The sequence below is a fragment of the Rhinoderma darwinii genome, chromosome 6 (genome assembly GCF_050947455.1).
Source record: "Rhinoderma darwinii isolate aRhiDar2 chromosome 6, aRhiDar2.hap1, whole genome shotgun sequence".
NCBI classification, from domain to species: Eukaryota; Metazoa; Chordata; class Amphibia; order Anura; family Rhinodermatidae; genus Rhinoderma; species Rhinoderma darwinii.
This window is the reverse complement of record NC_134692.1, coordinates 141,477,413-141,606,963: the sequence shown is the minus strand read 5'-3', so window position 1 is coordinate 141,606,963 and position 129,551 is coordinate 141,477,413. Positions and strand designations below refer to the sequence as shown.

At 40.1% G+C, this 129,551-nt stretch overlaps 3 protein-coding genes and 1 pseudogene across 3 annotated transcripts; all 4 read right to left on the bottom strand.

Moving 5' to 3' along the window:
* Positions 1-8,169: 8,169 nt before the first annotated feature.
* LOC142656681 (olfactory receptor 1-like) lies at positions 8,170-24,966 on the bottom strand. The gene is made up of 3 exons (XM_075831607.1): positions 24,944-24,966; positions 10,345-10,454; positions 8,170-8,975 (listed from the first exon to the last, which is right to left on the bottom strand). The coding sequence occupies exons 1-3, from the start codon at positions 24,964-24,966 to the stop codon at positions 8,170-8,172; spliced, it is 939 nt and encodes a 312-aa protein (XP_075687722.1).
* A 32-nt stretch (positions 24,967-24,998) lies between these two features.
* LOC142656680 (olfactory receptor 1A1-like) lies at positions 24,999-86,162 on the bottom strand. The gene is made up of 5 exons (XM_075831606.1): positions 86,052-86,162; positions 76,558-77,471; positions 25,305-25,395; positions 25,191-25,252; positions 24,999-25,122 (listed from the first exon to the last, which is right to left on the bottom strand). Exons 1-5 carry the CDS (start codon positions 86,160-86,162, stop codon positions 24,999-25,001), a joined length of 1,302 nt encoding a protein of 433 aa, XP_075687721.1.
* A 5,905-nt stretch (positions 86,163-92,067) lies between these two features.
* LOC142656679 (olfactory receptor 1496-like) lies at positions 92,068-93,030 on the bottom strand (annotated as a pseudogene).
* A 16,964-nt stretch (positions 93,031-109,994) lies between these two features.
* Positions 109,995-122,612, bottom strand: LOC142656678 (olfactory receptor 1G1-like). The gene is made up of 2 exons (XM_075831604.1): positions 121,717-122,612; positions 109,995-110,094 (listed from the first exon to the last, which is right to left on the bottom strand). The coding sequence occupies exons 1-2, from the start codon at positions 122,610-122,612 to the stop codon at positions 109,995-109,997; spliced, it is 996 nt and encodes a 331-aa protein (XP_075687719.1).
* Positions 122,613-129,551: the final 6,939 nt, after the last annotated feature.

Below are 129,551 nucleotides of genomic sequence, written 5' to 3'. Positions count from 1 at the left end.
TTTTCCAACATGCTTGAGTTTTCACGCAGCGAGTGTCTGTTGCGTGAAACTCACTGCATGTGCTATATTGGTGCATTTTCATGTACCTAGTCGGCCATTGAAGTCAATGGTTGCGTGAAAACAACGGACAGCACATGGACGCACATCTGTATGCTGTCCGTGTTTCACGTATCAACTACATCTAAAAAAAAAAAAGTGCTTGCAAGTGCGTGAAAAACACATGCCACTCGTGGAGCACACTGATGCATAACGCAACACACGAGACCAGATTTCCGCGTGTTTTTTACACGCGTAAATCTGTCACGCTCGTGTGAATGTAGCCTTATACTGCAGGAGACTTACTTGTGTCTCTTAGGCATTGACCAAATTTGTAACATGTGCAACGTCGGGTTTCACCGTGTAATTTTGGGCATCTGATGAATTGTAACTTTTATTTTTATCAGTTTTTTTGTCATCGAGAAAGGTATATTTGTAGTTCCTTATTTTCTACACCCCAATAAATCATACGAAGCGCTTCAGTTGTAGCTTCGTTCATCAAAAATACATTTAAGCCCATCAGTAGCTTAACACTGAGAAGAAAATTTCTGAGCAATATGAAATCAAAAGTGTAATTTGCTGAGCCTGACTATAAGCCTACAAAGAAAAATCTGGTAATACAACATTAGGTAGAGTAAATGTTTTATATAGATGCAAATCAGTAGCTTAACACTGAAAAGAAAATTTCTGAGCAATGTTAAAAAAACACAAATATAATTTGCTGAACTTGACTATAAGCCTACAAAGAAAAATCTGGTAATACAACATTAGGTAAAGTAAATGTTTTATATAGATGCAAAACAATTAAAATTGATGATGATTTTTGCTATTATTAATAAGTCATTAGGATTTTCACATTATATATTTTTGTAATTGCACACAAAATCGAAAAATATAAATTGATAATAAATTTTAAATACTTACAAAAAATTATTTACTATCAATAATTTATTTTTTTAAGCTCTATTTTTTAAATTAACATTTTCAAAAATAGTCCATAGTTTACAATGTAGTCATATATCATATCTCACGGTCTTCTTAAACGAATTATCAAGTTTACCTGCTCTAGGATTGTCATGGATATGTTTACCGTTTTACCCAAATGACTCTCTTTAGTGCCTGTTTTACATCTGTATTCTGTAGACCAGAGGGTTCAAGGTGGGTGTAACTGCAGTATAAATGACTGTAAAAATCAACTCCACTTCTTTGTAATGGTTGGGAAATGTAATTAAATACATAAATAATCCTGCCACATAAAACATGGTGAGGACTAAGAGGTGAGCTGAGCAGGTGGAGAAGGCTTTACTTCTTCCATCACAGGACTTAATCTGCAAAATGGCGGCAATAATTTTTACATAAGACATTAAATTGCACAAAAATGGGGTGAATCCGAACAGCAATTCTAATCACTATCAAAAATATTTTTGTATTACCACAAGCAATCTCCAAGCATGATTTGACATCACAGATGGATCGGTGCATTTCATACGGATAACAGAAGGACAGCATGAGGCCGAGAATGTAACTAGGAAGGAATTTATAATCCAGATAGCCAAATGAAAGATACAAGCTTGATACAAACATTCCTAGTGAATATTTGGGGATAGTGTAAGGGTCTACAGATGGGTTGTGTAATTGTGTGTCCCTATATATTACTATACAAATAGACCAATTCATAAGAAGCCCAGTCAGATATAACAGAAGAAATCCAATGTAAATAAAAGATTCTGACTGAAAACGCCACAATATGAAAAGCTTAAAGATATGTTTGTTTTTCCATCACACAAAAAAGAAAAATATAGAAGAAGAATATACAAACCGCAGAGGCCAAATGATGAAGCTACGACATCACTGACGCCAAGGCAGAATAGAAATGACAAGATTTACTACTATAGGATTCATCCCTAAACATTTCATGTCCCATTCAATAGTAATATGAGTTTGATAAAGATGTTTTAAAAATTTTGCATACGATATTGAAATGAAGAGGGACGGATGAACAGTATCAATCTCCAAAACGTTTCTTCACATTTATCGGTTATCAAAAATGTTCCTATAATGTATACAAAAAGGAAATCAGAGATAAACATATGGTGGGGAGACGCCTCTTCCTTTGGCCGAATTCAGACGACTGTAGTATACGTCCTTGCGACGGCCGTTAAAACAACAGCTGTCACACGGAGGCATGTGTTTCAGTGGGGCCGTTCACACGGCCGTTGTTTCAACGGACCGTGTGAAGGGTTAGTTGAAAAAGAGAAATATCCTATTTTCTTCCGTTTTCACGGATCCCTCGATAGACGCAAGTCTATGAGGATCCATGAAATCAGGACCCGCACGGGTGTAATTCTCTAGCCTTCTTTACCTAAGATGAATTATACCTGTGGGAAAGAGCAGTTTTTTGGGAGAATACATCATCAATCCATATTAAACTTAAAATGTCTGTTCGCCTTTAAATACCATATATAATTTGCATACATACTTTGTGAATACATTTCAATACTCATCTTGTACTGATCCTAAGTTACAGACAGTATTCTACTCAAGAGCTACACTCACCATTCTGCTGGTGGAGTCACTGTGTATATACATTACATTACTTATCCTGTACTGATCCTGAGTTACATCCTGTATTATACTCCAGAGCTGCACTCACTATTCTGCTGGTGGAGTTAATGTGTACATACATGACATTACTTATCCTGTATTGATCCTGAGTTATAACCTGTATTATACTCCAGAGCTGCAATCACTATTCTGTTGGTGGAGTCACTGTGTGCATACATACATTACTGATCCTGAGTTACATCCTGCATTATACTCCAGAGCTGCACTCACTAATCTGCTGGTGGAGTCACTGTGTACATACATTACCTATTCTGTACTGATCCTGAGTGACATCATGTATTACAGTGATCTCCAACCAGCGGGCCATGGACCAATACCCGGAGCCGCGGATCATTTAGCACCGGGCTGTGGTATCTGGTATCCACCCTAGTTTCCGCAGTTTTTTGCCCGGAATGTCCGCTGCGGAAAACTGCTGAGCATTTAGCTGGCCTGCTTGGATGATGCTTCATCCCAGGAGACCGCTGCAGCCTGTGATTGGCTGCAGGGGCGGTCACATGGGATGAAAAGTCATCCCAGGAGGCCGGCCCTCTAACGTCATCCAGGCAGACCTCCTGGGCTGATGATTTATCCCATGTGACTGGCCCATACCTCCCAACCATCCTAGATTCAGCGGGACAGTCCCGCATTCTGGGTGGCGTCCCGCTGTCCCGGGCGACCGGGGGTATGTCTCGCTGTCAACTGTATCTGTGTCTTCAAGATGCAGATACAGTTGAACCCAATTCTGAAGCAGGGAACCATCAGCTCCCTGCTTCAGAAGGAGTTCAGAGCAGAGGGAGCTCCTCCGCTCACCGAGGATTACCCAGGCACAGCGCTGTGCTCAGGGACGCCCGTGACGTCACTGTCTACTCCTTGAGCGGAGTCTCCATTGCCAGTGCTCTGGCCAGGGATTCCGCTCCTAGAGGAAATCCCTGAGGTCACTGTCCATATATGGACATTGATGTCAGGGGCTCCTCCTGGAGTGGAATCCCCTGCCAGAGTCGGCAACGGGGATTCCGCTCAAGGAGTAGCCACTGGCATCACTGTCCATATATGGACAGTGACATCAGGGCTTCCCTCTAGGAGCGGAATCCCTGGGCTATGCTCTGGCTGGGGATTCCGCTCCTAGAGGTAGCCTCTACAGTGGGGGCGTGGTGGTATCTTCAAGGGGGGTGTGGCACTATCAACATGGACACCGTGGCACTATCTACAAGGGAACTGGCACTTTATATGTGGGCACTAGGGGTAGCTTTGGGGGCATTACACTGTATAAGGGCAGCTAGGGGACATTATACTGTATAGGGCATTATGCTGTATGGGGGCATTAAGCTGTATGGGGCAGCTATCGGGCATTATACTATATGGGGCAGCTCTGGGGGCATTATACTGCATGGGGCAGCTATGGGGGTATTATGCTGCATGGGGGCAGCTATGGGACATTATGCTGTATGGGGGAATTTGTTTGGAAATTAAACCTCATGGGGGCATCTGTGTGGACATTATACTGTATGGGGGCAGCTGTGTGGGCATTATACTGCGTGGGGGCATCTGTGTTGGCTTTATATTGTATGGGTGCATCTATGGGGGCATTATACTGTATGATGGCAGCTATTTGACATTATACTGTGTGGGAGGCACTATGGGAGCATGATACTGTGTGGGCTGAACCAGGTGTGTATGGGCAGGAATTGGGTGGGATTAGAGGAATGGATTGAAAGAAAAAAAATCAATACACAAAGTTTATTTGCTAAATTCAGAGACCCCTTTTAATATATCAGCACCTTCTAAAATGCTTACAGAACAAATATTCATCTCAGTGCTTACTTCAACAGAGCTCACAATGTTTATTCCCTACCTCATAGGGCCGATAAAAGTCTCAGTAAGTTTTTTAGTATTTTGAGGACATCGAGAAAACTAGAGGAACCCATAGTAGTGCCGATACAGAGAACATACAAACTCAATGTAGAAGTTGTCCTAGTCAGATTGAAACCCATGGTAGCAATTCATGCATTATAGTGGCAATGCTATCAAGCCTCCTAGAGAGACCGTGAGCATTTTTGTAAAAACATTGATGGTCACCATTACAGTAGACCATAGAGATTAGCATATCTTACCTCTGAGTGTGACTCTGAATGGTCTTTCATCTGATGTTACGTTCTCTCCATGGCAATTACCAATAATTCCAGAATTAGAATCTTTTTGATTTCCTGCTCCCATTGCAATTATGTGAAAAATATTAAATTGAACTCATGGGACCTCATTTTGTGAATTGTATAGTTTACATATTAGTGTTTGGGGAAAAAAAATTATAATCTGTACAGTGGTGCCACAGTCTATGTTTTGGATTTTTTGGGGGATAATTATAATGGGGATGATGTGACAATCATGTTTTGCAAATCTCATGGGGCCTGTAATGTTTAAAGGGGTCGTACAGCTCTCGGCTGATTTAGCCATTCTCATAGACCAGTTAGAGGGTTACAAATGGCAATATATCGATCATAAGCCATAATGAACAACAAGAGGTCCTCCGTAGTGGTCACGTGTAGTAAGAAGTACAACTGGGTGAAGGACAATGTATAGTACCTACTCCGTAACATATGAACCAACTTAGGGACTGTGGTTGTTGTGTAGCAAAGGTCAACAATGGATAAATTGCACAGGATTAGATACATGGGGGTGTGTAAGTGCTGATCCCTGTATAGCACTAGGATGGTAATCAAATTTGCTATCATTCTGGTCAGATATACCAAGACAAAGAAAACAGATAAAAACTGCTTATTCTCTGAGCACATAGTAAATGTCAAAACAAAGAAATGATAGGTGTAATTCTCCATGACAATGGCATCTTGTAAAGTATTATTTGACTACATTTTTTTATATTTTTCCCAAAAATATTTTATTTTATTATTTTTCACCTTTTTTTTGCTGCGGACATTTTAATTATTCATATCTAGTAGTTGTTTTCTGCAGTGTTGATATCATATTTTCTGTATAAACTGCAATAACTTTATATCCTCCGGGTCAATTACACATATAAATTAAATCTCACATTGATAACTACTTGTAGGAGAGACGACTTAACTTTTTGTTATTTCCTATGAAGACTTGGCCATCACCTCTTCCATTGGCTGTGGAGAGAGGAGGACGTCTATATGAAAATATCCAAACTCTATATAGATATTGTTTTGGCACCAATACTAACCATTATTCCTTTAGCTACACAGTGATCCTAGACTTCGACCTTTATATACATTTTATGGTCGCCCCTGAGATATATTTTATCAGTCTTTTATTACAATATAACCCTTATTTTCTCAAAAATGTTGCACCTAAATTTTTTCAAACTCTACATCATCCCTTGCCCACACTAGGCCAGAGCTACTATATGTATAACAGAAGTTTCTTCACTCAGTGCTAAGATTAAGCTAGGTGCCTAATTCCTACATCTAAATACTTTGGCCAAGGCAGAGTGGCTTGTTGGCACCCGTTCCCCTTTTTCTGGGCACCTCCTGTAAGATTTGTGAGAAAAATTTTTTCCTACTGACTTAGCCCTTAAATGCCTCAATGGCTTAGTTTACATTTTTTATTTGAGTTTTTTTAATGTTAATATGATATTTTTTTCAATTTTATTATGTTATTTTGCTTTTTCCATCCACTTGTTGGAGACAGGAACTTATAATAAAGCAGCTTATCTACCTACGATTTGCAGGATTTAGCGAGAGCGTAATATGAGCATTTACAGTTATAATCTTTGAGTACTTAATAATCTATGTTTCAGAAATTAGTCTCTATTCCATTTGTATCTTCGATGACGTTTCCGGTATTTTTAATGGCAACAATAGTGCAGTCTGCAGTGCTATTCTTGTTGTCAAAAATACCAGAAACCCAAAGGACCTCATTAAAGTCAATGAGGATCTGGCATAGCTGACATGGCTCCGTTAAGCCATGACGTTAATGTGAACAGAGCCTTATGCTTATTAAATATGAGTAAGTTGTATTACATTATTATTACTACTGTTGGTATGATTATTAGTTGTAGTAATTGTGGAGTATGGTAGTAGAAAGTCATAGCTGCTAATATTAATCATTATCAATTACTGTATCTTTGTTTAAGTTCACAATAGTTTTTATTTAATCTATGGGAAATATATACAACGTTTTATAATATTATATTATATTTATTATCAAATCTATCATTCACATTTTTTGAATGTCATTATTTTTCTAGAACTTTCTTGCAGTGACATGCCATGTATAATAAGCACATTTTTTAAATGTAATTTACATTTTTTATTGTTACGCTTTTTATGTTCCTTTATAATATAAAACATCGAAATTACATCCTAACACCTAGTCAATAAAAGAAAAAATTAACCCATTCAGTAGAGAATAAAATTTAGTCTGTATTATGTTTTTAAAGGTCATAGTTTGGAATACATCAGATCAATTTAAATTATATAATTGTGTACCTTAAAGGGGTTGTCTGAATTACAAAACTAACTTTTAAATACTCTATTAGGGTATTCTGAGTTAATAGAGAAGGTCTCCTGTGCAGGGTTAAAGTCAACCCCCTTCAGGCACAGCAACATATGTACGAGTGTGCCTGTGCCTGGTCCTGCAGCTCATTCTTGCTCAGCCCTGTTTACTTGAATGAGCATAGCTGCCGTACCTGGCACAGGCACACTCGTAGGTACATTGCTGTGCCTGGATAAAAAATGAAGGGGTTGTTACGCTGCAGCAGCCCCTTCATTCTTCTGATTGGTGGGCGTCTGAAGCTAAAACCTTTTTGAGACAGGTGATTTACTGTCTTTAAACTAATGTTCTTGGAGGGATTGTCTGCGATAATAGGGTCTTCTATTTCTCCATCTTGTCTATGCATCTGTTATTCAATCGAATGGGGTTGAGCTGTAATACCAGACGCAGTCTATAGAAAAGAGTGGCGCTGGAAAAGTAGAAAACCTCAGACATCCCCTTTAAAGAAGTTGGGCCACATCTACTTTTCCAGGAGCCCACACATAATTAAAGATACAACATTGCTTACTGATTATATTCATATATTTATGTCATTCCTTGTCTATGGGTCTCATGAAGACAACCCCTGTCCAAATGCCCCATTAGGGCACATAAACATCATAGAAGGGGCTCTATAGGAGCGGCTCTTGCAGACATGAGCCATCCATGTATTACATGGACAGCCGTTCATCTGAACAGCTGCCATGTAATACTACATTTCTCCTGCAGTGGCTGGCCGAGGCTTCTCCCGTCAAAATCAGCTGTTTACCGTTGGTGTCAGGAACCGGTTCCAATATCAAAGGGGTTGTCTGTGATGAGACAACCACTTTCATGTTTTAAGAATACAAAAGCCACATTTTATTCTAAGGATCCTCCTGTGAAGATGAACCATCCTTGGTGGTAATGTTGTTGCAGTGATTAGAGCTGGTGATCACACATCGTGTAGGAAAAGCACAGACTCTATCGCTAAACTCTTATCTCTGACCAGCCAGAGCTAATTTGTATACAAATTTTACAATTTCATCTAGAGAATGACTGTATTCTTCTGTGACACCCCACCATTTTTAGTAGAGCCCTCTTTACATCTTTATTCCGTACGCTGTATATCAGAGGGTTTAACATGGGAGTAACGGTTGTATATAGGACAGAAAGGGTCAGTTCGAAGATGTGGTTATCGTTTAATGGTGGCATTATATACACGGACATCCAGGTGCCATAATACATGGTGAGGACTATGAGGTGGGACGAGCAGGTGGAGAAAGCCTTTCTTCTTCCATCACTAGATTTAATATGTAAGATAACAATGATGACCTTAATATAAGATATTATACTACATAGGAAAGGGCCAAGACCAAAGAATAAAGCTTCCAAGTAGCTAATTAGCTGAAAACCAGCGTTCGGACAGGAAATCTTATCAAAGGCTTTGAATTCGCAGAAGAATTGTGAGACTGTATTAGAATAGCACAATGGTATCTTGGATAAGTAGAAGGTTGTAATGGTGGAATTTAAGAACCCAGAAACCCAGGCAATATTCATGAACAGAAGACAAATCTTCTTACTCAATATACAATTATAATGTAGAGGATTACAAATGGCGACATATCGATCATAAGCCATAATGAACAACAAGAGGTCCTCTGTAGTAGCCACATGGCCAAAGAAGTACATCTGGGTGAAGCATTGATTGAAGGACAATGTATAGTCACCACTCAGGAACATGTGAACCAATTTAGGAGCTGTGATGGTTGTGTAGCAAATATCGACAATGGATAAATTGCACAGAAATAGATACATGGGGGTATGTAAGTGCTGATCTTTATATATGACTATAAGGGTATGTGCACACACACTAATTACGTCCGTAATTGACGGACGTATTTCGGCCGCAAGTCCCGGACCGAACACAGTGCAGGGAGCCGGGCTCCTAGCATCATACTTATGTACGATGCTAGGAGTCCCTGCCTCGCTGCAAGACAACTGTCCTGTACTGAAAACATGATTACAGTACGGGACAGTTGTCCTGCAGCGAGGCAGGGACTCCTAGCATCGTACATAAGTATGATGCTAGGAGCCCGGCTCCCTGCACTGTGTTCGGTCCGGGACTTACGGCCGAAATACGTCCGTCAATTACGGACGTAATTAGTGTGTGTGCACATACCCTAATAGTCACTGAATTTGCTATCACTCCAATCAGGTAAATTAAGACAAAGATAATAGATAAATTATGACTTATTCTTTGCATGAGTAGTAAATGTCAAAACGAAGAATTCATATGTGTAATTTTCCATCAGTATTGTCGTCTTTCTGGAAGACAAAGATATTTAGAAAATTATTATTTCACATATTTTCGGCATAAAACGGCAGGAGATGTGGCTGACATGTTGGGTGGTACATTTGCCAAGGCACTGTACTACACACAAAGCGTTTCCTGCACAGTTTCTATACTACCTACTAATAGGAACTGAGCAGGAGAGGCTTTTGGCTTCATACGGCAACTTACTGCCCGTTGTGCTGCCCGTGTTTTCCGTCATCACTTCAAACTTCAGGTAGGAAATATGGGGAAAATAAAATGTAAGTGACCCTTTAAGTAGTGTCATTTTCTATCAACTAGGATAACCCTCTTTCCAAATGTAGCTGATCGCTAGTAGAAACTACAGGAACGCATGTTCCTTGCTGCATAATGTTGTATTATATGGCGCCCATTGAAATCAGCAGATTGCCATGTAATGCATGATCACAATAGGTTCTTTGCAGTGGCTTTTCACTTTGGCTAATAGAGGGGGTGTCAAGCAGAGGAGCCCCTCTATGGTGTCCTTTTGTCCTAATAGGGCATAAGGATAGGCTTGGTAAAGAGCAGACAATTAATATGGTTATCCATCAAGCTATTCCTACAAGAACTCCAAATTTCCTTCATATCTCAACACTGGCATTGACTATAGTGAACATTTTATAGTTAACCAGGTAAAAGTCAATGATTGACTTCTCAAAGAGCATTGAAACACAATCGAAACCAGAGACAACCATCTGTTGTGTCGTTTTTGCTTGTCATCAGTACAGAGTAGGGTTCTGGTTGGCTGTGTGAGATGGCTTCTAGTTCCTCTAGCGTTTTTCTCAATCTTTGTTAGGAGAATTAGTATTTTAGTGAGGTTGGTTGTAGATTATGACATTAAACATGGGGGCATACTGTCATCATACTCATATAACCTAAATGAGAGAAACACAACTGGAAGATAAAGATTGAGGATTCACGGAAGGTCAGAGAAACATCAATAACCTTTGAGTTATCATTGATGCTAAACTCATAGCTAGGTAGAAAGAAAGTCCATAAAGACTAATTTAAGGAAAGTTTAATGGTAACTCTAGTTATGAGTGGAGCCGCATCTCCTACCAGATGTGTAAAATTGATGGTGGTCATACAACGCCATAAGCCATTCCTTGATAGCTAAAAAGACCCTCAACGCAATCATGTATTTTTAAAGCGTACAAGATTAGAATTGTCAGATAAACTCACGAGGATGTGGCATTCATGGGTGGTCAACCTCAGACTAGCTCATGCCCTCGGTCTGCTCCGCTCCTTAGAAAGCCCCTTCTATGAGGTTCTCCTTATCGTTTGCTTTGATATGCTGTGGTACTCACTTTTGATATTGTGTATGTGATGATTTCAATCTTTTGTATGGCGGTTGTACCATGTATTCTTAATAATAGTTCCCTTTTTATTGTCCAGGCTATGATATTTTCTGTAACTAATGGTATCCATAAACAAGTAGTATTATTGGGCTAGGTAGTGTTCCTGGGAACAACCTCCCATATGTGTTAATAAGGCAACTCTATGATACATATATAAACACGAGAAGAACAGAGTCTATAGCCAATATATATTTGAAAAGTATCAATACAAAGCTTTATTTAAATATACATAATGAACAAACATTTAAAAGACGTATAACAGTAGGAGGACTCAATCACAAAATAACATAGAGACACATCAGGAGAGCCAAGGTATGTATAATAAACCTTAAACGTATAGGTTTGGGATAAGACTAACACTAATGTAGCATGAGACTAGTTAGATCTATTTACAGTCTTAGATGCTGTTTAGAGGGCATAAGTGGTCCCGAAAATAAACATCAGAAATGAGGGTAATGGGTCTGAAGCAGACCCTGTGTGAAGGGAATGCTAGGATGGTCTTACCCATAAAAAGTCCTTAGGCTAAGTCCTGATGGTCACTGTGTGCGCCCCGACGTGCGTTTCGCAGATGTCCGCTTCCTCAAGGGGGTGTAGTGTGTCTGGCCAGGGGGCACCCTATATACCCTATCTACCCAGGTGTATTCTATCTGTGTTCCGTCCCGTCCAAGCGTAATTGGCGCGCATCCGACGGCGAAACCGGAAGTGTGGCGTGCCCCACTTCCGTCCTCCAGTGCTGCGGCGCACATCCGGTCTCTGGTCGCGTACCAGATGATCCGGACATGCGCACCGCACTCTAGGAGAGACGGGCGTGGCCTCACCCAGTCCCGGTCGCACACGTCAGAGGCGCGCACCCGATTGGACAGAACGGAACACTACATACAGGTAAGTATAATTGAGACATATCAAAACCCTTTTTAATGCAGCATAATCTCTCTATCTTCACAATTTGGTGAAGTTGACCAGGGAATACAGATGAATTACATCTGATACGTTTTTACCCAGCAGATGTTTTATGATTGTGTACCTCATTAGGGGCCGATTTCTACCGGCACGCTGCTCATATTGTTTTTTTAAAAATAAAAATAAATAATCAATTATATATATTCGACTACAAGAGTACTATAGAAGAAGTATATATATATATAAATTAATAAGTGAATATAATAAATCAACTATGGACACATCTGTGCCTCACATTAAATAATATGAAAACCCTCGACATCAAAAGTACATAAGTCTTCAAAAAACATATACCAAGTAAACACCATGAACAAACACATAAATATTTAAATATAAATAGTGCATAAAATACATATGTTAGAGACTGTTGCCAACAGCAACAGTCATATAAGGTTGTCTGTGAATACGACAGGCAACTAAAGTGCTGATGCAATAATACATAATAAAAATAATAAATAAAATGAAAAATAAAAAATAAAAAATAATACAGGAATAAGCAGGTTACACAAATCAAGTCCTGGATATACATTATCCTCTTCGAGATTCGCAGCATGATGGGTCGTCCAATTATACAGGGCTTTAGTCAAGGTACAAGGATGCCTTTACTGGATACTGGCCAATACATCTCATACCTACTAAGAGAGTATATGCATTAAAAACTAAACACACAAACAATTCACAGTTTAAAAGTCATAAAACAATGACCTGCTGGTAGTATGGTTTACGGTTTCCTCATAAAAAAGGAGCAAAACTCAGCTGTTCATTCAGTCCAGCCGGTGCCATAGATCCTAGTTGCACAATCCACCTACATTCTTTCTGTGCCAGAACCTTCTTCACATTACCCCCCCTGATGCCACAACGGATACGTTCAATTCCCAGGATTTTCAGGGACCTTGGGTTGCACCCATGATACATTTTAAAATGTCTAGGCAGGGTTTTGAGTTCAATTGGATCGTCGATTCCTCCCGCTGCGATAATATCTCGCACATGTTCTCTTGTGCGTATGCGTAGTTCCCTCGATGTTAGGCCTATGTAGACCTTGGGGCACCCGCACACAGCGTAATACACTATGTGTGTGGTACTGCACGATATATAGTCTCCGGCTGGACTGAATGAACAGCTGAGTTTTGCTCCTTTTTTATGAGGAAACCGTAAACCATACTACCAGCAGGTCATTGTTTTATGACTTTTAAACTGTGAATTGTTTGTGTGTTTAGTTTTTAATGCATATACTCTCTTAGTAGGTATGAGATGTATTGGCCAGTATCCAGTAAAGGCATCCTTGTACCTTGACTAAAGCCCTGTATAATTGGACGACCCATCATGCTGCGAATCTCGAAGAGGATAATGTATATCCAGGACTTGATTTGTGTAACCTGCTTATTCCTGTATTATTTTTTATTTTTTATTTTTCATTTTATTTATTATTTTTATTATGTATTATTGCATCAGCACTTTAGTTGCCTGTCGTATTCACAGACAACCTTATATGACTGTTGCTGTTGGCAACAGTCTCTAACATATGTATTTTATGCACTATTTATATTTAAATATTTATGTGTTTGTTCATGGTGTTTACTTGGTATATGTTTTTTGAAGACTTATGTACTTTTGATGTCGAGGGTTTTCATATTATTTAATGTGAGGCACAGATGTGTCCATAGTTGATTTATTATATTCACTTATTAATTTATATATATATATACTTCTTCTATAGTACTCTTGTAGTCGAATATATATAATTGATTATTTATTTTTATTTTTAAAAAAACAATATGAGCAGCGTGCCGGTAGAAATCGGCCCCTAATGAGGTACACAATCATAAAACATCTGCTGGGTAAAAACGTATCAGATGTAATTCATCTGTATTCCCTGGTCAACTTCACCAAATTGTGAAGATAGAGAGATTATGCTGCATTAAAAAGGGTTTTGATATGTCTCAATTATACTTACCTGTATGTAGTGTTCCGTTCTGTCCAATCGGGTGCGCGCCTCTGACGTGTGCGACCGGGACTGGGTGAGGCCACGCCCGTCTCTCCTAGAGTGTGGTGCGCATGTCCGGATCATCTGGTACGCGACCAGAGACCGGATGTGCGCCGCAGCACTGGAGGACGGAAGTGGGGCACGCCACACTTCCGGTTTCGCCGTCGGATGCGCGCCAATTACGCTTGGACGGGACGGAACACAGATAGAATACACCTGGGTAGATAGGGTATATAGGGTGCCCCCTGGCCAGACACACTACACCCCCTTGAGGAAGCGGACATCTGCGAAACGCGCGTCGGGGCGCACACAGTGACCATCAGGACTTAGCCTAAGGACTTTTTATGGGTAAGACCATCCTAGCATTCCCTTCACACAGGGTCTGCTTCAGACCCATTACCCTCATTTCTGATGTTTATTTTCGGGACCACTTATGCCCTCTAAACAGCATCTAAGACTGTAAATAGATCTAACTAGTCTCATGCTACATTAGTGTTAGTCTTATCCCAAACCTATACGTTTAAGGTTTATTATACATACCTTGGCTCTCCTGATGTGTCTCTATGTTATTTTGTGATTGAGTCCTCCTACTGTTATACGTCTTTTAAATGTTTGTTCATTATGTATATTTAAATAAAGCTTTGTATTGATACTTTTCAAATATATATTGGCTATAGACTCTGTTCTTCTCGTGTTTATATATGATATTTTCTGTAACTGTTTATGAACTAAAGAATTTCAAGTTTTGTGATGGTGAATCTTCCATCAATGCCCAAACCGAAGCTTTATCTTATTTTAGATATAAGACAACCCAGTTAATTGGAAAACACATTTACACAAGGCTAAAGCGGGAAAAAAGAAAGACGACCAACAACAAGATGGATAGAGCCAATCACAAAATCTTCAATGTTATGTAGAGGAGCCCGAAGACCCGAACAGAAGAAGGGGAATTACAGGGAAGCAGCATGAAAGTCACCAGGTGTCAAACCTGACTTGACAGCACTTAGGAGTAATGGTAATATTAACAGACTCATGAAGAGGTATTTTTGTACTGATATAATCAGCTCTTTATATTCTGAAAAAATAAACGTAGTAAGTTTCTATGATATGTATCCAACATATCTAAATGACAAACATATAACTGCTTAATGCCCAACACTAATTCAATACTTTAACACTTTCTGCTGATCGTCACGGGTCCAGCTCCTGGAACCCCCGGACTATCAGCTCTTCATCCACCCATATATTTCTACTGCAGCGTAGTATTACATGCTGGCCATTCAAATAATGGCTGACCCCATAGGTGTAATTTAAAGTTTCTGGTCTCAATGCAAGATCTGTAACAGGGCCCTCCACCTACCATGTGCCATGTATATTACTGGTGTCTTCTTAGGGGGCAAAGAGGTTTAGGCACTAGTGTCTTAGTGTGACTGCTATCTCTGCTCCCCCTATGGCTATGACTCTGGCTGACCAAGTAATACATAAACGGGCCAGATTTGCCAGAATGAGAGCCACTCATTGTTCGTTACTCTACACTCTGGCTTATAGAGGGGGTCTTGCTGTAACTTGATGTTCTTTGACCCTGAAGCAATAACTGTAACAGGGCCCCATACTATCATGTATTTGTAATAGTACTGGCCTCATCATATGAAGTAGAGGAACCTTTTTAAAGCCCTCAGGCTCCAGGACCAAGGTGCGACTGCAACTGCAACCTCTGCATCTCCCTATAGTTGTCATCATGAGACAACTCCTTTAACTATGTGTATTATGTATTAACTATGTGTATTATGTATTAACTAGATGTACTATGTGAGATTTTTAGTCATCTGGGTCCTGATTTTCTTATGACTATGAGACGGAGCTACTAAATATTGTTGGGTTGTTTCAAAATGTAGCTGCCATACCTGCAAAATTAAACAACCGTAAAAAGACAGAAATTAATTCTTTGCAAATTGTATTTTTATTAATATTGTAATTAGGATTAGTGATTCTTTATATTATCATTTATGTTTTTGGGGCAAATAAAACAAACAATTCTTAATATTTAACAAAATGTATTTTTTTAATGTTAATGTTCATATTAAAAAAATCTTGAAATATTGCAGTTCTCACAACGGCCACTAGAGCATCAAAATAGACCAATGTCTCCTGTTTTCAGATATTCACTTGTCAGCCTTGCTGTATAGACTGGGGCAGAATAAGCAGAGCTATCTCATTATCATTAGGGAAGGAGTTAATGACAGATCTATTGTATTGCTGGGGGCCTAGATAAGACAAAATAGCAACACTATACATACAACTAAGGCTCTCTATGTAGCTCCATTGTCACTCCCTGGTTTCTGTGGGAGGAGATAAAGTCCATCACTTGAAGATTATAATAATCTATTACACTTTTCTGTCCATTATCTCTCATTCATCTCAGCTGCCATAAAGCCCAGACCCCCATGCACTGTCTAAACAGTGTGTCTCCAATGTGGCTGGCCCAGAGAAGGCCTTAAAGGGAAGGTGTCATGATTTTTTAAATTTTTTTATTATATTGCTTTTAATAAAATATAAACCAAAATTTTATTTATTAGTGTTGTGACTTTAAACTTTTTACTGTGTTCTTACTTTTACTTCTCCATGGGGGCTGCCATTTTTTTTTAAATCTCTGTTTGTGTCGATTAACGGCACATACAGAGATGGAATACGGCACATACAACCCCATAGAGAATACGAACGGGAGCCGTTTCATTCTCAGAATCATACGCCGTCTGTGTGTCTCCCACACAGACCAAAACGAAGCTCGTTTGTAGAGCGAAATCTGGCACCATTTTCATGTGGACCGGAAGCCGCTGCCGGACAGTAAGATGACAACTTCCGGCCGCGGCTTCCGGCCATATGTTCAACGAAGTGAAGGCACAAGGAGCGTAGACTAGCGGAGGCGGCGGCATTAGCAGGTAATTTATGTTCGTGTATGTGATGTGTGTATTATGTTCATGCATGTTTGTGTGATACTGTATGCCGAGCCCTGTATCTAATCCTTCTACACCAGGGGTCTCAAGCACACGGCCCGCGGGCCGCATGCGGCCCCTGGGGCTGTCATCTGCGGCCCGCGGGACACAGAGCCGCTAGTATCGGCTCTGCTCCGGGACTCTGGAATTCCCTGACATCGCTGTCCACATATGAACAGCGATGTCTGGGGCTTCCCCAGAGCCGGAGTCCCGAGCAGAGCGCTGGTGTCGGCTCTGCTCCGGGACTCTGTGGAATTCCCTGACATCGCTGCCCATATATGGACAGTGTGTCAGGGTCTTGCCCAGAGCGGAGCAGAGCGCTGGTGTCGGCTCTGCTCCTGGACTCTGTGGAATTCCCTGACATCGCTGTCCACATATGAACAGCGATGTCTGGGGCTTCCCCAGAGACGGAGTCCCGAGCAGAGCGCTGGTGTCGGCTCTGCTCCGGGACTCTGTGGAATTCCCTGACATCGCTGCCCATATATGGACAGTGTGTCAGGGTCTTGCCCAGAGCGGAGCAGAGCGCTGGTGTCGGCTCTGCTCCTGGACTCTGTGGAATTGCCTGACACCGCTGCCCATATATGGACAGTGTGTCAGGGTCTTGCCCAGAGCGGAGCAGAGCGCTGGTGTCGGCTCTGCTCCTGGACTCTGTGGAATTCCCTGACATCGCTGTCCACATATGAACAGCGATGTCTGGGGCTTCCCCAGAGCCGGAGTCCCGAGCAGAACGCTGGTGTCGGCTCTGCTCCGGGACTCTGTGGAATTCCCTGACATCGCTGCCCATATATGGACAGTGTGTCAGGGTCTTGCCCAGAGCGGAGCAGAGCGCTGGTGTCGGCTCTGCTCCTGGACTCTGTGGAATTCCCTGACATTGCTGCCCATATATGGACAGTGTGTCAGGGTCTTGCCCAGAGCGGAGCAGAGCGCTGGTGTCGGCTCTGCTCCTGGACTCTGTGGAATTCCCTGACATCGCTGTCCACATATGAACAGCGATGTCTGGGGCTTCCCCAGAGCCAGAGTCCCGAGCAGAGCGCTGGTGTCGGCTCTGCTCCTGGACTCTGTGGAATTCCCTGACATCGCTGCCCATATATGGACAGTGTGTCAGGGTCTTGCCCAGAGCGGAGCAGAGCGCTGGTGTCGGCTCTGCTCCTGGACTCTGTGGAATTCCCTGACATCGCTGTCCACATATGAATAGCGATGTCTGGGGCTTCCCCAGAGCCGGAGTCCCAAGCAGAGCGCTGGTGTCGGCTCTGCTCTGGGACTCTGTGGAATTCCCTGACATCGCTGCCCATATATGGACAGTGTGTCAGGGTCTTCCCCAGAGCGGAGTCCCGGGCAGAGCGCTATTATCGGCTCTGCTCCGGGACTCTGGGGAAGCCTCTGACATCGCTGTCCATACATTGACAATGATGTCAGGGGCTTCCCCAGAGCAGGAGTCTCAGTGATGTCAGGAGCACAGCTGGAGTCCCACGAAGAGCCTACTAGCGCTCTGCCTGGGACTCCAGCTCTGGGCAAGCCCCTGACATCACTTGGGCAGCCTCTACAGAGGGCACTTGGGCAGCCTCTACAGAGGGCACTGGGGCAGCCTCTACAGAGGGCACTGGGGCAGCCTCTACAGAGGGCACTGGGGCAGCCTCTACAGAGGGCACTGGGGCAGCCTCTACAGAGGACACTGTGGCAGCCTCTACAGAGGGCACTGTGGCGTTATCTACAAGTGGGTGTGTTGCATTATCTACAGAGGGCACTGTGGCCTTATCTACAGAGGGCACTGTGGCCTTATCTGCAGAGGGCACTGTGGCCTTATCTGCAGAGGGCACTGTGGCCTTATCTGCAGAGGGCACTGTGGCCTTATCTAGGGGTGTGTTGCATTATTCTAGTAATATAGTGTTATAGTAGTTCAAATAACTAATTGATTAACAATAATTTTGTATTGAATCAAATTTGAAAGTAATGCGGCCCGTCAACTTCCAATTTATTCTATATGCGGCCCACTTACCCGGCCGAGTTTGAGACCCCTGTTCTACACTGTGCAGACGCTCAGAAAATGGCGGCACACAGTCTAGGAGGTTTGAAGACCTTCAAACCCCTGCTTCTACTGGCACTAGCCAGAAGAAGGGAGGGGGAATTGTGTGAGGACACTAGAGGGGAGTATGTCCACCCCAAATTTGCAGCATAAATCAATGAGGTTACTTTACCACAGTGACCATGCTGCAATTTTGGGAACTGCTCCCTCTAGTTACCAGCACATGGAAATGTTATAAATTAGAATCTAATTTATAATATTTCCTGACTTGTAAAAAAAAAATTTAAATGACAACAATGTGTAATCACTTAAATACTAATTGTTTAACTGAAAAAAAAAACATTTCTAGCGACACATTCCCTTTAAGAATAAAAAGAATATGTATACAATTTTTAAACAAAACACACTATTTCTCTTCTACAGACTGAGACCTAATTCATGAAACTAAAGTGAAATTCATGAGACCCTCTCTTTAAGATGTACACAGTGGCATATAGAAAATTAAAAGCATGCCCATCGTGTTAATGATTATGATCAGCACGTCTTACCTCAAGCATCACCCAATGCGACTTATAGATGAAATGTTATATGTGGCAAATTGTATTGATATAGATATATACTGTGCATTCAGAATGTAGTTCCCTGAAGAGACAATTAAGCATCAATGACCTGGGAATTAATTTACAGTAATTCATTAAGACAGAATATATAAAACTGATGATCTGCTCCATTCATCTCAAGGGACTTAATTTTGTAAATTGTAAATTCTCATGACTGTACGGGTAGAAATTCCCTATTAACCAGACTGTACCATTGTTTAAACTAGAAATGTTGACCTTATGAGGTCGACATTTTAGTTTTTAACCCCTATAATATGGTGGGTGGAGTATTGTCCTTGACGGGGGAAGCCACGGCCAGCTACACATTTCCACTGTAGCGGCCACTGCAGGGGAAATGTAGTATTGCATGCCAGCCTTTCAAATAAATGACCTAAAAAGAGCGGATTCAAGAGCGGGGAACAATGACATCAATATGTCCTTATAGGAATGTATGCACAGGGGTTGTTGTTAATGCAATCATGGGCCAAAATATTTTAGACTGAAATTTGTATTGGGTATGTCAACTGATACCCACCCTCCAGTGCTTTATCCAGTTCCAAATCATAGGTAATCGATATATATATGGAGGGCGGAATAACACACAGACACTGCTGGTATACTCAAAAAAATCCTCTCCAGTTTATTGCCAAACTCAATTACAATAATATCATTCAAAAGGGGTGTAGACTTGAGGTTAACCAATCAGAGGCAATGCGACAATATTTCAAATTCAGCCAATTACAGACATACGATACATTCCAGATACATTATTATAATTCTTCACACATCAGGGTTTGCAGGAGCCTTATCTTTCTTAGCAAACATACAATAACTTGTTCTATTAAGATGGGGGAGACATTCTCACATGCATACTTGCCCTCCTCCCATCTCACTCCATGTTTCTCCTCTCCAAGCCTCGTATGAGAACCAAGGTCAAAGATCGCTCAACTTAGAAACATGAAAACCTGTCTTAAAGGTGTAATGACTTTCTTATTGATGACAAAAGAACCAAGATGGAAACTCCAGACAAGATGGCCACTGCACAAAATGAAATCATTTAAACATTATTTTATTCACTTTCACATTTCCAACCTTTTGTTTATTTGAGGACATTTTGTATCCAAGTCAGGTGGTACTTAAAGGAGGGCTTATCCCCCCTTGTGGACTTACTTAACCCATAATCATTTCACTCATAAAATATACTTGATGAAAGTATCCAGGCTGGTGGGTAATTATTTGGGCCTTTGATGCAAAGCATTGCAAAACTTTTGTCAGGCCTCAAAATATGAGGCTCAGAAGCAAATATAATGCAATACATAATAAAACAACCTGCAGGACACTCTGGAGCAGCCCCATTAGCCAACCCCCAATACCCTCAAACCAGTTAGAGGGGTCTAGGCATGGCAGACAATCTGGGTACTCTTGCTCTATGTCATACGTGACCTGCATAATGCCAAAAAAGTTCTATATAATGGCAACATGCTGGGCCAACTACTTGACACATGCCCCTTGGGCAGCATTCAAAACATCTCACACTATTGTATATAAATGATCTAACAAATGCAGGAGTTACATTCAAAACATCAAACATATAATCTGTAACATTGTCAAACATCTCCGCTAAATTCTCTGTATTATTTGCCTCATTTACTGTTAAACCTACTAATGTTGGCAATAATCCAAACTTCTCCACCACAGTACATATTTAGGGACTTTTACCCCTACAGATATACTAGGACGTGGGCAGCATCTTCCTCAAACCTAAAGACACCCAGGTAACATAACCTCTGGGCTCTCATTGCTGCCGTGTACTTCTTACTTATGAGTGACAACAACCAGTGACCTTCACCTCATAACTCCACATAAAACTCCTCAGATTGTAATTTGCAGTAACGTGTCATATTTACACACATTATAATTATAAATCTCAGACAATAGGGCCGCAACTAATAAAATAATACTATCACCAATCTCATGCTATCACCCCTAAGATTTTGGGTCCCATCAAGTCATTGACAAGTCCTGTACATCATCATCCTCTTCTTCTTTTGTCTTCTGCTTTTAACTGACTGTCGCCAACACAATTGTGGAGTCAGACTGTACGGTGGTGTCCAGTGGGGGATTTATTATTACCCTCCTCCTGGTCACTTACTTATTAAAACACTTGGATACTGCTGACGGATTCACTGAGGTCTTTGGCCTTTGCTTTACTTGGACAATTGCTGATGTCATCAGGACTTGGTTTGGTCCTTCTCATCTGTCAGTCACCATCTCTCGTTAGTATACGTCCCTGGGCTATACACAGCACCTTATACTGTGACCCTGGGGTGAGTTCCCACATAGACAGATTAGTGGAGTTTTATTGTGACTACCACAAACCCTCCGCATCTGTCCTCTTCCTCTGGCAAGTTGCTTGTCTGTGCGGCTGCTTCGAATTGTGGCACTGCTTTCAGTTCATGACAAGCGCGTTGCATTGGCTCCGGCTGCGCCTGCCGCATCTTAGTGATGGAGTTCATCATGTTAAAAGTCTTCTAGTTCATGTTTACTGGCACTTGCTGGGGACCCAACCTTTATCAATTGTTAAAATAAATGCTAATCTGGTGATAACATCTACATAATATAAAAGTTGTTCTAAGTACATACAATAACAATATCAGGGCCTTAAACTAAATCAAACAAACACCTTTATATAAGAAAAACTTCTCCGACCCAATGGACAAGGCACCTAGAAAATGTGTAGTTACTGGGTACATTGTATTTGCACTTGGTGTTACACTTTTCAGCAGGATTTGTACCTTGATTTGAGCTGATTACCTGTAACAGCTCCTACCCACAAAATATACAAAAATATACACAGATAACATATGTTTATCTGACAAGTGTCTCAAACCAATTTTTCTTACTCTGATCTATATTGCCTAGGAAGGCCTCTCAAGGTCTCGTCTCTTCTCTTCGTGGGAGGCGGGTATGATAAGGTTGGCACCGGTCTGCCAGGACTGTTCTGTAGGCAAATCAAACAGCTCTAACAGAATTTAGCAGCAACAGCTGTAAAAACCTGGGACATACCAATTAGATCTTACCAAATCGATCCTTGCAGTCTTGGTGGCATATGTGAGCCCACATACCATCAATGCAAATGCCATCAAGAGTGCCTTGGGTGCTACCGGTTTACATTCCTTTATCCATCCACATTCTGTTAGAATCTGGTTTTCACGCCTTCCGCTCCCAGTTGGACACTTCCTGTGGAGAACAATCTTTTCATCGCATAATCATTAATTGATCTTAATCAGATAATTCAGTTGAAGAAAAACATTAACAAATAACATCTTTATATTAAATATTCACATTGAGCATTAACTAGAGGTGATACATGCAAATAGATTTTTCTTCTTTATATATATATATATATATATATATATATATATATATATATATATATATATATATATATATATATATATATATATATATAGCGCACAGAGTTTCCTACTTTTAAATTTTCCCCCTGTAATACACAATAGCCTGGAACAAAAGTGACTTTCTCCTGACAAAACTACATTTTTATCTTTTAGATACATTGCAACCATTTACTTTTAAAATCTCATACATTTTCAAAAATGACATTTAGGCAGTACTATAGCACTTATAACAATTGGAATTCTTTATCCAATAGTGCAGAAAATAATATATCTGCTAATATTAATTACTACAAACCAATAAACTATATGTGGGTGTAGGGAACAATAGGGGTACATACATTTTCAAGACTCCATGTCTCACAATATCTGTATTTTAATTTATTTGAATTAAGTTCAAAACATTTCAACATTAAATCTTATCATATCATAACACATGAATATGTAACGTAACTTTTATCTTTTATGTAGACAAATTCTAACATTATATCTGACACAATTGGTGTAGTTACGGAAAACAGCGCATGCGCAAAGATGATAAACATTCCTAATCACTGCAACCAGACAGGCAGCCTTCTCCTGTCTCCTCACACACATAAGCCCCCTTTTCTTCAGAAGAATGATTTTCTGGAATGACTCCAACTTAACCCTATACACAAAACACAATTTTTTTTTTACACAGTACTGCTGTTAAGAATGAGAGCATGCAATATAGATCTAAAATCAGTGCAATATTGTGGTCACTTGTCTCATCAGTACAATCCATGCAATACCTGTTCAATGTATAATCTGGTATCAGTCTGTTTTTAGACTTCACACTGCACATGTTATATCACCCCCGTTCACATTACACTCCCCCCATTCTGACCCACATTAGTCACTGCAATATACCTGACTGCTCCATATTCTTCACTTTTCCTGCCAAACTCTACACCTGTCTCACATCTCCCTCACACCAACTTACTTGTAACCACCTGTAATCACTTACTTTGTCATTTTAAATTACGCCTAGTTAACAGTTAACTCCTGGCCATCCACCATCCCTTATTCAACTTTCCACAAACAATTCTATTTATTACATGCAAACAACCATCTTTTGGCTGCCAGCCTTTTCAACAATTTTTTCCACAGTTTGACAGTTTGCTATTCAGGTCTGGGTCTAGGGGTTTTAGTGATAATTTCTTTAGGGGCCTTGGGTGTGCGCCAATACCAATGTCCTTCACTGTAATTTGTGTAGGTAGTTATACTACTACGACAAGCATTCTTTGCTTTGAACACAGATAGTTATGTTTCAACGGTATTCAGTTAAGGCGGTCTGATTTTATACTACATACATATTTCAAAGTCAATAAGCCAGATTATCAAATGTGTGCTAGAAATCAGTCTGTACTGATTCCTACCTTACGCCAGTCTGACATTGCATACAACTGGCAGTTTTAAAGGACCCTTACACATAATGTTACAAGCTGGCAGTGTGCCAGAAGAATAACAATGGTTATTCCATACAACATTCAAAGTTTTCCCTATTGCACAGGGTAATGGTACATACACACTTCTCACACTTCTTACATGCACTTTCCTTTATATTAATTAGGCTACTACAATCCTGACAAAGAGCCTGATTATTACAGGACCCCTTTTAGCTGTTCTAGCATCTTTCTTCCCCTGTTTGTCACAATAATTTTTGGCTGTATGTCACTGGGCTCCCGCTCTTCCCTCTGAGATCCTGGCGGTACTATTGGTACTATCTACAGGATATCACCGAATATCCAACTCCTCTGTCCCAGACTCTCTGCTATAAATGCGCAGTCTGTCAATGTTCACGACTCTCTGCTATACTCACGCACTATGTATATCCGCGACTCCCTGCTATACACGCAGTCTGTCTATCTGGACAGTTGTGTCACCAATGGACACTTTTAGAACCACTGAGTCACCAAGTCGGGCGTGCCCGACTCTCAGCTCTCTCAGAACAAATGGGCAACAGGATAACACTTCCTTTGATCCTTAACAGTTTCTACACAACAGCCAAATAATAAATTACATTTCCAACAGACCTATAAGAATACACAAATCCAAACAGCACAGTTCATTGCAGGTTCACTACACAGCATTCAGCTTTCTCATCTTACACAGACAGACAGTTGTTCGCCATGGATTCACACTACCTCATAATCTGCTACATCATCACATTCCACTGGAGGGGGTCACGCACTCACTCCTCACAGCTTCTGTTCTTACAATGTTAACAGTTTCAATGCTCAATGCCAGCAACAATTCTCTTATACCATGAACCTCAAGATTCACACATCTGTAACAACAACTCAAGATAACGTACGTATCTGCAATCATTCATCACACAAAAAGCTTTCAACATACCTCATATTGCTTGATAAATTACTGCATTCAGGAGATGTGATGTCATGAGAGCTAATTCCAGCCTTGGCAATGAATGAGTGAACAAGGTTTTGTAAGAATGAGCTTCTTACATACCGGCTGGTTTTCAATGTTCACTGATGCAATACCACCAGGCCTCCAGCGACAGCTTATCAGACGAGCAATCTCCCGGGTTTCGATACCAAAACTGTTAATGCAATCATGGCCAAAATATATTAGACTCAAATTTGTATTGTGTATGTCAACCGATACCCGTCCTCCAGTGATTTATCCAGTTCCAAATCATAGGCAATCGATATATATATATATATATATATATATATATATATATATATATATATATATATATGAGGGAGGAATAACACAGACGCTGCTGGTATGCTCAAAAAAACTCTGTTCCAGTGTATTGCCAAACTCAATTACAGTAATATCATTCAAAAGTGGTGTAGGCTTGAGGTTAACCAATCAGAGGCAATGTGACAATATTTCAAATTCAGCCAATTACAGACATACGATACTATATTTAATTCTTCACACATCAGGGTTTGCAGGTGCCTTATCTTTCTTGTCAAACATACAATAAATAGTTCTATTAAGATGGGGGAGACATACTCGCATGCATATGTGAATGTCTTTCTCTCCTTCCATCTCACTCCCTGTTCCTTCCTTCCAAGCCTTTGTTTAAGAAAACCAATACGTGTATTAAAATGATGCTTATTCATTTTTATAATCCATCTACTCGAATGCCCCTGCAAATTGCAATATATAGGGAGGACTTTAAGATGCAGAATTAAGAGGCATCATTTTAATATACGTATTGGTTTTCTTAAACAAAGTGTCTTGAGACACCTTGCAGGAGCACATAATTGTAATTTCAATGTTATTGTCAGGGTAAACATCCCTTTCCCTGTTATTTCACACAGAATAACCACCTCCGTAAGTTGGAAACTGAGTGCATGCATGGAAGAAATATACCAGGCAGACAAGTTTGTACACATCCTCCCTCAGTGAAGCAGGAAGGACAACTAACTTTTTATTGAACAAAGAGTTACAAAAAATCTTCTCTGTAGGAAGGTGGGGCGTGCTTAAGCCCCATTGGCTCTATTCAGCTGTAAGTTCATCTGTACACTCCTCTTGCATTCCAGCGGCAGTGTCTCCATAGGCGTGTTCCTGATACAGACTCCATTTTGTTACATTCGAGTTCTTTGTGGAATATACTGATACATATATATATATATAAGGATGATATTTTTGCAAACAATATACATGGTAATGATCCCTGACAGTCCCCCCTAAAAATATTATTACTCTATCCCTGAGTCTTACCTAGCAACCTACTACTGACCACTCGAACCAGGCGGGTAGGGGTTTTGGATTCCTTCACCAGCTTGAGACGAGCTACTCCTTATGAGTAACCCCCCTTTGTACCTGGACTTCCAAGGTTTCGGAGTGGTCCTAACTTTCCCTATTCTCCTCAGGATACAGGATGGTTTCTTGGTATAATTTACAAACCGCTGCTGGTTGTAATATATATAATTAATCCATTATACATTTATTAACGGTAATAATTGGGATAAGAGACTCAAATTCAAACTGGTATGTAGCTACATGTGTATTAGAAGAATTATACCAAAAAAATGGTCACCCCCATCAGCTTGGGTGATTGCTACATGTCCCCCCTCAGCACTCTGTGCAATAACACGAAAAAGGAAAAGGATGCATATGGTGATAGTCAGTCTTTGGAAGAGACCCTCTTGCAGTGCGAGGCGTGGATCCATGTCGGCTTTCCTTCCGGCTTGACTGCAGTGGGCGAGATCAGAAGGACATGGTGTGGACCCTCGAATCTGGCTTCTAAGCCCCTCGCCCTCTTTACTGTTAAACCTACTAATATTGGCAATAATCCAAACTTCTCCTCCACGACACTTGCATTGGTCATAATTGTCGCACTGTCACTTACTGTTCTAATGGGACTTTTACCCCTGCAGATATAACAGGTCATGGGCAGCATCTTCCCCAAACCTAAAGACACCCGAGTAACATAACCTCCGGGCTCTCATTGCTGCCATGTACTTCTTACATATGAGTGACAACAGCCAGTGACCTTCACCTCATAACTCCACATAAAACTCCTCAGATTGTAATTTGCAGCACCGTGGCATATTTATACACGTTATAATTATAAACCTCAGACAATATAAACAATAGGGCCTTAATTAATAATATAATGCTATCACCAATCTCATGCTATCACCCTCAGGTTTTGGGTCCCATCAGTTCATTGCAAGTCCTGTACATCATCGTCATCTTCTTCTCCTGTCTTCTGCTCTTCACTGACTGTCGCCCTCAGGGTAACCCACACAATTGTGGAGTCAGACTGCACAGTGGTGTCCAATGGGGGATTTATTATTATCCTCCACCTGGTCACTTACTTGATACTGCTGATGGATTCACTCAGGTCTTTGGTCTTTACTTTGATCTTTGCTGATGTCATCAGGACTTGGTTTGGTCCTTCTCATCTATCAGACACCGTCTCCCTTAGTATACGTCACCAGCTGTATATAGCACCTCATGCTGTGAGCCTGGAGTGAGATCCCACGTAGACGGAATAGTGGAGTTTTATTGTGACTACCACAAACCCTCCGCATCTGTCCTCTTCCTCCTCTGGCAAGTTACTTGTCTGCACTAGTAGTTTGTAGTAAAGGTGAATCCAGCACTCAAAAATAAAAGTTGTAAGGTTTATTTAGGTCATGTTAAAACAAAAAAGTTTAAAACAGAAAATCCCGGGACCACGCTTATGCGTTTCAGACCGATAAGGTCCTTAATCATAGCTTTTTTATTTAAAAATGAATTCACATATATATAGTGAATGGCATTGGTCAAGTGACTTACTAGGGCTGGACTTAAAAATGTAACCCTATACTGCATATAGCAAAATTAGTATCGTAGTTGCAATATATTGATTCATATCAAGATGGTACAAACATTATTAATAACATTCTAAAAACCTTTTTCATTTGAGCCATGGAAATAATCAATATATTGGCATCAAACAAAACATGTAGATGAATTCATTAATTTTCAGGTGTGTAATGCAACTACAATACAAATTTTGCTATATGCAGTATAGGGTTACATTTTTAAGTCCAGCCCTAGTAAGTCACCTGACCAATGCCATTCACTATATATATGTGAATTCATTTTTAAATAAGCAAGCTATGATTAAGGACCTTATCGGTCTGAAACGCGTAAGCGTGGTCCCGGGATTTTCTGTTTTAAACTTCTTTGTTTTAACATGACCTAAATAAACCTTACAACTTTTATTTTGAGTGCTGGATTCACCTTTACTACAAACTACTATTGCCTTGATTACCTGTGGTCGACACAGGACCAGTTTGGGAGTATCTGCGAGCACCTACAGCATTCGGATTTACTTCATACCAACTTGCATCAACTAAACGCAATGAAAATGCATTGGAAACGCAACTAAAGCCTGGTGGACATGTGGTGAGCGAAACTTATAGTAATATTTCTTCTATTTTTGTACTTGTCTGCACGGCTGCTTAGAATTGTGACGCTGCCGTCAGTTCATGACAAACGCGTTGTACTGGCTCAGGCTGCGCCTGTCGCATCTCAGTGATGGAGTTCATCATATTAAAAGTCTTCTAGTTCATGTTTACTGGAACTTGCTGGGGATCCCCAACCCTTGTCAATTGTTAAAATAAATACTAATCTGGTGATAACATCATCCGCATACACTATAAAAGTTGTTCTAAGTACATACAATAATAATGACAGGCCCTTAAACTACATCAAACAAACACCTTTATATAAGAAAAACGAATCTGTTCCACTGGACAGGGCACCTAGAAGATGTGTAATTACTGGGTACATTGTATTTGAACTTGGTGTTACACTTTCCAGCAGGATTTATATCTTATTCTCAGCTGATTACCTGGAACAGCTCCTATTCACAGAAATATACACAGATTCCACATGTTTATCTGTCTATCTGACAAGTGTCTCAAACCAATTTTTCTCCCCCTACTCTGGTTTGTTTTACCTGGGAAGGCCTCTCAAGGTCTGTTCTCTTTGTGGGAGGCGGCTACGATAAGGTTGGCACCGGGCTGCCAGGACTGTCCTGTAGGCAAATGAAACAGCTCTAACAGAATTTAGCAGCATCAGCTGTAAAACCTGGGACATACCAATTAGATCTTACCACATCGATCCTTGCTGTCTTGGGGCATATGTGAGGTCATACACCATCAATGCAAGTGCCATCAAGAGTGCCTTGGGTGCTACCGGTTTACCTTCCTTTATCCATCCACATTCTGTCAGAATCTGGTTCTCACGCCTTCTGCTCCCAGTTGGACACTTCCTGTGGAGAACAATCTTTTCATCGCATAATCTGTAATTGATCTTAATCAGATAATTAATTTGAAGAAAAACATCAACAAATAACATCTTTACATTAAACGTTCACATTGAGCAATAACTAAAACTGATATCTACAAGCTGATTCGCCTTCTCTTTATATATATATCTATACATACACATATACACTGCACAGAATTCTCTGCTCTAAAATTTTCCTTTCACAACAAAAATATTTTCAAATGGGAATCTACTTGCACTGAGAAGTTATCATTTACACAAACATAATACTGACACATGCCTCCAATAGTCCAATGCTGAGGCTGGTCCAGAACTTTACATAAAACTTAACCTCAGTATTTAATATTCCCACAACACTTTTTGAATATCGTTATTAAACAAACTAACTTTGGAATAATATCTGGAGAACTGCTGACATCTTATCATTGTACAAACACCAATACTTGGGATAAGCACTGTTCCCCTGTCACTACACACAACGTCTGCAGTGGGGAAGATACCGGCCAGGCTTCAGGCCACCCTGAGAACAGGTCTACACATACGAGCACATTGTCATACACTTCTACCTCAGGTAGTTGTATGTTCTGCAGTCGCTGGGAAGGGTAAACTGGCCAGGCTGCACTTTTCACAGGTACCTTTGCTGTTTTACCTATGTCTTGCCGTGCACACATCATTCAGGCTGCTACAAACCTAGTGGTGGCATTATTGTATCCAGGGACAAGCCAATTTACTGACACCTGACTGCACATACTCTATTTGCCGTCTATTTCTTGTCTTGCTCTCTCAATTGGCTTACCCAATGATCCAATAAAGTTCCTATTACCAATGGGCCCATAGTTGTGGGCGATGCCAAAGGCTACCTAGAGTCAGTGTAAATGTCGGCCGTCTTACCTTCTGCCAGGTTACAAGCCTCAGCGAGCACCTCCAGCTCCGCTCCTTGAGATGAACAAGAAGCTGAGAGTGGTTTCTGGATAATTTTCCTTGTGCCTCGTATCCTGTCTTGTACATACTGTATATGATGAAGTATTTCTACATTACAAATTTACATTAAAAACCCATGTCACATATAGATAGAACATTTCAAAGGGTTGGCGTCTTCATTCTTTAGAATAAAAACAAATGTTATACCCTTCTCCACACTCATCTGATAATCCAGAATACTTCGAGAGTATCACTTTTATCAGGTTCTGTAAATACTTGATTAATACAAAAACAAATAAAAATTACAAACATCTTTACATAAAATTAACAATGTTCAGATAATTTTCACCTCCTTCCCTACTAAATCTGTAAAGACTCATCTGTGAGTGACCTTGGCCTCTTGTGTAAATTTGCTGGAGGGGGATGGTCTCTTACACAATACCTCATATTGGGTGGAGACTACAGCACAGCATACCCAGTGCCATATTTACTGTTCTGGAAGGATCTACACAGAAAAACCTCAATATTTAGGTTACTGTCATACACATTTTGTAGATCTCCTGGAACCAAATTCATTAATTCAAAACAAACCAAAATTGTACCTGATCAGTCTCTTCACCATTCCCCCTTTTTGGACTCTGCGAAAGTAATGTAGCAGGGTTAAAAACTACATGTCAACATAATAAGGTTTGGCACTCTATCTGGGGGGCACTAGTTTAACCCCCTGTAATACACAACAGCCTGGAACAAAAATGACTTTCTACTGACAAAAATACATTTTATCTTTAAAATGACTTGCAATCATTTACCTGTAAAACATCTCACATTTCCCAAAATAACATTTAGGCCGCACTATAGCACGCGCCTCATGTGTGAAAACAAAAAACAAAACAATTGTAATTAGTTATCCAATAAAACAGAAAATAATATATATCTGCTAATATTAATTACTGCAAACCAATAAACTGTATATAAAAATAGGGAACAGTGGGGGTACATACATCTTCAAGACCCCGTGTCTCACAATATCTGTATTTTATTTCATTTGAATTAACATCAAAACATATAAAATCTTATCACATCATAACACATAAATATGCAGCGTAACTTTTATAGTTTTGCAGACAAATTCAGCGGGCTGTAATATTTTCCTCGCTTGGTGAAGTTACGGACAACAGCGCATGCGCAAAGATAAGAAACTTTCCTTTACACAGGAAAAAAGAAACTGATTTTAACCCCATACACAAAACACTAAGATTTTTTTTTAGACATTATTGCTATTAAAAATAAGAGCATACAATATAGATCTAAAATCTGTGCAATATTGTAATCACTTGTCTCATCAGTCCACGCTCTATATACCAGTCTGCTTTTCAGACGTCACACTGCACACATCACACAGCCCCCCTCCCCCACACAATCGATATCAGTCATCGCATTCTACAGGAGGGGGTCACGCACTCACTCCTCACAGCTTCTGTTCTCACAATCTTAACAATTTCAATGCCGGCAAAAATTCTCCCATACAATGAACCTCCAAGAGTCACACATCCGTAGTACAACACAAGATAATGTACGTATCTGCAATCATTCATCACACTATTGTATAGGAATTATCTACGTTCAAAACATCAAACACATAATCTGTAACAATGTCCAATCTGTCGGCCACTATCTCTATATGATGATGACATGTCTTTTTACCAGTACACAGCGTCCTGCACCCCTGGGGCGGAATCTAGAATAGAAGAAAACACTGCAGCATGTGTTACTGTCAGCTCTTTACTGAGGGAAATGACAAAATTAACAAGGCTATAATTTCATACTGATTTGATTGGGCCGTGCGTGACCTCATCAGGGGGTGGGGGGCAGCCTCTCCCACAGGAAGCACATTGCTCAGCTGTGAGGGGGGTTTTGCTGCCCACAATGAGGACACACCCAACATGAGGGACTGCCGCCATTATAGGGCGGTGGCTGGTCCTGTGGTTTATAATACATATAACATACAATGCCTTTCATATTTCCAACTTCCCTTTGTTTTCTCGAATACCTTTTGCCCAGTCTCCGGCTTGTAGCCACCCACCCCTATGCATCGCGCACACTTCCATCAATTTCTTCGTTTTACTCACATACGGTTTCCCTTCCCTTCGCTTCACCAAATTATACGAATAGGATCGTCCAGGTACGAGTGATCCTGATGATTTGAATATGGACCGTAAACCATCCATTCTAACCGTCTATATTCTTCACGTAATTTATATAACACATTTTGGTCTGCAACCCTCTAGTGACCGTTTCACCGTGGTCTGGCCAAAATATTACAATTTCTCAGTCTGCAACTCACTAGGTCTCGCTGGAATATTACAATTTCTCAGTCTGCAACTCATTAAGTCTCGCTGGAATATTACAATTTCTCAGTCTGCAACTCATTAAGTCTGGCTGGAATATTACTCACGACTTATCACACGTCTTATCGCGCCCCTGTATAAAACAGGTTATATTTTCTATCTAGTCCCTAATTACCCAGAGGATGGTTAGTCGGGCGTAACTAATTTCTTACGGGTACGTGACCACACAGCGGGGATGTCGCTCCTGTCGCCTGAGCTAATCCAGGCAATCGACCAGGGTTCTACAGACCATCACAAGACCGTCCACTAACACAGATAAGATGAAGATTTATAAAATCAACTGACTTACCGTGTTATTGTGGAGGTGATCAGGCTCCTTCAGTGGGCAGTCCTGGGTCGTCTATTTCACCCTGTGATTGTCGGTTGTCTGGATTCCAAGATTGCCTCGAGTGCAGCCCCACACTTCGGGCACCAATTGTCAGGGTAAACTTCCTTTTCTCTGTTATTTCACACCGAATAACCACCTCCGTAAGTTGGAAACTGAGGTCATGCATGGAAGAAATATACCAGGCAGACAAGTTGGTACACATCCTCCCTCAGTGAAGCAGGAAGGACAACTAACTTTTTATTGAACAAAGAGTTACAAAAAAATCTTCTCTGTAGGAAGGTGGGGCGTGCTTAAGCCTCATTGGCTCTATTCAGCTGTAAGTTCATCTGTACACTCCTCTTGCATTCCAGGGGCGGTGTCTCCATAGGCGTGTTCCTAATACAGACTCCATTTTGTTACATTCGAGTTCTTTGTGGAATATACTGATATATATATATATATATATATATATATATATATGTAAGGATAATATTTTTGCAAACAATATACATGGTAATGATCCCTGACATTATCTTCATCATTCCGATCGAACAGATCAGTATTCATATACCAGATAGATTCGTGAGACTGAAACAAAGAGAAAATGACTGGATCTTTAAAATGGCTACTTTAAGCCCAGGGGGACTAAATGATCTTGCTGAAACTGCTCTTGATTAACACTTCAAGTATAACTATTTTTGGATAATTTTTATTCAGATTTTTATGTTGTATTTGGTATTTGTAATCCAATGTTTCCATATATCTCTTCAGATATTCTAGCTGTCTTCTAATAATTAATTGGGTATTTTTACTGTTTTGGTTGCATTTCCTACTCCTTACGTCTACTCCCTCTAATTACTCTCACCACACTGATTAGGTGTTACAATTTGCCCTCTGCTTCATCCAACTATGATTACTCACCTAATGTTGCTTCTGTTCCGATGCTGATAGGGATGTGTGAACGCTGGTTCTTCAGTCTCTGCATCTCTTCCCTCATCGGCCACCGTAGTTCGGCTGACAGCCGATAGGTGTTGCTATGACACCAGGGACGCTCAACTGAGCGTTTGCCTGTGTTCTCGGTAGCTGCCTGCGAACTGTTGCCCGCAACCAGCGGTTAGTATATAATGTTTTGTATCAGTTAATTTTTCCTTTGTTTGGTATATATGCAATATATTGGCCCTAATCATATGTGTTCATTTACGAACAAGTATATTCTTCTCTCATGCTCTTCTAACGCCGCTTGTTTGAACTCCCGTTCCACATCCTAAATTGTTTAAACCACATATCCATACAATTATTAATGTATTTTTATATTTTTTAACATTTTCTACTGTTTATGAATGTATACTATTGTTTTGCTATGTTCTTATGTACATCTGACCTGTAATGACGTCATAGAGGCTCTCTGATACCGTTTTGGCGGTTTTGTCTGTATCAAAACACTGCTGTCAATCACTATTTAAACTAGTTCTTGTTTCCTCACTCTACTTGGCCTGATGAAGATACCCGTGCGGCGTTGAAACACCTAGCGTAGACTAATAAATGGTTCTTAAATATAATTCTTCACCATTTTTTCTTGATGGTAGCAGCGCTACACTGTGGTTCTTCTTTTTTTCGTTTTCTTATCTGGTATTTAAGCGGTTCCCTTTCCAGTGGACTGGCTCCTGAACCCAGCTGCAGCTCCATCACATAGCCATTGCTTTTACCAGTGTTGTGCCTGCTGTTGCACAACTGGAATAGGTGAGTTAATATCACCTATCTTGCTTTTACTTACCATGTGGCGCAGTGCTTTTGTCCTCCTTTCTAAAGCCTCTTATGGGAACCAAAGTCAAAGATAGCTCCACTTAGAAACATAAAAACCTGTCTTAAAGGAGTAATGACTTTCTTACTCATTACAAAAGAAGCAAGATGGGGACTCCAGACAAGATGGCCGCTGCACAAAATGAAATCATCTAAACATTATTTTAATCACTTTCACATTTACATTATTTGAATCGCTTTCACAGTTGTAATAGAGAGACAATAATTTTAAGCGTAGTGAAATGTCAAAACATGAGTGGGCCGAAATATTCCTACATCACTACTGGTGGACCTACAAATTTTCTTGGCCAGAACAAAATTGATCTTCATCAATTCTGTATTCCAGAAGTGAAGATTTACTTTATGTTCTGTTTCCTAAAATAGATGGAGCGTTCTCAAGTTTAGAACCAATATGTGTTTATTTTGAACACCTTATACACGTACATATCAGAGCGTAATTACGTTATGTGTGGTTATTTCAGCTTCTATTCTAATGTTGTTGGTATCACCAATGAAACAATCATTTCCACCATTACGGTTTGTGTAAATGGACATATTACTGATTTGTGTTGAATAGATCTTTAAAATTTCACCCTTAAAAATTTATACTACTCAGGCATTTTCTTCCAGAAGCAATATGATGTTGTACGGGGCACCATATAGCAGAGGACTTTGTCACCTTCATGAGAACTAAATGAATCCTCTAATCCTCAAATTTGAACTAATGTCTGATGTCGCTTTAATGCCCAAGAACACGTGAAATTTAAACAGGCCAGCTCTCATATGTGAAAATAAGATATTTGAGTTTCAATACCAGACACTGCCCACTGAATGCTGTGAACTGTTCACTCTCATCTGTGTATGTCTCAGCAGTTACACCCCCACTAATCACACAAGGTGGTATATCCCTAAGATACTTAGATGCACAGAACTTAATTAATAATTACATATTCCTCAGGATCCATAGGACTCTCTAGTAGCATGTAATTTTTAACAGAAAAGGGATCTAAGCTCAAAGTCCAATCTAAGTTCCCTGAGAACACATGGGTGAAACTGAAGAGGTCTGGAAGAGGAAACTAATTTTAGACATGCTGCCTAATTTTGACCCTCATATATTAAATAAGTGTAGTCTTTTTTTATGTGGTGTTGGTCTTCACATCCCAATACATGAACATATCTGTTGTCTTTATTAAACAATATATGTAAACTTTATTTTTCTCTAGTTCATCCCGGAGGTCTTATTTTGCCTTTATTAGTCTCGGAAGCGCCTCTTTAACTACTTTATTGCATAGTGTGTAAACGAGAGGGTTTAGCATAGGGGCCACAGTTGTATATAGCACTGAACAGCTTTGTTCTAAGATATCTGAGTATTCGGAGGTGGAATCAATATAACATGGCTGTGGTATAGTAGAGAAGGATGAAAGAAAGATGGAAGGAACAACTTTTTTTCTTCCCTCTCGTGATTTAATACGGTTGATAATGGTCATTATTTTCATGTTTAGAGATAAACTGCACAAGAATGGACAGTGTGTTACACTGCTGGTGGTGCCCAAGACAGCAAAAAACAGACAATCGCTATCACATAGGTGAAGCACGCATCAACACCAACAGAAAACAAAAGGTACAAGTAACTCACAACTGGATAAGCGGAACCGAAGACTGAAGATAGTAGAAGATGGAGACGATGCATAAATGGAGTGGATGGTAGATGAATAGAATGCAAGCAGTTTACAGATGAATGACAGTGGACAATAATTCACCACTCAGATTTGTAGCAGCATATGCACAATAAGGACACCTTACTTGGGTTTAGAAGTAATAAAAAGACGTACTCACAGCAACAAGTTGCTTCAATAGGACAGATTCCAGTCCTTTTTTATTTTTCCTATTTCAAAGCCAAGATCGCTGAGCTCTACTTCTCATGCCTCCTCACCTTGCCGCAACGTTTCAAGAGACCACGCCCCTTACACATGAGTAAGGGGGCGTGGTCTCTCAAAACATTGTGGCAAGGTGAGGAGGCATGAGAAGGAGAGCTTCACTGTGGATTTCACCCTTGCGAAACAACATTTTCTGAAGAATTCACACCAGATGTGGCGTAAAAGCTCTGCCACAGATTTTGGCAATTGTGGAGTAAATTTGTTGCAATATCGCTGCTATTCTTCCCATCAAATCTGAAAAGACCTGTGATGGAGGCCCCGAGCTAAGCTGTAAACAGAGCCTAAAAAAAGTTTTTGTTTTGTTGTACAATTTTTGGTGGAGTTTGGGTTTTTCTATAGAAACTTATCTAAGAGTAAAAAATGTCCCACAGTAAAGGACTGTTTGGTGAGCTAGCGGTGCTGTTCAGGACTGCACTACTGCTAGCCTCTGTCCATGTACCCTTCCTCTGCAATTCAAAAACCTAAATTCGTTTTTTATCTGATGTTTCTATTGAGATCTCTTTCCTCCGTGCTGTGTGCGTACAGATGTTATTTTTATCAACCAATTTCACAGATATTTAATAGAATTTAATATAATATTGACCCCCTGAAAATCTGTGTTGACCAATTTCACAGATATTTAATAAAATTTAATATAATATTGACCCCCTGAAAATCTGTGTTGATTAACTGAAGTGCATTGGGATAGGATTGAAAAAAAAAATCTGATCCTAAAGTCCAACATTAACATTTTTATGGTCCTTAAAGGAGACTTACCCAGAGATCATTTAAAAAGGCTTTTTACGGGGTCGGCCAAAGTAATATATATTTTTTGTAAATGTATACAAAAATTTAGCTTTAATTACCTGCATGCACAAAAATGAGCAGTACTGCATGTTGACATTGTCTCAGTCCATGCATGGCCAAAATCCCTACCAGTCTGCAATGTATGGGACACTTGTACATTGTACAAAAAGGATTTCCAACTGCGGCCATGTCTTTCTGTGTCAGGATGTGACTCGACTGTAGCACAGAAACCGTTTCTGTACAATGCTTTGGTCTCCTGTAGACTGGGAGGGAGAAAAATGTATGAACTGAGCGACGCTAAAATGTTTATAGGCAGCAGTTCTGTGGATGCTGCAGGAAGGGAAGGGAGAGGGACATGCATCGATCAGACATTTATAGCACATCCTGACTTTTTATTTCAATTCCTCATGATTTGCTATTATTCACAACTGTTTCTTTGAAAAAAAATTAAAAAATCCCATTCCCCTCACTAACCCCAGCAAGGCCGATTGTACATTAGAATTCTGTAGACTGTATATGAGAGGATTTATCATGGGGGTGATAGTTGTATACACTACATTGAAAACTAAATCCAGAACATCCGAATAAGCTGGTGTCAGACATCCTGTTACGCTTGTCCCATAATAAACAGACATGACGGTGATGTGGGATGAGCAGGTGGAGAAGGCCTTTTTTCTACCTTCTCTTGACTTCATATTAAAGATGACGGAGAAAATTTTAACATAAGAAATAAAAGTGAACATAAATGGAAAAAAGGCAAATAACAACGTCTCAATCCCAGTCAATATGAAAAACATTTGCGTGGTTGTACAATTTATCATTGTTAGTGACTTAATATCACAGAAGAACTGGTGGATGACGTTGGAGTGACAGGAGAACATATTCAAAGCTAATATAATATACAGTGACGCGTTTAACACGGCAGATGCCCAAATCCCAAAACTTATTAACGTGCAATTTCTCTGACTCAAGATACGATGATAATGTAAGGGGATGCAGATAGCAACATATCGATCATAAGCCATAATGAACAGGAGAATCTCCTCTGCAGATGCTACAACTAGGAAAAAGTACAACTGAGTATAACATTGTGAGAAGGAAACAATATAATTTCCGGACAATAACATGTGCAGTAATTTGGGGACAGTGACCGAGGTATAAAATATGTCTACAATAGACAGATTACAGATAAAGAGATACATTGGTTTATGTAATTGAACTTCCAGACATATGACTGCGATTATGGAAGAATTGACGAGTACTCCGACCACATATATCAAGAAGAAAAAAGCAGAAATGAATGGGTTATTCCTCGTCTCTTCAGAAAATGGCAAAATGTAAAAATATTTAACGGACGTCTCATTATTCATTATTATATGATTATTATTCTAGAAAAAAAACATGAAATGTATCATAGATTTCAGCACAATGGAAATAGTGGAAGAGAGAAAGGAAGTGTATGAAACCTAATCGAGGTGATCAACTGTTCATCCCTTGTAATCCAGTGCTTATTCCCGGTGATCCAGTTATCTAGAGGGAATCCTATAGGGCTTTTGGTTACTATCCCGGTTCCAGGCCTATTTGTTCTAAGGTTCTAACTATGTTATTATGTGTTTTCTGCCATACTCCTTCTTATATAAATATACTGGTGGCTCAGTTTGAATTTTTAGGAAAATAAATGTATTTGTTTTTGGTAAGTTGATTTCTCTGAGAGATGTATTTTAGCTGTATAGTCTTTGTAGGAATAAAAATGTATTTCCTGTAGAATGGAACCCACAAAATGGAATATTTTAACAATGATATTAAAATCATTTTTTATTTAAAAATACAAATTCCATTAAAGTTGCCTTAATTTAAAAAAATAAATTTAAAAAAATAAATAACAAGAATATGCCTGACTGCTTATCCAGAAGGTAAAGTAAATAAGTCCATATTACACCCTCCCTGGTCTTCCTAAGTGGTAACAGCATATTCAAAAAATCAGGCTTAAACATACGGATAGTTAAAGTGTTTTTTTCTGGATTTAGAAAATTAATGTTAATTTTTTGTAAATGAAAAGTAATACAATTTTCCAATATATTACCGTGAGGAATTTCTGTATTAATTCCTCACGGTTTTCAAGATTTCTCCTTGTTGTAGGAACATTTATTGTTAACTTCCAGCGAATAAAATTCTGTCCATGGTCATGTGATGGACACAGGTGCACGGCTCGTTACCCTTATAGTATGTGTATCAGAGATTTGTCTAATAATGATCCCAGAACCTGTGTTTATCACATGACCATGGACAGATTTTTATTCAGAATGTTCCTACTAAAAAACAACAAGCAGAGGAATTAATACAGAAAGTATATCGGAAAATTTGAGAACTTTTAGTTATGCATGAAAATAACATTAATTTACTAAAACTGGAAAAAACCCTTTAAAGAGACTCTGTCACCACATTATAAGTGCCCTGTCTCCTACATAATGACAGCAGTGCTTTTTATTTAGAAAAACAATCTATTTTTACCACTTTATGAGCGATTTTTAGCTTTATGCTAATGAGTTTCTTAATGCCCAAGTGGGCGTGTTTTTACTTTAGACCAAGTGGGCGTTGTACAGAGGAGTGTATGACGCTAACCAATCAGTGACTAATCAGCTTCATGCACTTATCTCCATTCATTTACACTGCACTAGCGATATAGTTATATCGCTATGTGCAGCCACATAAACACACACTATAATATTACTGCAGTGTCCTGATAATGAATATATATCCCTACCAGCCAGGACGTGATGTTTATTCAGAATCCTGACCACTTCTGAATCTTTTCTGTGAGATTACAGCAAGGGAAACGTAATCTCGTTTGAAATGACAGGTTACATCGTAACCCTCTGTACAACGCCCACTTGGGCATTAAGAAACTCATTAGCATAAAGCTAAAAATTGCTCATAAAGTGGTAAAAATAGATATTTTTTCTAAATAAAAAGCACTCCTGTCACCTACATTATAGTGCCGATCTCCTTGTAAAAGAGATAGGGCACTTATAATGTGGTGACGGATCCTCTTTAACTGGATTTAGGCCCTTGCATCGTGGTTACCACTTGCAACTAAACCATGACGCAATGCTAGATCCATGACACGACCGACGCCACAAGGGCTCGATGAAACCAATTATAGTCATGGTCATAGTTTCCATTATTTTGACAGGGAGGATAGTGCTGCATGCAGCTATAACTCTAGAGGAATCTGTAATGGACGCTCCAGGGGACTCTATTATAAGTTAATGGGGTATGTCGGGGGCCGGTGGTATCTGTAGTGCAACAGATCTGGCAGTGCAGATGTGAAGATAGACACGATAGTATTTGTACATATTAAAATTTTTGGGGTTAATTTAAATGACCAGAGAAAATAATTTTTGGTATTATTAGTTACTGGAACTTACATCAAGGTAAAACTGCATGTGGCACATAGAAATATGTTACTGTTTGTTATGAGACCATAATTCTGATAACAATTTTTTTTTAAATGCGTAAAAAACAAACAATGTCGTTTTTAATTAAGACACATTGGATATGATACCAGGCACAGCCACAACAATCAGCTGATTGGAGGAAGTGCAGAGACCTTGACCCTCACCGTTCTGATATTGATGGCCTATTGTAAGGATCTGGATATTGCCCTGGAAAACCACTTAATCACATTTTATTTTTTTTGCTAAAAATGTATGTTAAATAGTCAGAAAAATACAATATATTATTAAAAAATTAAAAAACTTCATAAAAATTCTAAGAAAATTAAAATTATTTAATCTGGCCCTCTCTAGCTCAATAACACCACCAAATACCAAACATATTTAAAAATGTTTTCGAAATGAAATAGATTCTGTGGTTCTTACAATTTACTACAGCATAAATGGTTGAATCTGAGCGTGATGTTATAATTATCCCCCTCAAATGCATTTTTCATTTTGGCTGATATCCAGTCCCTATCCATCTGGGATGCTTTCCACTCATAATTTCAGCACAGCTACAGGCAGAAAACAATAAAATAAAACCTAAATCTCAGTTATGGAAATATTTTTTTAGTAAATCTCTTTTCCAAACATTTTTGCCATCACATTTTTAGGTGTTAATTTTTAGGAGTAGATTTAATATAATTAAATTTTTACATTCATGACAATATCCCAAGGAGACATTACTGCTGACATGAGGGGCTGTTGTGTATGTATTTAATTTTTGGTTTATAGTAAAAATATATTCTTTTAAAAAAATACAAATAATAATAAAAAAAAGAAATAAGCCCCATAAATAGAACTAACATACCAATACAGTTATAATAGTCTGTTTTAAAATTTGCTAAACCCTTATCTGAATAAAAATAATTTCTATAAAGATTTTTTTTCCAGTAAAAAATTAGTTATCTGACCCATGTAGTATAAAAGTTCCTAAAATATAATTTACAAAATAAAGATTTCATTGTCTGGTTGACTTACCAGTATAGTAACACAAGGCTTGTCCTAATGTAAAATTATTTACTGGAGTGAGAAGGAGCTGTGTAGAAGATTTATATTTATATACAATACGGCCTGATGATCATAGACATTAAATTACCCATAGGGAAAAAATAAATTTATGATGACATAACAGAATTCATGTCTCTTGAGTCTTGCCATAATATCTTATCAAAACTTTATATTAGAAAAAAAGGTTTTGAAATTTACTTGTAGATTTAATCAGTGGATGAGTATTAGTCTGGGCTGAGTAAGTCCTCATTCAGATCTGCATTGGAGGCTCCATTAGGGGCCTCTGTCGCAGAACCGGCCAAGATTACTGGAAAGAATAGCACAGCATGCTGCACTATTGTTTCTGGTAAAACAGCTGTTAGGAAAGTTTTTGTAATGTCAGGATAGGGAGACAGACAGGTGAGCCCTAATCTACCCGCCACTCAGTCCCTGCCTACTTGCACAGCCCGTCCTAGGCGACGGCGTACAACTGGGCGACGGTCCCTACGCTCAATATGTGCACAAAAGACAAAAAAGACAAGGGTACACAAAAGCAAGGGATGTGGGGCAGTTGTCCACAGCGACACCGTGAGCAACAGAGAGTAGTGGACGAGCCGAGTCAAACCAGGAGTGTACGTGGTAACAAATGCAGAGCAGGAGAATAGTCAGTCAAGCCAGGGTCAATATGAAGCAGAGGTCAATGGTAACAGCAGGAACAGCAGGGCCAGGAAACAGGAGAATCACAGGCAAAGGACAAGCAGCAAATTAAGGTATAAGTAGACCAAGGGCGGGAGCTAGCTCCGTCAGGCCAGACTGTGATAGGTTCTCCCACTCCACAGCCTACCAGCCTGAGTGGTAGCAGATCGAGTCACTCTATCAGACCTAGGAAAAGATGCAGACTGATTAATCACGGGCGTCGACATAGAAGCTGTGTCTGGTAAATCCTTTACAGTACCCCCCTTTTATGAGGGGCCACTGGACCCTTCCTAGGTGGACCTGGCTTATTGGGGAACCGAAGATGGAACCTCCTGAGCAATACCCCAGCGTGAACATCCCGGGCGGGTACCCAAGCCTTGGACCATCCTGCTATCCACAATCTTGGCCACATCGAATTCTACCCCTTCAGGGGTGAGAAAAGGGACCGGAGGTTTCCTTGAGGTAGCCAAGGACGGGGAGCAGAGTTTCAGGAGGGAGGCATGAAACACGTTGTGTATTTGAAAAGACAGGGGTAACTCCAGCCAGAAGGAGACAGGTTTAAGGACCTCAATGACCTTGTACGGCTCTATATATCAGGGAGAAAAATTTTTTGGACGGAACTTTAGGACGCAAATTTTTTGAAGACAGCCACACCAGATCCCCGACCACAAACAAGGGGTTAGCAGAACGTCTTCTGTCTGCCTGAGTCTTTTGTATGCTCTGGGACGCCTCTAGGTTCTTCTGAACCTGGGCCCAGACTGTGCACAGTTCCCGATGAACTACATCTACCTCTGGATTGTTGGAACCACCAGGTGAAACGGAGGAGAACCGTGGATTAAACCCAAAATTACAGAAAAAGGGGGAAACCCCGGATGAGTTACTGACCCGGTTATTAAGGGAAAATTCGGCGAGGGGAATGAAGGAGACCCAATTATATTGACAGTCGGAGATAAAACACCTTAAATATTGTTCTAGAGACTGATTAGTCCTCTCTGTTTGGCCATTAGTTTCAGGATGGAAGGCCAAGGAGAAGGACAGATCAATCTCCAACTTTTTACAGAAAGCTCTCCAAAACAATGAAACAAATTGTACCCCTCTGTCAGAAACAATATTGACAGGAACCCCATGGAGACGCAGGATGTGTTTGACAAACAAGGTAGCTAACATCTTGGCATTGGGTAGTGTCTTGAGGGGCACAAAGTGGCACATCTTACTGAAGCGGTCTACTACAACCCACACGATCGACTTGCCTTGAGATGGAGGCAGATCAGTGATAAAATCCATGGAGATATGGGTCCAAGGTCTCTGGGGAATGGGCAAAGAACATAGTAAGCCCGCTGGTCGGGACCTGGGAGTCTTGGACCTAGCACAAATTACACAAGCGGCGATGTAGGCCTTAACGTCTTTAGGCAACCCAGGCCACCAATAGTTTCTAGCAATGAGGTGCTTGGTACCCAGGATGCCTGGGTGGCCAGATAGTGCAGAGTCATGATTTTCCCTGAGTACCCTTAGCCGGAATTGCAGTGGAACAAACAGCTTGTTCTCAGGAAGGTTCCCGGGAGCTGAACCTTGATCAGCCGCAATTTCGGAGACTAAGTAAGAATCAACAGAGGATATGATTATACCTGGGGGCAAAACACAAGCAGGAACTTCCTCCGAAGGAGGGCTGGCCATGAAGCTACGCGACAGTGCATCAGCTTTAATATTTTTAGACCCAGTCCTATAGGTGACCACAAAGTTGAATTTAGTAAAAAACAACGCCCATCGAGCTTGTCTCGGGTTTAGCCTCCGGGCAGATTCTTGGAAAACCAGATTCTTGTGGTCGGTAAGTACAGTTACCAGGTGCCTAGCCCCCTCCAAGAAGTGGCGCCACTCTTCAAATGCCCATTTGATGGCCAAGAGTTCGCGGTTGCCCACGTCATAGTTACTCTCAGTGGGCGAGAACTTCCTGGAGAAGTAGGCACAGGGACGGAGATGGGTGAGGGACCTGGTACCCTAGGACAAGACAGTACCCACTCCCACCTCGGAGGCGTCAACCTCCACGATGAATGGCTCCATTTGGTTGGGCTGAATCAGCACTGGGGCAGAGATAAAGCACTTCTTAAGGATCTCTAAAGCCTGGACCGCCTCTGGTGGCCAGTGGAGGAGATCAGCACCTTTGCGAGTTCGATCCGTAAGAGGCTTAGCGATGACCGAGAAGTTAGCAATAAATCTCCTGTAATAGTTAGCAAACCCCAGGAAGCACTGTAACGTCTTCAGGGAGGCAGGTTGGACCCATTCAGCCACAGCCTGAACCTTGGCAGGGTCCATGCGGAATTCCTTAGGAGTGAGGATTTGACCCAAAAATGATATCTCCTGCACCCCAAACACACATTTTTCGGATTTAGCAAAGAGTTTGTTTTCCCGAAGGGCCTGGAGCACCTTCCTGACATGCTCAATGTGGGAGGACCAGTCCTTGGAAAACACAAGTATGTCATCAAGGTACACTACAAGAAATAACCCCAGGTAGTCTCTTAAAATCTCATTTATGAAGTTCTGGAAGACCGCGGGAGCATTATACAACCCAAAGGGCATGACTAGGTATTCAAAATGACCTTCAGGCGTGTTAAACGCAGTCTTTCTCTCATCCCCTTCTCTGATTCGGATAAGGTTATAAGCCCCCCGAAGATCAAACTTAGAAAACCATTGGGCCCCCTGAACCTGATTGAAGAGATCAGGAATCAAAGGAAGGGGATACTGGTTCCTTACAGTGACCTTATTCAAGTTTCGGTAATCGATGCACGGCCTAAGACCACCATTCTTCTTCCCTACGAAAAAGAAGCCAGCACCTACCGGAGTAGTAGAGGGGCGAATGTAACCCTTGGCCAGGCTTTTCTGGATATATTCTCTCATGACCTCACGTTCGGGACAAGAGAGATTAAAAATCCTACCCTTAGCGAGTTAGGCTCCTGGTACCAAATCGATTGCGCAATCGTATTCTCTATGAGGAGGTAACACTTCGGAGGCCTTTTTAGAAAAAACTTCAGCGAAGTCCTGAATAAACTCAGGTAGAGTGTTCACCTCCTCAGGGAGAGAAATAAAATTAACAGAAAAACAGGACGTCATGCATTCATTACCCCATTTGGTAAGATCCCCAGTATTCCAGTTAAACGTGGGATTATGCATCTGCAACCAGGGAAGGCCTAAAACCAAATCGGACGATAATCCCTGCATCACCAGTACAGAGCACTGCTCCAAATGAATGGAGCCAACAATGAGTTCAAAAACAGGGGTATGCTGTGTAAAATAACCATTAGCAGGAGGAGTGGAGTCGATACCCACTACCGGGACAGGTTTAGGCAAATCAATCAATGGCATAGCTAGAGACATAGCAAATTCCACAGACATAATATTAGCAGAAGACCCAGAATCCACGAAGGCACTGCCGTTGGCAGACCTACCCTCAAAAGAGACCTGAAAGGGAAGCAAGCTCTTATTAGGTTTCATATTTACAGGAAATACCTGTGCGCCCAAGCGACCTCCCCGATGGTCACTTAGGCGCAGAAGTTTTCCGGCTGGAGTATTCTTACGCCTAGGACAGTCGTTCACTTGATGCTTGTCATCCCCTCAGTAGAAGCAGAGACCATTCTTCCTGCGGAGCTCTCTACGTTGTTGGGGAGACACGGAGGCCCCGAGTTGCATTGGTTCATCCGAGTTTTTCGTGGAAGAACGAAGCAACGGAATCTCAGGAGCCATCATAGGGGAGTCAGAGGAGAAGGCACAAAAACGTTCAAGTCGTCGTTCCCTGAGAAGTCGGTCCAGACGTACCGCTAAAGTCATAACCTGATCTAGAGAGTCAGAAGAGGGATAGCTAACTAACAGGTCTTTCAGGGCGTTCGACAGACCCAATCTAAACTGGCACCTCAAGGCAGGGTCATTCCACCAAGAAGCTACATAACCACTTCCTAAAGTCAGAACAGTACTCCTCAATGGGTCTCTTACCCTGACGTAAGGTCATCAGCTGACTCTCGGCAAAGGCAGTCTTGTCAGTCTCGTTATAGATGAGCCCGAGAGCAGAAAAAAAGGTCAACAGAGGAAAGTTCAGGGGCGTCAGGAGCCAAGGAGAAGGCCCATTGTTTGGGGCCATCCTGGAGCCGGGACATAATTATACCCACTCGCTGGCTCTCAGAACCTGAGGAGTGGGGCCTTAGACGGAAATAGAGCCTACAACTCTCCTGAAAGGAGAAAAAAGTCTTCCGGTCCCCTGAGAACCGGTCAGGCAACTTGAGGTGGGGTTCAAGAGGTGAGGTGGAGGGCACTACCTGGGCAGCATCATGCTGGTTGCACCTCTTAGCCAGGGCTTGGACCTGTAGGGAGAGACCCTGCATTTGCTAAGCCAGGGCCTCAAGGGGGTCCATAGTAGTGTGGGAACCAGGGTAGAAAAGGTATTTGGGCCTGTGATTATGTAATGTCAGGGTAGGGAGACAGATAGGTGAGCCCTAATCTACCCGCCACTCAGTCCCTGCCTACTTACACGGCCCATCCTAGGCGACGGCATACAACCGGGCGACGGTCCCTACGCTCAATAAGTGCACGACAGACAAACAGACGAGGGTACACAGAAGCTAAGGGAAATAGGGCAATTGCCCACGGCAAAACCGTGAGCAACAAGAGTAGTGAACGAGCCGAGTCAAACCAGGAGTGTACGAAGTACCAAACGCAGAGCAGGAGAGTAGTCAGTAAAGCCAGGGTCAAATTGAAGCAGAGGTCAATAGTACAAGCAGGAACAGCAGAGCCAGGAAACCAGACAGAATCACAGGCAAAGTAAAAGCAGGAAATGAAGGTATAAATAGACCGAGGGCGGGAGCTAGCTCTGTCAGGCCAGGCTGTGACAGGTTCTCCCACTCCTCAGCCTACCAGCCTGAGTGGTAGCAGATCGAGTCACTCTATCAGACCTAGGAGCAGATGCAGACTGATTAATCACGGGCCTCGACACAGAAGCTGTGTCTGGTAAATCCTTTACAGATAGCTAATATTTCCCACTAGGCACCTACACCAAACGGACAAACCGCTCATGTGTACATGGAACCCTACAGTCAACCCATGATGCCTCATGTCCAAGGAACAGAGTACACACCAAACTCTTATGTTCGGGAGACTTCTACATTCTGCCAGTTAGCGCCTATATCAACCACCCATAAGCATATAGTGAGGACCTCTCCGGTATCGGTGGCCCATGTCGGATGAACCTGGTATCCTACGTGCACCTCATGTGGCATTCACATATTAGCAATAAATACAATAGTGAGGGTGAAAGAGAACACAGACCACCATGTAGTCTACTGGCATATTCAAGACCCCTTTGTTATAATTGATACAAAAATTGTTACAGAAAATATAAAATAATGTAATAAATAATTAATGACGGGAAAACAGAATATATGAGTCCATCATTCCTCGATTAAAGCAGTGAGTGCTCAGCTGTTTTATGGATGCATCCATCTATCAAACAAGACAGAGAACAAAAATTAATAAAAAAGTACGAATAAATGACAAATACCCATATATGTATACAAAAATAGTCATAATCCCCCAACTGCCATCAACCAAAATAATATATGCAGCGCTGAATATGGAAAGGTATCCCCAGGTAAGGAGTATAAGCCTGGTTAATACATAAAGGACTCCACAACAAATGTCTATATGTGAACACATCCATGGGACCATCACGTCAACTCCACAATCCATATTGGACAGCAGTCCAAACTAGATCGGCTCATGGATACCCAGATTCTCCATTGCATATGAAAGATCCCTTTACCACTATAACAATTTATTATAACACATTCAAAGGCTAATCCATATTTAGACCCAATGGGAATAAGGAGTCCAATTTATTTCCCATTGTTTTAACACCTGTTCCCTATTCCCCCCATGATTTAAAGGAGGGACATTACCACAATAGTAAACCTAAGTTGTTGTACTCTATGTCCTGCTTCCACAAAATGTGTCGGTACTGGGAGTTGGCACTTGTTTGTTCGTATACACGACTTATGGTTATTCAATCGTAGCCGACATTCCGTTGTAGTCTCGCCAATATTGTAATCATTGTCTCATCAGTCCACGCTCTATATACCAGTCTGCTTTTCAGACGTCACACTGCACACATCACACAGCCCCCCTCCCCCACACAATCGATATCAGTCATCACATTCTACAGGAGGGGGTCACGCACTCACTCCTCACAGCTTCTGTTCCCACAATCTTAACAATTTCAGTGCCGGCAAAAATTCTCCCATACAATGAACCTCCAAGAGTCACACATCTGTAGTACAACACAAGATAACGTACGTATCTGCAATCATTCATCACACTATTGTATAGGAATTATCTACGTTCAAAACATCAAACACATAATCTGTAACAATGTCCAATCTGTCGGCCACTATCTCTATATGATGATGACATGTCTTTTTACCAGTACACAGCGTCCTGCACCCCTGGGGCGGAATCTAGAATAGAAGAAAACACCCAGCATGTGTTACTGTCAGCTCTTTACTGAGGGAAATGACAAAATTAACAAGGCTATCATTTCATACTGATTTGATTGGGCCGGGCGTGACCTCATCAGGGGATGGGGGGCAGCCTCTCCCACAGGAAGCACATTGCTCAGCTGTGAGGGGGGTTTTGCTGCCCACAATGAGGACACACCCAACATGAGGGACTGCCGCCATTATAGGGCGGTGGCTGGTCCTTTGGTTTATAATACTTATAACATACAATGCCTTTCTTATTTCCAACTTCCCTTTGTTCTCTTGAATACCTTTTGCCCAGTCTCCGGCTTGTAGCCGCCCTCCCCTATGCATAGCGCACACTTCCATCAATTTCTTTGTTTTACTCACATACGGTTTCCCTTCCCTTCGCTTCACCAAATCATACGAATAGGATCGTCCAGGTACGGGTGATCCTGATGATTTGAATATGGACCGTAAACCATCCATTCTAACCGTCTATATTCTTCACGTAATTTATACAACACATTTTGGTCTGCAACCCTCCAGTGACCGTTTCACCGTGGTCTGGCCAAAATATTAAAATTTCTCAGTCTGCAACTCACTAAGTCTCGCTGGAATATTACAATTTCTCAGTCTGCAACTCATTAAGTCTCGCTGGAATATTACAATTTCTCAGTCTGCAACTCATTAAGTCTGGCTGGAATATTACTCACGACTTATCACACGTCTTATAGCGCCCCTGTATAAAACAGGTTATATTTTCTATCTAGTCCCTAATTACCTAGAGGATGGTTAGTCGGGCGTAACTAATTTCTTACGGGTACGTGACCACACAGCGGGGATGTCGCTCCTGTCGCCTGAGCTAATCCAGGCAATCGACCAGAGTTCTACAGACCATCACAAGACCGTCCACTAACACAGATAAGATGAAGATTTATAAAATCAACTGACTTACCGTGTTATTGTGGAGGTGATCAGGCTCCTTCAGTGGGCAGTCCTGGGTCGTCTATTTCACCCTGTGATTGTCGGTTGTCTGGATTCTGAGATTGCCTCGAGTGCAGCCCCACACTTCGGGCACCAATTGTCAGGGTAAACTTCCTTTTCCCTGTTATTTCACAGCGAATAACCACCTCCGTAAGTTGGAAACTGAGGTCATGCATGGAAGAAATATACCAGGCAGACAAGTTGGTACACATCCTCCCTCAGTGAAGCAGGAAGGACAACTAACTTTTTATTGAACAAAGAGTTACAAAAAAAATCTTCTCTGTAGGAAGGTGGGGCGTGCTTAAGCCTCATTGGCTCTATTCAGCTGTAAGTTCATCTGTACACTCCTCTTGCATTCCAGGGGCGGTGTCGCCATAGGCGTGTTCCTGATACAGACTCCATTTTGTTACATTCGAGTTCTTTGTGGAATATACTGATATATATATATATATATATATATATGTAAGGATAATATTTTTGCAAACAATATACATGGTAATGATCCCTGACATTATCTTCATCATTCCGATCGAACAGATCAGTATTCATATACCAGATAGATTCGTGAGACTGAAACAAAGAGAAAATGACTGGATCTTTAAAATGGCTACTTTAAGCCCAGGGGGACTAAATGATCTTGCTGAAACTGCTCTTGATTAACACTTCAAGTATAACTATTTTTGGATAATTTTTATTCAGATTTTTTTGTTGTATTTGGTATTTGTAATCCAATGTTTCCATATATCTCTTCAGATATTCTAGCTGTCTTCTAATAATTAATTGGGTATTTTTACTGTTTTGGTTGCATTTCCTACTCCTTACGTCTACTCCCTCTAATTACTCTCACCACACTGATTAGGTGTTACAATTTGCCCTCTGCTTCATCCAACTATGATTACTCACCTAATGTTGCTTCTGTTCCGATGCTGATAGGGATGTGTGAACGCTGGTTCTTCAGTCTCTGCATCTCTTCCCTCCTCGGCCACCGTAGTTCGGCTGACAGCCGATAGGTGTTGCTATGACACCAGGGACGCTCAACTGAGCGTTTGCCTGTGTTCTCGGTAGCTGCCTGCGAACTGTTGCCCGCAACCAGCGGTTAGTATATAATCTTTTGTATCAGTTAATTTTTCCTTTGTTTGGTATATATGCAATATATTACAGAAACTAGGGAGACCCTAGCAGTTGGCAGATATGTATTAGATATAGAAAAAACCAAATGTGCCTAAGGCACACTGAAAATCAATTTCCCAACTGCTAATCAGTGTTATTAAAATATAACTTTTATTATTTTTGCCATTAAAGATGTCCAAGGGGACATAACATTCAGCACGAACAGTTAAAATTAATAGCCAGTATTGCTTTAGCACACGCTTGTTTCCATTCGATCTGCATGTATTGCCAGACGGAGTGTAAAGTACTCAGATTGCAGAGTGTCAGGTCGGCAGCTGCAGACTGCCGAGCTTTTAGTAGATAGGATGTGGTATGCGTGCTCAGGATTGCCAAGCAAGCTAGGCTCTTTAAAATTATAAATTTAGCCCCCCCGACATGTTTCGCTGTCAACACAGCGTCCTCAGGGGATCAACACGGGGCTAGTGACAACACAGCGTGATCTCTCGAGAAAACGCTGTGTGTCTGCACTGCCAGAAGCTGGGCGTTCTGAAGAGAAGTGGATGATACTTCTCGTCAGAACGCCCAGCTAGTAAAAGAAGTAAACACGCCCCGATGTACGCACATAATACACGCCCAGTTTGACTTTTACTTTAAACACGCCCACTTGGACTTTTGCAAGCCTCATTTGCATAAATAGAAAAATGGTCATAACTTGGCCAAAAATGCTTGTTTTTAAAAAATAAAAACGTTACTGTAATCTCCATTGCAGCGCCTATCTGCTGCAATAGCAGATAGGGGTTGCAAAATCTGGTGACAGAGCCTCTTTAAATATAATTCTTCACCATTTTTTCTTGATGGTAGCAGCGCTACACTGTGGTTTCGTCTTTTTTTCGTTTTCTTATCTGGTATTTAAGCGGTTCCCTTTCCAGTGGACTGGCTCCTGAACCCAGCTGCAGCTCCATCACATAGCCATTGCTTTTACCAGTGTTGTGCCTGCTGTTGCACAACTGGAATAGGTGAGTTAATATCACCTATCTTGCTTTTACTTTACACCGTGTTATCTGCACCATGTGGCGCCGTGCTTTTGTCCTCCTTTCTAAAGCCTCTTATGGGAACCAAAGTCAAAGATAGCTCCACTTAGAAACATAAAAACCTGTCTTAAAGGAGTAATGACTTTCTTACTCATTACAAAAGAAGCAAGATGGGGACTCCAGACAAGATGGCCGCTGCACAAAATGAAATCATCTAAACATTATTTTAACCACTTTCACATTTAGATTATTTGAATCACTTTCAAAGTTGTAATAGAGAGACAATAATTTTAAGCATAGCGAAATGTCAAAACATGAGTGGGCCGAAATATTCCTACATCACTACTGGTGGACCTACACATTTTCTTGGCCAGAACATAATTAATCTTCATCAATTCTGTATTCCAGAAGTGAAGATTTACTTTATGTTCTGTTTCCTAAAACAGATGGAGCGTTCTCAAGTTTAGAACCAATATGTGTTTATTTTGAACACCTTATACACGTACATATCAGAGCGTAATTATGTTTTGTGTGGTTATTTCAGCTTCTATTCTAATGTTGTTGGTATCACCAATGAAACAATCATTTCAACCATTACGGTTTGTGTAAATGGCCATATTACTGATTTGTGTTGAATAGATCTTTAAAATTTCACCCTTAAAAATTTATACTACTCAGGCATTTTCTTCCAGAAGCAATATGATGTTGTACGGGGCACCATATAGCAGAGGACTTTGTCACCTTCATGAGAACTAAATGAATCCTCTAATCCTCAAATTTGAACTAACGTCTGATGCTGCTTTAATGCCCAAGAACACGTGAAATTTAAACAGGCCTGCTCTCATATGTGAAAATAAGATATTTGAGTTTCAATACCAGACACTGCCCACTGAATGCTGTGAACTGTTCACTCTCATCTGTGTATGTCTCAGCAGTTACACCCCCACTAATCACACAAGGTGGTATATCCCTAAGATACTTAGATGCACAGAACTTAATTAATAATTACATATTCCTCAGGATCCATAGGACTCTCTAGTAGCATGTAATTTTTAACAGAAAAGGGATCTAAGCTCAAAGTCCAATCTAAGTTCCCTGAGAACACATGGGTGAAACTGAAGAGGTCTGGAAGAGGAAACTAATTTTAGACATGCTGCCTAATTTTGACCCTCATATATTAAATAAGTGTAGTCTTTTTTTATGTGGTGTTGGTCTTCACATCCCAATACATGAACATATCTGTTGTCTTTATTAAACAATATATGTAAACTTTATTTTTCTCTAGTTCATCCCGGAGGTCTTATTTTGCCTTTATTAGTCTCGGAAGCGCCTCTTTAACTACTTTATTGCATAGTGTGTAAACGAGAGGGTTTAGCATAGTGGCCACAGTTGTATATAGCACTGAACAGCTTTGTTCTAAGATATCTGAGTATTCGGAGGTGGAATCAATATAACAGATGTGGCTGTGGTATAGTAGAGAAGGATGAAAGAAAGATGGAAGGAACAACTTTTTTTCTTCCCTCTCGTGATTTAATACGGTTGATAATGGTCATTATTTTTATGTTTAGAGATAAACTGCACAAGAATGGACAGTGTGTTACACTGCTAGTGTTGCCCAAGACAGCAAAAAACAGACAATCGCTATCACATGGGTGAAGCACGCATCAACACCAACAGAAAACAAAAGGCACAAGTAACTCACAACTGGATAAGCGGAACCGAAGACTGAAGATAGTAGAAGATGGAGACGATGTATAAATGGAGTGGATGGTAGATGAATAGAATGCAAGCAGTTTACAGATGAATGACAGTGGACAATAATTCACCATTCAAATTTGTAGCAGTATATGCAAAATAAGGACACCTTACTTGGGTTTAGAAGTAATAAAAAGTCGTACTCCCAGCAGCAAGTTGCTTCAATAGGACAGATTCCAGTCCTTTTTTATTTTTCCTATTTCAAAGCCAAGATCGCTGAGCTCTACTTCTCATGCCTCCTCACCTTGCCGCAACGTTTCAAGAGACCACGCCCCTTACACATGAGTAAGGGGGCGTGGTCTCTCAAAACATTGTGGCAAGGTGAGGAGGCATGAGGAGAGCTCAGCGTTTTTTTTCACTGTGGATTTCACCCTTGCGAAACAACATTTTCTGAAGAATTCACACCAGATGTGGCGTAAAAAACTCTGCCACAGATTTTGGCAATTGTGGAGTAAATTTGTTGCAATATCGCTGCTATTCTTCCCATCAAATCTGAAAAGACCTGTGATGGAGGCCCAGAGCTAAGCTGTAAACAGAGCCTAAAAAAAGTTTTTGTTTTGTTGTACAGTTTTTGGTAGAGTTTGGGTTTTTCTATAGAAACATATCTAAGAGTAAAAAATGTCCCACAGTAAAGAACTGTTTGGTGAGCTAGCGGTGCTGTTCAGGACTGCACTACTGCTAGCCTCTGTCCATGTACACTTCCTCTGCAATTCAAAAACCTAAATTCGTTTTTTATCTGATGTTTCTATTTAGATCTCTTTCCTCCGTGCTGTGTACGTACAGATGTTATTTTTATCAACCAATTTCAAAGATATTTAATAGAATTTAATATAATATTGACCCCCTGAAAATCTGTGTTGATTAACTGAAGTGCATTGGGATAAGATTGGAAAAAAAATCTGATCCTAAAGTCCAACATTAACATTTTTATGGTCCTTAAAGGAGACTTACCAAGAGACAATTTAAAAAGGCTTTTTACGGGGTTGGCCAAAGTAATATATATTTTTTGTAAATGTATACAAAAATTTAGCTTTAATTACCTGCATGCACAAAAATGAGCAGTACGGCATGTTGACATTGTCTCAGTCCATACATGGCCAAAATCCCTACCAGTTTGCAATGTATGGGACACTTGTACATTGTACAAAAAGGCTTTCCAACTGCGGCCATGTCCTTCTGTGTCAGGATGTTACTCGACTGTAGCACAGAAACCGTTTCTGTACAATGCTTTGGTCTCCTGTAGACTGGGAGGGAGAAAAATGTATGAACTGAGCGACGCTAAAATGTTTATAGGCAGCAGTTCTGTGGATGCTGCAGGAAGGGAAGGGAGAGGGACATGCATCGATCAGACATTTATTGCATATCCTGACTTTTTATTTCAATTCCTCATGATTTGCCATTATTCACAACAGTTTCTTTGAAAAAAAATAAAAAAATCCCATTCCCCTCACTAACCCCAGCAAGGCCGATTGTACATTAGAATTCTGTAGACTGTATATGAGAGGATTTATCATGGGGGTGATAGTTGTATACACTACATTGAAAACTAAATCCAGAACATCTGAATAAGCTGGTGTCAGACATCCTGTTACGCCTGTCCCATAATAAACAGACATGACGGTGATGTGGGATGAGCAGGTGGAGAAGGCCTTTTTTCTACCTTCTCTTGACTTCATATTAAAGATGACGGAGAAAATTTTAACATAAGAAATAAAAGTGAACATAAATGGAAAAAAGGCAAATAACAACGTCTCAATCCCAGTCAATATGAAAAACATTTGCGTGGTTGTACAATTTATCATTGTTAGTGACTTAATATCACAGAAGAACTGGTGGATGACGTTGGAGTGACAGGAGAACATATTCAAAGCTAATATAATATACAGTGACGCGTTTAACACGGCAGATGCCCAAATCCCAAAACTTATTAACGTGCAATTTCTCTGACTCAAGATACGATGATAATGTAAGGGGATGCAGATAGCAACATATCGATCATAAGCCATAATGAACAGGAGAATCTCCTCTGCAGATGCTACAACTAGGAAAAAGTACAACTGAGTATAACATTGTGAGAAGGAAACAATATAATTTCCGGACAATAACATGTGCAGTAATTTAGGGACCGTGACCGAGGTATAAAATATGTCTACAATAGACAGATTACAGATAAAGAGATACATTGGTTTATGTAATTGAACTTCCAGACATATGACTGCGATTATGGAAGAATTGACGAGTACTCCGACCACATATATCAAGAAGAAAAAAGCAGAAATGAATGGGTTATTCCTCGTCTCTTCAGAAAATGGCAAAATGTAAAAATATTTAACGGACGTCTCATTCTTCATTATTATTTGATTATTATTCTAGAAAAAAAACATGAAATGTATCATAGATTTCAGCACAATGGAAATAGTGGAAGAGAGAAAGGAAGTGTATGAAACCTAATCGAGGTGATCAACTGTTCATCCCTTGTAATCCAGTGCTTATTCCCGGTGATCCAGTTATCTAGAGGGAATCCTATAGGGCTTTTGGTTACTATCCCGGTTCCAGGCCTATTTGTTCTAAGATTCTAACTATGTTATTATGTGTTTTCTGCCATACTCCTACTTATATAAATATACTGGTGGCTCAGTTTGAATTTTTAGGAAAATAAATGTATTTGTTTTTGGTAAGTTGATTTCTCTGAGAGATGTATTTTAGCTGTATAGTCTTTGTAGGAATAAAAATGTATTTCCTGTAGAATGGAACCCACAAAATGGAATATTTTAACAATGATATTAAAATCATTTTTTATTTAAAAATACAAATTCCATTAAAGTTGCCTTAATTTAAAAAAATAAATTAAAAAAAATAAATAACAAGAATATGCCTGACTGCTTATCCAGAAGGTAAAGTAAATAAGTCCGTATTACACCCTCCCTGGTCTTCCTAAGTGGTAACAGCATATTCAAAAAACCAGGCTTAAACATACGGATAGTTAAAGTGTTTTTTTCTGGATTTAGAAAATTAATGTTAATTTTTTGTAAATGAAAAGTAATACAATTTTCCAATATATTACCGTGAGGAATTTCTGTATTAATTCCTCACGGTTTTCAAGATTTCTCCTTGTTGTAGGAACATTTATTGTTAACTTCCAGCGAATAAAATTCTGTCCATGGTCATGTGATGGACACAGGTGCACGGCTCGTTACCCTTATAGTATGTGTATCAGAGATTTGTCTAATAATGATCCCAGAACCTGTGTTTATCACATGACCATGGACAGATTTTTATTCAGAATGTTCCTACTAAAAAACAACAAGCAGAGGAATTAATACAGAAAGTATATCGGAAAATTTGAGAACTTTTAGTTATGCATGAAAATAACATTAATTTACTAAAACTGGAAAAAACACTTTAAAGAGACTCTGTCACCACATTATAAGTGCCCTGTCTCCTACATAATGACAGCAGTGCTTTTTATTTAGAAAAACAATCTATTTTTACCACTTTATGAGCGATTTTTAGCTTTATGCTAATGAGTTTCTTAATGCCCAAGTGGGCGTGTTTTTACTTTAGACCAAGTGGGCGTTGTACAGAGGAGTGTATGACGCTAACCAATCAGTGACTAATCAGCTTCATGCACTTATCTCCATTCATTTACACTGCACTAGCGATATAGTTATATCGCTATGTGCAGCCACATAAACACACACTATAATATTACTGCAGTGTCCTGATAATGAATATATATCCCTACCAGCCAGGATGTGATGTTTATTCAGAATCCTGACCACTTCTGAATCTTTTCTGTGAGATTACAGCAAGGGAAACGTAATCTCGTTTGAAATGACAGATTACATCGTAACCCTCTGTACAACGCCCACTTGGGCATTAAGAAACTCATTAGCATAAAGCTAAAAATTGCTCATAAAGTAGTAAAAATAGATCGTTTTTATAAATAAAAAGCACTCCTGTCACCTACATTATAGCGCCGATCTCCTTATAAAAGAGATAGGGCACTTATAATGTGGTGACGGATCCTCTTTAACTAGATTTAGACCCTTGTATCGTGGTTTCCACTTGCAACTAAACCATGACGCAATGCTAGATCCATGACACGACCGACGCCACAAGGGCTCGATGAAACCAATTATAGTCATGGTCATAGTTTCCATTATTTTGACAGGGAGGATAGTGCTGCATTCAGCTATAACTCTAGAGGAATCTGTAACGGACGCTCCAGGGGACTCTATTATAAGTTAATGGGGTATGTCGGGTGCCGGTGATATCTGTAGTGCAACAGATCTGGCAGTGCAGATGTGAAGATAGACACGATAGTATTTGTACATATTAAAATTTTTGGGGTTAATTTAAATGACCAGAGAAAATAATTTTTGGTATTATTAGTTACTGGAACTTACATCAAGGTAAAACTGCATGTGGCACATAGAAATATGTTACTGTTTGTTATGAGACCATAATTCTGATAACAATTTTTTTTTAAATGCGTAAAAAACAAACAATGTCGTTTTTAATTAAGACACATTGGATATAATACCAGGCACAGCCACAACAATCAGATGATTGGAGGAAGTGCAGAGACCTTGACCCTCACCGTTCTGATATTGATGGCCTATTGTAAGGATCTGGATATTGCCCTGGAAAACCACTTAATCACATTTTATTTTTTTGCTAAAAATGTATGTTAACCCCTTAAGGACACAGCCTGTTTTGGCCTTCAGGACACAGCCTATTTTTTCAAATCTGACATGTGTCACTTTATGTGGTAATAACTCCGGAATGCTTTTACCTATCCAAGCGATTCTGAGATTGTTTTCTCGTGACATATTGTACTCTATGTTAGTGAAAAAATTTGGTCGATAAATTCAATATTTATTTGTGAAAAACTTCAAATTTTAGCAAAAATGTGCAAAAATTAGCATTTTTCTAAATTTAAATGTATTTGCTTGTGAAACACATAGTAATACCACACAAAATAGTTACTAGTTACCATTTCCTATATGTCTACTTTATGTTTGCATCATTTTTTTTCACGTACTTTTATTTTTCTAGGACGTTACGAGGCTTAGAAATTTAGCAGCAATTTCTCATATTTTCAATAAAATTTCAAAAGGCTATTTTTTCAGGGACCAGTTCAGTTCTGAAGTGGCTTTGAGGGCCTTATATATTAGAAAGTCCCCATAAATCACCCCATTTTGAAAACTGTACCCCTCAAGGTATTCAAAACCACATTCAGAAAATATTTTAACCCTTTAGGCGTTTCACAGGAATTAAGGCAAAGTAGAGGTGAAATTTGCAAATTTCATTTTTTTTGCCGAAATTCATTTGTAATAAAAAAAAATCTGTAACACAGAAGGTTTTACCAGGGAAACGCAACTCAATATTTATTGCCCAGATTCTGCAGATTTTAGAAATATCCAACATGTGGCCCTAGTGTCCTAATGGACTGAAGCACAGGCCTCAGAAGCAAAGGAGCAGCTAGTGGATTTCGGGGCCTCCTTTTTTTAGGAATATATTTTAGGCACCATGTCAGGTTTGAGGAGGTCTTGTGGTACCTAAACAGCCGAAACCCCCCCCAAAGTGACCCCATTTTGGAAACTACACCCCTCAAGGCATTTTTCTAGGGGTATAGTTAGCATTTTGACCCCACAGTTTTTTTGCAGAATTTTGTGGAATTAGTCTGTGAAGATGAAAATCACCTATTTTTCTGTGGAAACATAGAATTTTTTCATTTTTACAAGGAATAAAGGAGAAAAAGCCGCCCAACATTTGTAAAGCAATTTCTCCCGATTACGGCAATACCCCATATGTGGTCGTAAACTGATGTTTGGACCCACAGCAGGGCTCAGAAGGGAGGGAGCGCCTTTTGGATTTTGGAAGCAGATTTTGCTGGATTGGTTTTCAGTGCCATGTCGGGTTTGCAACGCCCCGGAGGGACCAAAACAGTGGAAACCCCCCAAAAGTCACCCTATTTTGGAATCTACACCCCTCAAGGAATTTTTCTAGGGGTATAGTGAGCATTTTGGCCCCTCAGGATGTTTTTTAGAGCTAGGGTGACCAAAAAACAGCGATTTTGGCGCTTTAAATTCTTTATTTATTACAGCGTTCACCGTGCTCAATAAATTACGTTTTAATTTATTCTGCCGGTCGGTACGATTACGCCGATACCATATGTGTATAGTTTTTTTTAAGTTTTGCAGCGTTTGCACAATAAAATGAAGTTTCTATAAAATAATTTATTTTCTGGGACACGCTATTCTGAGCCGTAACTTTTTTATTTTTTCGTCAAAAAAGCTGTGGGAGGTCTTGTTTTTTGCGGGACGGGTTGTAGTTTTTATTGGTACCATTTTGGGGTAAATGCAACTTTTTGATCACTTTTTATTCTATATCTTGGGAGGGGTGGTGACCAAAAAATAGCGATGCTGACAGTTTTCAGTTTATTTTGTTTGTGGCGTTCACCGTGCGGAAAAATTAACATTATAGTTTCATAGATTGGGTCGTTACGAACGCGGCGATACCAAATATGTGTACTTTTTTTTAACGTTTTCATTTTTTCCCTATAATAAATGATTTATTATAGGAAAACAAAACCTTTTATTTTTACACTTTTATAAAACATTTTTATTAACTTTTTTTTACTTTTTACACTTTATATTTTTGTTTATTAACTTTTTTTTTTACTTTTTACACTTTCTTTTTTTGACCTGCAGCTCTGATCGCTGCTAGAATACATTACACTACCTAGGTAGTGTAATGTATTCCAACTGTCAGTGTGACGTCACAGTCACTTTGACAGTTGGTCTACGAGGATCAGCAGAGGCTGATCCTCATAGGCTGACATACATGGCAGACCTGGGGGCCGTTGTCTGGCCCCCAGGTGCCATCACAAGCATCAGAAGCCCCCACGATTGCATGGGGGCTGCTGATGCGCTACAAACCCGCTACATGCGGAGATTGCAATCGAGCCCCGCATGTAACGGGTTAATTGCCGAAATCAGCGGCGATGAGCCGCTGATCGGCAACACTGGAGAGTGTCCGCTGTCGGGGACAGCTGATCTCCAAGTTCCCGATGCACACTGTTGCCGACAGTGTGCATCGGGAACGACACAGTGACTTCCTGTCACTCTGACAGGAAGCCTATCAGGACCAGCCGAAGGTTGGTCCTGATGGGCTTCTGTCCATGGCAGACCCGGAAGCCATTGTTTGGCTTCCGTTTGCCATACTAACTATCGGCAGACCCCGCGATTTCGGACGGGGGTCTGCCGATATGTTAGAAACCCCTAAAATTCGGCGATTGCACCCGATCACCGAATTTAAGGGGTTAATGCGCCCAAATCAGCGGCATAGGACCGCTGGCCGGCAAGAGGGGAGTGTCAGCTGTCGGCGACAGCTGACCTCCTGGTTCCCGGTGCACACTGTCGCCGACAGTGTGCACCGGGATTAACTCAGTAACTGTACGTCCTCGTGCGGGAAGTAACTTCCCGCAACGACGTACAGTTATGTCCTGGTGCGGATAGGGGTTAAATAGTCAGAAAAATACAATATATTATTAAAAAATTAAAAAACTTCATAAAAATTCTAAGAAAATTAAAATTATTTAATCTGGCCCTCTCTAGCTCAATAACACCACCAAATACCAAACATATTTAAAAATGTTTTCGAAATGAAATAGATTCTGTGGTTCTTACAATTTACTACAGCATAAATGGTTGAATCTGAGCGTGATGTTATAATTATCCCCCTCAAATGCATTTTTCATTTTGGCTGATATCCAGTCCCTATCCATCTGGGATGCTTTCCACTCATAATTTCAGCACAGCTACAGGCAGAAAACAATAAAATAAAACCTAAATCTCAGTTATGGAAATATTTTTTTAGTAAATCTCTTTTCCAAACATTTTTGCCATCACATTTTTAGGTGTTCATTTTTAGGAGTAGATTTAATATAATTAAATTTTTACATTCATGACAATATCCCAAGGAGACATTACTGCTGACATGAGGGGCTGTTGTGTATGTATTTAATTTTTGGTTTATAGTAAAAATATATTCTTTTAAAAAAATACAAATAATAATAAAAAAAAGAAATAAGCCCCATAAATAGAACTAACATACCAATACAGTTATAATAGTCTGTTTTAAAATTTGCTAAACCCTTATCTGAATAAAAATAATTTCTATAAAGATTTTTTTTCCAGTAAAAAATGAGTTATCTGACCCATGTAGTATAAAAGTTCCTAAAATATAATTTACAAAATAAAGATTTCATTGTCTGGTTGACTTACCAGTATAGTAACACAAGGCTTGTCCTAATGTAAAATTATTTACTGGAGTGAGAAGGAGCTGTGTAGAAGATTTATATACAATACGGCCTGATGATCATAGACATTAAATTACCCATAGGGAAAAAATAAGTTTATGATGACATAACAGAATTCATGTCTCTTGAGTCTTGCCATAATATCTTATCAAAACTTTATATTAGAAAAAAAGGTTTTGAAATTTACTTGTAGATTTAATCAGTGGATGAGTATTAGTCTGGGCTGAGTAAGTCCTCATTCAGATCTGCATTGGAGGCTCCATTAGGGGCCTCTGTCGCAGAACCGGCCAAGATTACTGGAAAGAATAGCACAGCATGCTGCACTATTGTTTCTGGTAAAACAGCTGTTAGGAAAGTTTTTGTAATGTCAGGATAGGGAGACAGACAGGTGAGCCCTAATCTACCCGCCACTCAGTCCCTGCCTACTTGCACAGCCCGTCCTAGGCGATGGCGTACAACTGGGCGACGGTCCCTACGCTCAATATGTGCACAAAAGACAAAAAAGACAAGGGTACACAAAAGCAAGGGATGTGGGGCAGTTGTCCACGGCGACACCGTGAGCAACAGAGAGTAGTGGACGAGCCGAGTCAAACCAGGAGTGTACGTGGTAACAAATGCAGAGCAGGAGAATAGTCAGTCAAGCCAGGGTCAATATGAAGCAGAGGTCAATGGTAACAGCAGGAACAGCAGGGCCAGGAAACAGGAGAATCACAGGCAAAGGACAAGCAGCAAATGAAGGTATAAGTAGACCAAGGGCGGGAGCTAGCTCCATCAGGCCAGACTGTGATAGGTTCTCCCACTCCTCAGCCTACCAGCCTGAGTGGTAGCAGATCGAGTCACTCTATCAGACCTAGGAGAAGATGCAGACTGATTAATCACGGGCGTCGACATAGAAGCTGTGTCTGGTAAATCCTTTACAGTACCCCCCTTTTATGAGGGGCCACTGGACCCTTCCTAGGTGGACCTGGCTTATTGGGGAACCGAAGATGGAACCTCCTGAGCAATACCCCAGCGTGAACATCCCGGGCGGGTACCCAAGCCTTGGACCATCCTGCTATCCACAATCTTGGCCACATCGAATTCTACCCCTTCAGGGGTGAGAAAAGGGACCGGAGGTTTCCTTGAGGTAGCCAAGGACGGGGAGCAGAGTTTCAGGAGGGAGGCATGAAACACGTCGTGTATTTGAAAAGACAGGGGTAACTCCAGCCAGAAGGAGACAGGATTAAGGACCTCAATGACCTTGTACGGCTCTATATATCAGGGAGAAAATTTTTAGGGACGGAACTTTAGGACGCAAATTTTTTGAAGACAGCCACACCAGATCCTCGACCACAAACAAGGGGTTAGCAGAACGTCTTCTGTCTGCCTGAGTCTTTTGTATGCTCTGGGACTCCTCTAGGTTCTTCTGAACCTGGGCCCAGACTGTGCACAGTTCCCGATGAACTACATCTACCTCTGGATTGTTGGAACCACCAGGTGAAACGGAGGAGAACCGTGGATTAAACCCAAAATTACAGAAAAAGGGGGAAACCCCGGATGAGTTACTGACCCGGTTATTAAGGGAAAATTCGGCGAGGAGAATGAAGGAGACCCAATTATATTGACAGTCGGAGATAAAACACCTTAAATATTGTTCTAGAGACTGATTAGTCCTCTCTGTTTGGCCATTAGTTTCAGGATGGAAGGCCAAGGAGAAGGACAGATCAATCTCCAACTTTTTACAGAAAGCTCTCCAAAACAATGAAACAAATTGTACCCCTCTGTCAAAAACAATATTGACAGGAACCCCATGGAGACGCAGGATGTGTTTGACAAACAAGGTAGCTAACGTCTTGGCATTGGGTAGTGTCTTGAGGGGCACAAAGTGGCACATCTTACTGAAGCGGTCTACTACAACCCACACGACCGACTTGCCTTGAGATGGAGGCAGATCGGTGATAAAATCCATGGAGATATGGGTCCAAGGTCTCTGGGGAATGGGCAAAGAACATAGTAAGCCCGCTGGTCGGGACCTGGGAGTCTTGGACCTAGCACAAATTACACAAGCGGCGATGTAGGCCTTAACGTCTTTAGGCAACCCAGGCCACCAATAGTTTCTAGCAATGAGGTGCTTGGTACCCAGGATGCCTGGGTGGCCAGATAGTGCAGAGTCATGATTTTCCCTGAGTACCCTTAGCCGGAATTGCAGTGGAACAAACAGCTTGTTCTCAGGAAGGTTCCCGGGAGCTGAACCTTGATCAGCCGCAATTTCGGAGACTAAGTAAGAATCAACAGAGGATATGATTATACCTGGGGGCAAAACACAAGCAGGAACTTCCTCCGAAGGAGGGCTGGCCATGAAGCTACGCGACAGTGCATCAGCTTTAATATTTTTAGACCCAGTCCTATAGGTGACCACAAAGTTGAATTTAGTAAAAAAACAACGCCCATCGAGCTTGTCTCGGGTTTAGCCTCCGGGCAGATTCTTGGAAAAGCAGATTCTTGTGGTCGGTAAGGACAGTTACCAGGTGCCTAGCCCCCTCCAAGAAGTGGCGCCACTCTTCAAATGCCCATTTGATGGCCAAGAGTTCGCGGTTGCCCACGTCATAGTTACTCTCAGTGGGCGAGAACTTCCTGGAGAAGTAGGCACAGGGACGGAGATGGGCGAGGGACCTGGTACCCTAGGACAAGACAGTACCCACTCCCACCTCGGAGGCGTCAACCTCCACGATGAATGGCTCCATTTGGTTGGGCTGAATCAGCACTGGGGCAGAGATAAAGCACTTCTTAAGGATCTCTAAAGCCTGGACCGCCTCTGGTGGCCAGTGGAGGAGATCAGCACCTTTGCGAAATGACCTTCAGGCGTGTTAAACGCAGTCTTTCACTCATCCCCTTCACTGATTCGGATAAGGTTATAAGCCCCCCGAAGATCAAACTTAGAAAACCATTGGGCCCCCTGAACCTGATTGAAGAGATCAGGAATCAAAGGAAGGGGATACTGGTTCCTTACAGTGACCTTATTCAAGTTTCGGTAATCGATGCACGGCCTAAGACCACCATTCTTCTTCCCTACGAAAAAGAAGCCAGCACCTACCGGAGTAGTAGAGGGGCGAATGTAACCCTTGGCCAGGCTTTTCTGGATATATTCTCTCATGACCTCACGTTCGGGACAAGAGAGATTAAAAATCCTACCCTTAGCGAGTTAGGCTCCTGGTACCAAATCGATTGCGCAATCGTATTCTCTATGAGGAGGTAACACTTCGGAGGCCTTTTTAGAAAAAACTTCAGCGAAGTCCTGAATAAACTCAGGTAGAGTGTTCACCTCCTCAGGGAGAGAAATAAAATTAACAGAAAAACAGGACGTCATGCATTCATTACCCCATTTGGTAAGATCCCCAGTATTCCAGTTAAACGTGGGATTATGCATCTGCAACCAGGGAAGGCCTAAAACCAAATCGGACGATAATCCCTGCATCACCAGTACAGAGCACTGCTCCAAATGAATGGAGCCAACAATGAGTTCAAAAACAGGGGTATGCTGTGTAAAATAACCATTAGCAGGAGGAGTGGAGTCGATACCCACTACCGGGACAGGTTTAGGCAAATCAATCAATGGCATAGCTAGAGACATAGCAAATTCCACAGACATAATATTAGCAGAAGACCCAGAATCCACGAAGGCACTGCCGTTGGCAGACCTACCCTCAAAAGAGACCTGAAAGGGAAGCAAGCTCTTATTAGGTTTCATATTTACAGGAAATACCTGTGCGCCCAAGCGACCTCCCCGATGGTCACTTAGGCGCAGAAGTTTTCCGGCTGGAGTATTCTTACGCATAGGACAGTCGTTCACTTGATGCTTGTCATCCCCTCAGTAGAAGCAGAGACCATTCTTCCTGCAGAGCTCTCTACGTTGTTGGGGAGACACGGAGGCCCCGAGTTGCATTGGTTCATCCGAGTTTTTCGTGGAAGAACGAAGCAACGGAATCTCAGGAGCCATCATAGGGGAGTCAGAGGAGAAGGCACAAAAACGTTCAAGTCGTCGTTCCCTGAGAAGTCGGTCCAGACGTACCGCTAAAGTCATAACCTGATCTAGAGAGTCAGAAGAGGGATAGCTAACTAACAGGTCTTTCAGGGCGTTCGACAGACCCAATCTAAACTGGCACTTCAAGGCAGGGTCATTCCACCAAGAAGCTACATAACCACTTCCTAAAGTCAGAACAGTACTCCTCAACGGGTCTCTTACCCTGACGTAAGGTCATCAGCTGACTCTCGGCAAAGGCAGTCTTGTCAGTCTCGTTATAGATGAGCCCGAGAGCAGAAAAAAAAGGTCAACAGAGGAAAGTTCAGGGGCATCAGGAGCCAAGGAGAAGGCCCATTGTTTGGGGCCATCCTGGAGCTGGGACATAATTATACCCACTCGCTGGCTCTCAGAACCTGAGGAGTGGGGCCTTAGACGGAAATAGAGCCTACAACTCTCCTGAAAGGAGAAAAAAGTCTTCCGGTCCCCTGAGAACCGGTCAGGCAACTTGAGGTGGGGTTCAAGAGGTGAGGTGGAGGGCACTACCTGGGCAGCATCATGCTGGTTGCACCTCTGAGCCAGGGCTTGGACCTGTAGGGAGAGACCCTGCATTTGCTAAGCCAGGGCCTCAAGGGGGTCCATAGTAGTGTGGGAACCAGGGTAGAAAAGGTATTTGGGCCTGTGATTATGTAATGTCAGGGTAGGGAGACAGATAGGTGAGCCCTAATCTACCCGCCACTCAGTCCCTGCCTACTTACACGTCCCATCCTAGGCGACGGCATACAACCGGGTCGACGGTCCCTACGCTCAATAAGTGCACGACAGACAAACAGACGAGGGTACACAGAAGCTAAGGGAAATAGGGCAATTGCCCACGGCAACACCGTGAGCAACAAGAGTAGTGAACGAGCCGAGTCAAACCAGGAGTGTATAAGGTACCAAACGCAGAGCAGGAGAGTAGTCAGTAAAGCCAGGGTCAAATTGAAGCAGAGGTCAATAGTACAAGCAGGAACAGCAGAGCCAGGAAACCAGACAGAATCACAGGCAAAGTAAAAGCAGGAAATGAAGGTATAAATAGACCGAGGGCGGGAGCTAGCTCTGTCAGGCCAGGCTGTGACAGGTTCTCCCACTCCTCAGCCTACCAGCCTGAGTGGTAGCAGATCGAGTCACTCTATCAGACCTAGGAGCAGATGCAGACTGATTAATCACGGGCCTCGACACAGAAGCTGTGACTGGTAAATCCTTTACAGATAGCTAATATTTCCCACTAGGCACCTACACCAAACGGACAAACCGCTCATGTGTACATGGAACCCTACAGTCAACCCATGATGCCTCATGTCCAAGGAACAGAGTACACACCAAACTCTTATGTTCGGGAGACTTCTACATTCTGCCAGTTAGCACCTATATCAACCACCCATAAGCATATAGTGAGGACCTGTCCGGTATCGGTGGCCCATGTCGGATGAACCTGGTATCCTACGTGCACCTCATGTGGCATTCACATATTAGCAATAAATACAATAGTGAGGGTGAAAGAGAACACAGACCACCATGTAGTCTACTGGCATATTCAAGACCCCTTTGTTATAATTGATACAAAAATTGTTACAGAAAATATAAAATAATGTAATAAATAATTAATGACGGGAAAACAGAATATATGAGTCCATCATTCCTCGATTAAAGCAGTGAGTGCTCAGCTGTTTTATGGATGCATCCATCTATCAAACAAGACAGAGAACAAAAATGAATAAAAAAGTACGAATAAATGACAAATACCCATATATGTATACAAAAATAGTCATAATCCCCCAACTGCCATCAACCAAAATAATATATGCAGCGCAGAATATGGAAAGATATCCCCAGGTAAGGAGTATAAGCCTGGTTAATACATAAAGGACTCCACAACAAATGTCTATATGTGAACACATCCATGGGACCATCACGTCAACTCCACAATCCATATTGGACAGCAGTCCAAACTAGATCGGCTCATGGATACCCAGATTCTCCATTGCATATGAAAGATCCCTTTACCACTATAACAATTTATTATAACACATTCAAAGGCTAATCCATATTTAGACCCAATGGGAATAAGGAGTCCAATTTATTTCCCATTGTTTTAACACCTGTTCCCTATTCCCCCCATGAGTTAAAGGAGGGACATTACCACAATAGTGAACCTAAGTTGTTGTACTCTATGTCCCACTTCCAAAAAATGTGTCGGTACTGGGAGTTGGCACTTGTTTGTTCGTATACACGACTTATGGTTATTCAATCGTAGCCGACATTCCGTTGTAGTCTCGCCAATATTGTAATCATTGTCTCATCAGTCCACGCTCTATATACCAGTCTGCTTTTCAGACGTCACACTGCACACATCACACAGCCCCCCTCCCCCACACAATCGATATCAGTCATCGCATTCTACAGGAGGGGGTCACGCACTCACTCCTCACAGCTTCTGTTCTCACAATCTTAACAATTTCAGTGCCGGCAAAAATTCTCCCATACAATGAACCTCCAAGAGTCACACATCTGTAGTACAACACAAGATAACGTACGTATCTGCAATCATTCATCACACTATTGTATAGGAATTATCTACGTTCAAAACATCAAACACATAATCTGTAACAATGTCCAATCTGTCGGCCACTATCTCTATATGATGATGACATGTCTTTTTACCAGTACACAGCGTCCTGCACCCCTGGGGCGGAATCTAGAATAGAAGAAAACACCCAGCATGTGTTACTGTCAGCTCTTTACTGAGGGAAATGACAAAATTAACAAGGCTATCATTTCATACTGATTTGATTGGGCCGGGCGTGACCTCATCAGGGGATGGGGGGCAGCCTCTCCCACAGGAAGCACATTGCTCAGCTGTGAGGGGGGTTTTGCTGCCCACAATGAAGACACACCCAACATGAGGGACTGCCGCCATTATAGGGCGGTGGCTGGTCCTTTGGTTTATAATACATATAACATACAATGCCTTTCTTATTTCCAACTTCCCTTTGTTCTCTTGAATACCTTTTGCCCAGTCTCCGGCTTGTAGCCGCCCTCCCCTATGCATAGCGCACACTTCCATCAATTTCTTCGTTTTACTCACATACGGTTTCCCTTCCCTTCGCTTCACCAAATCATACGAATAGGATCGTCCAGGTACGGGTGATCCTGATGATTTGAATATGGACCGTAAACCATCCATTCTAACCGTCTATATTCTTCACGTAATTTATATAACACATTTTGGTCTGCAACCTTCCAGTGACCGTTTCACCGTGGTCTGGCCAAAATATTACAATTTCTCAGTCTGCAACTCACTAGGTTTCGCTGGAATATTACAATTTCTCAGTCTGCAACTCATTAAGTCTCGCTGGAATATTACAATTTCTCAGTCTGCAACTCATTAAGTCTGGCTGGAATATTACTCACGACTTATCACACGTCTTATAGCGCCCCTGTATAAAACAGGTTATATTTTCTATCTAGTCCCTAATTACCTAGAGGATGGTTAGTCGGGCGTAACTAATTTCTTACGGGTACGTGACCACACAGCGGGGATGTCGCTCCTGTCGCCTGAGCTAATCCAGGCAATCGACCAGGGTTCTACAGACCATCACAAGACCGTCCACTAACACAGATAAGATGAAGATTTATAAAATCAACTGACTTACCGTGTTATTGTGGAGGTGATCAGGCTCCTTCAGTGGGCAGTCCTGGGTCGTCTATTTCACCCTGTGATTGTCGGTTGTCTGGATTCCGAGATTGCCTCGAGTGCAGCCCCACACTTCGGGCACCAATTGTCAGGGTAAACTTCCTTTTCCCTGTTATTTCACACCGAATAACCACCTCCGTAAGTTGGAAACTGAGGTCATGCATGGAAGAAATATACCAGGCAGACAAGTTGGTACACATCCTCCCTCAGTGAAGCAGGAAGGACAACTAACTTTTTATTGAACAAAGAGTTACAAAAAAATCTTCTCTGTAGGAAGGTGGGGTGTGCTTAAAGGCAATGTGTTGCCAGAAAAACATGTTGTTTTTTTTGTAATTAAACATTTAGTGTGTGGGTGATTAAACATTGTTCAAATTTTTTTTATTTTTTTCACGAGTCAGGAAATATTATAAATTAATTCTAATTTATAGTATTACCCATTTCTGGTCACCAGATGGAGCTATTCCCAAAATTGCAGCATTGCAAAATTGGGTAAAAAGCCCTCGCTCTAGTGAGCTCTCAGCATCCCCCCCCTCCTTTATCCTGGCTAGTGCCGGGATAAACGAGGGGTTTGAACGGTGTAACCTCCTACACTGTGTGTCGCCATTTTTGGAGCTAACACACAGTGTAGTAGGTTTACATACAGTAGTAAACACACACAAACACGAACATACATTGAAATCTCTTACCTGCTCCTGCCGCCGCGGCTCCTTCCGGCCCGTCCGCTCCGTCTGCTGCCGCTGGTCCAAGTGCACAAGTCCGGAAGCCGCGACCGGAAGTAGTAATATTACTGTCCGGCCGCGACTTCCGGTCCACAGGAAAATGGCACCGGACGGCGCCAATTTCAAATTGGACTGTGTGGGAGCGGCGCATGCGCAGTTCCCACACAGACGCCGTACACACAAGTGAATGGGACGGGAGCCGTTCGCAGTCCCTATGGGACTGTGGCTGCCGTATTCCATGTCTGTATGTGTCGTTAATCGACACATACAGAAATGGAACAAAAAATGGCAGCCCCCATAGGGAAGAAAAAGTGTAAAAATAAGAAAAAGTAAAACACAAACACACAAATAAATATAAACGTTTTTAATAAAGCACTAACATCTTTAACATATAAAAAAATAATTTGTGATGACACTGTTCCTTGAAGCCTCATTGGCTCTATTCAGCTGTAAGTTCATCTGTACACTCCTCTTGCATTCCAGGGGCGGTGTCGCCATAGGCGTGTTCCTGATACAGACTCCATTTTGTTACATTCGAGTTCTTTGTGGAATATACTGATATATATATATGTAAGGATAATATTTTTGCAAACAATATACATGGTAATGATCCCTGACATTATCTTCATCATTCCGATCGAACAGATCAGTATTCATATACCAGATAGATTCGTGAGACTGAAACAAAGAGAAAATGACTGGATCTTTAAAATGGCTACTTTAAGCCCAGGGGGACTAAATGATCTTGCTGAAACTGCTCTTGATTAACACTTCAAGTATAACTATTTTTGGATAATTTTTATTCAGATTTTTTTGTTGTATTTGGTATTTGTAATCCAATGTTTCCATATATCTCTTCAGATATTCTAGCTGTCTTCTAATAATTAATTGGGTATTTTTACTGTTTTGGTTGCATTTCCTACTCCTTACGTCTACTCCCTCTAATTACTCTCACCACACTGATTAGGTGTTACAATTTGCCCTCTGCTTCATCCAACTATGATTACTCACCTAATGTTGCTTCTGTTCCGATGCTGATAGGGATGTGTGAACGCTGGTTCTTCAGTCTCTGCATCTCTTCCCTCCTCGGCCACCGTAGTTCAGCTGACAGCCGATAGGTGTTGCTATGACACCAGGGACGCTCAACTGAGCGTTTGCCTGTGTTCTCGGTAGCTGCCTGCGAACTGTTGCCCGCAACCAGTGGTTAGTATATAATCTTTTGTATCAGTTAATTTTTCCTTTGTTTGGTATATATGCAATATATTACAGAAACTAGGGAGACCCTAGCAGTTGGCAGATATGTATTAGATATAGAAAAAACCAAATGTGCCTAAGGCACACTGAAAATCAATTTCCCAACTGCTAATCAGTGTTATTAAAATATAACTTTTATTATTTTTGCCATTAAAGATGTCCAAGGGGACATAACATTCAGCACGAACAGTTAAAATTAATAGCCAGTATTGCTTTAGCACACGCTTGTTTCCATTCGATCTGCATGTATTGCCAGACGGAGTGTAAAGTACTCAGATTGCAGAGTGTCAGGTCGGCAGCTGCAGACTGCCGAGCTTTTAGTAGATAGGATGTGGTATGCGTGCTCAGGATTGCCAAGCAAGCTAGGCTCTTTAAAATTATAAATTTAGCCCCCCCGACATGTTTCGCTGTCAACACAGCGTCCTCAGGGGATCAACACGGGGCTAGTGACAACACAGCGTGATCTCTCGAGAAAACGCTGTGTGTCTGCACTGCCAGAAGCTGGGCGTTCTGAAGAGAAGTGGATGATACTTCTCGTCAGAACGCCCAGCTAGTAAAAGAAGTAAACACGCCCCGATGTACGCACATAATACACGCCCAGTTTGACTTTTACTTTAAACACGCCCACTTGGACTTTTGCAAGCCTCATTTGCATAAATAGAAAAATGGTCATAACTTGGCCAAAAATGCTCGTTTTTAAAAAATAAAAACGTTACTGTAATCTCCATTGCAGCGCCTATCTGCTGCAATAGCAGATAGGGGTTGCAAAATCTGGTGACAGAGCCTCTTTAAATATAATTCTTCACCATTTTTTCTTGATGGTAGCAGCGCTACACTGTGGTTTCGTCTTTTTTTCGTTTTCTTATCTGGTATTTAAGCGGTTCCCTTTCCAGTGGACTGGCTCCTGAACCCAGCTGCAGCTCCATCACATAGCCATTGCTTTTACCAGTGTTGTGCCTGCTGTTGCACAACTGGAATAGGTGAGTTAATATCACCTATCTTGCTTTTACTTTACACCGTGTTATCTGCACCATGTGGCGCCGTGCTTTTGTCCTCCTTTCTAAAGCCTCTTATGGGAACCAAAGTCAAAGATAGCTCCACTTAGAAACATAAAAACCTGTCTTAAAGGAGTAATGACTTTCTTACTCATTACAAAAGAAGCAAGATGGGGACTCCAGACAAGATGGCCGCTGCACAAAATGAAATCATCTAAACATTATTTTAACCACTTTCACATTTAGATTATTTGAATCACTTTCAAAGTTGTAATAGAGAGACAATAATTTTAAGCATAGCGAAATGTCAAAACATGAGTGGGCCGAAATATTCCTACATCACTACTGGTGGACCTACACATTTTCTTGGCCAGAACATAATTAATCTTCATCAATTCTGTATTCCAGAAGTGAAGATTTACTTTATGTTCTGTTTCCTAAAACAGATGGAGCGTTCTCAAGTTTAGAACCAATATGTGTTTATTTTGAACACCTTATACACGTACATATCAGAGCGTAATTATGTTTTGTGTGGTTATTTCAGCTTCTATTCTAATGTTGTTGGTATCACCAATGAAACAATCATTTCAACCATTACGGTTTGTGTAAATGGCCATATTACTGATTTGTGTTGAATAGATCTTTAAAATTTCACCCTTAAAAATTTATACTACTCAGGCATTTTCTTCCAGAAGCAATATGATATTGTACGGGGCACCATATAGCAGAGGACTTTGTCACCTTCATGAGAACTAAATGAATCCTCTAATCCTCAAATTTGAACTAACGTCTGATGCTGCTTTAATGCCCAAGAACACGTGAAATTTAAACAGGCCTGCTCTCATATGTGAAAATAAGATATTTGAGTTTCAATACCAGACACTGCCCACTGAATGCTGTGAACTGTTCACTCTCATCTGTGTATGTCTCAGCAGTTACACCCCCACTAATCACACAAGGTGGTATATCCCTAAGATACTTAGATGCACAGAACTTAATTAATAATTACATATTCCTCAGGATCCATAGGACTCTCTAGTAGCATGTAATTTTTAACAGAAAAGGGATCTAAGCTCAAAGTCCAATCTAAGTTCCCTGAGAACACATGGGTGAAACTGAAGAGGTCTGGAAGAGGAAACTAATTTTAGACATGCTGCCTAATTTTGACCCTCATATATTAAATAAGTGTAGTCTTTTTTTATGTGGTGTTGGTCTTCACATCCCAATACATGAACATATCTGTTGTCTTTATTAAACAATATATGTAAACTTTATTTTTCTCTAGTTCATCCCGGAGGTCTTATTTTGCCTTTATTAGTCTCGGAAGCGCCTCTTTAACTACTTTATTGCATAGTGTGTAAACGAGAGGGTTTAGCATAGTGGCCACAGTTGTATATAGCACTGAACAGCTTTGTTCTAAGATATCTGAGTATTCGGAGGTGGAATCAATATAACAGATGTGGCTGTGGTATAGTAGAGAAGGATGAAAGAAAGATGGAAGGAACAACTTTTTTTCTTCCCTCTCGTGATTTAATACGGTTGATAATGGTCATTATTTTTATGTTTAGAGATAAACTGCACAAGAATGGACAGTGTGTTACACTGCTAGTGTTGCCCAAGACAGCAAAAAACAGACAATCGCTATCACATGGGTGAAGCACGCATCAACACCAACAGAAAACAAAAGGCACAAGTAACTCACAACTGGATAAGCGGAACCGAAGACTGAAGATAGTAGAAGATGGAGACGATGTATAAATGGAGTGGATGGTAGATGAATAGAATGCAAGCAGTTTACAGATGAATGACAGTGGACAATAATTCACCATTCAAATTTGTAGCAGTATATGCAAAATAAGGACACCTTACTTGGGTTTAGAAGTAATAAAAAGTCGTACTCCCAGCAGCAAGTTGCTTCAATAGGACAGATTCCAGTCCTTTTTTATTTTTCCTATTTCAAAGCCAAGATCGCTGAGCTCTACTTCTCATGCCTCCTCACCTTGCCGCAACGTTTCAAGAGACCACGCCCCTTACACATGAGTAAGGGGGCGTGGTCTCTCAAAACATTGTGGCAAGGTGAGGAGGCATGAGGAGAGCTCAGCGTTTTTTTTCACTGTGGATTTCACCCTTGCGAAACAACATTTTCTGAAGAATTCACACCAGATGTGGCGTAAAAAACTCTGCCACAGATTTTGGCAATTGTGGAGTAAATTTGTTGCAATATCGCTGCTATTCTTCCCATCAAATCTGAAAAGACCTGTGATGGAGGCCCAGAGCTAAGCTGTAAACAGAGCCTAAAAAAAGTTTTTGTTTTGTTGTACAGTTTTTGGTAGAGTTTGGGTTTTTCTATAGAAACATATCTAAGAGTAAAAAATGTCCCACAGTAAAGAACTGTTTGGTGAGCTAGCGGTGCTGTTCAGGACTGCACTACTGCTAGCCTCTGTCCATGTACACTTCCTCTGCAATTCAAAAACCTAAATTCGTTTTTTATCTGATGTTTCTATTTAGATCTCTTTCCTCCGTGCTGTGTACGTACAGATGTTATTTTTATCAACCAATTTCAAAGATATTTAATAGAATTTAATATAATATTGACCCCCTGAAAATCTGTGTTGATTAACTGAAGTGCATTGGGATAAGATTGGAAAAAAAATCTGATCCTAAAGTCCAACATTAACATTTTTATGGTCCTTAAAGGAGACTTACCAAGAGACAATTTAAAAAGGCTTTTTACGGGGTTGGCCAAAGTAATATATATTTTTTGTAAATGTATACAAAAATTTAGCTTTAATTACCTGCATGCACAAAAATGAGCAGTACGGCATGTTGACATTGTCTCAGTCTATACATGCCCAAAATCCCTACCAGTCTGCAATGTATGGGACACTTGTACATTGTACAAAAAGGATTTCCAACTGCGGCCATGTCCTTCTGTGTCAGGATGTTACTCGACTGTAGCACAGAAACCGTTTCTGTACAATGCTTTGGTCTCCTGTAGACTGGGAGGGAGAAAAATGTATGAACTGAGCGACGCTAAAATGTTTATAGGCAGCAGTTCTGTGGATGCTGCAGGAAGGGAAGGGAGAGGGACATGCATCGATCAGACATTTATAGCACATCCTGACTTTTTATTTCAATTCCTCATGATTTGCCATTATTCACAACAGTTTCTTTGAAAAAAAAAAAAAAATATCCCATTCCCCTCACTAACCCCAGCAAGGCCGATTGTACATTAGAATTCTGTAGACTGTATATGAGAGGATTGATCATGGGGGTGATAGTTGTATATACTACATTGAAAACTAAATCCAGAACATCTGAATAAGCTGGTGTCAGATATCCTGTTACGCTTGTTCCATAATAAACAGACATGACGGTGATGTGGGACGAGCAGGTGGAGAAGGCCTTTTTTCTACCTTCTCTTGACTTCATCTTAAAGATGACGGAGAAAATTTTAATATAAGAAATAAAAGTGCACATAAATGGAATAAAGGCAAATAACAACGTCTCAATCCCAGTCAATATGAAAAACATTTGTGTGGTTGTACAATTGATCTTTGTTAGTGACTTAATATCACAGAAGAACTGGTGGATGACGTTGGAGTGACAGGAGAACATATTCAAAGCTAATATAATATACAGTGACGCGTTTAACACGGCAGATGCCCAAATACCAAAACTTATTAACGTGCAATTTCTCAGACTCAAGATACGATGATAATGTAAGGGGATGCAGATAGCAACATATCGATCATAAGCCATAATGAACAGGAGAATCTCCTCTGCAGATGCTACAACTAGGAAAAAGTACAACTGAGTATAACATTGTGAGAAGGAAACAATATAATTTCCGGACAATAACATGTGCAGTAATTTAGGGACCGTGACCGAGGTATAAAATATGTCTACAATGGACAGATTACAGATAAAGAGATACATTGGTTTATGTAATTGAACTTCCAGACATATGACTGCGATTATGGAAGAATTAACGAGTACTCCGACCAAATATATCAAGAAAAAAAAAGTGGAAATGAATGGGTTATTCCTCGTCTCTCCAGAGAATGGCAAAATGTAAAAATATTTAACGGACGTCTCATTATTCATTATTATTTGATTATTATTCTAGAAAAAAAACATGGAATGTATCATAGATTTCAGCACAATGAAAATAGCGGAAGAAAGAAAGTAAATGTGTAAGATCTAATCGAGGTGATCAACTGATCATCCCTGTCAATCCAGTGGTAATTCCCGGTGATCCAGTTATCTAGAGGCAATCCTGTAAGGCTGGATTCACACGAACGTGGCATTTTGCGGACGCAAAAACGCGGCGTTTTGCACGCGCAAAAATCACTTGCCAGCTCCGTGTGTCATCCGTGTATGATGCGCGGCTGCGTGATTTTCGCGCAGCCGCCATCATAGAGATGAGGCTAGCCGACGTCGGTCACTGTCCAAGGTGCTGAAAGAGTTAACTGATCGGCAGTAACTCTTTCAGCACCCTCGACGGTGAATTCCGATCACCATATCTAGCAACTTGTTAAAAAAAAAAAAGAGGTTCGTACTTACCGAGAACTTCCCGGCCGTTGCCTTGGTGACGCGTCCTTGGTGACGCGCCTCTCTTGACATCTGGCCCCACCTCCCTGGATGACGCGGCAGTCCATGTGACCGCTGCAGCCTGTGCTTGGCCTGTGATTGGCTGGAGCTGTCACTTGGCCTGAATTGTCATCCCGGGAGGTCAGACTGAAGGAAGAAGCCGGGAGTTCTCGGTAAGTCAGAACTTCGTTTTTTTTTCTACAGGTTCATGTATATTGGGATCGGAAGTCACTGTCTATGTTGCTGAAACAGTTTAACTCTTTCAGCACCATGGACAGTGACTATCTCCTGACGTCGCGTACCGAAAATTTTTTTGCCGGGTTCGGCGAAAACGAGTTCGGCCAAACCCGGTGAAGTTCGGTTCGGTTGTCCGGGTTCGCTCTTCTCAAAGACACTCCGTTTGGATGTTTGTAAATAGAAAAGCACGTGGTGCTTTTCTGTTTATATTCATCCTTTTGACAGCTCTTGCGCGAATCACGCAGTTCGCACGGAAGTGCTTCCGTGCGGCATGCGTGGTTTTCACGCACCCATTGACTTCAATGGGTGCGTGATGCGTGCAAAACGCCCAAAGAACGGACATGTCGTGACTTTTTTTCAGCGGACTCACGCTGAGCAAAAATCACGGACATGTCTGCACGGCTATTAGACACATATAAGTCCGTGCAACGCGCGTGCAAATCACGCGCGTTGCACGGACGTAATTCATGTTCGTCTGAATAAAGCCTAAGGCTTTTTGTTACTATCCCGGCTCCAGGCCTATTTGTTCTAAGATTCTAACTATGTTATTATGTGTTTTCTGCCATACTCCTTCTTATATAAATATACTGGTGGCTCAGTTTGAATTTTTAGGAAAATAAATGTATTTGTTTTTGGTAAGTTGATTTCTCTGAGAGATGTATTTTAGCTGTATAGTCTTTGTAGGAATAAAAATGTATTTCCTGTAGCATGGAACCCACAAAATGGAATATTTTAACAATGATATTAAAATCATTTTTTATTTAAAAATACAAATTCCATTAAAGTTGCCTTAATTTAAAAAAATAAATAAAAATAAATAAATAACAAGAATATGCCTGACTGCTTATCCAGAAGGTAAAGTAAATAAGTCCGTATTACACCCTCCCTGGTCTTCCTAAGTGGTAACAGCATATTCAAAAAACCAGGCTTAAACATCCGGATAGTTAAAGTGTTTTTTTCTGGATTTAGAAAATTAATGTTAATTTTTTGTAAATGAAAAGTAATACAATTTTCCAATATATTACCGTGAGGAATTTCTGTATTAAAAATTTCTCCTTGTTGTAGGAACATTTATTGTTAACTTCCAGCGAATAAAATTCTGTCCATGGTCATGTGATGGACACAGGTGCACGGCTCGTTACCCTTATAGTATGTGTATCAGAGATTTGTCTAATAATGATCCCAGAACCTGTGTTTATCACATGACCATGGACAGATTTTTATTCAGAATGTTCCTACTAAAAAACAACAAGCAGAGGAATTAATACAGAATGTATATCGGAAAATGTGAGAACTTTTAGTTATACATGAAAATAACATTAATTTACTAAAACTGGAAAAAACCCTTTAAAGAGGCTCTGTCACCACATTATAAGTGCTCTATTTCCTACATAAGGAGATTGGCGCTATAATGTAGGTGACAGCAGTGCTTTTTATTTAGAAAAACAATCTATTTCTACCACTTTATGAGTGATTTTTAGCTTTATGCTAATGAGTTTCTTAATGCCCAAGTGGGCTTGTTTTTACTTTAGACCAAGTGGGCGTTGTACAGAGGAGTGTATGACGCTGACCAATCAGTGACCAATCAGTGACCAATCAGCTTCATGCACTTCTCTCCATTCATTTACACTGCACTAGTGATATAGTTATATCACTATGTGCAGCCACATACACACACTATAACATTACTGCAGTGTCCTGATAATGAATATACATCACTACCAGCCAGGACGTGATGTTTATTCAGAATCCTGAACACTTCTGAATCTTTTCTGTGAGGTTACAGCAAGGGAAACTTAATCTCGTTTGAAATGACAGGTTACATCGTAACCCTCTGTACAACGCCCACTTGGTCTAAAGTTAAAAACACGCCCACTTGGGCATTAAGAAACTCATTAGCATAAAGCTAAAAATCGCTCATAAAGTGGTAAAAATAGATAGTTTTGCTAAATAAAAAGCACTCCTGTCACCTACATTATAGCGCCGATCTCCTTATATAGGAGATAGGGTACTTATAATGTGGTGACGGATCCTCTTTAACTGGATTTAGACCCTTGTATCGTGGTTTCCACTTGCAACTAAACCCTGACGCAATGCTAGATCCATGACACGACCGACGCCACAAGGGCTCGATGAAACCAATTATAGTCATGATCATAATTTCCATTATTTTGACAGGGAGGATAGTGCTGCATGCAGCTATAACTCTGGAGGATTCTGTAACGGACGCTCCAAGGGACTCTATTATAAGTTAATGGGGTATGTTGGGCGCATGTGGTATCTGTAGTGCAACAGATCTTGCAGTGCAGATGTGAACATAGACACGATTGTATTTGTACATATTAAAATTTTTTGGGTTAATTTAAATGACCAGAGAAAATAATTTTTGGTATTATTATTTACTGGAACTTACATCAAGGTAAAACTGCACGTGGCACATAGAAATATTTTACTGTTTGTCATGAGACCATAATTCTGATAACAATTTTTTTTTAAATGCGTAAAAAACAAACAATGTAGTTTTTAATTAAGACACATTGGATATAATACCAGGCACAGCCACAACAATCAGCTGATTGGAGGAAGTGCCGAGACCTTGACCCTCACCGTTCTGATATTGATGGCCTATTGTAAGGATCTGGATATTGTCCTGGAAAACCACTTAATCACATTTTATTTTTTTGCTAAAATGTATGTTGAATAGTCAGAAAAATACAATATATTATTAAAAAATTAAAACACTTCATAAAAATTCTAAGAAAATTAAAATGATTTAATCTGGCCCTCTCTAGCTCAATAACACCACCAAATACCAAACATATTTAAAAATGTTTTTGAAATGAAATAAATTCTGTGGCTCTTACAATTTACTAGCGTATAAATGGTTGAATCTGAGCGTGATGTTATAATTATCCCCCTCAAATGCATTTTTCAGCTTGGCTGATATCCAGTCCCTATCCATCTGGGATGCTTTCCACTAATAATTTCTGCACAGCTACAGACAGAAAACAATAAAATAAAACCTAAATCTCAGTTATGGAAATATTTTTCCAAACATTTTTGCCATCACATTTTTAGGTGTTAATTTTTAGGAGTAGATTTAATATAATTACATTTTTACATTTATGACAATATCCCAAGGAGACATTACTGCTGACATGAGGGGCTGTTGTGTATGTATTTAATTTTTGCTTTATAGTAAAAATATATTCTTTTAAAAAAATACAAATAATAATAATAAAAAAAGAAATCAGCCCCATAAATAGAACTAACATACCAATAAAGTTATAATAGTATGTTTTCAAATTTGCTAAACCCTTATCTGAATAAAAATAATTTCTATAAAGATTTTTTTCCATTAAGAAATGAGTTATCTGACCCATGTAGTATAAAAATTCCTAAAATATAATTTACAAAATAAAGATCTCATTGTCTGGTTGACTTACCAGTATAGTAACACAAGGCTTGTCCTAATGTAAAATTATTTACTGGAGGGAGAAGGAGCTGAGTAGAAGATTTATATTTATATACAATACGGCCTGATGATCATAGACATTAAATTACCCATAGGGAAAAAATATGTTTATGATGACATAACAGAATTCATGTCTCTTGAGTCTTGCCATAATATCTTATCAAAACTTTATATTAGAAAAAAAGGTTTTGAAATTTACTTGTAGATTTAATCAGTGGATGAGTATTAGTCTGGGCTGAGTAAGTCCTCATTCAGATCTGCATTAGATGCTCCATTAGGGGCCTCTGTCGCAGAACCGGCCAAGATTACTGGAAAGAATAGCACAGCATGCTGCACTATTGTTTCTGGTAAAACAGCTATTAGGAAAGTTTTTGTAATGTCAGGATAGGGAGACAGACAGGTGAGCCCTAATCTACCCGCCACTCAGTCCCTGCCTACTTGCACAGCCCGTCCTAGGCGATGGCGTACAACTGGGCGACGGTCCCTACGCTCAATATGTGCACAAAAGACAAAAAAGACAAGGGTACACAAAAGCAAGGGATGTGGGGCAGTTGCCCACGGCGACACCGTGAGCAACAGAGAGTAGTGGACGAGCCGAGTCAAACCAGGAGTGTACGTGGTAACAAATGCAGAGCAGGAGAATAGTCAGTCAAGCCAGGGTCAATATGAAGCAGAGGTCAATGGTAACAGCAGGAACAGCAGAGCCAGGAAACAGGAGAATCACAGGCAAAGGACAAGCAGCAAATGAAGGTATAAGTAGGCCAAGGGCGGGAGCTAGCTCCGTCAGGCCAGGCTGTGATAGGTTCTCCCACTCCTCAGCCTACCAGCCTGAGTGGTAGCAGATCGAGTCACTCTATCAGACCTAGGAGCAGATGCAGACTGATTAATCATGGGCCTCGACATAGAAGCTGTGTCTGGTAAATCCTTTACAGATAGCTAATATTTCCCACTAGGCACCTACACCAAACGGACAAACCGCTCATGTGTACATGGAACCCTACAGTCAACCCATGATACCTCATGTCCAAGGAACAGAGTACACACCAAACTCTTATGTTCGGGAGACTTCTACATTCTGCCAGTTAGCGCCTATATCAACCACCCATAAACCTGGTATCCTACGTGCACCTCATGTGGCATTCACATATTAGCAATAAATACAATAGTGAGGGTGAAATTTAAAACAAGAGAACACAGACCACCATGTAGTCTACTGGCATATTCAAGACCCCTTTGTTATAATTGATACAAAAATTGTTACAGAAAATATAAAATAATGTAATAAATAATTAATGACGGGAAAACAGAATATATGAGTCCATCATTCCTCGATTAAAGCAGTGAGTGCTCAGCTGTTTTATGGATGCATCCATCTATCAAACAAGACGGAGAACAAAAATTAATAATAAAGTACGAATAAATGACAAATACCCCTATATGTATACAAAAATAGTCATAATCCCCCAACTGCCATCAACCAAAATAATATATGCAGAGCAGAATATGGAAAGGTATCCCCGGGTAAGGAGTATAAGCTGGGTTAATACATAGAGGACTCCACAACAAATGTCTATATGTGAACACATCCATGGGACCATCACGACAACACCACAATCCATATTGGACAGCAGTCCAAACTAGATCGGCTCATGTTATAGTGGTGAAGATCCCTTCACCACTATAACACATTCAAAGGCTAATCCATATTTAGACCCATTTGAATAAGGAGTCCAATTTATGGATCCACTGTATTTCCCATTGTTTTAACACCTGTTCCCTATTCCCCCCATGGGGACATTACCACAATAGTAAACCTAAGTTGTTGTACTCTATGTCCCGCTTCCACAAAATATGCCGGTACTGGGAGTTGGCACTTGTTTGTTCGTATACACGACTTATGATTATTCAATCGTAGCCGACATTCCGTTGTAGTCTCGCCAATAGATTAATTTACATGGGCACTAAAGGACATAATTACAAGGTCACCCTTACAAGTAAAGAAAGACCTAATTCTAAACTTCTACCCTGTACTGGGGTGTGTGACGATATCAACATTAAAAGGCAATTTTCACAGGATATACAGGGTAAATAACCCTTGCGAATAGCACAGAATTGGGTCCCCTTCCTCAAACTCTTATTATTACTGACATCAGTTTTAACTAATCTATATTTCATATTACATGTTCTCCTGTGTGAAACTAAAGGTGGATTTTGGAATTCTGTTATCCATTTGTAATAATTTCCTAATATTTTCAAATGTTTTCTAATTATCTCTGCTCGATTAGAACTGCACCTATTAAAGGTGGAAACCATTGGTAACTTATTTGGTTTCACATTTCCCTCTATATTGTGACATACAGTGAAGGAAATAAGTATTTGATCCCTTGCTGATTTTGTAAGTTTGCCCACTGTCAAAGTCATGAACAGTCTAGAATTTTTAGGCTAGGTTAATTTTACCAGTGAGAGATAGATTATATATATATATATATATATATATAAAAAAAAAAAAAGAAAATCACATAGTCAAAATTATATATATTTATTTGCATTGTGCACAGAGAAATAAGTATTTGATCCCCTACCAACCATTAAGAGTTCAGCCTCCTCCAGACCAGTTACACGCTCCAAATCAACTTGGTGCCTGCATTAAAGACAGCTGTCTTAAATGGTCACCTGTATAAAAGACTCCTGTCCACAGACTCAATTAATCAGTCTGACTCTAACCTCTACAACATGGGCAAGACCAAAGAGCTTTCTAAGGCTATGTTCACACGGAGTATTTTGCCGAGTTTTTTGACGCGGAAACCGCGTCGCAAAACTCGGCAAAAACGGCCCGAAAACGCCTCCCATTGATTTCAATAGGAGGCGTCGGCATCTTTTTCCCGCAAGCAGTAAAGCTGCCTCGCGGGAAAAAGAAGCGACATGCCCTGTCTTTGGGCATTTCCGCCTCTGACCTCCCATTGACTTCAATGGGAGGCAGAGAAAGCGTATTTTGCTGGGTTTTATGCCCGCGGCGCTCAATGGCCGCGGGCGAAAAACGGCCCGAAAATCGCCGCGAAAATCGGCGTGCAGGGAGAGGAAAATATGCCTCAAACTTCCAAACGGAATTTTGAGGCAGATATTCCTCCTGCAAAATACTCCGTGTGAACATAGCCTAAGGATGTCAGGGACAAGATCATAGACCTGCACAAGGCTGGAATGGGCTACAAAACCATAAGTAAGACGCTGGGTGAGAAGGAGACAACTGTTGGTGCAATAGTAAGAAAATGGAAGACATACAAAATGACTGTCAATCGACATCGATCTGGGGCTCCATGCAAAATCTCACCTCGTGGGGTATCCTTGATCCTGAGGAAGGTGAGAGTTCAGCCGAAAACTACACGGGGGGAACTTGTTAATGATCTCAAGGAAGCTGGGACCACAGTCACCAAGAAAACCATTGCTAACACATTACGCCGTAATGGATTAAAATCCTGCAGTGCCCGCAAGGTCCCCCTGCTTAAGAAGGCACATGTACAGGCCCGTCTGAAGTTTTCAAATGAACATCTGGATGATTCTGAGAGTGATTGGGAGAAGGTGCTGTGGTCAGATGAGACTAAAATTGAGCTCTTTGGCATTAACTCAACTCGCCGTGTTTGGAGGAAGAGAAATGCTGCCTATGACCCAAAGAACACCGTCCCCACTGTCAAGCATAGAGGTGGAAACATTATGTTTTGGGGGTGTTTCTCTGCTAAGGGCACAGGACTACTTCACTGCATCAATGGGAGAATGGATGGAGCCATGTACCGTCAAATCCTGAGTGACAACCTCCTTCCCTCCACCAGGACATTAAAAATGGCTCGTGGCTGGGTCTTCCAGCACGACAATGACCCGAAACATACAGCCAAGGCAACAAAGGAGTGGCTCAAAAAGAAGCACATTAAGGTCATGGAGTGGTCTAGCCAGTCTCCAGACCTTAATCCCATCGAAAACTTATGGAGGGAGCTGAAGATCCAAGTTGCCAAGCGACAGCCTCGAAATCTTAATGATTTACAGATAATCTGCAAAGAGGAGTGGGCCAAAATTCCATCTAACTTGTGTGCAAATCTGATCATCAACTACAAAAAATGTCTGACTGCTGTGCTTGCCAACAAGGGTTTTGCCACCAAGTATTAAGTCTTGTTTGCCAAAGGGATCAAATACTTATTTCTCTGTGCACAATACAAATAAATATATATAATTTTGACTATGTGATTTTCTGTTTTTTTTTTAAATGATAATCTATCTCTCACTGGTAAAATTAACCTAGCCTAAAAATTCTAGACTGTTCATGTCTTTGACAGTGGGCAAACGTACAAAATCAGCAAGGGATCAAATACTTATTTCCTTCACTGTAGTTCTCTTCTATTCATCTTCCTCACTTTTTCCAGATGGCCCTCTACAACTTCTCTGGGGTAACCCCTCTCCAAGTACCTGTCAGTCATCTGATTAAACCTCCTATCTAGGTCGTCCGGGTTCTCCACTATCCTCATGACCCTTAATAGCTGGCTATATGGTAGGGAAAGAATCATACCTCTCAGATGACGGCTATCGTATCTCAATAGATTGTTACAATCCATAGGCTTGGTGTACAAATGAGTTCTAAGTCTATCCCCCCTCTAGAAACAACCCTGCTAAATGTAATATCTGCATCAATCTGATTAAGGAAGTCAAAGAATGTATCCAAAGAGGACATATCACCAGTCCAAACGAGGAAGATATCGTCTATGTATCGCCACCACTTCAAGACAGAAGTGAAGTGGTCGGACACATAAACAAATGTCTCCTCCAGGTCAGCCATAACTATACTGGCATACGTGGTGGCCACATTGGACTTCATCGCTCTTTCCCTCAATTGCAGAAAATATTCATCATTAAACATAAAGTCTTTGCTGGTCAACACGATCTCCAATAGTTCCCCGAAGAAAATCTCTACACTCATTCAAGAAATTTGTTTGACTCAGTGCCTTATTTACACTGGTTAATCCTCTCTCATGATTTATTGAAGCATACAGACTCGTGACATCAAATGACATGAGCATAGATCTGGAGGGACAGATATTTCACTGATTGATAGTCCCTAATAAAGGATTTTTCAGTTATGGCAAAATTCTTCAGGATTTTGTCCAGGAAAACCACATAGGACTAAATAATGAGTCTTGTCCGAATACAATATGTCTACTTAGTAGAAAACAGAGATGGGAACAGCATGCCATGCAATGTGTTTGTCATTCTATGGTGCACTCCAAACCAGGGGAATGGTCCCAACTTCCCCCACAATACCCAAGGCTAATAAAGAAGGCATGTAGCACTCAAATGGTGGAGATAAATCACCAGTGGTTTATTCCAGTAAGCTGCCTACCTTCTTTGTTTACAATAGGTCTACCCAGCAGGGCAGTACAATTTTGCAGAATTTTTGGCAGGCAGTACAACATCGGTGTTACATGATATTTTGGAATAAGAAACAGATGTAGATCCATATCAATCAAGTCATTTGTATATGCATTATCTATGAGGACCCTCCTGTGTTTCAAAATATAACCCTTCAGAACAAGGGCTAACTTCTTATATCCACGAGTTGTTTTATTGTTTATATAATTCTCTGAGATACATTCCTTCTTTAAAACCATTATAAGAGGGGATTGAAAGAGTAGGAATTTAAGTACTGGCAATTAGTAAAATCATGCCAAGACTGACCTGTGTTAGTTGTGCGCATGCGCTCCACAAGTACTCTCGTGTGGAGACGCACTAACGAGAGCTCGTAGTCAATTACATTTCGACCCATTAGCCTTTGATCATATGACGCATTTTTCCCAATAAGCAGGGTAGTTCTGTGAACATATGATTATCTACATTCCCATATGTACGAGTCTTTTTGATAAATTGGTGAGTGCCCGCTATTTGTAACTATTTTAATGACACTAATTATAAATTTACACTGTTATTTGGATATTATTCGATTTTAATATATACAATATGTACAATATATTTTGTAATGAATATGTATTAGCACTTATCACGTGTATTAAAATAAAGTGCAAGTCATATATGAGAATATTTTATCGGATATTTGTGTAGTATACCTTGCTTGTACCTTGTTGTCACTGATACACTTTGCTTGAAAATGCCTTCATTGAAAGGGTGAAACGCTGCTGTGAACCTTTGGTGACTAAATCCTCTTCATTTTTTTGAGAGCTGCTTTCTTGCTACTTGATTTTCTATCAACATAAATGTAGTAATCATTGTATAAAGAAAAATTCTGCAACTTTTTGTTTTACACAGTTGGTAAATTTATTTTACAGCTTCTAATGGTTAAACTAATACCAAATCTTTGTATATTATTAGTTGTCATAGTTGTTCATACTAGAAAAAAACTTTATTTATTAAAATGTTATTTAAGCGAGGCTCCAAAAATAGTTATAGTACCTGCCCTGCCCTGGGGTCCTCGCTATGACCCTGAACCATCCGGAGGAAACCCCAGTCCATAACATTATGGGGTTTACTTTGTAATATCAATCTGGAAACACATAAGTATTTGAACAAAAATGTAGTAATCATTGTATAAAAAAAATTCTGCTACTTTTGGATTTACATTTTCCCTTCACTAACGCCAGCACTGCAATTTTTACATTGTAATTCTGTATACTGTATGTGATAGGATTTATCTCTGATGTGATTGTTGTATAGTCTATACTGAAGACTAAATACAGATTATTAGACATTCGGCACCTCGATATACACACCAATTTCCATATAGACGCACCCATTGCTGTTTCCTGAAGCTCTCGGTAGAAAACTGCCTCCAAACCTCAGAATATCTGGAGGAAGCATAAAGTGGTTCTACATCACAAATCACAAGCAGGCAACCGTCATCCCGATGTATCTCACCTCATTTTACCAAAACATCAGTGGTACCCGGACCACATTCTACGAAAAAACGAGTGTTTGTCAACTGGCTGCCGATTCTGGACACAAACGGTCCTCTAGGCAGAGTTCCTGTGTTCTTACGTGTTTTTGGTACTAAATTAAAAAAAATTATAATAGTATACTGCATCAGTAGGCCATCATGTGTCTCCTTGTGAATGATATATTTCTGAAATGCTTCCCCCACAATTACTTTTATCAGAATCTTAAAGAACAATAATGTATTGAAATTCAGATGTACCAAGTGTCACGGTCACCGGGTATGTGGACCCACTAGGCCGCTACGCCGTAGCGGGGAGGCAGCTGACCAGGTCACAGTCTATATAAAAGTCAATAGTATATAGTAACGCTTGGGTACCTGAACTAGTCCAGACAGTGATTGTGGCTTCAGCACGGATGTTGGCCGGTGCAGCAGGCAGCGCCAGATGTGGCGGGCAGTATCCGATGTGGCAGAAGACACTGGACGTGGCAGAAGACACTGGACGTGGCAGATGACACTGGATGTGGCAGAAGACACTGGACGTGGCAAACAACAGCGGGTGCAGTAGACATGACTCCAACACTGGTAGGCACAGGAACAAGAACAGTACGGGATACAGGAACAGGTAACAGGGCACGGGTAACAACTGGAACGGGAAACACTAAGAGGACCATTTGCAAGACAGACTGGGATAAACTAACAATGCTCAGGCAAGGATCAGAAGGGTTGGGGCCTTCTTATGGACCAGGAAATCATGGCTCATTGATGATGATGATTTCCTGATGTACGCGCGCTGGCCCTTTAAGGCCGGGCACAAGGGTGCGTGCTCACCCTACGGGACACAGCAGAAAGAAGCGGAAGTGAGCGCTGGCGTCTCCTAGGAAGGAGATGGGGACCGGCGCTCACGAATCCATGGCTGCGGGCGTCGGGAGGTGAGTAAACCCGACGGCCCGTGGCCATGGACGCTACACCAAGTACTATTGTGTAAAAGCCAAAATACTTCACTGCATACATTTTTAAGAGGAAAACCTTCTAATACCTTGTGTTTCTGTTTTAAAGAGGATCTGTCAATAGATCATAGAAGTTGAACTGGTTAACTGACCTGAATAGCGCTGTCTCCCTGATTCCAGCGCTGTTTTTTGTTTTCCTGGATCCTCCCGTTTCAGAGATATGGCCCACTTTTGTGTTGGCTCCCTAACTGCTAATTTGCTCTAGTTAACCAACGGGGTGGAGCTATCTTCCCTACCTCTGAGGCTGACCAATCAGCGTGAGGCAGCTTGAGGGTACCTCATGCCCTGTTGGCTAACTACAGCAAATTAGCATATAGGGAGCCAACACAACTGTGGGCTATAACTCTGGAATGGGGTTGTCCAGGAAAAATAACAAAACAGCGCTAGAATCAGGGAGACCGCGCTTAAGGACAGTAAACCAGTTTAACTATGAAATAGTGACAGATCCTCTTAAATTTCTCACCAGTCAATAGCTTTCATTGATGTATGTGTCTGGAGTTGCTCTGTAAACCACACATTCCCCTCACTGACCCCAGCAATGCAGACTGTACATTAGAATTCTGTAGACTATATATGAGAGGATTTATCATGGGGGTGATAGTTGCATATACTACATTGAAAACTAACTCCAGAATATCCGAATAAGCTGGTATAAGATATCCCGCTAAGCCTGACCCATAATAAACAGACATGACGGTGACGTGGGATGAGCAGGTGGATAAGGCCTTTTTTTCTGCTTTCTTTTGACTTCATCTTGAAGATGACAGAAAAAATGTTAACATAAGAAATAAAAGTGCACATAGACGGAACAAAGGCAAATAACAAAATCTCTATCCCGGTTACTACAAAGAAAAATGTTGTGCTTTCACAATTGATCTTTGTTAGTGACTTAGCATCACAGAAGAACTGGTGGAGTGACAGGAGGACATGTATAAAGCTGATATAATATACAGTAACGCATTTAACACGGCAGATGCCCAAATACCAAAAGTTATCAGGGTGCAACTTCTCTGACTCAAGATAGGATAATAATATAAAGGGATGCAGATAGCAATGTATGGATCATAAGCCATAATGAACAGGAGAATCTCCTCTGTAGATGCCACAGCTGAGAAAAAGTACAATTAAGTATAACAAAGTGAGAAGGAAACAATATAATTTCCGGACAATAACATGTGCAGTAATTTAGGGACCGTGACCGAGATATAAAATATCTCTACAATGGACAGATTACAGATAAAGAGATACATTGGTTTATGTAATTGAACTTCCAGACATATGACTGCGATTATGGAAGAATTGTTGAGTACTCCGACCAAATATATCAAGAAAAAAAAAGTGGAAATTAAAGGTTGATTCTTTGTCTCTCGAAAAAATGGCAAAATATAAAAATATATAACGGACGTCTCATTCTTCATTATTGTTTGATTATTATTCTAGAAATTCAGCCCAATGAAAATAGAGGAAGAGAGAAAGTAAGTGTGTAAAATATAATCTAAGTGATCAACTGGTCATCCCTGGTAATCTGTTGTTTATTCAAGGTGATCCAGTTATCTAGTGGCAATCCTTAAAGACTTTTTGGTTACTATCCCATCTCCAGGCCCATTTGTACTACGGATCTAACTATGTTTTTATGTGTTTTCTGTCATATGTCTACTTACATAGACATGCTATTGTGTCAGTTTTCCTTCTTATGAAAATAGTTTTTTTTGTATATAATGGAAACCACAAAGCATTTTAAAATCCATCACATGACAGATACCACCAGCGCTAGATGAACTCCACTCAATTATAATAGTTCTAATTTGTTACCTTATGGTTTTTGTCATTTTCGCCATGTCTCTTGGGTCTTAACATAATATTTTACTAAGATCTAACTTCTAAGATTTTGTTTTACATTCTATAAAGAATATTTTTTTAAATCGATTTCTAGATTTATGTCTCATCCACAAAGCAGAACATAAGTGTTCTAAGAGCATTGTTCTCCTAGAATAGCAATGCATCGAATTGAGCATGCCCTGATTTTATTTCTATCGATTAGTACAGAATACGTCATGAAATAAACACTATCTGCCTCTGTTCGAAATCATAAGCATACGGAGGTGCAGCAGAGGCCCCATGTGGATTCCTATTATCATGCATAAGTGCCCACATACGTGTGCTTGCTTGTGCTTCTCTGTAGTCTTGTGTTTTTCCAGCTCTGTCTTGTATTTCCTCAGTCCTTCTTTGCTTCAGTGTGGTTTGGGTGATTTGTTCAGTTTTATCCTGTCTCAATTGTTCTCTGTTCTTCTTTCCTTGGTTTCATTGAGTTCTGGATCTGTTTAGTTTGCTTTTCATTGCCTCTGCAGGTAATTAGTGAATGGATTGGAAAGGGTTTGGGACATGCATCTATCAGACATGTTGAGTTGGGAATAGCCCTTTAATCATTGTTTCAAGAAGAGTTCTGTAACATTTTCATAGATTTTTTTATTTTTTTTTAATTAATCATAAATCACAATTTTTCACTGCAGGGGGTTTTCTGAAAATAAATAAATAAATTCCCTTCACTAACCCCAGCAATGCGGATTGCACATTAGAATTCTGTAGACTGTAGATGAGAGGATTTATCATGGGGGTAATAGTTGCATACACTACATTGAAAACTTAATCCAGAACATCTGAATAAGCTGGTATCAGATATCCTGCTAAGCATGTCCCATAATAAACAGAGATGACGGTGACGTGGGATGAGCAGGTGGAGAAGGCCTTTCTTCTACCTTCTCTTGACTTCATCTTAAAGATGACGGAGAAAATTTTAACATAAGAAAAAAAAGTGCACATAAATGGAAAAAAGGCAAATAACACAATCTCTATCCCAGTCAGTATGAAAAACATTTGCGTGGTTGTACAATTGATCTTTGTTAGTGACTTAACATCACAAAAGAACTGGTGGATGACGTTGGAGTGACAGGAGGACATATATAAAGCTAATATAATATACAGTGACGCGTTTGACACGGCGGATGCCCAAATCCCAAAAGATATTAAGGTGCAATTTTTCCGACTCAAGATACGATGATAATGTAAGGGGATGCAGATAGCAACATATCGATCATAAGCCATAACGAATAGAAGAGTTTCCTCTGCAGATGCCACAATTGCGAAAAAGTACAACTGAGTATAACATTGTGAGAAGGAAACAATATAATTTCCGGATAATAACATGTGCAGTAATTTAGGGACCGTGACCGAGGTATAAAATATGTCTACAATGGACAGATTACAGATAAAGAGATACATTGGTTTATGTAATTGAACTTCCAGACATATGACTGCGATTATGGAAGAATTGACGAGTACTCCGACCAAATATATCAAGAAAAAAAAAGTGGAAATGAATGGGTTATTCTTCGTCTCTTCAGAAAATGGCAAAATGTAAAAATAGTCAACGGACGTCTCATTCTTCATTATTATTTGATTATTATTCTAGAAAAAAACATGAAATGTATCAAAGATTTCAGCACAATGGAAAATAGCGGAAGAGAGAAAGTAAGTGTGTAAAATCTAATCGAGGTGATCAACTGGTCATCCAGTGCTTATTCCCGGTGATCTGGTGGTTATTCCCGGTGATCTAGTTATCTAGTGGCAATCGTTTAGCACTTTTTGGTTACTATCCCGGTTCCAGGCCTATTTGCACTAAGGTTCTAACTATGTTATTATGTGTTTTCTGCCATACTCCTACTTATAGAAATATACTGGTGGCTCAGTTTGAATTTTAATGAAAATAAATGTATTTGTTTTTGGTAAGTCGATTTCTCTGAGAGATGTATTTTAGCTGTATAATCTTTGTGGGAAAAAAAAATTAATAAAAGTAATTCCTGTAGGATGGAACCCATAAAATGAAATATTTTAACAATGATATTAAAATCATTTTTTATTTAAAAATACTAATTCCATTAAAGGTGTCTTAATTGAAAATTTTTTTTTTTCCGGTTTTAGCAAATGAATGTTAATTTTTTGTAAATTAAAAGTTATACAATTTTCCAATATACTTTCTGTACTAATACCTCACAGTTTTCAAGATTTCTCCTTGTTGTTATTCAGTAGGAACATTTATTGTTAACTTCCAGCGGATAAAATTCTGTCCATGGTCAAGTAATGGACACAGGTGCACAGCTCGTTACAGTAAGGGCATGTTCACGCGGCTTTTTTTCGGTCGTGTTTCGGGTCGTAAACACCCCGAAAAATGGCTCAAAATACGCCTCCAAACATCTGCCCATTGATTTCAATGGGAAAAACGGCGTTACGTTCCCACCGGGCATTTTTTTACTCGGCCGTTTTTAAAAATGTTTGGGTAAAAAAAATGCCTCGTAAAAAAGAAGTGCATGTCACTTCTTGAGCCGTTTTTCATTGATTCAATAGAGAAATAGGTGCTAAAACTGACGTAAAAAATGCTGCAAAAAAACGCTAGTTTAATTAAGAAATGGCTGAAAATCATGGACTGTTTTCCCTTGAAAACACCTCCATATTTTCGGCCATTTATTGTTAAGAGGAACAGTGTCATCACAAATTATTTTTTTATATGTTAAAGATGTTAGTGCTTTATTAAAAACGTTTATATTTATTTGTGTGTTTGTGTTTTACTTTTTCTTATTTTTACACTTTTTCTTCCCTATGGGGGCTGCCATTTTTTGTTCCATTTCTGTATGTGTCGATTAACGACACATACAGACATGGAATACGGCAGCCACAGTCCCATAGGGACTGCGAACGGCTCCCGTCCCATTCACTTGTGTGTACGGCGTCTGCGCATGCGCCGCTCCCACACAGTCCAATTTGAAATTGGCACCGTCCGGCGCCATTTTCCTGTGGACCGGAAGTCGCGGCCGGACAGTAATATTACTACTTCCGGTCGCGGCTTCCGGACTTGTGCACTTGGACCAGCGGCAGCAGACGGAGCGGACGGGCCGGAGGGAGCCGCGGCGGCAGGAGCAGGTAAGAGATTTCAATGTATGTTCCGTGTTTGTGTGTGTTTACTACTGTATGTAAACCTGGCCTGGCTGTGTCCATTTGCAAGTATGGCCTTTTTCGGTGTTTCTGTATATGTCCCTGTGTTTTTATCGGTTCTGTTTGTGCATCAGGAACGTTCTGTTCCAGTTTAGGATTTAGGGACTCGCAAGTCTGGGGATCCTTGTCGTGGATTGCGAGCTTGCGTCCTTTTGGCCAAAATGATTACCAATACCCCAGGTATTTTTCATTATTATGTATATTCGCTTCTCTTGGACACAGCCGGGTCTTTGATGCTGGGAGAGCTTGGTGTGTTGTTGTTTGGCATAGCAAGCAGGGTAGCCCGCTCTATGAATTATCAAGGCGTCACAAATAGGCTTCTACCTGGCTATACACGTTGTGCCTCATGACGTACACACTATCCCTCCATGTTTCACTCACTTGCACCCCATTATCCATTTATTTCTATTGAGGCACTTCATTTATTACTGCCCCCTATATTTCACTTATAGTATTACACTTGCACACACACTATTCATTTATTATTTCTTACTACACATCCCATGCACCACACACCACTCCCCTCAAGACTAGTGGGAGTGGCTATTATTATTTAAAGCACCTGCTCGCCCTTTCATCAGCATTTCTGGCCTGGCTGTGTCCATTTGCAAGTATGGCCTTTTTCGGTGTTTCTGTATATGTCCCTGTGTTTTTATCGGTTCTGTTTGTGCATCAGGAACGTTCTGTTCCAGTTTAGGATTTAGGGACTCGCAAGTCTGGGGATCCTTGTCGTGGATTGCGAGCTTGCGTCCTTTTGGCCAAAATGATTACCAATACCCCAGGTATTTTTCATTATTATGTATATTCGCTTCTCTTGGACACAGCCGGGTCTTTGATGCTGGGAGAGCTTGGTGTGTTGTTGTTTGGCATAGCAAGCAGGGTAGCCCGCTCTATGAATTATCAAGGCGTCACAAATAGGCTTCTACCTGGCTATACACGTTGCGCCTCATGACGTACACACTATCCCTCCATGTTTCACTCACTTGCACCCCATTATCCATTTATTTCTATTGAGGCACTTCATTTATTACTGCCCCCTATATTTCACTTATAGTATTACACTTGCACACACACTATTCATTTATTATTTCTTACTACACATCCCATGCACCACACACCACTCCCCTCAAGACTAGTGGGAGTGGCTATTATTATTTAAAGCACCTGCTCGCCCTTTCATCAGCATTTCTGGCCTGGCTGTGTCCATTTGCAAGTATGGCCTTTTTCGGTGTTTCTGTATATGTCCCTGTGTTTTTATCGGTTCTGTATGTAAACCTTCTACACTGTGTGTTAGCTCAAAAAATGGCGACACACAGTGTAGGAGGTTACACCGTTCAAACCCCTCGTTTATCCCGGCACTAGCCAGGATAAAGGAGGGGGGGGGATGCTGAAAGCTCACTAGAGCGAGGGCTTTTCACCCAATTTTGCAATGCTGCAATTTTGGGAGTAGCTCCATCTAGTGACCAGAAATGGGTAATACTATAAATTAGAATTAATTTATAATATTTCCTGACTCGTGAAAAAAATAAAAAAAATTTGAACAATGTTTAATCACCCACACACTAAATGTTTAATAAAAAAAAAACAAACATGTTTTTCTGGCAACACATTGCCTTTAAGTGTGTGCACATAACCTTATAGTATGTGTATCAGAGAGGTGTCTAATGATGATACCAGAACCTATGTATGGAGGCTCGCCCCTGATTTGGGAATCCTATTGGTTCCCACACAGGTGTAGTCTGTGTGAGGCACGTCCGAGCTTTTAAATGAAGAGGAAGTAGAGCGCGCGCTCACTAGCCCCATTGTGATCTCCTGAGGACGCTGTGTATACAGCGAAACATGTCGGGGGGGCTAATACAATTTTAGGGTTAGGGTATCGCTATATCGTACTAGCCTTGTACTACTATTCATTGTGACACCAGCGTACGTTCAGCAGTCTGCAGCTGCTGACACGAGCATTCACATTTCTGCATCTACTATACTCTATCCTGCCACAGTTTGGCAGAGTTTACACAGAGCTTGTGCTGGTCGATTCTAGCTAGATTTTAACTCATTGTGTCTGTTGCTGTCTATCCTTGGACATTTTATTAGCATACTATTAAAAGTTACATTTTATTAACACTTAGTTAGTAGTTGGGAAACTGGGTTCACTGTGCCTCTGGCACATTAGCCTTTCAGAACCTGTGTTTATCACATGACCATGGACAGATTTTTATTCAGAATGTTCCTAGTAAATAACAACAAGCAGAGGAATTAATACAGAACGTTTATTGGAAAATTTGAGAACTTTTAGTTATACATGAAAATAACATTAATTTACTAAAACCGTAAAAAACCCTTTAACTGGATTTAGACCCTTGCGTCGTGGTTTCTGCTTGCAACGAAAACCATGACGCAATGCTAGATCCATGACACGACAGATGCCACAAGGGCTCGATGATACCAATTAATTTATAATGGGGTCCATCATGTTTGGTCATAGTTTCCATTATTTTGACAGGGAGGATAGTGCTGCATGCAGCTATAAGGGTATGTTCACACGCTGAGAGGCATTTACGTGTGAAAAGACAGACTGTTTACAGCTGCCTCGTTTCACACGTAAATGCTCCTCCTCGTAATTTACGAGGCGTCTGAGACGCTCTGAGACGCTCGTAAATCTTGAGCTGTGCTTCATTGAGTTCAATGAAGAACAGCTCAAATTACGTGGCAAAGAAGTGCCCTGCACTTCTTTGCCGAGGCAGTCAATTTACGCGTCGTCGTTTGACAGCTGTCAAACGACGACGCGTAAATTACAGGTCGTCTGCACAATACGTCGGCAAACCCATTCAAATGAATGGGCAGATGTTTGCCGACGTATTGTAGCCCTATTTTCAGACGTAAAACGAGGCATAATACGTCTCGTTTACGTCTGAAAATAGGTCGTGTGAACCCAGCCTAACTCTGGAGGATTCTGTAACAGACGCTCCAGGGGACTCTATTATAAGTTAATGGGGTATGTCGGGTGCCGGTGGTATCTGTAGTGCAACAGATCTGGCAGTGCAGATGTGAATATAGACACAATTGTATTTGTACATATTACATTTTTTTAGAGTTTATTGAGCTGACGAGAGAAAATAATTTTTGCTATTATTAGTTACTGGAACTTACATCAAGGTAAAACTGCATGTGGCACATAGAAATACGTTACTGTTTGTCATGAGACCATAATTCTGATTAAAAATAAAATCTAAATCTCAGTTATGGAAATATTTTTTTAGTAAATCTCTTTTCCAAACATTTTTGCCATCACATTTTTAGGTGTTCATTTTTAGGAGTAGATTTAATATAATTACATTTTTACATTTATGACAATATCCCAAGGAGACATCACTGCTGACATGAGGGGCTGTTGTGTATATAGAAAATTTTTGCTTTATAATAAAAATATATTCTTTTAAAAAATTACAAATAATAATAAAAAAAAGAAATAAGCCTTATAAATGGAACTAACATACCAATGAAGTTATAATAGTTTTAAAATTTGCTAAACCCTTATTTGAATAAAAATAATTTCTATAAAGATTTTTTTTCCAGTAAGAAATTAGTTATCTGACCCATGTAGTATAAAAGTTCCTATAATATAATTTACAAAATAAAGATTTCATTGTCTGGTTGACTTACCAGTATAGTAACACAAGGCTTGTCCTAATGTAAAATTCTTTACTGGAGTGAGAAGGAGCTGTGTAGAAGATTTATATTTATATACAATACGGCCTGATGATCATAGACATTAAATTACCCATAGGGAAAAAAGATGTTTATGATGACATAACAGAACTCATGTCTCTTGAGTCTTGCCATAATATCACTGATCTATCTTATCAAAACTTTACATTAGAAAAAACGTTTTTTAAATTTACTTGCAGATATATTCAGTGGTTGAGTATTAGTCTGGGCTGAGTAAGTCCTCATTTAGATCTGCATTGGAGGCTCCATTAGGGGCCTCCGTCGCAGAACCGGCCAAGATTACCGGAAACAATAGCATAGCATGCTGCACTATTGTTTCTGGTAAAACAACGGACACCCTGATAAAATCACTGACACTCTGATGAAGCAGAACAACGGAAAACCCCAACGCAGGTGTGAATATAGACTAATCAAAGAAGACATTTCAGTTTTTTAATAATCTTATTTCTTCTTTATCATCATTTCTGTAAACAGAGTAAAAAAATATCAACGTGTTACAAAAAAAATAAAAAGATAAAAAGAAAAAGTGAATGGATTTGGTTTTACATTCTAGAATGATTTTTTTTTAAATCGATGAGTGGGAATGCTTTTGTTTCCCTAGAATAGCAATGCATCCATTGAGGCATGCCCCGATTTTTTTTCTGTCGGAATAGTTCAAAATGCGACAGAAAAAACACTGTATGCCTCTGTATGAAATCATAACCATATGGAGTTACAGTAGAGGCCCCATGTGGAGACCTATTATGGTGAATAGGTGAATAGTCATGAGCATCAGGGCATCATGATATCCCTTTATAACAGAAACCACAACGCAGATGTGAACACCGAATAACACATGCCCAGATCTGCTCTGTCCATTGGGCAAAATAAGTCATGTGATTAAAGGCTAATGTGTCGCAATGCAGAGCTGATAGCTAATAGTTTCCACTAGGCACCTACACCAAATGGACAAACCACTCGTGTGTACATGGAACACTACAGTCAACCCATTATGCCTCATGTCGCAGGAACAGAGTACACCCCAAACTCTCATGTTCGGGAGACTTCTACATTCTTCCAGTTAGCGCCTATATCAACCACCCATAAGCATATAGTGAGGACCACTCCGGGATTGGTGGCCCATGTCAGATGAAACAGGTATCCTACGTTCACCTCATGTGGCATTCACTTATTAGCAATAAATACAATAGTGAGGGTGAAATTTTGATCAAGAGTACACAGACCACCATGTAGTCTACTGGCATATTCAAGACCCCTTAGTTACATTGCAATCCAAATGCCCAAGTGATACAAAAATTGTTACAGAAAATATAAAATAATGTAATAAATAATAAATGACAGGAAAACAGAATATATGAGTCCATCATGTCTTTGTTAAAGCAGTGAGTGCTCAGCTGTTTTATGGATGCATCCATCTATCAAACAAGATGGAGAACAAAAATTAATAATAAAGTACAAATAAATTACAAGTACCCATATATTTATACAAAAATAGTCAGAATCCCTACAATTCCCATCAACGAAAATAATATATAAAGAGCAGAAAATGGAAAGGTATCCTCAGGTAAGGAGTACAAGCTGGGTTAATACATAGAGGATTCCACAACAAACATCTATATGTAAACGCATCCATGGGGCCATAATGTCAACACCACAATCCATATTGGACAGCAGTCCAAACTAGATCGGCTCATGGGTGCCCAGATTCCCGATTGCAATGAAAGATCCCTTCACCACTATAACACATTCAAAGGATAATCCATATTTAGACCCCTGGGAATAAGGAGTCCAATTTATGGATCCACTGTATCTCCCATTGTTTTAAGACCTGTTCCCTATTCCCCCCATGCTTTAAATGAGGGGCATTATCCACAATAGTAAACCTAAGTTGTTATACTTTATGTCCCGCTTCCACAAAATGTATCGGTACTGGGAGTTGGCACTTTTTTGTTCGTATACACGAGTTATGGTTATTCCACCATAGCCGACATTCCATTGTAGTCTCACCCATGGATTAATTTACATGGGCACTAAAGGACATAACAACAAGGTCACACTTACAAGTAAAGAAAATCCTAATTGTAAACTTCTACCCTGTACTGGGGTGTCACGGCGCGGGGTGTGGACCCACTGGGCCGTACCGCGTAGCGGGGTAGCAGCTGGCCAACAAGGTACAAAACAATGTCTATAGTTCAGAACGGGTACCTGAGGCAATGTAGACAGTAGCGGAGGCACTACTTGACTTTCACAGCAGGTGGCACCGTGGGTGCAGCGGAAGACACGACGACTTTCACAGCAGGTGGCACCGTGGATGCAGCCGAAAACATGACTTGAATTTCGCAGCAGGTGGCACCGTGGGTGCAGCAGAAGACACGACTTTACTTTCTCAGTAGATACGATAGCACGGGATACAGGGTACAGGCAGCATGAACGGGTAACACTGGGACCTGGAAAACACTGGGAGACCACTTGCAAGACAAACTTAGGTATACAACAATGCTCAGGCGAGGAACAAGTGGGTAGAGCCCCTTTTTATAGTCAAGCAGCCATTTGGGCTAATTATTGGTTGGTGACAGCTGGACTTGTACTGGCCCTTTAAGGCCGTGCACGCACGCCCTGTGTGAAACAGTCCAAGGATCCGGAAGTGAGTGCCGGTGTCTCCCTGGAGGGAGCTGACGCCACGAAGACAGATGTCCATGGCCGGGGCCGTCAGAGGGTAAGTCTGAACGACGGCCCCCGGCCATAGATGTTACAGTATCCCCCCTCTTATGCCCCCTCCTCTTGGGACCAGAGCGGGAAAGAAATTTCTTCACGAGGACAGGAGCATCGATGTTCTCCTCTGGCTCCCAAGACCTCTCCTCTGTACCAAAACCCCTCCTTTCCACCAAATAAAACGTCCGTCCTCCCACTTTCTTGGTGGCCATCTTGAGACCCTGATTAGAGATGATATGGCCCAGGAAGGGTAGAGACTTCTCTTGGAAGACACTCTTCCCCAACTTCGGCGTAAGAATGATTCTCCCTTAATCGAAGCAACACCTGGCGGACATGGCCCTGATGAGTCATAAAATCTGGGGAAAAAATCAAGATATCCTCGAGATACACCACAACACAAACATAGAGGAGATCACGAAAAATGGCATTGACAAATTCTTGAAATATTGCGGGGGCGTTACACAGGCTGAAGGGCACGACCAAATATTCGTAGTGTCCTTCATGTGTGTTAAGTGCAGTCTTCCACTCGTCACCATGATGGATCGGGATTAGATTGTAAGCCCCCCGCAGGTCTAGCTTGGAAAAATGTTTTGCCCCCCGTATGCGATCAAAGAGCTCCGAAATCAACAGCAATTAGTACCTGTTCTTCACCGTGATCTGGTTAGGACTCAATAAAGAGTCTTGTCCGGATACAATAGGTCTACTTAGTAGAAAACAGAGATGGGAACAGCATGCCGTGCAATGTGTTTGTGGTTCTATGGTGCATGGAAAACCAGCGGCATGATCCCAACTACCCCCACAATATCCAAGGCAAATAAAGAAGGCATGTAGCACTCAAATGGTGGAGATAAATCACCAGTGGTTTATTCCAGTAAGCTGCCTACCTTCTTTGTTTACAATAGGTCTACCCAGCAGGGCAGTAACATTTTGCAGAATTTTTGGCAGGCAGTACAACATCGGTGTTACATGATATTTTGGAATAAGAAACAGATGTAGATCCATATCCATCAAGTCATTTGTATATGCATTATCTATGAGGACCCTCCTGTGTTTCAAAATATAACCCTTCAGACCAAGGGCTAACTTCTTATATACACGAGTTGTTTTATTGTCTATATACTTCTTGGAGATACATTCCTTCTTTAAAACTATTATATGAGAAGAGATTGAAAGAGTAGGAATTTAAGTACTGGCAATTAGTAAAATCGTGCCAAGACTGACCTGTGTTAGTAGTGCGCATGCGCTCCTCAGCTTATATATTGTTGTAACTGATACACTTTGCTTGAAAATGCCTTCATTGAAAGGGTGAAACGCTGCTGTGAACCTTTGGTGACTAAATCCTCTTTATTTTTTGAGAGCTGCAGTCTTGCTACTTTTCTATCAACATAAATGTAGTAATCATTGTATAAAGAAAAATTCTGCAACTTTTTGTTTTACACAGTGGGTAAATTTATTTTACAGCTTCTAATGTTTAAACTAATACCAAATCTTTGTATATTATTAGTTATCATAGTTGTTCATACTAGAAAAAAACTTTATTTATTAAAATGTGATATAAGCAAGTCCCCAAAAATAGTCATTGTACCTGCCCTTCCCTGGGGTCCTCGCTAAGACCCAGAACAATCCAATCTCAGAGGAAACTCCAGTCCATGACATTATGGGTTTTACTTTGTAATATCAAATTGGAAACACATAAGTATTTGAACGTTTTTACATTGTAATTCTGTATACTGTATGTGATAGGATTTATCTCTGATGTGATTGTTGTTTAGTCTATACTGAAGACTAAATACAGATTATTAGGCATTTGGCTCCTCGATATACACACCAATTTCCATATAGACGCACCCATTGAAGTTCCCTGAAGCTCTAGGTAGAAAACTGTCTCCAAACCTCAGAATATCTGGAGGAAGCATAAAGTGGTTCTACATCACAAATCACAAGCAGGCAACCGTCATCCCGATGTATCTCACCTCATTTTACCAAAACATCAGTGGTACCCGGACCACATTCTACAAAAGAACGAGTGTTTGTCAACTATAGTTGCCGATTCTGGAGACAAAGGGCCTTCTAGGCAGAGTTTTTATGTACTTAGGTATTTTTGGTACTAAATAAAGAATTGTTATGATTGGATATTGAATAAGTAGGCCATCATGTGTGTCCTTGTGAATGATATATTTCTGAAATGCTTCCCCCACAATTACTTTTATCAGAGTCTTAAAGAAAAATAAAGTATTGAAAGTCAGATGTACCAAGTACTATTCTGTAAAAGCCAAAATACTTCACCGCATACATTTTTAAGAGGAAAACTTTCAAATAGTTTGAATTTCAGTTTTAAGGAGGATCTGTCACTAGATCATAGAAGTTGAACTGGTTACTGACCTGCATAGCGCGTCTCCAGAATTCCAGCGCTTTTTTTTTTTTACCTGGATCCTCCCATTCGAGAGATATGGTCCACTGTTGTGTTGGCTTCCAGTAGGCTAATTTGCTCAAGTTAGCCAATGGGGTGGAGCTAGCTTCCCTGCCTCTGATGCTGACCAATCAGCGTGAGGCAGCTTGAGGGTACTTCACGCCCCGTTGGCTAACTACAGCAAATTAGCATATAGGGAGCCAACACAACTGTGGCCATAACTCCGGAATGGGGGCGTCCTGGAAAAATAACAAAACAGCATTAGAATCAGAGAGACAGCGCTATTGTGGACAGTAAACAAGTTTAATTTATATGAAATAGTGACAGATCCTCTTCAATTTCTCACCATTCAACAGTTTTCATGGAGTTATGCGTCTGGAGTTGCTCTGTAAACCACACATTCCCCTCACTGAACCCAGCAATGCCGATTAAACATTAGAATTCTGTAGACTATATATGAGAGGATTTATCATGGGGGTGATAGTTGCATACACTACATTGAAAACTAAATCCAGAAAATCTGAATAAGCTGGTGTCAGATATCCTGCTAAGCCTGACACATAGTAAACAGACATGCCGGTGACGTGGGATGAGCAGGTGGAGAAGGCCTTTTTTCTGCTTTCTTTTGACTTCATCATGAAGATGTCGGAGAAAATTTTAAAATAAGAAATAAAAGCGCACATAAATGGAATAAAGGAAAATAACAAAATCTCAATCCCAGTTACTACAAAAAACATTTGCGTGGTTGTACAATTGATCTTTGTTAGTGACTTAATATCACAGAAGAACTGGTGGATGATGTTGGAGTGACAGGAGGACATGTATAAAGCTGATATAATATACAGTGACGCGTTTAACACGGCGGATGTCCAAATCCCCAAAGTTATTATGGTGCAATTTTTCTGACTCAAGATACGATGATAATATAAAGGGATGAAGATAGCAACATATCGATCATTTTGGCGATTTGCATGTTGGCAATTGTGGAGTGAATTAGTTGCAATATCGCTGCTATTCTTCCCATCACATCTGAAAAGACCTGTGATGGCGGCCCCGAGTAAAATGAGCCTAAAAAAAAAGTTTTTGTTTTTTTTTTGTACAGTTTTTGGTGGATTTTGGGTTTTTCTATAGAAACATATCTAAGAGTAAAAAATGTCCCACAGAAAAGGACTGTTTGGTGAACTAGCAGTGCTGTTCAGGACTGCACTACTGATAGCCTGTGTCCATGTACCCTTCCTCTGCAATTAAAAAAAAAAGCTAAAATAGTTTTTTATCTGATGTTTCTATTGAGATCTCTTTCCTCCGTGCTGTGTGCGTACAGATGTTTTTTTTATAAACCAATTTCACAGATATGTAATAAAATGTTATATAATATTGACTCCCTGAAAATCTGTGTTGATTAACTGAACTGCATTGGGGTAAGATTGAAACAATCTGATCCTAAAGTCCAACATTAACATTTTTTATGATCCTTAAAGGAGACTTACCCAGAAATCATTTAAAAAGGCTTTTTAAGGGGGTTGTCCACAATAATATATATATTTTTTTACTTTATACAAAAGTTTAGCTTTAATTCTGCTGCATCCATGCCCTTCTGTGTCAATATGTGACTCGACTGTAGCGGGGAAACCCTTTTTGTACAATGTTTGGGTCTCCTGTACATTGAAAAGTATGAACTGAGCGATAATACAATGTTTATAGGCAGCAGTTCTGTGGATAACGCAGGAAGGGAGGGGAGAGGGACATGCATCGATCAGACATTTATAGCATATCCTGACTTTGTGTTTCAATTCCTCATGATTTGCCATTATTCACAAGAGTTTCTTTGAAAAAAAAAACCATCCCATTCCCTTCACTAACCCCAGCAAGGCCGATTGTACATTAGAATTCTGTAGACTGTATATGAGAGGATTTATCATGGGGGTGATAGTTGTATACACTACATTGAAAACTAAATCCAGAACATCCGAATAAGCTGGTATCAAATATCCTGTTACGCTTGTCCCATAATAAACAGAGATGATGGTGACGTGTGACGAGCAGGTGGAGAAGGCCTTTTTTCGGCTTTCTTTTGACTTTAACATAAGAAACAAAAGTGCACATAAACGGAACAAAGGCAAATAACAAAATCTCTATCCCGATTACTACAAAAAACATTTGTGCGGTTGTACAATTGATCTTTGTTAGTGACTTAGCTTCACAGAAGAACTGGTGGATGACGTTGGAGTGACAGGAGGACATGTATAAAGCTGATATTATATACAGTGACATGTTTAACACGGCAGATGCCCAAATCCCAAAAGTTATTAAGGTGCAATTTCTCCGACACATGATACGATGATAATGTAAGGGGATGCAGATAGCAACATATCGATCAAAATCCATAACGTATAAAATAATTTCCTCTGCTGACGCCACAAATATGAAAAAGTACAACTGAGTATAACATTGTGAGAAAGAAACAATATAATTTCCGGACAATAACATGCGCAGTAATTTAGGGACCATGACCGAGGTATAAAATATGTCTACAATGGACAGATTACAGATAAAGAGATACATTGGTTTATGTAATTGAACTTCCAGACATATGACTGTGATTATGGAAGAATTGACGAGTACTCCGACCAAATATATCAAGAAAAAAAAAGTGGAAATGAATGGGTTATTCTTCGTGTCTTCAGAAAATGGCAAAATGTAAAAATATTTAACGGACGTCTCATTCTTCATTATTATTTGATTATTATTCTAGAAAAAAAACATGAAATGTATCAAAGATTTCAGCACAATGAAAATAGAGGAAGAAAGAAAGTAAATGTGTAAAGTCTAATGAAGGAGATCAGGCCAATTTGTACTAAGGTTCTAACTATGTTATTATATGTTTTCTGCCATACTCCTACTTATATAAACATAATACTGTGTCAGTTTCCCTTCTTATGAAAATATTTTTATAACGAAAACCATAAAGCATCGCCAAATCCCCCACACGACGGATACCAGCAGCGCTCGACGGACTCCATTCAATTATACTGAGGTCCGTTGTGTTAATGATGTATGTCGGGCGCCTGTGGTATCTGTAGTGCAACCGATCTGGCAGTGCAGATGTGTACATAGACAAACCATAATTTTATATATAAATACTACTTTGTTTTTAGGGTTTATTGAGATGACGAGAGAAAATCATTATTTATGTTATTATTCGTTTCTGGAACTTACATCAAGGTAAAATTTGCGTTTGGCGCTTGGAAATATGTTACTGTTTGTCATGAGACCGTAATTCTGACATAATTTTTTTTTTAACTAAGACACATCAGATGAAAATACACAACAGGTACAATATTTTTAAAGAGGTTCTCCAGCACTACAAAGTTCATGGCTTATCCTTGGATTGGCCATCAATATCAGATCTGTGGGGGTCCGAGTCTCAGCAACCCCGCCGATCAGCAGATTGAAGGGGCACCTTTATTCCAGCAAGCACTGAATCCCCTTTATTATTTTTACCAGACACAGCTCCGTACCTTTGTGCCCGGCATTGTAGCTTAGTCCCATTAACGAGAATAAGACTGAGCTGTAATACCAGGCACAGCCACAACAATCACCGATCTCATATTGATCGCCTATCCTGAGGATAAGACATTTATTTTGTACTCCTAGAGAAGCCCTTTAATACATATTTTTGTTTACAGCTAATATATAAGTCTTGTAGTGAATACAAATTATTTAGAAAAAATAATAATAAAAGCACAAATTCAGACAGTTTGAGTTCTCTTTAATAAATAACATATTTATGGCTTATCTGGCTCAATAACACTACCAAATACCAAAAGTGTTTCTAGAGGATGGCAAAATTAAATCTTTTGTCCTTGCAATTTACTAGAGTGCAAAAGGACTAAACATGAGCGTGGTGTTATAATTACCCCCCTCATGCATTTTTCAGCTTGGCTGATATCCAGTCCCTATCCATTTGGGATGCTTTATGTTCAAAATCTCTGCACAGTTATAGGCAGAAAATTGTAAAAAAAAAAACCTACAGCTTAGTTATGGAGATATTATTATCAGTAAAATTGCTTTCCAAACATGTTAGGTGTTAATTTTAGGAATAGATTTAATTTAATTACATTTTTAGAATTATGACAATATCCCATGAGACATCACTGCTGACATGAGAGGCTGTTGTGTATATATTACATTTTTGCGTTATAGTTAAAATATATTTTAAAAAAAACAATACAAATAATAAAATAAAAAAAACACACGAAATGAACCAATAACGTAAGTGTTTACAACATAACCAATTATAAAACACTTAGTTTGATATAAATAATTTCTTACTATAATTTTTGTTTTCAGTAAATGAACTATCTGACCCATGTAGTACAATAGTCTGACACATGTAGTATAATAGTCTGACACATGTAGTATAATAGTCTGACACATGTAGTATAATAGTTTCTAAAAATTTAATTTACAATAAAATTGTCAATGTGTGGTTGAATTACCAGTACAGTAACACAGGTCTTCTTCTAATGTAAAATTCTTTACTGGAGGGTGAAGGAGCTGTGCAGAAGATTTATATTGTGCTGGGATAATACGGCCTGATGATCGTAGACGTTAAATTACCCATGAGGAAAAATGGATAATTTTTATGATCACACAATTCATGTCTCTTGGGTCTTGAGATAATATTATACTAAGATCTAACTTCCAAGATTTTGTTTTACCTTCTATAAAGAACTTTTTTCAAATCGACTTCTAGATTTGTGTCTTATACACAATTCAGAATAAGAGTGTTCTAAGAACATTGCTCCCCTAGAATAGCAATGCGTCCAAGGGATCATACGGAATACGTCATGAAAAAACACTATTTCCCTCTATTTGAAATAAATAAAAAAATACAGAGGTGCAGTAGGGACTCCATGTCGAGCCCTAATATGGTGCATAGGTGCCCACATTTGTGTGTTTGCTTGTGTTTTTCCAGCTCTGTCTTGTATTTCCTCAGTCCTTCTTTGCTTTAGTGTTTGGTCTTGTTTAGCTGTTCAGTTTCATCCTGCCTCAATTGTTCTCTGTTCTAGTTTGCCTGATTTAATTGGGCTTTGGATCTGTTTAGTTTGGTTTTCATTGCCTCTGGTTCCTAGTGTTTTCCTGGAAATGTAATAAAGCCCTTTAAAGGGGTTGTCCGGGGGTAATGTTTTAATGTTTTTTTTTAAATAGACAAAAATTAGGCCTAAATTACTTGTCTTTAACCATTTGGCACCATGCCCTGTACACTTATGGTGTTGGAAATCTGCTGTTATGGACAAATTCATTTTGCGTAAGATTGGATCTCGGAAACCTGCTCCATTTATTTCCCCACACAAATTTTTGTAACTTACATTGCAGCACATGCAGTTCCCTAAGCATACCTCTATCGGCCGGATATGAATATAAATATAGTAATAAATATAGTTATCAACATAGATGTGATCGGTAACAGCTCGATGCTGCGTGTCAGAGACACGCAGGATCGGCTTTTTACGGAACCTGTCAGTCCAAATGACCTGACAGATATAAGTTGCAGAGATAGATACAGCTGCTCCATATACAGGACACAAAGCAGCTGTATCTCAAAAAGTAAAAATTATTTTTAATAAAAAGTATTTAGAAGTTGAACCAAACACACTGATAGACAACTTTATTAAAATTAGAAACAAACACAAAAACTATTTCAAAGGTGTACATAGCCTTTAATGCTCAGATACAGTACTGCGCAAAAGTTTTAGGCAGTTGTGGAAAAATGCTGCAAAGTATAAATGCTCTAAAAAATAGAAGTGTGAATAATTTTTTTTTTTTATCACTATGCTTCATGCTTTACTGCTGCCTGCAGACACTCATAATTGAACCACTCTACAGCCCCTCTGCAAACAAACTGCCTTCTGTTACTGCCAAATATTTCACATTGTGACTCATCAGTACAGAGCACCTGCTGCCATTTTTCTGCACCCTAGTTCCTATATTTTCGTACATAGTTGGCCATCGCTTGGCCTTGTTTCCACGTTGAAGGTTTGGCTTTTTGGCTGCAAGTCTTCCATTAAGGCCACTTCTGGCCATACTTCTCTGAACAGTAGATGGGTGTACCTGGGCTCCACTTTTTTTCTGCCAGTTCTCAGTTGATGGCACTCCCGGACATTTTCTGATTTAGAAGGGAAGTAAGCATGATACATTTTCGATCTGCTGCACTAAGTGTTCTAAGAGCATTGTTCTCCTAGAATAGCAATGCATCGGATGGAGCATGCCCTGGTTTTATTTCTATTGATTAGTACGGAATGCGTAACGAAATAAAAAATATTTGCCTCTGTTCGAAATCATAAGCATACGGAGGTGCAGTAGAGGCCCCATGTAGATCCCTATTATCATGCATAGGTGCCCACATATGTGTGTTTGCTTGTGCTCCTCTGTAGTCTTGTGTTTTTCCAGCTCTGTCTTGTATTTCCTCAGTCCTTCTTTGCTTTAGTGTTTGGTTTGGGTTATTTGTTCAGTTTTATCCTGTCTCAAGTTTTCTCTGTTCCTCTTTTTCTGGTTTCATTAGGTTTTGGATCTGTTTAGTTTGGTTTTCTTTGCGTCTGGTTCCTAGCGTTTTCCTGTTGTTGTGTTAGGAACAATGTCTGCAAATTAGGCACACTGTTAGGGATAGATCCAGGGATAAATATAGAGAGATCTAGAGATAGGGTCACCCACTATTCTTTTATTCCTATCATCTGTCTGAAATAATTATTTTATTACCATCCCTTTCTTCAATCCGTGAGTTACAACTTTTTGTATTCCTTTTGCCTGCTAGTATTTTGATACATGCTCCATATTTTCCTTTCCTTCAGCAGTCCGGTTGGCTCACAATTCAGCCCTACTGTAAGTACTGGGAATAACTGTACACCAGAAGACACTGTTTGTTCCTGGGAAAGGGGATTGCTATAGTTGAAGTCTAGTTCTGCTGTCTTGTGGTTAGTCAGGTTCTTTACAGTATGTAGACATTCCATATCCATGATCTGTTTTGTAAATATCCTACATTGAATATTATTTAACTATGTACAAATATCCGCGGGATGGATATGCCCTGAATGTCTGATAGATGTGGGTCCCATCTCTGGAACCCGCACCTATGTCAAGAATGGTGTTACCTCAACCCTGTTCCACCTGATGAAGCAGCCAGGGCATCCAGGCAGATAATGAATGGATTGGTAAGGGTTAGGGACATGTATCTATCAGACACGTTGAGAAGTTGGGAATAGCGCTTTAATCATTGTTTCAAGAAGAGTTCTACAACATTTTCATAAATTTTTTTGGGTTTTAATTCCTCATGAATCACCATTTTTCAATGCGGGAGATTTCTGAAAAAATAAAGAAATCCCTGCACTAACCCCAGCAATGCTGATTGTACATTAGAATTCTGTAGACTGTAGATGAGAGGATTTATCATGGGGGTGATAGTTGAATATACTACATTGAAAACGAGATCCAGAACATCTGAATAAGCTGGTATCAGATATCCTGCTAAGCATGTCCCATAATAAACAGACATGACGGTGACGTGGGATGAGCAGGTGGAGAAGGCCTTTCTTCTACTTTCTTTTGACTTCATTTGGAAGATGACGGAAAAAATTTCAACATAAGAAATAAAAGTGCATATCAATGGAATAAAGGCGAGTAACAACATCTCTATCCCGGTTACTACAAAAAACATTTTTGTGCTTGTACAAGTGATCTTTGTTAGTGACTTAATATCACAGAAGAACTGGTGGATGATGTTGGAGTGACAGGAGGACATATATAAAGCTGATATCATATATAGTAACGCGTTTAACACGGCAGATGCCCAAATCCCAAAAGTTATCAGGGTGCAATTTTTCCGACTCAAGATACGATGATAATGTAAGGGGATGCAGATAGCAACATATCGATCATAAGCCATAACGAACAGTAGAATCTCCTCTGCAGATGCCACAACTATGAAAAAGTACAACTGAGTATAACATTGTGAGAAGGAAACAATATAATTTCCGGACAATAACATGTGCAGTAATTTGGGGACAGTGACCGAGGTATAAAATATGTCTACAATGGACAGATTGCAGATAAAGAGATACATTGGTTTATGTAATTGAACTTCTAGACATATGACTGCGATTATGGAAGAATTGACGAGTACTCCGACCAAATACATCAAGAAAAAAAAAGTAGGAATTAATGGGTTATTCCTCGTCTCTTCAGAAAATGGCAAAATGTAAAAATATTTAACGGACGTCTCATTATTCATTATTATATGATTATTATTCTAGAAAAAAAACATGAAATGTATCAAAGATTTCAGCACAATAAAAATAGAGGAAGAGAGAAAATAAGTGTGCAAAATCAAATTGAGGTGATCAACTGGTCGTCCCTGGTAATCCAGTGCTTATTCCCGGTGATCCAGTTATCTAGTGGCAATCCTTTAGCACTTTTTGGTTACTATCCCGGCTCCAGGCCTATTTTTACTAGGGTTCTAAATCGGCTACAGTTGATTCTGCAGCAGCATCAGCGTTTGCAGGTAAGTCGATCTTACCTGCAAACGCTGATGCTGCTGCAGAATCAACTGTAGCCTCTGGTGCCGATGTGGCCGTCACGATGCAGGACCTGTGAGTGACGTCACAGATCTGCACTGTCAGAAGCTGGGCGTTCTGAAGAGAAGAGGATGTTACTTCTCTTCAGAGCGCCCAGCAAGTGAAAGTAGTAAACACGCCCCGATGTACGCACATAATACACGCCCACTTGGACTTTTACTTTTAAACACACCCACTTGGACTTTTGCAAGCCTCATTTGCATAACTACAAAAATGGTCATAACTTGGCCAAAAATGCTCGTTTTTTAAAAATAAAAACGTTACTGTAATCTACATTGCAGCGCCTATCTGCTGCAATAGCAGATAGGGGTTGCAAAATCTGGTGACAGAGCCTCTTTAAATAAACATAATAATGCATCCGTTTCTCTTCTTATGAAAAAATATTTTTTCGAAGGACCATATTGAATTATAATAAGGTCCATTGTGTTACCTCATGGTTTTGGTCATTTTGAAAGGAAGAATAGTGCTGCATGCAACAATATTTTTTTCTGTCAAATCTGACTCTAGCGAACTCTAATATAAGTTAATGAGGTATGTCGGACGCCTGTGGTATCTGTAGTGCGACAGATCTGGCAGTGCAAATGTGTACATAGACAAACCATAATTGTATATGTAGATATTACACTTTTTAGGGTTTATTGAGATGACAAGAGAAAATTATTTATGTTATTATGAGTTACTGGAATTTACATCAAGGTAAAATTGCGTTTGGCTCTTGGAAATATGTTACTGTTTGTCATGAGACCATAATTCTGACATAAAGTTTTTAACTACAGTAAGTAAAATTTATTTACATTTTTTTAACTAAGACACATTGGATAATAATACTCAGCCATGTGCCTCATTTGAACAAGTACAATGTTTTTAAAGGAGTTCTGCAGGACCTTTGTGCCTGCCATTGTAGCTTAGTCCTATTAGCTTGAATAAGCCGTAATACTCTTTCACTACATAGGGAGAAAAAAGAGAGTGAAGCGTTTCATTTGTGGGGACCTTAGACTGTTCGGGGGGAGTATTGCCGTTTTGCTCACCTTTTTTATTTGCACAGTGAGGCACAACTACTCAGCACTGTTATAGTATTGTTATGGTCAATGTATTACATCCATGAAACTGTCAGCTTCAAGTCATTCCCAGGTCTCCCGAAGAGAGCCGGTAATTGAGTAGGAATAAATAGGTTTAAAAACTAGTAGTTACTCTGAGGTTCACTGTGGCGCTGATCCTCAGGGAAAAAATGCAAAGGCTCATTTGTGCTTTGTGTGTAAAAAAAATTTATCAAACAAAAAGTTAACGCAGTGCACAATATTACGCGTTTCGAGCCTGTTGGGCTCTTAATCAGATACAAACACTTTCAGAACTACATTTTGGCAGTAGGTGAATTACAGATCTGTTTTTTATAAGATACACTATTAGATCAGCGTGAGTTGTTTGAAAGTGTTTGTATCTGATGAAGAGCCCAGTTCGGGCTCGAAACGCGTAATCTTGTGCACTGCAGTTACTTTTTATGTAATAAAACTCTGTTACACAAAAAGAGCCTTTGCATTTTGCCCTAAGGATCATCACAGAGAGTCTCAGAGTAACTAATCGTGTTTAAACCCTTTTATCCCTTTTTATTCCTAAGCTGTAATACCAGGCACAGTCACAACACTCACGATCTCATATTGATCGCCTATTCTGAGAATAAGCCATTCATTTTGAAGTCCTAGAGAACCCCTTTAATGCATACTTTTGTGTTCAGCAAAAATATAAGTCTTGTAGTCAATACAATTTATTATAATTTTTTTTATAGAAACACAAATTTATATCGTTTGAGTTTTCTTTAATAAAATGATATATTTGGGCTTATCTAGCTCAACAATATTACCAAATACCAAAAGTGTTTCTAATGAGTGGCAAAATTAAATCTTTTGTTTCTTATTCAGTAGAGAGTAAAGATGAATTTGAGCGTGATGTTACAATTATTCCCCTGAAATTCCCTTTTCAGCTCGGCTGATATCCTTTCTCTATCCATTTGGGAAGCTTTCAGCTCAAAATCTCTGCACAGTCATAGGCAAAAAACCAACAACTAAAACTTCCTCAGTTTTCAGCGTAGATTTAATTTAATTACATTTTTATAATTAGGACAATATCCTAAGAACACATTACTGCAGACATGAGAGGCTGCTGTGTATATATAAAATGTTTGCTTTATAGTTAAAATATAGTTTTAAAAATACAAATAATACCGAAATTCTAATACTCTGTATTAATATTTGCTAAACGTTTAATATAAATGATTTATTACTAGAATTTTTATTTTCAGTAAGAAATTAATTATCTGACCCATGAAGTATAAAAGTTTCTAAAAATGTAATTAGCAATAAAAATTTCAATATCTGGTTGACTTACCAGTACAGTAACACAAGGATATTTCTCATATAAAATTCTTTACTGGAGGTAAAAGGAGCTGTGTAGAAGATTTATAGTGTGCTGGGATAATACGGCCTGATGATTATAGACAATAAATTACCCATGAGGGGAAAAAAATAATGATCACATAACAGAATTCATGTCTCTTGGGTCTTGACATAATATTTTACTAAGATCTAACTTCTAAGATTTTGTTTTACAGTCCATAAAGAGCTTTTTGTAAATGGACTCTCAAATTTGTGTCTCATGCACAGAGCAGAACATAAGTGCTCTAAGCAGTGGCCGATAAAGGGTACCATTGGCCCCGCCACTTTTTCAAGTCTGCCCCCCCCCCAACTCTGAAGACAGAACAATATAGACGCTGTACCGTATATATTTGCAGATTTCTGTTTAGTCAGCCACAGTTTTGAATTTGCTGTAAAAGCAGGATGAGCCATACAGAAGAGAAAAAGCAGAATACTTTAAAACCCTATAGAGGTCAGGAGCTTTATAAATTTTTTATGTTTACATGAATGGAGTGGTGTGTGAAGGATTATTTTTTTGCAGGAGGAGTTGTAGTTTTTATTGGCACCATTTAAAGCATCATATAATGGGTGAATTGGGAAAAACTGAGATTCCTCCGTGGTTTTTTGTGTTTAGTTTTTACTGTATATATTTACCTTCTCTTAAAGAGGCTCTGTCACCAGATTTTGCAACCCCTATCTGCTATTGCATGTGATCGGCGCTGCAATGTAGATTACAGTAACGTTTTTATTTTTAAAAAACGAGCATTTTTGGCCAAGCTATGACCATTTTTGTATTTATGCAAATGAGGCTTGCAAAAGTCCAAGTGGGCGTGTTTAAAGTAAAAGTCCAAGTGGGCGTGTATTATGTGCGTACATCGGGGCGTTTTTACAACTTTTACTAGCTGGGCGTTCTGACGAGAAGTATCATCCACTTCTCTTCAGAACGCCCAGCTTCTGGCAGTGCAGACACACAGCGTGTTCTCGAGAGATCACACTGTGACGTCACTCACTTCCTGCCCCAGGTCCTGCATCGTGTCGGCCACATCGACTTAACTGCAAACGCCGATGCTGCTGCAGAATCAACTGTAGCCTCTGGTGCCGATGTGTCCTCGCTCGTCCGACACGATGCAGGACCTGTGAGTGATGTCACAGCGTGATCTCTCGAGAACACGCAGTGTCTGCACTGCCAGAAGCTGGGCGTTCTGAAGAGAAGTGGATGATACTTCTCATCAGAACGCCCAGCTAGTAAAAGTAGTAAACACGCCCCGATGTACGCACATAATACACGCCCAGTTGGACTTTTACTTTAAACATGCCCACTTGGACTTTTGCAAGCCTCATTTGCATAAATACAAAAATGGTCATAACTTGGCCAAAAATGCTCGTTTTTTAAAAATAAAAACGTTACTGTAATCTACATTGCAGCGCCGATCTGCTGCAATAGCAGATAGGGGTTGCAAAATCTGGTGACAGAGCCTCTTTAAGGTGAAAGTAGATTTAACATCTACTTTTACCTTAAGATATGGTAAATATATGCAGCCCCAGAACCAAGCTAAGTACAAATATACAGACCCAGAACCATGCTCAGTACATAAATACATCACCAGAACAAAGCTGAACACAAATATACAGACCCAGAACCACGCTCATTACATATATAGCCCAAGAGCCAAGCTTTGTTCAGGTGATGTATTTATGTACTGAGCATGGTTCTGTATATTTGTATATATATATATATATATATATATATATATATATGAACTGAGCTGGGTACAGCCCCAGAATTAAGATCAGTACATATATACAGCACCAGAACAAAGCTCAGTACATAAATACAGTGCCAGAACAAAGCTCAGTACATATATATATATAGCACCAGAACAAAGCTTAGTACATATATACAGCACCGGAATCAAGCTCAGTACAGATACATAAATCCAGAACCGCGCTCAGTGTCACGTAGGGTTCGTGAACCTACTGGGCCATACCGCCTTGGCAGTATGGCAGCTGGCCAAGAGGGCGCAGGTCAGAGTCTATAGTTCATATAGGGTATCTGTGCCAGCTCGGACAGTAGCAAGGCAGGCTTGGCAGGAACTAGGCAGCAGGTCGACGTCAGGCGTGGAGAAGCAGGACAGGCGTAGTTTACAGCACAGCACGGCTACAGCTCAGCACGGCACTAGATCAGGATACAGGTTACATGATGCAGGAACAGGGAACACTGGGAGAAGGAAACACTAGGGGACCATTTGCAAGACAAACTTGGAATACGACAACAACGCTCAGGCGTGGGAGGATGGCGCTGGGACCTTCTTATAGCAATTAGCTCAATCTCCAACATGCGTGCACTCTGGCTTCTTAAGTCTGGACTGAGCTTGTGAGCACACCCTGGTGGTCACTGTGGAGCAGGACGGCCGTATGTGCAGACATCTCTTGAGAGATGGGCGTCGACTGGATGGAAGGAGTTTCTGGTCAGCGACCACGGACGTTACACTCAGCACATAAATACAGCGCAAGAACCAAGCTCAATAAATTTATACAGCAGCAGAACCAAGCTCAATACATAAATACAGCACTAGAAACAGGCTCAGTACATATATACAGCACCAGAACAAGCACAGTACATAAATACAGAACCAGAACCAAGCTCAGTACATCAATACAGCACCAGAACCAAGCTCAGTACATATATACCGCACCAGAACTGAGCTCAGTACATAAATACAGCACCAGAACAAATACAGTTCAGTATAGAGATCATTTACAAATTCAGTTTAACCCCTGCCGTATAAATTTGTATGACATAAAATGACAGCTCTAAGTATAGTCTGAACAATGGTTAGGATATGCTGGGAGTTGCTGTTTAACAAAAAAGAATGCTACCATCCATCATCTCACTGCAGATCATACAGTGACTACAGTACTGATAAGTTACAGGGAGAATAAACATTTACATTGAGTGACTCACAGGTGATGTCTCAGATTCTTTTTCGTTCTTTTTCTCTTTTCTTCTTTATTCGGTCCAGACCTCTATGATGACTTCTCCCGGGCACGGCCCATTTCTACAGTTTGCAGCTCAGATGTCTTCGGCTCCTCACTTTTCCAACATTTCCACACCTATAAATGAAGATAAACTTCTAATTATGCCACACTCTATGCTTCGTTCTAAATATAATAGTATCATACACTGTGCCCCTGAATATAATAGTATCGTACACTGTGCCCCTGAATATAATAGTATTATACACTGTGCCCCTGAATATAAAACTACCATACACTGCACCCCTGAATATAATAATACTATACACTACACCCCTGAATATAATAGTATTATACACTGTGCCCGTGAATTAAATTGTGTCAAACACTGTAAAGTAAAACACCACACACTAACAATACCCCCTGTAGATAGCGCCAGTCACAATGCCCCCTGTAGATAGTACCAGTTACAATGCGCTCTGTAGATAATGCCCCCTGTAGATGGTGCCAGTCACAATGCCCCCTTTAGATAGCGCCAGTCACAATGCCCCCTGTAGATAGTGCCAGTCATAATGCCCTCTGTAGATAATGGCCCCTGTGGATAGCGCCAGTTACAATGCACTCTGTACTTAATGCCCCTTGTAGATGGGGCCAGTCAAAATGCCCCATGTAGATAGTGCCCATTACAATGCCCTCTGTAGATAACACCCCTTGTAGATAGTGCCAGTCATAAAGTCCCCTGTAGATAGCGCCAGTTACAATACACCCTGTAGATAATGCCCCCTGTAGATATTGCCCCCAACACTGCTCAGAAAAAAACCCACATTCTCACCTGTCCCCGTTCCTGCATCGTCCTCCGACAATGCAGGACTGGTCAGAGGCCAGAATACGTCATCCTACGAAATGGCGCAGTCGGCATGATGACGTCATTGCACCGACTGAGTCACTAGTAAAGCGCCGAATGGGAGGAAGGAAACGGATAGTTCCCTGTCTCACCAGTGCTAAAGTAAGCAATTGTATCCGCATCCTAAGGACGTGGATACAATTGTGTGAGAGGTCCCGCATCACCTCGTTTCTCTGAACCGGCTGTAATTTTAACAGCCAGTGTGGGAGAACCAGGGTGAACTGGGCCCCATTCCAGCCTCAGGCCCCTGCCCAGATTGCCCTCATTATAATCCGCCCCTGGTTTTAAGGGCATTGTTTCCCTAGAATAGCAATGCATCCAATGGAGCATTCACTTATTTTATTTCTGCAGATTAGTACGGAATATGTCATGAAAAAAACCCACTATTTGCCTCTGTTTGAAATCATAAGCATACAGAGGTACAGTAAAAGCCCCATGTGGAGCCCTATTATGGTGCATAGGTGCCCACATATGTGTGTTTGCTTGTGTTTCCCTGTAGTCTTGTGTTTTTCCAGCTGTGTCTTGTATTTCCTCAGTCCTTGTTTGCTTTAGTGTTTGGTCTTGTTTAGATGTTCAGTTTTATCCTGTCTCAATTGTTCTGTGTTCTGCTTTGCCTGGTTTCATAGGGTTTTGGATCTATTTAATTTGGTTTTAATTGCCTCTGGTTCCTAGTGTTATCCTAATGTTGTGTTAGAGACAGTGTCTGAAAATGAAGCACAGTGTTTGGTACAGTGAGGGTTAATGGTATCTGGTGTTATTGTCTGTGCTTAGGGATAAAGCTAGGGATAAATATAGAGAAAACTGAAGTTAGGGTCACCCATCATCCTTTTGTTCTCATCATATGACTAACATCAATATCTTGTTACCATTCCCATCTTCAATCCGATAGTTTCAGCTTCTTGAATTCCTGTTTCCTGACAGTATTGTGATACTTGATCCATATTTTCCTTTCTTTTGACAGTCGGGTTGGCTCACAATTCGGCCCTACTATAAATACTGGGGATAACTGAATACCAGGAGACACTGTTAGCCCCTGGGAAAGGGGATTGCAATAGGTGTAGCCTAGTTCTGCTGTCTTGTGGTTAGTCGGCATCTCTAGAGTATGTAGACATTCCATTCCCATGATCTGCTTTGAGTTTTGAATGCCACAGAAAGCCTAAGATACGGTGGAAATATTAGTAAGGCTATGTTCACATCTGCCTCAGGGGCTCCATTACAGATTTCCTCAAATCTGACAGGAAAAATGGCGCTGCATGCTCCCCATTGTAAGCCAGTAGGATTCATTGTGTCCCTTTATTACAGAAATCATGATGCAGATGTGAACAGAGCCTAACTGTGAAAGAGCGGAGCATTGGGTGGACGTTGGGGTTTCAGTATTTTTGTATCACATAGCACTGCCCACAAAAACTACAGAAACCCCAACAGTACTCCAAGCGCAGATGTGAAGAGAGACTTATTTTTGGAACAATGCATTTAAAACTATAACATGTCTGATACACACCTGGTGTTATACCTTGTGAATATCCTACACTGAATATTATTTAACTATGAACAAATAAGGACCATAATACTTACATTTTGTCAGATATTTAGAGAGAGACATAAGACTGTGACTCACAATAGAGACCAGGACTGGTGTGAGTTACATAATCTGGGTACAACATTGAGGTACATGTTGGTGCTGCATAAATAGCAAAAACAAGCAAATGATTGATTAACAGACGACTCCAGACGTGGAGGAAAAAATCCACTGCAGATTTTGGTGGGAATCAGTGGCAAAATAGCTGCATTTCTTCTTGTCAAATCTGATGGAATCTGTGATGAATCCTACAAAGTAAACCGCCGACATAGATGTGAACAGAGTTTCAGAGCAAGTTTTATGGGGAGTTTGTGTTTTCCTATAGAAACCTATCTAGGAATAAACAAATCCCCCCAATCCCAGTAAAGAACTGTCTGGTGAGCTAGTGGTGCTTTTTAGAACTGCACTACTGTTACTCTTGATGGCTTGTGGCCATTAAAACCTTCCACAGGCAATAAAAAAAACAACTTTTAACTGATGTTTTTGTTAAAATTCCTTTCCTACATGCTCCGTGCATACAGATATTTTCTGTAAACCTTTTTCCCTGACATTTACTATAAGGAAATATTATATTAACCCCATAGACACTGTGCTGGTTAACTAAACTGTATTGTGGTAGGATTGAAAGAATCTGGTCCAACATCTTTAAAGGAGACCTACCAGGACAAAATTTAATAAAGCCCTTTAAAGGGGGGTAAGTTTTTTTAAAATTATTATAAATTAGGTTAAAATTACTTGTCGTTAACCATTTAGCGCCATGCCCTGTACACTTATGGAGCTGGAAGCCTGCTAAAGGACCAATTAAATTTGTGAAAGAATGGCTCTTGGGAACCTGCTTCATATATTTCACCACACAAATTTTTGCAACTTACAGTAAAGCACATGTAATTCACTAAGCGTACCTCTATCGGTAGGATATTATTTAAATATAGTAACTTGGTAGAACATTCATTTTGATGGTCAAGTCATCCTGAACCTGGCAAATGTTATAGTAATTAGCTTTATAGAGGGAGTTCGCTGAGGGCTCAGGTATATCAGAGCTGTATCTAGTTTTTCCTTTCACCTAGGGCTGCCCTAGCCCTGTATCTAAATACCCTGTCCAAGTCCTACCCCCCTAGGCTCCCAGCACTCAGTAGCCCCCACCACAGCTATGCTCCTGGGTGTATACAAATCTATAGTTAATTTGTGAACCACATATTTCCAAAAAGCACTTGTGGGGGAGAATTATCTGTCTGAATTTTGTGCCAAGATCTGCACTGCACAGTCCCACAGTCCTGCTCATCCGGGGGGGTGATGGGAAGAGCAGCAAGTCAAGAGCATGAAGAGGAAATGAAGGGGGATCGGTGGGACTAGTTAAGGATACCCACCAGCTATTCCCAATGCAGACATTCATGGCACATATCCGCGGGATATCCATCTGATAGATGTGGGTCCCATCTCTGGGACCCACATCTATATCAAGAATGAGGTTACCCCAACCCTGTGCCACCTAATGAAGTGGCTATGACATCCAGGCAGATAATGAATGGAAAGGGAGGGGAGAGGGAACCGTGTCTATCAGACATTTATGGCACATCCTGTGGCTATGCTATAAATGTCTAAATTGGCAATAACCCTTTAGTCATTGTACCAAGAAGAATTCTGCAACTTTCCGATAGATTGTTTGATTTAATTCCTCATGAATCACTATTTCTTAAAAGAGTTTCTCTGAAAAAAAAAAAAAAAAAACTCTCTTCACTAACCCCAGCAATGCCAATTGTACATTAGAATTCTGTAGACTGTAGATGAGAGGATTTATCATCGGGGTGATAGTTGCATATACTACATAAAAAACAAAATCGAGAACATCCGAATAAGCTGGTATCAGATATCCTGTTAAGCCTGACCCATAATAAACAGACATGACGGTGACGTGGGACGAGCAGGTGGAGAAGGCCTTTCTTCTACTTTCTTTTGACTTCATCTTGAAGATGACTGAAAAAATTTTAAAATAAGAAACAAAAGTGAACATAGACGGAACAAAGCCAAATAACAAAATCACTATCCCGGTTACTACAAAAAACATTCGCGTGGTTGTACAATTGATCTTTGTTAGTGACTTAATATCACAGAAGAACTGGTGGATGATGTTGGAGTGACAGGAGGACATATTTAAAGCTGATATAATATATAGTAACGCGTTTAACACGGCAGATGCCCAAATCCCAAAAGTTATCAGAGTGCAATTTCTCCGACTCAAGATACGATGATAATATAAAGGGATGCAGATAGCAACATATCGATCATAAGCCATAATGAACAGGAGAATATCCTCTGCAGATGCCACAACTATGAAAAAGTACAACTGAGTATAACATTGTGAGAAGGAAACAATATAATTTCCGGACAATAACATGTGCAGTAATTTAGGGACCGTGACCGAGGTATAAAATATGTCTACAATGGACAGATTACAGATAAAGAGATACATTGGTTTATGTAATTGAACTTCCAGACATATGACTGCGATTATGGAAGAATTGACGAGTACTCCGACCACATATATCAAGAAAAAAAAAGTGGAAATTAATGGGTTATTCTTCGTCTCTTCAGAAAATGGCAAAATGTAAAAATATTTAACGGACGTTTCATTCTTCATTATTATTTGATTATTATTCTAGAAAAACATTAAATGTATCAAAGATTTCAGCACGATGAAAATAGCGGAAGAAAGAATGTAAGTGTGTAAAATCGAATCGAGGTGATCAACTGATCATCTCTGGTGATCCAGTGGTTATTCCTGGTGATCCAGTCATCTAGTGGCAATCCTTTAGGGCTTTTTGGTTACTATCCCGGCTCCAGGCTTATTTGTTCTAAGGTTGTAACTATGTTATTATGTGTTTTCTGCCATTCTCCTACTTATATAAACATAATACTGCGTCAGTTTCTCTTCTTTTGAAAATATTTTTATAACGGAAACCATAAAGCATCGCCAAATCCACCACACGTCAGATACCAGCAGCGCTTGACGGATCCCATTCAATTATACTGAGGTCCGTTGTGTTAATGGGGTATGTCGGGCGCCTGTGGTTTCTGTAGTGCGACCGATCTGGCAGTGCAGATGTGTACATAGACAAACTATAATTATATATGTAAATATTACATTATTTTAAGGGTTTATTGAGATGACGAGAGAAAATTATTGATGTTATTATTAGTCTCTGGAACTTACATCAAGGTAACATTGTGTTTAGCTCTTGGAAATATGTTACTGTTTGTCATGAGACCATAATTCTGACATATTTCTTTTTAACTAAGACACATCGGATGATAATACACAGCAAGTACAATACTTTTAAAGAGATTCTCCAGGACTACAAAGTTCATGGCTTATCCTTGGATTGGCCATCAATATCAGATCGGTGGGGGTCCGAATCTCAGCAACCCCGCCGATCATCTGATTGAAGGGGCACCTGTACTCCAGCGAGCACTGAATCCCCTTTATTATTTACAGGGCACAGCTCCGTACCTTTGTGCACGGCATTGTAGCTTAGTCCCATTAACTAGAATAAGGCTGAGCTGTAATACTGATGTCATATTGATCGCCATTTATTTCGTAATCCTAGAGAACCCCTAAAATACATATATTTTTTTACAGCTAATCTATATCTTGTAATGAATACAAATTATTAAAAAAAAACTAATAATAAAAGCACAAATTCAGGCAGTTTGAGTTCTCTTTAATAAAGTACATATTTATGGCTTATCTAGCTCAATAACACTACCAAATACCAAAGTGTTTTTAGAGGATGGCAAAATTAAATCTTTTGTCTTTGCAATTTACTACAGTGCAGAGGACTAAATCTGAGCGTGATGTTATAATTACCCCCCTCATGCATTTTTCAGCTTGGCTGATATCCATTCCCTATCCATTTGGGATACTTTCAGCTCAAAATCTCTGCACAGTTATAGGCAGAAAATTGTGAAAGACACAAAACTAAAGTTTAGTTATGGAGATATTATTTTCAGTAAAATTGCTTTCCAAATATGTTAGGTGTTAATTTTAGGCATAGATTTAATTTAATTACTTTTTAGAATTATGACAATATCCCATGAGACATCACTGCTGACATGAGAGGCTGTTGTGTATATATAAAATTTTTGCGTTATAGTTAAAATATATTTAAAAAAAACCAATACAAATAATAAAATAAAAAAACACACTAAATTAACCAATAAAGTAAGTGTTTACAACATAACCAATTATAAAACACTTAGTTTAATAAAAATAATTTCTTACTAGAATTTTTTTTCAGTAAATTAATTATCTGACATGTAGTATAATAGTTTCTAAAAATTGAATTTACAATAAAATTGTCAATGTGTGGTTGACTTACCAGTATAGTAACACAAGCCTTCTTCTAATGTCAAATTCTTGACTGGAGGGAGAAGTAGCTGTGTAGAAGATTTATATTGTGCTGGGACAATACGGCCTGATGATCATTAACATTAAATTACCCATGAGGAAAATGTTTATGATTACAGAATTCATGTCTCTTGGGTCTTGACATAATATTTTGCTAAGATCTAACTTCCAAGATTTTGTTGTACATTCTATAAAGAACTTTTTTCAAATCGACTTCTAGATTTGTGTCTCATACACAAATCAGAATATGAGTGTTCTAAGAGCATTGTTCCCCTAGAATAGCAATGCGTCCAAGGGATCATGCCCTTGATTTTTCTCTGTTGATTAATATGGAATACGTCATGAAAAAACACTATATCCCTCTATTTGAAATTTATATAGAGGTGCAGTAGGGGCTCCATGTCGAGCCCTAATATGGTGCATAGGTGCCCACATTTGTGTGTTTGCTTGTGTTTTTCCAGCTCTGTCATGTATTTCCTCAGTCCTTGTTTGCTTTAGTGTTTGGTCTTGTTTAGCTGTTCAGTTTCATCCTGCCTCAATTGTTTTCTGTTCTTCTTTGGATGATTTCATTGAGTTTTGGATCTGTTTAGTTTGGTTTTCATTGCCCTTGGTTCCTAGTGTTTTCCTGGTCTTGTATTAGGGACAGTGTCTGCAAATTAGGCACACTGGTACAGTGAGGGTTTGTGGTGTCTGGTGTTAGTGTCAGTGCTTAGGGATAGCTCCAGGGATAAATATAGGGAGAGCTAGAGTTAGGGTCATCCATTATCCTTTTATTCCTATAATCCGTCTGAAATCATTATCTAATTACCATCCCTGTCTTCAATCCGTGAATTCCAGCATCTTGTATTTCAGTTGCTAGTCCGTCATCCTGGAGTAGCGCTGAGTCGCTGTGTTAAAGGACCTGCGGCCGGAAGTGACAACACAGCGTAATCTCGCGATTGAAGCTGAGGTCACTCTGGGCTGGGAAGAGAAGAACTGTATGACTCTCATTGGGCAGCGTCATACAGAAAACATTACACCGCCCAGAGAGAAAAGAGTTACCTCCCATTTGGCAAGTATAGCCAAATTAGCATATTTAGAAAAATGCTCATAACTTTGCAAATAATAAACGTTTTGAACTACAATTTACACAGTAGTTATCAGCATCATAGCGCCTATAAAAAGAGTTAGGAGATAGGGCATTAATAAACTAGGGACAAATCCTCTTTAATTATGTACAAATAAGGACGATATTACTTACATTTTGTCAGATATTGAGAGAGAGAGACATTAGAGCGGGACATACAATAGGCACAAGGACTGGTGTGAGTTACATAATCTGGGCACAACATTGAGGCATATGTTGGTGCTACATAAATAACAAATGATTGATAAACAGACGACTCCAGACGTGGAGGAAAAAATCCACTGCAGATTTTGATGTGAATCAGTTGAAAAAATCTGCAAGTCTTCCTCTCAAATCTGATGGGATCTGTGAGGCAGTCTACAAACTAAACCTCCGACATAGATGTGAACAGATTTTCAACCTTCCACAGGCAATAAAACACTACAGTATTTTATTTTCAGCTGATGTTTCTCTTGAAATCCCTTTCCTATATGCTCTGTGCATGGAGATATTTTCTATAAACATCTCCATCTGATATTTAATGCAAGAAAATATTATATTAACCCCCTGAAAAATGTGCTGATTTTCTAAACTGTATTGCGGTAGGATTCATAAAATCTGGTCCAACATCCATAAAGAAGATCTACCAGTAGAAAATGTAATAAAGCCCTTTAAAGGGGTTATCCGGGGGTAATGTTCTTATGGTCTTTTTTAATTAGGTAAAAATTAGGCCTAAATTACTTGCCTTTAACCATTTGGCACCATGCCCTGTACACTTATGGTGTTGGAAATCTTCTGTGCATGTCACTTCTTGGTACGTAATTGGAGCCATTTTTCATTGACTCCAATGAAAACCAGCTCCAATTACGTCCGTAAAAGACGCCGCGAAAAACGCGTGCACTTATCAAAACGTCTGAAATTCAGGAACTGTTTTCGCCTTAAAACAGCTCCGTAATTTCAGACGTAATTGCCATTGCCATGTGAACATACCCTAATAGTTGTTGTTTTTTATCACTATGCTTCATGCTTTACTGCTGACTGCAGACACTCATAATTGTATCACTCTACAGCCCCTCAGCAAACAAACTGCCCTGTGTTACAGCCAAAAATGTCACATTTTGACTCATCAGTAAGAGTACCTGCTGCCATTTTTCTGCACCCTAGTTCCTATGATTGTCCATCGCTTGGCCTTGTTTCCACATTGAAGGTTAGGCTTTTTGGCTGCAATTCTTCCATTAAGGCCACTTCTGGCCATACTTCTCTGATCAGTAGATGGGTATACCTGGGCCCCACTATTTTCTGCCAGTTCTCAGTTCATGGCACTCCCCGACATCTTCCAATTTCAAAGGGAAGTAAGCATGATCTTGAAACCCCAGTCTGCTTTGAAATGTTTCCATGGTAGAGACCTTGCTGATGCAGTATAACTACCTTGTGTCTTGTTGTTATGCTCAGTCTTGCCATGGTGGACCTGTGGCATGAAACAGTCTTCCACAACCTCACCTTTGTAGCAGAGTTTGGCTGTTCCTCATCCAGTTTTAAGCCTCCTACACAGCTGTTTCTGTTACAGTTAATGACTGTGTTTCAACCTCCATATGGAAATGATGATCATTATCACCTGTTTGGTATAATTGGTTAATCATATAGCTGACTATAATCCTAAAAAATCCATGACTTTGTGCAAGTGTACCTAGAAGAATTGATGCTGTTTTGAAGGCAAAGGGTGGTGACACCAAATATTGATTTGATTTAGATTTATCTTTTGTTCATTCACGTTGCATTTTGTTAATTGATAAAAAAAACTATTAACACTTCTATTTTTGAAAGCATTCTTACAATGCAGCATTCTTTCACAACTGCCTAAAACTTTTGCACAGCACTGTATATCAGAGTCGTATCTAGGTTTTTCTTCATCAGAGCAAAGGTTCAGTTTGCTGTCCTCACCCTGTGTCTAAGTACCCTGTACAAGGCAAAGTGGCTTGTTGGCACTCCCATAGGCTGCCAGCACCTACTAGCTCTCCCTTGTTATGCTCCTGAGTATCTACAACTCTATGACCAATATGTTGACTACATTTTTCCCAAACACAAGTTTCTGAAAATAAAAAAAAGCACTTGGGGGAGAAGTACCTGTCTTTGTTTAGTCTCAAGATCTGCACTACACAATCACACAGTGCTGCCCATCGGGAGGGATAATGGTTAGAGAAGAAAGCTAAGAGAATAAAGATGCAGAGAGAGTTAAAAAACACACGGCGCCAACATGGCACAGGTCACAAATTGTAAGGGTGAGCAAGAAATATGAATTAATAACTGCTCACCTATTGAAGTTGTGCTGCAACAAGCACAACAATGGTAAGGACGTATAGGATGAAGCTGCAGCTGGGTTCAGAAGACCGGCTGCCTTGACAGGGGAACCGCTGGATGAGGATATAGGTATATGCAAAAAGTTTGAACCTCAAACTTTTTGCATGTACCTATATCAAAGAGAATAGAGAGGATTGAAGGGAGATCGATGGGACTATTTATTTAAATAAGGATTAAAGGGTAATTCCCAACCCAGACATTTATGGCATATTTGCAGGATATTCCATAAATGTCTGATAGATGTGGGTCACACTGTATATGAGAGGATTTATCATGGGGGTGATAGTTGTATACACTACATTGAAAACGAAATCCAGAACATCCCAATAAGCTGGTATCAGATATTCTGCTAAGCCTGACACATAGTAAACAGAGATGACGGTGACGTGGGACGAGCAGGTGGAGAAGGCCTTTTTCTGCTTTCCTTTCCAGAGAAAATTTCAACAAGAAATAAAAGTGCACATAAATGGAACAAAGGAAAATAACAAAATCTCTATCCCGGTTACTGCAAAAATATTTTTGTGCTTGCACAATTGATCTTTGTTAGTGACACATCACAGAAGAACTGGTGGAGTGACAGGAGTACATGTATAAAGCTGATATCATATACAGTAACGCATTTAACACGGCTGATGCCCAAATCCCAAAAGTTATCAGGGTGCAAGATACGATAATAAGATAAAGGTATGCAGATAGCAACATATCGATCATAAGCCATAATAAATAAGAGTTTCCTCTGCCGTCGACACAGCTGGAAAAAGTACAACTGAGTATAACAAAGTGAGAAGGAAACAATATAATTTCCGGACAATAAAATGTGCAGTAATTTAGGGACCGTGACCAACATATAAAATATTTCTACAATGGACAGATTACAGATAAAGAGATACATTGGTTTATGTAATTTAACTTCCAGACATATGACTGCGATTATGGAAGAATTGTTGAGTACTCCGACCACATATATCAAGAAAAATAAAGTATAAATTAAAGGTTGATTCTTTGTCTCTCCAGAAAATGGCAAAATATAAAAATATATAATGGACGTCTCATTCTTCATTATTATTTGATTATTATTCTAGAAATTCAGCACAATGAAAATAGAGTAAAAGGAGTCGGAACTATTTAAGTAAGAAGCACAAAATATCGAAAATTAAAATTTTTATTGAACAATACAAAAATACATAGTTAAAAACAGACTACAAACCCAATAACTGCATATCTCCAAAGTAGGAGACAATGTGGAGCCACAAAGCTACTTTAATTAATACAGTTTGTATATGTCACATTCATCGGGAAGGTTTCCCAAAAGAAGTTACCAAAAAAATATACTCTAAAACAAGTCCCTAGAACAATGTAATAAGACTAACGGCACACTTGTGTCAAAAATATTATCTGCAAATTCCCAGTAAACTACGTCTCTGTGAACAGTAATAGGGGATACAGGGGTAGTGGTTTGTTTATAGTAGTAAGTAATTTTAATACACTCAGTACCAATATAGTAACTAATTCAAAAAGGAACTAGTAATAGAGATAACCTATTTAGGACATTGTGTAAGTATACAGGTAACCTGGTAATAGCATGACAAAAAGTAGTAGTCTTTAGTGAAAAAGACCAGCAAGTACTAACCCATGTGGCTCCTCAGTTGTGACAGCTCCCAAGTATGGAGAAAAACCCCAACGCGCGTTTCGCGTAGATTGCTTTTTCA

Coding starts and splice junctions, on each gene's coding strand:
- LOC142656680 (XM_075831606.1), bottom strand. CDS start 86,162: ATGAGGATAGTGGAGAACCCGGACGACCTAGATAGGAGGTTTAATCAG. Junction 77,472..86,051: donor TAGAGGGCCATCTGGAAAAA/GTGAGGAAGATG, acceptor TTTTTTTTCTAG/AATAATAATCAAATAATAAT. Junction 25,396..76,557: donor GTACAATCGGCCTTGCTGGG/GTTAGTGAGGGG, acceptor TTGCATTAACAG/TTTTGGTATCGAAACCCGGG.
- LOC142656678 (XM_075831604.1), bottom strand. CDS start 122,612: ATGAAGAATGAAACGTCCGTTAAATATTTTTACATTTTGCCATTTTCT. Junction 110,095..121,716: donor GTACAATTGGCATTGCTGGG/GTTAGTGAAGAG, acceptor ACACAACAACAG/GAAAACGCTAGGAACCAGAC.
- LOC142656681 (XM_075831607.1), bottom strand. CDS start 24,966: ATGGCGAACAACTGTCTGTCTGT. Junction 10,455..24,943: donor GCGAACAACTGTCTGTCTGT/GTAAGATGAGAA, acceptor CTTTCTACCTAG/CTATGAGTTTAGCATCAATG. Junction 8,976..10,344: donor CTCTCATTTAGGTTATATGA/GTATGATGACAG, acceptor ATACCCTTATAG/TCATATATAAAGATCAGCAC.